At 28.5% G+C, this 119,530-nt stretch overlaps 7 protein-coding genes, 1 long non-coding RNA gene and 1 other non-coding gene across 12 annotated transcripts; 8 read left to right on the top strand and 1 right to left on the bottom strand.

Annotated features, from left to right (window-relative positions):
• Positions 1-4,951: 4,951 nt before the first annotated feature.
• Positions 4,952-12,753, top strand: LOC145745276 (long-chain fatty acid transport protein 2-like). Its single transcript, XM_082563305.1, has 13 exons — positions 4,952-5,228; positions 5,400-5,541; positions 6,009-6,185; positions 6,694-6,793; positions 8,843-8,935; positions 9,440-9,595; positions 9,786-9,910; positions 10,374-10,571; positions 10,865-10,935; positions 11,077-11,203; positions 11,488-11,677; positions 12,168-12,291; positions 12,361-12,753. Exons 1-13 carry the CDS (start codon positions 5,053-5,055, stop codon positions 12,542-12,544), a joined length of 1,863 nt encoding a protein of 620 aa, XP_082419431.1. The 5' UTR covers positions 4,952-5,052; the 3' UTR covers positions 12,545-12,753.
• Positions 12,754-15,791: 3,038 nt separating this feature from the next.
• On the top strand, positions 15,792-29,367 carry LOC145745449 (kelch-like protein 24). The gene is made up of 17 exons (XM_082563529.1): positions 15,792-15,805; positions 16,620-16,724; positions 18,486-18,605; positions 20,607-20,872; positions 21,277-21,421; positions 21,576-21,685; positions 21,873-21,990; positions 22,411-22,540; positions 23,022-23,194; positions 23,422-23,532; positions 25,564-25,672; positions 26,075-26,216; positions 26,562-26,740; positions 27,471-27,596; positions 27,667-27,787; positions 27,998-28,167; positions 28,879-29,367. Exons 2-17 carry the CDS (start codon positions 16,653-16,655, stop codon positions 29,046-29,048), a joined length of 2,262 nt encoding a protein of 753 aa, XP_082419655.1. The 5' UTR covers positions 15,792-15,805; positions 16,620-16,652; the 3' UTR covers positions 29,049-29,367.
• Positions 29,368-31,621: 2,254 nt separating this feature from the next.
• On the top strand, positions 31,622-46,188 carry LOC145745672 (uncharacterized). Its single transcript, XM_082563811.1, has 13 exons — positions 31,622-31,958; positions 32,137-32,224; positions 33,742-33,804; positions 40,537-40,669; positions 40,980-41,100; positions 41,787-42,181; positions 42,303-42,481; positions 42,668-42,818; positions 43,864-43,970; positions 44,215-44,340; positions 44,508-44,859; positions 45,003-45,223; positions 45,331-46,188. The coding sequence occupies exons 1-13, from the start codon at positions 31,768-31,770 to the stop codon at positions 45,412-45,414; spliced, it is 2,211 nt and encodes a 736-aa protein (XP_082419937.1). The 5' UTR covers positions 31,622-31,767; the 3' UTR covers positions 45,415-46,188.
• A 1,088-nt stretch (positions 46,189-47,276) lies between these two features.
• On the top strand, positions 47,277-53,545 carry LOC145744827 (uncharacterized). Of its 3 annotated transcripts, none has more exons than XR_014281240.1 (9): positions 47,277-49,748; positions 49,842-50,075; positions 50,242-50,335; positions 50,518-50,684; positions 51,252-51,418; positions 51,663-51,839; positions 52,213-52,359; positions 52,519-52,633; positions 52,811-53,545. It is a non-coding gene; the product is annotated as an uncharacterized LOC145744827 (long non-coding RNA). The 3 variants fall into 3 exon arrangements; XR_014281239.1 differs by having other exon boundaries at positions 47,278-49,748; positions 50,450-50,684; XR_014281241.1 differs by having other exon boundaries at positions 47,278-49,748; positions 50,450-50,684; positions 52,522-52,633.
• A 3,186-nt stretch (positions 53,546-56,731) lies between these two features.
• Positions 56,732-67,008, top strand: LOC145744909 (DNA repair endonuclease XPF-like). 2 transcript variants are annotated; one of them, XM_082562876.1, is made up of 18 exons: positions 56,732-56,912; positions 57,045-57,163; positions 57,614-57,788; positions 57,909-58,127; positions 60,130-60,243; positions 61,066-61,258; positions 61,478-61,589; positions 61,970-62,091; positions 62,293-62,433; positions 62,874-63,150; positions 63,877-64,063; positions 64,409-64,518; positions 64,809-64,917; positions 65,030-65,203; positions 65,408-65,556; positions 65,868-65,955; positions 66,144-66,284; positions 66,458-67,008. In XM_082562876.1, exons 1-18 carry the CDS (start codon positions 56,793-56,795, stop codon positions 66,599-66,601), a joined length of 2,694 nt encoding a protein of 897 aa, XP_082419002.1. In that variant the 5' UTR covers positions 56,732-56,792; the 3' UTR covers positions 66,602-67,008. The 2 variants fall into 2 exon arrangements, with proteins under 2 accessions (XP_082419002.1, XP_082419003.1); XM_082562877.1 differs by lacking the exons at positions 56,732-56,912; positions 57,045-57,163 and having other exon boundaries at positions 57,649-57,788; positions 57,896-58,127.
• On the bottom strand, positions 66,482-70,035 carry LOC145744910 (uncharacterized). The gene is made up of 5 exons (XM_082562878.1): positions 69,697-70,035; positions 69,205-69,384; positions 68,483-68,658; positions 68,046-68,226; positions 66,482-67,431 (listed from the first exon to the last, which is right to left on the bottom strand). The coding sequence occupies exons 2-5, from the start codon at positions 69,380-69,382 to the stop codon at positions 67,325-67,327; spliced, it is 642 nt and encodes a 213-aa protein (XP_082419004.1). The 5' UTR covers positions 69,383-69,384; positions 69,697-70,035; the 3' UTR covers positions 66,482-67,324.
• Positions 70,036-70,259: 224 nt separating this feature from the next.
• Trnag-gcc (transfer RNA glycine (anticodon GCC)) lies at positions 70,260-70,330 on the top strand. Its single transcript has one exon. It is a non-coding gene; the product is annotated as a tRNA-Gly (tRNA).
• A 186-nt stretch (positions 70,331-70,516) lies between these two features.
• Positions 70,517-76,134, top strand: LOC145745565 (uncharacterized). Its single transcript, XM_082563679.1, has 2 exons — positions 70,517-71,341; positions 74,892-76,134. The coding sequence occupies exons 1-2, from the start codon at positions 70,681-70,683 to the stop codon at positions 75,179-75,181; spliced, it is 951 nt and encodes a 316-aa protein (XP_082419805.1). The 5' UTR covers positions 70,517-70,680; the 3' UTR covers positions 75,182-76,134.
• Positions 76,135-77,548: 1,414 nt separating this feature from the next.
• LOC145746258 (DNA (cytosine-5)-methyltransferase 1.S-like) lies at positions 77,549-88,331 on the top strand. Its single transcript, XM_082564497.1, has 8 exons — positions 77,549-77,709; positions 81,013-81,240; positions 82,081-82,252; positions 83,084-83,260; positions 83,722-83,999; positions 84,362-84,514; positions 84,844-84,950; positions 85,035-88,331. The coding sequence occupies exons 1-8, from the start codon at positions 77,632-77,634 to the stop codon at positions 87,946-87,948; spliced, it is 4,107 nt and encodes a 1,368-aa protein (XP_082420623.1). The 5' UTR covers positions 77,549-77,631; the 3' UTR covers positions 87,949-88,331.
• The last annotated feature ends 31,199 nt before the right edge of the window (positions 88,332-119,530 follow it).

The following is a 119,530-nucleotide window of genomic DNA, read 5'->3' on the forward strand; positions in this document are numbered from 1 at the left end:
ATCCTTTTCTATTTAACTTGAAATTACATTTTACAAAAAAAAAATTGCGCTTGGCTATATAGTCTTTCAAAAAAACATCATCTTGTATTTTTATAAGTTTAGGCTATTATAAATCTATTTTTCGTAACACGGTTTACCTAACCTAAATTTTTAAATCCTTTTTATTTAGTTATAAATTTCTGTTGCTTCTCTTTTAATTAAGTTTAACCAAATCTGGGAGTCAATGACAACGCGATGATGGACGGCATAAAAACGTGTTATAGGCTTAGCTAGTACATGACATAAGCAAATATTTTTTCCTCTCTGTCAATACTCGAATTTATTTTTCTTTTATCAAATACACTCATCCACGCTTACAAGTTACGACAAATATTAGCTTTTTCGCGTTTTCGGACGCAAATACATGCCAAAATATCTTCAGATTGTAATAAAGTTAGACATTTTTGGTTTTAATGGGTTTCAAAATGTAAGCCATGCGGAATGTCCATTTTCCTGATTTACTTTACTTTTAACATAAGCGAGGGGGCATGCTGAGTCATGACGTCATACGGTAAGAAAAAACAATTCAAAGGCAAATTGGACAACAAAAACCCTTTTATGTTTGTTTGTTAGATGTCAATATTCATTTTTTTGTTGAACATTTGTAATCCCAAAATTATTCATTTGCGTAAAATATCGGGTGACATACATTTGTGCTGACATACAAGCTAAAAACATATTTTAAAAAAGGTTTAAACATTTATAAATAAAAATATTAATATGCACTTTATAAGCGACTTATATGACATCCGCAGATATTATCAAGAACCATTTTCCAAATTTATATTTCTTCACACAACAAAATTCAAAACTGTCATTTTTACCGATATTCCACGTGTGAATAGGGTAAGCACGGGTTACGAAAAATATCTCGGTAAAGTGGCGTTTTCGGTTTAAATGTCTATTTGTTTTTTTTAATAAAGATTTTTGACCTAATGTAAATTACAGAAAGCATGTTTAAATGGATCGTACATATGTTTATATAAAAGCGTCGAAGTAAACATGTAGCCCATTCTGCAACACAAATTTAACATTTCATCAGTTTTTTAATTTTTCTCTAAGTTAATGAAATTAAAAAAAAGCTTTTGTTTGAAATAAATAGCGGGGTTCTGGGTAGTGTAACGGTTTGTAACATTTATTTATAACGTTCTAGTGCAAGTTCCTTGACTCGCACTAAGTCTGCATCGCAAAGATGCTTAATTAAAGGCCTTATCCTTTTGAATTTTTTTCGGGCAGTGTAAATAGGCCGGTTATACGTGATGATTCACTAAATTATTGGTTTTATTTGGAGAGTTCTAACGTAAGTGCTTGAGATATAGACGTAAATCTTATATTATACCCTAGTTTTAAATATGCAATATTTAGTTTTAAAACTATAGTTTTGTTTTAAATATTCAAAAATAAAAATTAACAAAAAAATCTTTTTTTAAAGCGATGTTTTATATTCTTTACTAATTACCCAGACATGCTACAGTGATTACAATTTGTTTTATCTTACAAAACTAACCTTACCGGTAGAAGGTTAATTCTTTAAAATGTATTTTGAATGGCGTGGGTCTAATTGGCATTACGACAACAATGATGGTTACTGTTATGCGATGGGCAACTTAACAAATACTATCTTGACGTTTACAATCACTTAATTTACCCTAAAAATTTAATTTTTTAACCTACGTTCAACGTGTTTAAAAAAACCTACGTTCAACGTGTTTAACAAAAATAGTAAGCAAAGATAAATGATTTAGGATACTTAAAACTGCTTAAAATAAGCTTGATTGAAGCATTGTACTTGTTTTTTTTAAGTTCGGGGAAAAATAAAAGGAGTTTTAGAAAACAGAAATTATATTTTAACAGTTAAACAAAAAGTGAAAGTTGTAATCTTTTGTCATATTTAATTAAATAATATTAACTAAATTATTCTTTGCGGCAGCGATCACGCTGTAGACACTCACACTTTCTTCGAGTTGTTGTAATTTGCCTTTAGTCGATTTTTTTTTTAATTTTTGTAACTCGCCTTTGGTCAAGTTTTTCTTCAAGTTATCGTAATTCTATTAGTCAAGTTTTTCCTCAAGATTTCGTAACTTGTTTGTAGTCGAGTTTTTCATCAAGTTAATGTAACTCCCTATTGGTCGATTTTTTCTTTAAGTTTTTGTAACTCGCCTTTAGTCCATTTTTTTGTTTAAGTTTTTTTAACCCGCCTTTACTCGAGTCTTTTTTTTAAGTTGTTGTGACTTGCTTTTTGTTGAGTTTTTTTCAAGTTATTGTGGCCAAAGTTTCGTAAACTTAAATTACGGGTTTGTCAACTGTCTAGCTTTATGATAATTATTAAAAAAATTCTAATGTTTTTTAAATATATAATTTATAATATTTGTTTACCCCCAAATTAAAAGTGTTAAATATGCTGTTGTTCGTCTATAAAGTTCAAGTTTGTTTTTAATTTGCAGATTCATTAATTAAGTTAATTAAAAAATTAGAAAAATGAATTTATTTAGCATGACAATGAAGACAAATTAGAGAGAATAATAACGAACAACTACTACAACGAGTTAGTCATATTTATATTTGTATTGTTTTTTGTAGGTTATTATAAAAATTATTATTAAATTCTATATAAAGTCTTATTAATTGTTAATTTATTTAATTTAAAATAACATACAATTTAAGTAAAATCATGTACCCTATTCAAAGAACTTTTTCCGCTTAAAACAAAAACAAATCCAGGGTGGTGTCTAAATGGAAAATGGGGCAATCTTGGACTGATTTTTAAAATCTTTGGATTTTTTTTTGACATGCTATTCTATTCTGGGCTATTCATTTTAAGATATATATTTTATGTCTTGCAAAAAGGAAGTTATTTGATGCTTTGCTAAAAAGTAGTTGTAATTTTCGAGATTTGGATTTTAACGTTTTGTTTTATCGTTAATGAATTTGAAAATTTTAATATAATTATACAATAAACTTCCTGCCTGGTTATTTTAAGAAATACTAACCAACAGTCGCATAATCAGCCAGTTATAAAAATATTTAACTGAAAATACGAACAATTAAAGGGGAACTCAACAGAAAAATAAGGCCATCTAATATGTTTTTTTTTAAATGAACTAAGTTTAAAACTGCAATTAAAAATATTTTCAGGCCTATAATAAGCCTCATTCGATGTTTTGAACTTCGACGGTAATGCCTTTATGACGTCACCGGGTTGTACGCAAATTTGTTAGCTATACGTTATAATGCACTCATAGGGTGTTTTAAAGTCGTACTAGTTTTCTATAACAGTTAAGTTATTATAACAACGTTAATAAGCTTCCCTAAGGATAGTTCTACATTGCACAAGTGTTTATATTTGTTTAGATAAGCAATAAATAAAAATTTTAGGCATGTTGCAAGAGTTAACATTCGACTGTTTTAGTTTAAACAAATACACTCATCGCCCTGCCAAACTGACTCGACTTATCATGTAGCAATACAAAAAATTATGTTAGTTAAACGACGCTAAAATATGTGGTAATTTCTATTCTGTTACTACACGCTTCAAAAATTTGTATTATTGTATGAAAGGCAAAAAAATGAAGTCGCAAAAATGCAAACTAATAACAGTGATGAGAGTAGTGTTGTTTTACAAGAAACTGAGCATATCTGTTCGTGTTTAATTTAAAAACACTGTCAACTGAATAAGAGAGTCTAAGTTGCAAAAAAATTTTAAATTTTGAACACGCATTTATACAAGAACGTTGTTTTTTTAAATACCCTTTATTCAATGTGGTTTGTCTTAATAGAAATATACTAAAAGTTGCATTACTTATAATAAGCAAATTTTGTAAAAATCAACAAATAATTTGGCCTGTTTCATAATATTTCATACATACAAACACACAGTAGCAAAACTTTTTTGTCGCATCTAAACAAATAAAAACCTTTGTGCAATGTAGAACTATCCTTGTGGGAGCTTATGAACGTTTCTATAATAGTTTTAACTAATATAGAAAACTAGTACGACTTTAAAACAGCGTATAAACGCATCATAACGTATAGCTCAAAAATTCGCGTACAACCCGGTGACGTCATAAAGGTTTGCCGCCAAGGTTTGAAACATTGAATCAGGCTTATTACAAACACAAAAATATTTTTAATTACAGTTTTAAACTCATTACAGTTCAAAAAAACAGATAAGCTGACCTTATTTTTCTGTTCAGTTTTCCTTTAACTGTCAGTAACTTTAATTAAAATCTTCCGATTGGGTCGACGGAGAGGGCTACAGTTACAGGCTAAAGAGTCTCGACGCCCAGTTTCAAACACCTTTCTTCGTTGTTGACCAAATCCGCTTATTTTGTATGGCGACAAAGAGGGGCACCTGGCCAAGAGACTAAGACAGCGGCAGGGTTTCACCAACTAGGCGTACCTTTCACTTTAAGCCCAAAATCCTTACGAAGACTGTATTCTAAAACCTTTTTCAGTATTATTTTCTTTAGTATAACTTTCATTCCGGCACCTTCAACTTTATTTGCCTCAAAACAGTTTTCGTATACCACAATTTCCCTACCACCTTTTTCAAATTTACTCCAAGCAGACCTTGTTATAGTTGTTGATGTTCGTGTTGTTTTACATACATTGACTAGTAAAAAACATAAGTTAATTAGTACAAAACAAGTTAGATAGTACAATGCTAATCTAGCTCATTTTAAGTATCCAAAAACATATATATTTGCTTTTTGCAATATTTTGAACACGTTGAACGTGGGTTGAAATATTAAATTCTCAGGGTAACTTACGTAATTATAAACGTCATGATAGTATTTGTTAAGTTACCGATCGCATAACAGTAACCATCATTGTTGACCTAATACCAATAAGACCCACGACATTCAAAATATACTCTAAGAAATTTACCGGAATTTTTAATAGTTTGCTCATGCGTGCAAAAAGTGCACGCAGCACTGTTTAGAGGTTTTAGTGTTGCCATTCTTAACAATTGAATAATTTTTGTAGTCACTTTTTGCCGATTTAGATAGAACAATGGAGTGGTTGTTGTCTTACATTGTGTTAATTGTACTTGGTCTACTTTGTTTGTGTAAAATTATAATGATCAAGATTCCATGGGTTTTTGATGATTTTGCTTACATTTATTTTTTGGGAAAATTCTCTAAAGAGCTTAGTAAATTTGATAAAAACTTTATTACTCCAAGTGATCTGTAAGTTGTTATGCTTGTAATTTTTTTAATGTATATACCATCTTATTAATGAAATGTAAGAACCTATATTTTATTTTAAATAACATTTTTGCAACACTTTAAATGACATTTCTGCAACACAGCGAAGTTTGTAAGATATTCTTATGTAACAAGACATTTTTTGTTTGTTAGATTAGAAATACAGGCAAAGAATATTCCTAACAAAAACTTTATTCTATTTGAAAATAAGAAATACACCTACAATAGCATGAATATTTGGGTAAACAAATTCGCCCATGCTCTGCAAAAACTGGGAATTAAAAGTAGAGATAAGGTAAAAGTTTAAAGACAAATAACATAATAATTATTTGTTATTTTTATAATATTTTATACTTTTTTAAAAACCCTTCAAAATTTTTTCATGCAAAAATGAATCTAATTTTTGGGAAACACTAGGTGTAATTTGTCCAAAATTTCACCTATTAACTTATTAAAGTCTAATTTTGTAAATAACATCTGTGCTAGTACCAAATATAAAACCCTTAACCTATTAAACAATTATTTATGATATGATATTTTGCTCTTTTTGTTGTTTTAGCATTATGTATTGCTATTTTAATATTTTTTGCCGAACTTGTTTTTTGTTGAATGACAATTTTTGTAAAAAAAAATTTTACAAGAAACCTTGAAAAACTTTTAAAATGATGTTTGTTGTAAGATAATAAAATAAAATGTTATCTAATTATAAATCATATATTTTTTTTTATCATATATTTTTTTATTATATATTTTTTGCTTTAGATTGGGATATTAATAAGAAATGAGCCAGTATTTATTACCATCTGGTTTGCTGCAAACAGGGTTGGTGCTGTAGCTGTTTTTCTAAATTACAACCTTAAGATGAAACAACTTCTTCATTGTATTGACATTGCTGAGGTTAAGATGCTGGTTGTTGGAAATGAACCTATGTTACACGAGGTATTTTGTGCTTAAATTTACTTATAAGGTATTTTGTGCTGAAAAAATAATTTTGGTTTGTATTTTTGTAAACAAGCCTTGCATTAATTTTGTAGAAATATGTTTAAAACAGCTTAATTTTGAGTTGGTTGTTAAAAATGATTTTTGTTGCTTATTAAAAACTACAAATCAAGATGGTCTTTGCACCACTTCAGATAACACATCTGCTAAATTTTTTACAAAATGACAAATTTTAATGTAAAAAGTTAAAAACAGGTATATTGCTTTTTTTTAAAATTGCTTTATAAGCAAAAACAAATGTTTCCTAGTTTCATAAAATATGCTTTGGTATATGCAAAAAAAAATTACAATTTATAGTTAGACAACTTTTTTGGTAATCTTATCTCAACATATGAACATAATTTATCTTAGCAATTTTTATTACTACACAAAAAAAGAAAATAAGAATAAATAATAAACATATATCTTTATTTATATTCAATTTTAAACAAATAAGGTAATTTTAAAGGGTTTAAAGGAAATAGAAGATGCATTAATTGAACGCGGTATTATGTTGTACAACTATGGCCCAAAAACATCAATGCTTAAATCTCTATTAAGTTGTGTTGGTGAGTTTTTAATAACAATTTCCCAATTTAGTTATTTAACTTTTTTCTAATTAAGATTGTCAAAACATAAAAACTATTTCGAAACCTGTTTTGCAATTTTTCGATATTTAAATTTTACCAATAAATATTGACTTTAAAGAAATGCAAAATTAAAATTAGAGCTATTTCTTTTTAAAATAAATATTTAGTCGATACTGAGTTTGGTAATGTAATTTAAAATATCACATATTTTATCAATCATACACTTATAATTTTAATTAACTACTTGTATAAGTTTAATAAAAAATTTAAACAATAACCACAAACAAACGACATTATCAATATTTTTGAGACAAATTTAAAAATATGAGAAAAATTATTTTCTAATGTGGGCTACACAACATTTTATGACTTAATATATTTTCAAAGGTAAATCTGGTTATGAATTGTATGATCTATAATTTAAGTTTGTGCATTACAAAAAAATAAACATTACTATTTAATATCATAAACAGTATTACAAATTACAATACAATTTTACATAGCGTATACATTGCCACCTTAGTGGCAATCTGCTTTTTACATTGCCACGTCAAATTATTACTTGATTATTATTATAGCTAAGCTACAACAATCAGCTACTAGCTGTCACAATTACCAAGGCAAATTCATTACATAATAATATTTCACAATCAATATGAATAAACATGAGATTATAAGAATGTAACAATAACAATTGATAATTGGCCGGTAATAATAATAATATTTTATCAACAAATTAAATTTAAGTTGGGCATAAACAAATTATAAAGTTGCAGAACAAATAAAAAACAATAAAGTACATCTAAGCATCCCTGATGATTAGTGATGTAATGGTATGGTGTTTAAAAATAAAGATTTTAAACTAAATTGGTATATGGCAAACAGTTTAAACTTGCACTACCATGTTAATTTTTTCTTCTAAAAAAAGATTTTTTTTGCAATTATTTTGTAATTATTCTTTTTTATGGCCTGGAGCTTCTGGCTCAGTCTTAGAAGGCAAACATATATTTATAATGATTTGGTACAAGTTTAAACATGTGAAATATAACATATTAACAATTTTTTAAGTTTTCTTTTGTTAATACAATATTTTAAGTCACATTATTTAATTTCTAGTTTCTATTAAAAAAGTATCTAATACTGATTTGGTATTAGTTGGTTAGTAATTTAAAATAAGTACTAAATTTAACCATTTTTAGTTTTATTTAAATATATAGAATTGTTGGAAGTCTTGGATCAATTTGTCTATTTTAAGGTTTAAATAATTTTAGCTGTATTAAGTGTTATTTTTGTACTTAATATCAGTTTTTACATTCCATTAATAAAGTAATTTTTCTTAAACGGCGGGTAAAAATGTTATTAGTTAAATTAAATCACATTTGTTTTTTACTGAATGTTTGTTTAATTTAAATTTAAATCTTGTTCTATCAATACCAAAAACTCTTTTTAAAGCTTAGTTTATCAGCCATGCTATTTTTCAACAGTCAACAAGTTAAAAGTAAAACTTTGTTCTTGATTTAAAACATGCACTAATTTAAGCTAAAAAAACTTTAACTTTGTTGTAAATTATTTATTTTAATTTATTTTGTTGTTTAATATTTTCAGTAATTTTAAATTTGAATAGTGGCAAAGAGCAAATTTCTTTTTATAAATTATGACCTAAAAGATTTAAAAATGGCAAGTTTGTTACAATAAACAATAACGTATTGTTTATTGTAGTAAGGTACCATTTATTATTTGTATCATAGCAATACATGATTTAAAGCATGTTCAATCATTTTTAATTGTTATATATTTTGATTATATGTTTTTAAAATAAGATAACTATGATATTGGTATATTTTTATAATAGCCTAACTGTTGTAATATGAAATATATATACATATATAAATATATATACATATATAAATATATATATATATATATTTATATAAATATATTAATTTATTATAAATTTTAAGCCTAAACTCTAAACTAAACTAGTATATACACTAAATGTTTTACCTAATAAATAAAAAAATGTGATAGAACAAGAGTCCTCTGACAAGGTTGTGAGTGATTGGAAGGTGGGCAGGGATCCCTCTGAAGCACTCTGTTATATATTCACATCTGGCACGACAGGTAACAATGGTAATTCCACTTAATTCCAAACACAATTGATTGGGTCATTTTTTTTTAGAAAATCAAAGTTTTAATAACAACATTTTACAAAAATTAAAGTCGACATTTTTATAAATTAAAGAGCATTTCCTTAAGGAGGTTTAGGGTATTGCTGGGGCTTATAAAAATGTCCTAATGTCAGTATTGGTTATTAGGCATAATGTTTTCAATCAAATTAGGCATAAGGTTTTCAATCAAACAAATCAAATCAATCAAAAAAATTTTCATTTGTTGAACTGATATTCAGTCATATGACATAATCTAAAAAATGGTGTTACTAACTTATTTAACTTTTTTTACATTTTTTTTTATTTTAAAAAGTTAAGTTATACTCTGAAATTAAAAAAAAATATATATGTAAAATATATTTAAAAAAAAATTAGGCTGTGAAACGCCCTTGACTTATTTTACTCATTATTTGCATTAATTAAAAAATCACTTTTAAGTTATTTAAAATTTTTTTAGGTCTTCCTAAAGCTGTAAACATAAAAAATCGAAGATTATGGATTTTAGGTCTACTTCCTTTGACTATTTATAAACCCAGTGACATTTTATACTGTTCCTTACCCCTGTATCACGGTTCTCCTGCTGGTATAGGGGTGCTTGGGGTTCTGAATATGGGTTTGTTTTTTGTTTTTTTTGTTAGACTCACAAGAGTAAGTACTGATTGCAACATTTTACTTAAGTTTACTCAAGTAAGTTTGTACACATAAAAGCTTTAAGACAAATTATAGCAAAGTCATTTGTTTTCAACATGTCCCCTATTTAACGGTAAAATTAAATCTTTTTAAGAATTAAAATTTATTTTTAGGCTCCACAATTGTTTTAAGAAAGAAATTTTCAGCAAGTCAAATGTGGGATGATTGCCGAAAATATAACATTACAATTGTTTTATATATTGGGGAAACTATGAGATATGTTTGCAAACAACCACCGGTATTTTTTTAAGTTATATACTTCATTATGTATTTCTTTATCTTTGATGTGAAAAGGCCAATTTCTTGGCTCACATAAGGTTACATTTATTACCCCAATACAATCTTAAGTTGTTTCAGGAAGTTTCAAATATTATTAATATTGTTGACCAATATTTAATCTAAAAGGTTTTAGATTCAGCAGGATTTTGTATTGTTTATAGTGCCATAATCAAGGGCATTAAATATTAAGTAATATTGTAACCAAATAAAAGCAATAACCAAGTAGGCCAACAGTGTTCCATGACTGGCCTAATTATACGGCCCCAAGAAGATACAAAGTACTAAATTAAAGCATTAATTCAAGTCTGCACCGCGAAGGCGCATCAGGCAACCCGAACTAAAACGTTATTAATGAAAGTTACAAAACATTACAATATTGAATTAATGATGGGAAATAACATTTTTAAATTTAATCATTTTAGACCATTAAGGATCAAAACCACAAGGTTCGAGCACTTATAGGAAATGGGTTAAGATCAGACACCTGGAGGACCCTTCTTCATCGCTATGGTAATCACATTAAAGTGCACGAGTTGTATGGGGCAACTGAGGGTAATGCTGGGTTAATGAATCTGAGTGGGCAATTTGGGTGTATTGGCATATTAGGACCATTATTAAAGGTTATATTTTAAAATTTTATAAAATACCATTTTTTTACATTTTTACTATGTATTATTTTTACATAGTATGTATTGTTTTGAAATGGTATCATTTTTTATGTCTAGTGCATTATTTTTATAATTAATAGTTAATTGCTTAACCTATAGGTACTTGACCACTTTATTTATGTGCTATTTAGTTTTTTGTACATTATAAATTATTGTTTGATTAAATATACACATTTTTTGTGCACAACTTCTGTGTTTTTGTGTAAATTTTAAAAGATTAAAATACATTGTACTTGCATTTTTAGCTTGTCTTACCGCTTACACTCGTAAAATTTGATGTTAGAACTGAAACTATTATAAAGGATAAAAATGGAAGGTAATGGTGGTTCAATAATTAAAATTTCGTTATGTTGTTTTATTTACTTATTAATATAAATAACAAAATTTGTATTAGTTAGTAAAAGTTTGGGTCTGTATGTTTTTGTTGTTTCTATTTTAGCTTAAACTAATATTTTAGACCGCTTTCTCCAAAAACCAATGAACCCGGGCTAGCAGTTGGAAAAATAACAAATTTTTCAACAATTTCAAGTTATAAAGGAAAAAAAAGTCTCACTGATAAAAAAATTATTAGAAATTTATTTAAGGTAGCAATTTAAACATTACATGGTTTTATTGTATTTACTTGTTCTTAAAGTAAGAATATTCGCCTTACTGCAAAACCGTTCAAATTTTCTTAGCTAATATTAGATATTTATGACTTGCTAATTTTGCTGTTTAAATTAATTTGTGATAATTGCAAAAACTATCACTGCAAAATGCAATCTGAATAATTTTAAATAAATGATTTTAAAGGTTAGTTGTATTTTTAACACAATAAAAAAATAGGGTTAAGATTTAGAGAGTAATTTTAGTTTTCTTGTTTTAATAGAAAGGTGATGAATATTTCAACACGGGTGACCTAATGATGCTGGATGAAAATTATCGACTTTATTTTTGTGATCGAGTTGGAGATACTTTTCGATGGAAAGGTGAAAATATTTCAACAAACGAAATTTCTGATATTCTTGTTCAAGCTGATGGTGTCCAAGAAGCCAATGTTTATGGAGTCCATCTTCCAGGTCCTTTTAGTTTGTATTGATATTAATAAATTATATATTTTTTTGGGGGAATCTTTTTCTTTGATGTGAAAAGAACAACATAATCATAGGGTTACCTTTGACCCAGTCAACAGTTGCTTTAGGCATTTTAAAACACACACTATTAAAAATTAGCTGATAAACTGCTTATTGTTATTAGCAAAAGTCCAAATTGTTTATAGTGTCTTATTAAAAGGCGCTACAACATAAAACAGTGGGGATCAAACCTATGACACTTGCCGCAGGCGTGCTGTGTAAAAGTCAAAAACATAAAAAATCTCAGTCTTGAAGTATTTCCATTATGTTGTATACACAAAGGGTTTACAATAAAATCTTCTTTCAGCCTACATGTTAAACATCATATCAAGTACGAAAATTTTAAAATTGTTAAACTAATTAATTATTTGAACTAAAAAAGAACCCAGTAAACTTTTTGTGTAAACATTTTTTAAAGATATTTAATTAAATCAAGGTTGTGAGGGCAGAGCAGGAATGGTGTCCCTTGTTTTACAGGAGTTAACAAATTTTAATGGCAAGTATATGTACACTTACATCTGTAAAAACATCTCCTCTTATGCAAGACCAATTTTTATCAGGTAAGTGTTACTTGGATAAATATATTGAATTGTTAAAATTTATTAATTTTGGTCATTTTTTTTCCAAAGAATTCAAGAAAAACTGGAATTGACTGGAAGCTTTAAACAAATAAAATTTAATCTTCACACTGAAGGAATTGATTTAAAAAAGATAAACAGTTCAATTTATTTTCTTGATCATGAACAAAGATCCTATGTGACATATACTAAAGAAATCCAGGAGAAAATTGAAAATTTGAAAATCAATTTGTGAGAAGGTTTAATTAAATAAAGTTTAGATTTATTATTTAATAAATCGTTTTTTTATAAATATATTAATCATATTTCCTAGTGTTATTCCAAAAGAAAATTTATATAATTGATACTTAGTTTAAAACTGTTATAACACATTATAACACAAACGTTTTTATAGTTTTTAGGTAAATCATTATTCTTTACAAAAACCTGTTATGCAATCTTCTTCATTTCACAATTAAAAAAAAAATTAAAATTAATCAATAAAATGTTATTTTTGGGTTTATTATTGTATAAACACTTTTGTATTTTTATTGTATACATAATATGCATATTATTAATAGGTTTTTATTTGCCTATTTATTTTTTTCTATATAAACTTAACCTGTTTTATGATATTTAATTTTATAGTTAATATGAGCCATATTTTTTACACGTGTAAATAAAAAGCAGCAAAAAACAAATACTTTTTAATAAACTTAAAAGAATAGTCTAATAAAATGTTCTCAGTAAAATAATTGATCTTTGTCAGTAGCTCGATATCGAATTTGTTATTAAATTACTTTATTCAAAAAGCAAAGAATTTAACACTACTGTTTTAAATTGACGACTGGAATATTTATACTTTCAGTTTAAAAAATACCATTAAGAATTGAAATAGTTTTAATACAATCATGACGTAAAGCAATCATTATTTGTGTGATCATTGCGTATATACTTTTTGTGTGATCATTGCGTATATACTTTTTTTGGTGGCTTCGCCAGTTATTATGTTAAAAACTGGAAAAACACAAACATGTTTTGGTATGAGGTAAATAATACCTTTTAGTTGTTTTAAATTGAAGTATAGTATTTTGTGGTCAAAACATTTTTTATTTTTTTTTTCTTTAAATATAGGATTTTGACACATTTCAGTCACAACTAGACTAAAACTTTCTATCAATTCAACAGTCCAATGTCGTAGGCACTATGTAAAAGACGGAGTGCTTGTGCGGAGTGTTTTGATTTCTTTTATTTATTATTTTTTAAATTTTTTATTGGCATCACTTTTGGTAGCGTCATCAGAATGTTATGTTCGTACGATGATAGCATAAGGTTAACATACAACCATATGTGGTACATAAAATGTAGAAAACTTTACGAAGCAGATACTGATACTGACAAATGATAATAACTTTCAGGCGGAAATAACGTCATAATTATTGTGTGCTACATTTTTATTGCCCATTTTCTAAAGTAAATTTAATTTGCAATCGAATGATGCTAACTAGAAGTTGGCACCAAGGGGATAAAGTGGTTAACGGAAGCATTATTTGACGAAATTACGTAGTTTGCTTATCAGTTTTTAGGCAGAAATGACGTAACAACCCCTGTGTGCCACTTTCCCAAAGTAAATTTAATTTTCATTCGAATAATGCTAACTAGAAGTTGGCACCAAGGGGATAAAGGGGTCAACGGGAGCATTATTTGACGAAATTACGTATTTTAATTATCAGTTTTTGGGCGAAAATGACGTCATGACTCCTGTTTGCCACATTTTTATAGCTACGTTTCCAAAGTAAATTTAATTTGCAATCAAATGATGCTAACTAGAAGTTTCCGTATTACGAAACTAATGTCAAAATTTTGCCTTAACTTGTTTGACCAAATATGAGCATTGTATGACCAATGATATATAATAAATATTATGGTTCCATGACATTTGAACCCCTTACATTTGAACACCTTACAACTGAATCCTTTTATTTAAACCCATTTTATTCAACCCCTTCATTTGAACTCCTTTTAACTGAACCCCATACATCTAAACCCTTTCATCTGAACCCCTTACATTTGAACCTGTACATTTAAAATTCTTTATCTGAACCCCTTACATTTGAAACTTTTACATTTAAAACCCTTACTTTTAAACCCCTTACATTTAAACCCTTTTGTCTGAACCTTTATATCCGTTTCATGTTAACCCCGTTATAATAAATTGTATTTTTAATTACGTAATAACGCATGTTTTATTCTTTAAACCATGCATACTACCAAAATGCTGTTTTCCATCAATCCCAGGAGTATTACAAGCCTTGTGGCAAAATAGAATAATAAACCTAATAACACAATTAATTTGAACCCTTTTTCTAAAAGGTTTGTTATAATTTAGAAGTAATTCGCAAAAACTTTGGATCTTTAAACAGTATGGCTCTGGGTCATACAATCTAAATTCAAATTAAAGTATGTTGTTGTTATATTTTAAATTTTAATAATTTTAGTCGTGTAGTCAGTGGCGGCTCGTGGGGCAAATAAAAGAGGGGGCTAATTTAATAAAATCACAGCACCACTAAGGAGGTCCGGGGTGATGTTCCCCCGGAAGATTTTTTCGATATTGATGGCCGTGAATCGGCTCTTTTAGATACAAAACGGTCTTTTTTATATTACCTAAGATTGAAAAAGGAATGCTAGAACTAATCCAAAATTTCTGCGCGACTTAAGCGTACCCTTACTGACAATTACGCGCCGATCTTTTTAACTAGAATTTTCTAGAAGATTCAACTGATTATAATTTTTATTCGTTATATTTTTAATATTTTTAAGCCTTTTTACCTTTCTAAAATATTATAAAAATCACTAATTTGAGTTTTATTCATTTAATCAATATTTAAGTTACAGTTTAAATTTAAATATACACTAAGATTCAAATTGCCAAAATATTTGAAAACTGTGTGGTAGTTTTTGCCCCACTTTTCGCCTAAAGTTCTCAACCTTTTTTCAAAATTTCAAATTCTGACGGCAACAATGCCTTTAGTTTTTTTTTAATTTGGCAACCCGTGGCGCTAATCTCAGATTCTACTATAGCCTTCATTGCTAAAGTCTTTGATGAATCTGACTATTTGAATTTAGTTATTTAATACTTTAAGTTTGTTGTTAAATCTGGCATTATATTAGATAGTAAGCTTTAGCGTTTGTCTAAATTATAAGAACACGACACAACTAATATAATTGTATCTCATATTATATTTAACGTACTACGAAAGATATAACACGGGCATATACTTAATAGCTACATAACAAACTGAGTTAAAGGCTAATTTATACATTTTTACTAAAGTTAAATTTACAATATTACAACTAACATAATTCCGACAACTGTGGTTGTTCGTTTACCATAAGGGTAGACGAATGCGTCTGACTTAAGGTCTGTTTGCAAGAGTGTGTTTTTAACAGTAAAAACAATGGGCTTTTATACCCAAAATAAAGATAGTTGTGTTTACGAAGAAGGGCAATAAAATAGGTACGAGTTTATAAGTATAATCAATTTTAGGTTTGTTCCTTTTGTTGGTCGTTGACATTGTGTTGCATCATGTAAACTGGTTAGAGGCGTTTTACTGCGGCAAATAACACCGTGGTCGTAGATTAATAAAATCGTGCAGTTTATTGTTTTGTTGTTGGGCCGTCTGTAATTGCTTTAAGGTTGCTTGACCGGTCCGAACGCATAAACCTTACATGAATAAAGCGGCTGCTGTATTGCAATGTCTTGACCTTGATAAACAGGAATAAACTTGTACCAAGGATTGATCATGAAATGATTAATCCACAATACGGATCTCTATTAATTTTGCACGCCCTACATAAACAGGGTGTGTAACCAAAATGCGGCACATGTAATTAAACAAAGAGGTTGCATTAATTAAACCCTTACCCTAACCCTCACATATTCAGTTTACCTATTAACACATCTGACTCGTAAAGCGGACTAAGTTATACTCAATAAAACATATTTTAACTAATTTTTAATATCTGGTTGAACAATTGCCATACTTAGGTTATAACGCCTTGTTAAATTCGGGCGTGCGAAAGTAATAGAGATCCCACAATACTTCTTTTATGCAATAAAACACGCTATTTTTGTCTAGGCAAATTGCTTAGTAAAATTTAATCAAATTTTATTTTCAAAATAATAAGGTTAAAATATTTATTTCAGAAGGAAACTTACGTGTTTATAAACGTCATAATAGTAGTTGTAAAGTTGCCTATCGGTTAACAGTAACCAGTAACCACTATTGTTGACGTAATTCCAGTTAAACATACATAGTTATGATTTTCAGGCAATAATTAACACATGTTAAAAAAATTTGACAATGAATGATGATGCTCCAGGACCATCTAGGCAGGGCTTTAACGCTGATTTATTGTATCATTTGGACAATGTGGTAAGATTTTAATTACATATAATACGATATAATTTTTTTTTATATTTTTTTCTTGTTTTAACTATGGTAAAATTTATATATAACTTAATTTTTTTTTAATAATTTGATGTTTATTACTTTTTTGAGTCAAAAAAATGAAGCGTAAAGATATGTATAGTCATTGGAGGTATTTATTGGACAGTTAAAGTTAGGAGGTAATTAGTGGGCACCATTCCAAATTTTTTTAGGATTGCCACTTTTTACCTATAATTTGCCTTAGCATTGTTTATATCATAAGGTTTAAATAAATGTCACTTTTTTAATCTAAATTGCCTGAAAAAAATACGCACTTTTGAAATTTCAAAAAAAATTCTTGATTTTTTCGAAAATATAGTCAAAAAGTAAGTTGTTAAAACATAAGTACTAAATTTTCAGATTAGCAACACTAACCAAAAATGCACTGATCTTTTTATAGGCACTAATTCAAACTTCTATCTTTATCACAGTCTATACAAAATGCATCCAATTTTTACCTCCACCCTATTGTAAATGGGGGTAATTATTGGACACTTGTGAATACATTTTATTTGCTTTCAAAAGTCAAAAAAAAGGCCTTGTAGTCAATTTTAGTCACAGTCACAGTTATTATAAAAACATAAACAGATTTTAATTTCTTAGGTTTTTGCAATAAAGTGTATTAATAATTTAGAGTAGAAATAAAATTAAAATAAAAATGCCAAGAAAATATATATACCCTCCCTCAAAAATGTTAGAAAAGGGTGCAATGCCGGAAGTAATAAAAGAACACAAAGCTGTAGGCACAAGTGTTAAAAATTTATCCAAAGAATATAACATACCAAAATCAACAGCTCAATATTATCTTAGTAATAAAGGTACAGATCCCCCAGAACATGGTGTCTAGGCTATACAGCCTGTATTTAACACCATTTCATGCAAACAATTAAAAGAGTGTATAAAAGATTGTGCGGCCGCTAAATTTGCTTTAACTTTAAAGAATATTAGAAATTTAGTTTGCAGGTATATAGCCTACAATAAAATGGAAGACGCTAAAAAAAGAACAAGCTCTATGTAGACAATTCTTTGAAAAAGGAGAATCTTTACTAGGGTAACGTAACTAAGCAGTTTCTTTAAGATTCTGATAGTGCTACAAAAAGTTTGCGTCTAGACTGCCTGAAGCCTAAAATTATCCAAAACATCCCCTTTATCGCAAAATTTTTTTAGAATGTGGCAATTGTTAACACTGGCTAATAATTACCTTCGCAGTGTCCAGAACTCACCTCATTTGTGTAGGTAATTTTTGGACATTTTTAATCTAGAATTTTAGGCAAAAATGTTTAGATAGAGATTTAAATAGTATTTTTTTTTAATAATGAATGATAACACTATCTTAGGAACAAAAAATATTTGATTTAAAGTTTAAAACAAAATATTTATTTAAGTTTGTCAAAATCCTTCAATATTTACCTCCATTGACTTATATAAATGGTTAATAAATATGGCATATTTTTAAATCCCCTTTAAATACTATAAATATTGTGGCTAATATATTACATTTTTAATTCATTTGCACTTATAGCGTACTTGATTGCCAGTCAATTTGCACTCAGGTAAATGTGCCCTTGTCAATTTGTTTGTCTTCACATTGTAAACTGAAATCAATTTATTTTTGTCAGTATTGATGATTTATTTTAATTACACCAACAGCCTTGAACATAATTTAAAAGCATAGGCTATTAACTTCCATATTCAACAACATTTTAGGATCGAGATTTTCTTCCGGTACAGGATCCACGAAGATTACCAAATCGTCACGGCAACAGGGGTCTTGTTAGAAATCGTCCATTTAGGATATTACATCGTTTAATGAACAGGGATATGCTGGTATTAAAATTTGTAATCTTTTTTGTAGGAATTTGTGTTACTGTTAAGTTAAGTATTTAATCGCACCAAATCGTATTTATAAAAAGTTTTATTATAATATATGTTTAATAATTCTACTTATTTAAGGGGTTGATTTTATAGTTTGAAAATTTAGTAAATTTTAAATTTGTTACAATAAAATAATCACTTAGATACAGGCTGGTCAAATCAAGCTTAAGTACATGGCTCGGGTATTAAAAGTAACTTAATATTTATAATCACTAACATTTTTTTGTTATGTGGCAGTTAGGTACCTATTTATTTTTATAGAAAGTGATAAGAATAAAAAAAAATGTTTTTTCTAGAAATTGGCCAATCAAATTCAAGTCCAATTACTAGGCCCGAGTATTTAGAATATCTTAATACTCGTTCTTAGAGCATACTTTGGTACTTGGATGTCAAGTAATAATTTGCCATTCGAGTTTACAAATATCTTAACATAAAAAAACACGAGGTTTACCTTTTTTTTTAATAAATTATAAATAACTCTTAGTTATATTACGTCAGCAACAATTACGCAACATAGTACACTTTTTACCTTTGTCAATTTGATTGTTGCGCAATTCAATAGCATAAGTATCTTGTGTTCCTGTGAAAAAAATGTCATTTTTAGCCTATTAGTACCAATATTTTATACCTTATAAATTTGGGACTTTTACATCGTTTGTACTTAAAATCATATAGCCATCAGCAGTTAGTTATTTTGCCATTTTTAAACACTTTATAATCCATAAGTACCAGTTTTTTGGTAAATTTTTGCAGTTTTGGTTACTATGCAAAAAAAATTTTCGTGAGTAGTCATAAGTTTAAATGATGTTATAACCGAGTACTCGGACGGCCGAGTATAGTGACGAAATACTCGGGCTTGTTGAATTTGAATAATTTGGCTTACAACCCATCCCTAGTTTTACCTTTTTCTAAAAATTTACTTTTGCCTTACATATAATTAGTTTTTTTAGCAATAAGTTTTATGATAATTTTATTTTAGCAACAAGTTTAGCACCTTAAATATAAACCTAAAATTTGTCTTAAATTAAAAATAAAAAAATAAGTTTGTTAAATTATCTATGGTATTGATGTATTTCATTAAAAGTGACAATGGCAACACTAAGCAAAATATAAAAAAAAATAGTTTGACTAATTCAACCAGATTGCTACATTAGTTTTCTGATTTTCAAGATCAAAATGACTCTTAAAAATGCATCACAGGTATAGGAAAAAAGTATAAATATTTTGATTTACGAAAATTTGTTACTTAGAAATCTAAAAAATTTACTTGGAATTTCATTTTACTATTATTTTAACATTTTTACTTGTAAAAATTATTATTAAAAATAGAAATTATATTTTCTCTAAGAAATTGTTGCATGGCTGTGTGTTATTTGAGTTTGTCCCGAATTTCCATTCAAGCAATAATGTGTTTTATGACGTAACAATGTTTAGTCAAAAACATATTTCAGCATTTTTTTTATTTATTTTAATTTTATTTTTTTTTTAAAACAACACTACAAATGAGAGTTTTCACATAAAACTGTTAAAATATTAGTAAAATGAAATTCCGGTTAAATTTTTAATTGTAAGGAATTTTTGTAAATCAAAATATTCAGTTTTTTCCTATACTTGTAATGCATTTTTAAGACCCATTTTAATCTTTTAATTTTTTTTTGGTCATGTGTTAAAAAACTTGTGTTTTTATACATACTTTTGTACCTCGGCATTATTTAGTTTATGTAATTGCTTAATTATTTGCACTTATTGTCGGCAAGCTTTACTACAATTTCGATAATTAGAAACTTTTTTTAAGATACATAATTAACAAAAAAATGTAATCCATGCTAGCATCATCAAGTTAGTTTTAATGCAAGCAGTGCTGGCTACTGCTAAATAAAATTTTTATTAAAACTTACATATATTCATTATTAATTGTGTAATTGAACCAGTGTGTAATTAAATTATATTTAGCCACCTCATATTCCTGATGATTTCTTGGAGCAACCACCACAAATTGAGCCTCCAATTGACCTTAACTTTCCAGAAAGCCCAGATGTTTTTTCAAGTGATTTAGATGACATTCTTTCAGACAATAGTCGAAGTAGCATCTCTGACATCGATGAAGATTTTGTTTCCGCTAGGCGGCAGCAAGGAGAAGGTGATGGGTCACAGAGAAATGCAAACAACTCTGTTTTGTTTGGTTCCGGTGGTGCAAATTATCGAAAACGAGGCAAGAGGTAGTTGAGTAAAACTTCTGAACATTTGTATTACTTTTATCAAATTAAAATTGATGGCTTATTTTACAAATCAAGTTTTTTAGTAACATCAAATATCTGAATTGCTGTCTTACTACCAAAAACCATTTCAAATAAACATTTGATCAAAAACCCTTTTTCACTATAAATAAGGCATTCACTGTCAACCACCTTTTACCCCAACTTCTTGTGGGAAATGCCAAAATGACAATCTTTTAAAAAATGTTTAACTAAATTTTAGTAGGTTGTTGTTTTTAAAATTTTGTTGTTTGGGAAATGTCCATTCGGTCAAATGATTTTCTGTATCATGTGTGGATACCAGAATATATATTTATAAAATATAGATTTATTTAAATAAAAAACACTATTTATTTTTCTTTTTTCAGGAGAAGAACAAGTGATAGTTCAGATTTAGACTCTTTCTCTGAAAGACCAAAATCAAGAAGGTCGCAAAGAAATAAGTCGGCAAACATTATCCGAAGCAACACTCAAAAAGCAAATCTAATTGAGACTCTGCAAAAATTTAGAGATGTAGGGTTCACCTCTAGCAAATTAAATTTTTTTTTAAAATAAAACTTTTGATTATGCACATATATGGTACCAGATAAATATTCCATAAATCTTGGGTTAGGATACAAGTAGTTGCTTCAATTTGACCTCAACAAAATATATTATTACATTGAAGGCAAATGAATTTACTGATGTAACTTTATTGGTTGAAGAAAGGGAAATACCCTGTCACAGAGTTGTTCTTGCGGCTTGTAGTCGTTATTTTCATGCTGTGCTTAGCTCAAGGTAAGTTGTAATATCTGTTAAGAATTTATACATTTGCTTAAAAAAGCAAGAAAAATGCTTCTTTTTGTAAAGCAGATTTAATTGCCTATTTTTGTGTTATAATATTTAAACCAATTATTGCTAGAAATTCTTATATTTGGTTGTAATAGGTCATTCATTTTTTTTTTGCTTTGTTGTTTGATTATAGTATGAAGGAAGGTATAGAGGGAAAAGTTAATATCCAAGGTCGAAAATATGATATTCTTAACATGATAGTCAGACATGCTTATGCACAAAACATTAAAATTACAACTGATAATGCACAGGTATTATAGTATTTTCGTTTATAAGTCAGTATCTTTATATAAATAGTTGTTGTTATTAAACTATTTTCCATTTAGTACAAAAAGAAAAATTTAAATGAAAAAATAGTGATATATTGCACTTGATATTTTTTTTTAATTGTTAAATTGCCATTTGTAATTTTTGTTGAATATGCTGACTCCAACTTTGTTTTGATATTTTAATTTATTTTAATTTTTTTGTGTTAATCTTAAATATTATTTATAAACTGGTCATAGTATTAGATTATGCTGTAATTAATTAAAGGTAGACAGAAATTACTATTATTAACTATTTTAAAAATAAAAATCTGATTTATTTATAATATAATTCATAATAAATAAGAAATTGTCAATAACAAAAAATTGTTTATTTTTATTATTTGTCTTTTTTTGTGTGCATAGGATGTGTTGGAAGCAGCCGATTATTTTCAGATGGACACATTAAAAGATAACTGTGAAGACTTTCTTATAAATCAAGTTGGCGAAGCTAACTGTCTTGGCTTTCTTCAATTTGCATCACTTCATTCACTAGGTGGTTTTGGGCCCTGATAAGTAATAAGTGGCGGGGCGGTGTAGTGGTCAGAAAACTTAACTTTACTTAATGAGGTCCTAGGTTCAATCTTAACTGCTCTCATGCATCTTTGAGTAAGGTGCTATAAACGGTATAAACTCTTTTGCTAAGCCAACACTCAATCAGCAGCCTAATTATTAAGCAAGTATATTATATATAATATTTTAAACTGCCATAGGCAACTCGAGACTGAGTTTGGGTAACTAATGTTACTCTATGTTTAGGTCAGGAACTCAACCTCTCACATTGATGATAAATAAACAAATCAAAATAAGTGTAATTTAGTTGCATAATTTTAAAAACTGGGTAATTTTAAAACCTGAAATAACTTATTAACTTGGCATTTTTTTAAAAATAATTTTTCTGTGAGTTAGGAAATTCAATTATCTATATTAAATTCATTTACTGTTTTATTAAAATAGAAAAAAAAATTGATTACTAGATCTTCTTCACAACAAGGCAAAAAAATTTGCTGTGCGCAATTTTGGCAAAGTATCCAAGCAAGATGAATTTTTGCGTTTACCTGTATCAGTTCTTGTAAAATATTTGTCTGATGATGCTCTGGTGGTTCAGTTTGAAGAACATGTTTATCAAGCTGCTGTCAAATGGCTTGAGGCAAGTTATTGTAACCACAATGTTAATTAAAACTGCTTTGCATTGCATATTTTTTGTCTTTTACTCAGCTGTTTTTTTGGCTAATCTGGTATTTTTTTATGTAAATTCCCCTTTCTTTTTGTGAGTTTTAAAAATATTATATGAATATTTAAATGTTTTTTTTATTTTAATTTATATTTTTTTTATAGAAAATTATGTTTTAAAAAAAGTATTCAATTTTTTTTTAGTTTGAGGAAAGTAGAAAAGCTGATGCTGCTGTTGTGTTAAGTTCAGTTCGTCTTTTTTTTGTGGGCACAAGATATTTGTTTGATGTTGTAACCAAACATCCTTTGTTTCAAGTACTTATTTTGAATGCCAGACACTTCGGCCCCCGGACACTTCGGCCAAAATTTTTTTTTCAAAACAGCGGGGATTTTGCATTTTAATTACCGCGATAAATTTTATTTTCGCGTAGTTATATACAGTTTTTTAGACAGTATTTAAAACAAAATAAGCAGTAAATTAATATTTTTTTTTAATAATAATGTGCAAGAATATGTTATCTTTCTTTTGCCGTGTCAATTTTTTAATTTTACAAACTAAAACCTATAAAAAACTAATTTTGAAAGCGCGCGCTTTTAGGTGACGGAGGACAATGCATAATGATATCTCGTATTTTGCCAAATAGTGCCCCCTTTCCAAACAATATTTGAAGAAAATAGAGCGTTAATTTTTTATTTTTTACACTGAGGATTATGCATAAATATGTTATCTTTCTTTTCCCGTGTCAATTTTTTAATTTTACAAACTAAAACCTATAAAAAACTTATTTTGAAAGCGCGCGCTTTTAGGTGACACAAGACGATGATGCATTATGATATCACGTGTTTTGCGAAATAGGGCCGTCTTTCTAAACGATATTTGAAGAAAATAGATCATTAATTAATCATTTTTTACACTGAGGAATGTGCATAAATATGTTATTAGTTATTGCCCGTGTTAATGTATATAAATTTATATACTAAAACACAAAGAATAAAACGTTTAAAGAGTTGCCAAAAGATTTGTTCTGCAAAAAAAGGGCGGGGAGTCGGCGATGAAATTCCCGTGTATAAAGTCAGCGTAAGACCATATTTTACCGATATTCAAAATAAAATTTTGCATAAAGTACAGTATATATAAAAGTTTTTATTGGTTGTTACGTTAATGACATATGTTGGTTTTTGGAATATTTATTTTTTTAAAGATTTTTGTTTCAAAAACCTTTTTTTAAAACGAAAGAAAGATGGGTGCTTTTGGCATGCAAAATTTTATGACTAACATATGTCATTAACGTAACAACCAATAAAAACTTTTATATATACTGTACTTTATGCAAAATTTTATTTTGAATATCGGTAAAATATGGTCTTACGCTGACTTCATACACGGGAATTTCATCGCCGACTCCCCGCCGTTTTATCACAATGCATCATCGTCTTGTGTCACCTAAAAGCGTGCGCTTTCAAAATAAGTCTTTTATAGGTTTTAGTTTGTAAAATTAAAAAATTAACACGGGAAAAGAAAGATAACATATTTATGCATAATCCTCAGTGTAAAAAAAAAAAAAATTAACGCTCTATTTTCTTCAAATATTGTTTGGAAAGGCGGCACTATTTGCCAAAATACGAGATATCATTATGCATTGTCCTCCGTCACCTAAAAGCGCGCGCTTTCAAAATTAGTTTTTTATAGGTTTTAGTTTGTAAAATTAAAAAATTGACACGGCAAAAGAAAGATAACATGTTCTTGCACATTATTATTAAAAAAAAATATTAATTTACTGCTTATTTTGTTTCAAATACTGTCTAAAAAACTGTATATAACTACGCGAAAATAAAATTTATCGCGATAATTAAAATGCAAAATCCCCGCTGTTTTGAAAAAAAAATTGGCCGAAGTGTCCGGGGGCGAAGTGTCTGGTTACCTATTATATTTATACTTTTTTTTGTGTATTTTATGCTAGATGTGATAAGACCAAAATTACAGCCTTAACATAGGACACAATTTGATACCTCGACCTGGACTTGTGATTTCTTTGGCAGTTTTCCATATTATTAAACATTTTGTCAGTTATTTATTTTACCAGTAGAAGTTTGCACTGTTTATAACAACTTTTTCAAGGGCGCTGTGACATAAAAAGCAGTGGAAATCAAATTAATGATTTCATGTTGTGAAGCCAAGTGTTCTAACCACTACTGTTTGTAAAAGGACTGTCATTTTATTGCTATTATTTAACTTAAATTGCATTTTTTGAAAAACGGTTTATTTTAAATTTATAAAAACAGAATATTTACACACAATCAACCAAAATTTAGATACACTTATTTAACATGTTTTTTTTTACTCAGGGAGGTAAAGTAAGTGAGATAATAAGTGAAGCATGTAAATATCATGCACTTGGAAGAAATGAATGGAAACAATCAAGTTTACCCCACACTCGACCTCGAGTTTCATCTGGTTAGTTTAAAGTTAAAACCCATTTATTTAGTTTCAGTTTTAAAAGTAAATTTTGTTTGTAAGTTTTAAATTTTATTCACCAATCGTAAGTTTTAAACTGAAAGAGGTTTAAACTTAATAGGTTTAAGTTTGTAACTTACTTCTTGGATGTGAGTTCTTGCTTAAACTTATAGTGTTGGTCCAACATTTTCTTGTAAGGATAAGTTTAAAACTAAATCTTGTTATTAATTTTAAAAATAAATTTCGAGTTTACCAACCTTAAGTTTTAAGAGTAAAATTAAAATTGGAAACATTTTATTATTTGTTGTAAGAAATGCATTTTTAAAAAAAGTTTTTTTGGAAAAAATTTGTCACACTTTTCTGTTGTTTTTTTTTTAATTAAATAAACCCATTTATATTAAGGAATCAGTGAAGTATTAGTAGTGGTTGGTGGTATATGCAACAACAGAAGACTTCTCTATACTGAGTGTTATCATCCTATAAAGAAAGAGTGGTTAACTTTAAGTGATATTTCTACTTCTCATTCTTCTATGCATAGCTACAGGTAAGTGATATTTACAGTGTTTGGCTGTTTGTTTATGCTAATTTTTATGTTTAATGAGGTATGTTTTTTTCGGTGTGAAAGGCCAACTTCTTGGTCAAAATGTTTGGTGACATTTGGTACCCTGATGCAATCTAGGGTTGTCATTGGCAGTTTTGGATGTTATTGATCATTTGGTCAGATAGATAATCTAACAAATATTTTTTGGCTTTGCAGAAGTTTGTTCCGCTCTTAGCACCTTATTTAGTAAAAATTTATTTAATATTCCCATGTTGTAAAACCAAGTGTGTGAAATTTTTAAAGTGGGCCATGAATGTTAATTTTTTTTTTGTATTACCTTATTTTTAGTGTATGTTCCCACAAAAATGACATTTACATAACTGGTGGACACAGTAACTCCGGTATGACAGAAGATCGAGTATCTGTCTACCTTTCCAATATAAATCAGTGGAGTCATCTTGCTGCTATGCAACATCCAAGAGAGCGCCATGGATCTGCATCAGTAGATGGGGCTATATATGTTGCTGGTTAGATTAGAAAATCTTTTCAAATTTTTTTTAGGATTGAATTTAGAAGCTTAATCTTATCAATTGTTTTATTAAGAAATAAGCCAATCGAATCTGAGTCCGAGTACTCGGCCGGAGTATTAAGAATATCTTAATTATTAAGAATATCTTAATACTCATGTCTGTCAAGCATATTTTGGTACCCGGACGCCGAGGAATAATTTGCCATTTGAGAACGTTTACGATTATCTAAACATAAAAAACACGATGTTTGCCTTTTTCCAAAAAAATATAAATTACTCTCAGTTATATAACGTTAGTTAAACAACGATTGCTCAAAAAATACACTTTTTACTTTTGTTAATTTGATTGTAGCGCAATTTAAATACCATAGGTATCTTGCGTTTCAGTAAAAAATCTGTCATTTTCAGCATATTAGTACCCATATTTTACGCCTAATAAATTTAAGACTTTTACATTATCGTTTGAATTTAAAATCATATTTTGGACTTAAAATTATATTTTAAACACTTGAAAATCCATGAATACGATTTTTTCGGCAAATCTTTGCAATTTTGATTACTATGAGAAAAACATTCTTGTAAGTAGTATATGTTTAAATGACGTTACAACCGAGTATTGCGATGAAATACTCGGGCCCTTTGAATTCGATTAATTTAAATAACAGCCCATCCCTGGTTTTATTAAATTCTTCACTTTATGCTTGTTTACTAACTTTTATGTTTTGTAGGCGGTCTAATGGCTTCTCCGAAAAATCGAAAAAAACCGGGGGTGTTAGATAATGTGGAAAGATATCGACCTGCTTTTAATAAATGGGAAAAGGTGAAATCACTGCCTAAACGATGTTATTCACCAGGTAAAATCACATTTTGTAATGTAAAACAAATGACTTTATTTAATTTAATAAAAGTTGGTTTATGATTTAGGTGTATTATCACATAAGGAGAAGTTATATGTGATAGGGGGTGTTAGTATGACAGAAGAACCAAACAGTTCAAGCAAGATTATACTTGATTGTATTCAGTGCTATGACCCTCTTACTGATTCGTGAGTAATTTCTTTGCAAGGGTTAAAAGCTTATTTTTTTTAATATGTTAAAAAAAGTTTAGTGGGTTTTCTACTGTTTAATGATATTACCAATCTATTTTTTTGTATATTTGTTATTGTCAGGCCTTCATTGTTTTATCTAAAAGCTTAAAATACTGCTAAAAATGACTTTCTAATCTATAGAAAAAGGACTTTTATTTTAACATTTAGGTGGACAATACTGCCTCTAGGTCGACCTTTAGCAAGACTTTCTTGTGTTTTATACCAGGATTATTTTTATATGATTTCCAATAATGACAGCTTCATATTTCGTTACAATCCTGCTGTTAACATACTTGAAGAATGGAAGGAACTACATGAAGCAAACCTGGAATTTGCAGGTAAAAAAACGATCAAATTTACCCACGCTCCTTATTTTGGCATTGCACAAAATCATTTGAATTACATTGTAATGTATTATATGTAATTAAATAAAATAACACTTTCTGTAAAATAGTAATGCATGTAACTGGTATGTGTAAAAAAATACCTCCCATCGTTTTACACAATAATAAGTGGCGGAAAAGCCCTTTAAGCTTTACAAGCTAGTCAGGGGTATGTTTTAATTACTCATATTTACCACAATGCTTTAGTTACTTGATAGCTTCCTTACCAAAGGACCCATGTATGACATTATTATAATGGGATGTCCACTTTAGTAATTTAAGACTGTAACTAATCATTTCCTTGCAGTAGAAAGCTGTTTTTAAAGTAAATTACAGAAGGGTGTGATTAACACATTGCAACACAAAAACAATTAAATTATTATTTTAACAGCATTCAATGTTAATAATATTTTCTATTTGTCATACATAAAGTTAATTTCATTAACGCTTTTTTTTAAGACTTGACATTATTTGCGTCGTTATTAAACAAACAACAATTTACTATTAAGTTTTTTAAAGAATTAACTTTATGTTTTTCTTAACTTCCATTTTTTTTAATTTTGTTAAAAATATTACCTTTTTTGTATTCTTATCAGTTAATCATGGTATTTTGTATTAAATTAAATTGTTTCTTGTCTTTAATTAAAAATTTTGATTAAACTCTAGGACTTGCTGCTTTTAATGGCAAACTGGTTATCAGCGGTGGACAAAAGGAGAGCACAACTTTAAATCATATGCTTGTAGTTGACTTTGAAACTAAACAAGTTGAAGAAGAAATTAAAATGAAAAGGTCAAGATGTATGCATGGCTGTGTGCCCATCGACAAATTCGGTTGAATTCTAATTTAAGTTAGTTTGTCATTGCCAATATTTTATTTCAATTTTGAATTAACTTTGTTTTTCTTTTAAAGGATTTAGTTTAGTTTTTAAATTACTTTAATTTAGTTCTTTAAGATATGAATTTTTTACAATATTTGATATTGACTATTAAGTTGAAGCAGTCGTAGCACTTTTTTTTCCACATTGGTTATCACCTTTAAAAAAATGTCTGGTTTTTTTTTTTTTATTCAATTTTGTTAAAAAGTTTTGCCTAATTTATTAATATTTTTAAAATTTTTTTCTAGTAACTTGGGTTTTGTTTTAATAAAATCAAACTTGGAAATTTTTTCTGTATCAAAAAAAACAAAACTTAAAATATTTAAGTATCTTATTTCAAAATGCTTTTAATATTAAATTGGGAACAAAAACATTTTTGCTTAGTTGAAGTTTTTAACAAACTGTACGTTTTATTTTCAAGTTTACCTAGTATTTTAGTTCAAAATATTTTTTAATAAAAAAATTAGGAATTTGGTATGTAAAAATCATATGAAATTTGATTTCTAAATATATGGATGGTTCGTTTGCGCGTAAAGGGTTAATAACTCATATTGAAGGCATTGGTTATCTGCACATATAAATATGTCGGTTAAAGAAAGGCAATATAGCTTAAATTTACATAGATTGTGTTTTCCAACGTTCTTTATATATTTTTTAAATTTTGGTTTTTCGCGCATTGATAAAAGTAAATAATAAATACGATATACAATTAATATAACATCAATGCGACGGGAAAAAATGACAAAATCAATTTAATGATTTAAAACATGCCAAAAGTAATAATGTTTATACAAAGATTTTATAGTACATTTTACAGAATATACACCAAAAAAATTAAAATATAACAGAGAAGTAACGAAATAACAAAATAAAATTGTGCAAAAAAAAGTTACAACACATTTAATTTATAATAGTAAAGCAATCCTATCACTGTCGATGGTAGTTACAGTGTAAAAGAATAATTAAAAAAAAAAATAATTACATTTAATATAACCCAGTATGGCTCTAGTAAGGAAAGAACGAACTGGTCACGATAAACTGCATGTGATAAAGGGACTAACCGAAATAAACCTACCTAAAGAAAGAACGTCCCAGAGTGGCCTTTTAAAACGCATATCACATACAACGCACAAATATATTAAACAACCCACCAACTAGTGGGGGTTCACATATAAAGAGTAAGTGAATATAAATGTTTAAAACTAGTTAACAATAGAAAAGAAAGAGGAAACTTGATAAATTAAAATATATTACATTGCTAGTTTAAAGAGAGATTGCATAATTAAGTTAAGTTTGTGACGCAAAGTATTAGAGTAGCTGAATAGATGAGTAGCTTTGTATAGTTCAAATTATTTGTTTAGGATGGTTGGAGGAACGTGGCAAGGTTGGTGTTGCTTGTTAAAGTATATGTAAATCTATATAATCTACCATAGTTATTAGACCAGATATATTCGTACACAAAACACAACTTATTAAATACACAAGTGCGGGTGACTTTGTTGAATATTGTTTAAAATCAAAAAGCATAAATCGTTTAACCCTGAGTCAGCACTGAATCGGTAAACATAATTAAACGCATTTTAAACCACACAGGGTGACGCCAAAGTGCTCTAAACAAACCCTTAGCCTTTTTCTTGTAAGCCCTTTTTCTTTGTGTTGACTTTTCGAATCGCTGCTCCGTCGTTTCTTTTATTAGCGAATCACGGCGTGTGATAATAATTGGAATTGTCCCGTGCAGGCCTGTGACACTCAGACACAGATGAGCTATTATTATTTAGAACGGCAATGTATTTGCCTATGGGCGGTACGTCCCGTTTCACGTCCGCTTTCTCTACGTATTAACCTACTTTTTCGTACCCGCTTTCTCATTTACAAGCAGCAGTCGCGTCAGTACATTCTCGAGCAGTTCTTTAGGAAGCAATTTGCTAGCAGCAGTCTGTTGGTCTCAGAAAGCTATTTTTCGCAGTTTCGTGACACATTTTTTACACATTTATTTGTCAGATATATCCAAAAAGTTGTATGTAAATGGTGATTATTTTGCCATCCAGTTATGTATTATCAGATTTTACACCGTCAAAAAAATATCTAGAATTAAGTATAAACAGTTTAATAAAAAGTTGTTTATGTCTTACCATGACCTAATTGCTAATGGTTATGTGTAACGGTCTGACGGTATGGTTTAATGCTAACGATAAAAATGGCCAAATAGTGCGTTTAAATGGTAATATTTTAAAAACTGCTATGTACTAATAAACTCATAATTAATAAAAAATTAACAGTAGCTTTTTCGGTCTGTCATTGGTTGTTAAACTACAAACTAACAGTAAATCCAATCATTTTTGTTGTACTTTAGTACTTATGTCTGTCAGACTGTATGTGGATGTAAAATTCAATTTTTACTTTTAGACAGTTGTTTGTTTAAATTAATTGCAAAATACTTACTTATTGACTTATGAGGCAGTCGGCCTAATATTGTGTCATTTTTATGAAATCTACTTTGTAACTAGTTGCTGTTTAATTTTTTTTCTAGAATCGTTTAGGCAATTGATTGTAGATTTACTTTCATGTTGACACTGTCTGTAAATTTGGACATAATTAACTCGGAATAAAGGAATTTAAGCAACCATTTATTGTGCATGTACGATTTGGATTTTAAGGGATTTACTGTAAAGCAATTGAGATGAGCGAAATATGCTTAAATTCTTCTGAAAATGGGTCAAGTTCATCAATAAATGTTAATATTTGTCCAGCAACTGGGGGACAATTTAGTGTGGAAACCAGTCTTGATGAAAATATACAAGACTTGCGGCGAAAAATAGCAAGGCACCTTCAAACGCCGAAAGACAGACTTAAACTGCTTTTTAGAGAAAAGTATGGGAAAAATTTATTTGTTTATTATAAGAGTGGGAACAAAATTAAAATGTGGTTTATTCGATAAACAACTATATTTGCTTGGTTTAATGTTACTGTAAATGTTTTCGAATTATTGCTTTATAAAGGCAAATGTTTATATATTTTTTATCGGAAAACTAATGTTTTAAATTTAAAGGGAGTTATCATATGGAACTGTAGCTGATAACACTCTACAAGATGGAAGCAAAATATTTCTATTGCCTTCTGTTGAATCCGGATTTTCTGTAAGTGTATTGTTCAAAAATTTGTAAAAATAATAATAAATTGAATTTATGTAAACTGTTTATACTGTTCTAGAATTCATTTTATGTATTGTTGTCAAACTTTGCTGCAGGGTTTGTAAATCTTTCTCTAAATAGATATATCATATAATACAAAATAAACTGCACAACTTATCTTTACAAATTTAACAACTGATGTTCGATAATATAAATACAACTTACTTACACTATGTTTTTAGGCTTCTTACATTAAAACAATTTAATTTTGTTAAATTTTGTAAAAGTTTCATTATTTGATTAAAGTAGTTCTACCTAGGATAAAACTATTAAAATAATTTTCGTAGACATATATTACTTCGCTTTAGTAATGTTTTAAATGGTTATTAATGTTTGTTAAAGGTATGATCACAAATTAGGTAACCTTATAGGCGTACATTATTGTCATTGTGTCATACAAAACACCTACCTAAGGTCATAATAGAATGATTTTTTCGATGAATGGCCTAGGTGAATACAGACATATTCCCTAAAAGAGCATAACTTTATGAGTTCATGAGATGTGTTCTGTATGTTTGATGCATTTATGCTGTGTTAGTTTATCTATGACACCCACTAACTGATCTACAACATTAGATTTGTTCAAACTGTAATCACTGGGCTAGGGCAACCCCCATCAATCAATGTAATATTCGTATCATTAGCTCATGCTGTAAACTGCACTAGCTTTACATAATTGATGTGTTGGCCACGGTCTTATGGCTTCTGTGTGTTTTTTGTTGAGTGTGGTTGTGTATAAAGGACCCGTTAATCAATGCTTAACAGATTTAAAAGCTCTGCTTAACTTCGTTTTAAGAAAGGGGCAGTTGCAACGTTACAATAATAGCCACCTCTTTTGAATGACGTCACAATCAACAAGGAAACACGGTCAGCAGAACACTTAATTAAAATTATTTATTACGCGCCGACACAACCCGACAATTATGACGTGTCTTCGTTCATTACGTCATGTGTTGGAAGCGCATTAGACGAAGCAATACCCCAAATTAAATTCATTAATTCGTCTTCAAATGGTTTTAAAACGACTGATTGTTCATTGAGCGCGTAATCAAAAAACAAACATGGTGGTTCATGGTTCAATATTTTATTAGAACACATGTCATGTCACAATAATAAAATGTATAAGTAACTAGGTTTGCTTCATTAACTAACATGCGTTAACATCCAATTTCTTTCACGCGACAGAGTAAAATTAAAGTGCACGACATTTCTTGACGCTCTTGGTTACCCAACGCACGAAAAACGTGTACTTATTATTTTTTGCCCAAATCCATTTTATTAAAATTGTATGGTCTTATTTTACGTTAATTATCCTGAGTAATGTGGGCTTACCAGCAATTTTTTTAGTGATGTGTATAACCGATGGCCTAAATTTATGTCCTTCGGAAATCAATTAACAACATATAACGGAAGGTCATTCGACCAGTATGTTTAAAACAATTTATAAAGATATTTTTTTTTAGTCGATGGTTCAAGGTACGCAACAAAGCATAATACAAGCTATAGAGAACCTTTCAGACGTCCAGGTAATATAAAATACTTAAAAGTTATTAAATCCTTGATTTTAATTTGCTTTTTTGTTGGTTCGAGTTGTCGTCGGTATAGTTTCTTGTTTTCATGGTTGGTAAATGACAGTTTTACGCCGTCAACCTATTATCAAGTCAAATTCGGCCGTAAAATTTTCGCATTAAGATGGCAAAATAACACCCAAGGGCGATATCACTTGGCTAGCGTGAGTGCTAAACCGCAGATCTAAGATGGCACATTTATAAAAAAAAGGATGCTTGTCGTGCAAAAACCATGAAATCTAAAACTTGGCGGCGATTTGTGTTGCCTGTTCGTTAGAGCATTATATTTTTATATTAAGTATATATATATATAGGTTTTAAGAAGGCTATTGTGGTCTCTTAATATTATTATAAGTACGCACCCATGCGTTATAACGTTGATTTATTGCGAAATTGTGCGAAGGGCCGAATTGGAGCGTGTGAATACTGGGAAATATCGATGTGTGCCTGATAACGGCCTTATGGAGCGGACGGGTTTACTTGATTTCGCTCCTATATTACAATATCATATTATGTGTGTTTGCAAGAAGCTTTCTGTGTTGTAACAATCTGTGCATGTGACAAAAAGTGGGTTTTGTGTTTCGCAGTGTGGGTCAAGCCATGTCATTAATTATTACTGTAAATTTGCGTTTTTTCGTTTAATTTAAGTGCCTCGCTTAATCTTGCGATGGCGAGGTTGTACGAATTCTTACCGATATTTTGCTCCCCCAATAAAATTTAAATTGCTTCCCCTACTACCTTAGTACCACGCCACCTCGTCATTCAATCCACTGCTGCCACATGCATTTTCGTTGGCCATTCAGCAATTTTAGTCACTCATCAACGCGGTACGTGACGTAGAGAGCAGTGTGCGTCATCGATTGCCGTTTTGGTATTTACAACGTTTAATCATACGCCTCATCCTACCAACCTGGCTGTTTTTAGATCTCTCTTTTTTTCTACTTCGGTCGTGCCTTTTGTTGTATTTATATTCTCGCGTTTTCTCTGCTTAAGTTAGCAGAAACCGAGTCAATACCTGGAAACATCTGACTGCAGGGCATGTTGACTGTTCTTATCTCAAGCAAAGGCTCTCTTTAAGAAGAATGGCAATTCGTGACAAGGCCTGTATAACGCCGTAGAAAAAAAAACTTTTTCTTTAAGATGTTGTTGGTGTTGTTATTGGATAATAAACACCGAAATAGTGTGTTACACACTTTTTTAAGGCAACGCGCGTGGGACTGGTAGCGCTGGCTCGTATGGCTTATATGATAAATCATTGGCTCCAATACGGGGTATGATTTGTTGTGATAACAATTCACGACTTTTATCCTCGTACTAGTTAACAGATGCGCTCGATTTTGTTTACTTTTCCTAATACAGAAAGGTGATTTCAGCTTTTTAAAATCAACTTATAGTTTTCTTAAAAAGATTGGCAAATATGCTTAATAATCTTTATTGTCATATGAAATTTAAAACCGTGGTTAGTTTTTCGAATCATTTCTTCCAATTTATGTGAATTCGGGTGACTCAAAAATAGTATTGTTATGCTTTACCCGCAGTTTATGCCTTAATAAACCATGCTTTTATAGTAAAAAAATAAATTTTATGTTCGAAACTTCATCTTATTAAGTTTCCCTAAACTTACTTTTAATTCGCAATTTAAAATGTTGCTTTGTTTAATTTTATTTGACAAATTCTTGTTTGGCATTATTAAATTAGATTAAAAGAGGACTACGAGTTCTTTTTGGTTTTGCTAATAAAAATTGGGCCCTCCATATAATATAATCTTAGTACCGATGAGGCTTTCTACAAATTGAGTAACAGACTGTGTCGTGTCTGTCTACGCCGGCGGAAACCGGTTCCAGCCAACCTGTCAAACATTGAGCCTTTTTTTTCCGTAACTTAACGCGAGGCCTACACACTTGAAATCCAGCACACACCGAATGGTCACGTGATCATCCATAATTTGCCGCCCAAATGACCGCCCGTCCAACAAAAATAATAATTATGAAAAATTAAACCTAATAGTTGTGCCAAAAATTCCACCAAGATCGAGTTGTTTTTAAGCACCGATTGCTTTCACGTTTTAAACTTAGCCAGTCTTTATATGACTCATTCTAAAGCTGTGTGTGTTATTATAAGGTCGCCATCCCGCTTCACTTTAATATCTCGGTAAAAGGAACTAGTTTATGGACATCCTATTTACATCAAATGGCGTATATCCTATATCCCCTTGGTATCATATGTAATGAAATTACATAGGAACTTCAACTATAATTAACAGCAAACTGAAATTTCCACATCACAAATCACCGAAATCAAGCAAATCTTTTGCTTGTTATGTCACGATTAATAATCAGCATTTATTTTGTCTAATTTTTTGATTAAAAAACGGGTGATAAATAACTGTATTTAAACTTGGTACTAGTTATAGTAGTGTTACAAGTATGCCAATTTTACCAATTTTGTTTGTTTGGATGTGCTTTGTAACGTGAACTGTAATGGTTAAAAAACAAGGTTTATTAAGAACTGAACACCATCAGAATTTAAACCTAACCATAATCGCAAATTCAACAAAGCTTTATTAAAAGAAAACATTAACGGAAATTGTTTTTTTTTTCTGGAAAAGAAACGATAAAAATTTCCAGCGATTAGAAGGCAACCATTTCAACTATTTTGCTATCTATTTTAACACAACCCAAACAGTTTTGCGCGATTTAAAGCCCAGAGCTCAATAATGTCATCAAAGAGTCGTTTACTCATTGTAGAGTATGAGTTTTAATGTTTTTGAATTGCCTTCGGGCTTATACGTGAAATATCGCTTTAACTAGTTGATTTTCGCAAAAATATTCTTGGGTTGTTTTGTTTAAAAATTACTGGATAGCGTGATTTAATTTTGCCATGTCTCCCACTTACAAAGGTGTTTTGTTTGGCCTTGAAAAGAATGCCTTTGTTTAAGTTAGGGATCGGTCCTGCATGACTTTCCTTATATCCAAGCCCCTGACTTGAAAATAATACGTTTAATTTAGGTTATACTGGACTAGGAATTGATTTTTACTGCCTTTGTAATGCATTTACGACGTTTGATTTTAAAATAACAGCTGCTTTTTTCGAGAAAAATGCTCCAAAGAGAGCACATGTTGTAGTTTTTGATTGATTGTTTTTTACCACTTGGCCTGCTCTCATTTTTTATTTCGGCTTAGTGCACGTCACATGACTACGACACAAGTCCGCGATTGGCTGAATAATTTTATAGCACTATGCACTCGACTTAAAATCGATGTGGTTCTGCATAAAATAGATGTGAGAATGTTTACCTCTTTTATCGAAATTTACATAATCTGGTGCGCTTTCTGTATTAAAACCTTGACGGGTTTGCCCGAAGTCGTGTGAGTTAAAACCTCTGTTTCAATCGATTTTTAAATGTGCGCTGCTTTGTTGGTCTTTGTCTAAATTTAGTCTCGCATTGTTTTGAGACCGGTTCCCGTGCTGGCATTTGAGCGGTTGGGTGGGTTTTATTGGCTGTTGTTTTAGACAACGCTTGTGTTTATGGGCCAATATAAACGACTTGTCGCTCTGATAATGACAATCTTTTAAATATAAGAAACATTTGTTTATTTGCGTGGATTTTGGCAGGCTTATTTACTAGCAATTCACAACATGCTAATAGCATTCCATGCAACAATTTCTTTTATGGCTCGGTTCAAATTAAAGATCTAGGACCTGTTTAAAAATAACCTTACGTTGTCATGTATCATTGTACTTATTGGATAATTTAACGTTATTTACACAGTTTGTGATTAAACGCATGCAAATGACCATTCGGAGATTATTTTCTTTAGCCCCTTTTATGTAAAAGGAGCCCGGATATGCCCGTTTACTGTGTCACAACATTAACGCCTGAACTCGACGGCTGATAAAAAAGGTCACGTGATCGAACCTCGCTTGTCGCTTTGTTATATTATTTGGTTCGCAGAGGTCAAAAGAAACCATTACAAGGCGATGGGCAATATTGTGACGATAGTTGACTCACACAACAGTACGCCCGCCACTTCAAATACCAGGCACCTATGGAGCGCAAGTATGTCGCGGTCGTTACAAAGCTCGCGCCAAATCATCTCAGGTTGGTCTCTTTGCTCTTGTGACGTCACAAAGCCGTTCGCGAAAGCACGCCGCTAGGTCACTCAGCTTGGCGTAATGATGCCAAGCGAGCGTTCTTGCCAACGATGAGCGTTTGTCGACGACTTCACATGATTCTGCATGCCCGACGCGCCCAGCTGTTAGAACTTACACAATGTATGTGTAATCGGGCCCTATTGTAGCCGCTCTAAAAACGATTAAAAAAAAAATCCTAAAAATTATCGTTTGCCCCTTAACCTAATTTTAACTCGTGTAAAGAGCAATCGCGGGCTATGTAAAAGTAATCCAGATAAAATGATCTATATATAAAAACATATATGATCTATATATTGTGATGATAGTTCGGTTTATGTTTAGACTGTTTTAAAAACACCTAGTGTCGGACCGAGTTTCTAGTGTTTAATTATATTCATTGACGTGGCGTGGTTAAGTAATACGTGTGTGAGCATTTTATTTAAAAAGTTGGGTTTAAAATATTTTTGCGTGACGTCAGTAACGCTCTGGCCACCGCACTACCCTTTTCTTACGACCAGTTTTTTTCATGGGTTCCTTTGGTTCGAACGCCTTTCTTATTGTCAAATTTAATTTCTTTCTCCCTTTTAAAATATAATGATATTTTTCTCTTGTTGAAGAGAATGTCGGCAATCCAAATTTTTGTTATGAAATGTTTCAATTTGTTAAAGTTTCTAAATAACGTGATTGGCAATTACATAGAAAATGCAGTGTAGTTACTGAAATTTTTGTATTTGTTCTTACATAAAATGTTTTTAAAAAAAATATTTTTTCTCTACCTTAACGGCATTATATTTTTAATTGAACTGTGTTTTCTAATATCTAATTCTTGTTTATGCCAATGTCCAATTTAACCCCATTGTTAAAAAGAAACGCTTTTAAAACGACTTGTTTGCTGGATATGCGCCCCAAAAATAGTATTAAAGCCATAAAAGTTAGTTTTGCGACGCTCGTTATAGAGTTGTTTGTTTTATGAAAAATGAAAAAGTTGTTTGTTTTATGAAATTTAAAGTCACTGCATTTCATTAAAATCGCCATCTATTCCCCCCGGAAGTTTTGTATACGAGCACGTTGACGGGATAGTAGATTGATTGTGTTCGGTCCCATGCTTGTTTCAATATCAATTTCGAGCGACAATTTTGAAAGGTTTTATTTTAATGTTGGATTTAAATTTATTAACCAGCGTTTACTAAGTAAGAGCCGAAAGCAATTTACACATATAACCTTAATGTCGATAACCTGATCACTTTAGTTTCTCGCCGCTGCATTGCGAAATAGGAAAGTTTCCTTTTTTTTTTTTTATGCACCCGCTCCTCTAATCGATTAAATGCTTCGTTCTTGTCAATTTTTAGCGTTGTGCGATCCGAAAACCAACGCTTATAAAAACGAAACAAGCGATCTTAAACGAGAGAGTTTAACACACAACTTTTTAGAACAGAAAAAGGGAAATTTTTTTGGATTTGTTATAAAAAGCTCTACTTGTTTACGACGCATTTCTCTTCTATATGATAAATTATTTCGCAGGTATGCTCATTAAAGAAAATATAAAGCGAAATGTTTATAAGCGTACGGTTTAAAATCTACCTTATAAGCAATTTTTTGAAATTGTTTAGGTTTTTTGTTTAAACAGTATTTGCATAATACTTAATTTTTTCCTTTACTTAAAAACTTGAAGTTTCTGATGTGGTACGAAATTGTAGACGCATACTGTGCGAAAAGAACCCCTTCTTCTTTTCAATTGCTATGTCATATCACTTCCTTTAAACTGCCATTTAAACTCTGTGAACGGCGCCTACATACTTCACATTTAAACTCACTGTAATCTAGGCCTTAACCCTTTAACAATTTGAACAGTTAGAATCAGATATATATACGAAATTTTCAGTTGGTAAAGTATTCAGTGATGCTAGTACGTTATTAAACGATTACATAGCTTGTAATCGACCCCGTATTTTATTATGACGTAACAACGTCGATATGAGTAAATAATTGCCGGGCTGTTCGAGACTAAAGTACTGTCAGAGGAGAGGTTTTCATAGAAACTTATAAACGATGACGCATGTCGAGCGCGAACTAATAATAGCACTTTAGTTACTGGGCAATCGTTATCGTTACTTAATAAGGCTATTACGATCCCATAAGCTTGGCATGTCAACCCAAAATCGGATTTCGGACAGCAGAAATGCAATTCTGCTTTGTGACGACATGAAAAGGATGCCAGTCTTTAAACTTGTCGGTTTTTGCCTATTAAAACTGTCGAATAAGCTGTAGGAAATATTTTCGGCTTTAAATAATTAGCATTATTTTAAAATACTAATCGGTTTACTCTGTTGGTTTTTGAGAGATTCAATACACTGTAATCGATTTCCTTGTTTTCGCCAACTTTAATTAATTTAATATTCAAAATTTAAACTGCCAAATTGGAAAGTCTGTATCAAAAAAAATAATTAGTATTAAAATAATTTTTGTTAAGGTTTTTAAACCCAATCATTTGTTTCAAATATTTGTTATAATAGGTTAATTTTGGTGACGTCACACTACCTTACTATTTCATCACAGATTGACGATTTTCTTTCGGGTCGGTCACCTCTTACTCTTGCGTTACGGGTCGGTGATCACATGATGTTTGTTCAATTGCAACTCGAGCAAGCGCTGGCCAATCAAAACTCTTTACTTGCGGGCAGCGAATCGGGTTCGTTATTGTTGCCCTTAATCGAAATTTTTGTACTAAAATTCGTGCCATAAAATTACTCTTTAAAATACAGATGTTTTTTTTTTAGTATTTAAATAAGCTTCTAATTTATAAATTTGTAGCAAAAATATTTGCCCAACATTCACTTGATAGGTTTATTAACATAATATTAAAAATAAAAAAAACACTACTATATGCTATTATTTAAGCATTTAAAGACAACCAATAGATTGCCCATACAAATTGATTAATTTTTTTTAAGTTTAAACTTATAAATAGGGTATTTTAATGTTTTTGTTAATTATTTTAGGTCGTCACCGAATTTCTCGTAGCAATCAAAGAAGACATCATCTTAACTACTCCCAGAACCCTGGAGCAAATTCCCGTCGATACCCAGCCGGACCCAGGTGTAACGGAGACAGACCAACGAGGTAGTGTTATGACGTCACAAATAGGATTTTTTTAGACAAAAATATTTAAAAAAAAAAATAAATAAAATAAACAACACTTTTTTAAAAAATGAACAACATCTTTTTTTTTTTATATATATAAGCTTCGTTGTTTATGTCAGCAGCGTGTTATACTTAGGTTTAATATGCTTAGAAATTCGTGACCTATAACGGCCCGCTTTGTTTTACTTTACAATATAACGTTACATAACGGCGCGCGGTTCGCATTGCGCCAAAGCATTATTTTAATTCATAAAAAACACTCGTGATTGGTGTGGTTGGCACAAAAAGCACGTTTAGGCGCGCAATTGTGTGTTCGCATGCTTCCATGCATCGAGCATTATTGCGTTGATAATTACGTTTTACGTATGTTTAAATACTGTTCAGCCACAAAATTGTCTGTTACACAGAAATGATAGTTTTTGTTGCACCCAAAGAAATTTTTAAATTTTAATATTTTTGTATTTAAATACCTGGTGTCATACTACAAACCGAGCTGACGTTACAAAAAAAAACGCTTTGATTTTGAGTAATTAAACTGTTAATTAAGATACAAAAACGTTGATACTAATGTGTAAGGTTGTTCTAGAAAACATATAACGTAATAAGACAAAAAAAAAATTTTTGTTAAAAAAAAAACTTTATTAAAAGAAATCTTATATTTACAGGCCGTATTCTGTTTATAGCTCATTGGCAGAACCATTGCAACAACAAAACAATAATGTAAATCCAGAACTAAGCCAAAACACCATTGATCCCAAGTTATTCAATCATGGTTCCACAAAACGTAGCCAAGAAGCCCCACTGCCCCATCCGTCCGAAAAAGTCAATCATCTCGACAAGCTGGCTGCATTTTCTTCCCTTGGAGCCCCTAGCGCTCCCAAGCGAAAAAAAATGGCTCCTTCAACCAAACTAAGTGAAGTGACTTCGGCGAAGAAAATGACGCCGGCTACGTCACCCAACGAGGGTGGACCGGATGTAAGTTACCGCCCAGCCCCGACCACAAGTGGAAAAATCACTTCAGGTGTTGGCCCACTCACTCACCACGGTTCATCCAGCTCAGGTACTTGTTTTCATTATTTTATTTTAGTTTTTGTCTCAGTTTAGATTTGTTGTTCATCTTTTTCGACCACATTTTGTTTTATTAAAGTCTTCTACGAATTTTCGTTATTTATTATTTTCAGGAGCCAAAGTAGTCCGCCAAATTCAAAGGTTACGTCGCTTATGTGGTGTGCACCAACAGTGTGTTGCTTACAGTAGTAGAGAGTTAGCGTCGGAGGTCAGCTCAATAGTAAATGCGGCTAAACATTATTCTCAGTCGGAATCGAGCAGTTCTTTTCATCATCACAGGCGCAATGGAAGGGTAATTATATAAATGTAGAAATTAAAAAAAAATATTTTTAAAAATGTTAGCAAAAAAAAATGATACGTATTTAAGAAAAAACTAGTCTATAAAACTAAGTATATTAAAAAATTAAAACTAATTAACTATGAGATTCAAAACGTGACAACATACATATTTAATTTTTAATTGCCTATAAATGTTAAGGCCTCGCAACGATCCAAGTTGTCGACGTCGGCCCCGGTGATTCCCCCTCGTCTAAGTTCCACTCCTTCGACCTCCCGGCCTACTGTTGCGGGAGCTTCGATCGACAGTTTTACGACCCACGGACCCGGCATATTTTCAGGAACCTTTTCTGGTAAAAAGTGTTTTTTGTTTTGGGTATATCTTGTTTGTATATTTTTTTTTACGTATTTTCAGAAACGTAATTTTAAATAAGGTAATTATGAAAAAAATCTCTTAAAATAAACTTATATTTATAAAATTTATTATTATATCAGCTCGTAATACCCTTAATTATTTTTACTATGCCACAAAAGTTAGTTTTTTTCTCGCCACGTTAAGAAAAGTAAATGTTGTTTTATGAGATCTTAAAATACTCCCGCTATTTTGCGAACATTCGGCATACCTGAAATAGCCAACAATGACGTCACGTCGTCCGTAAAACCTGGTATTTTTCTCGCGTGCTAAGCCCCGAAGCGTATCGGATTTGCACGTTGCATAACGAATGGAGAAATTCGCTGCGATATTTAAAGGCGAGACAGCTTTGGCGTTTGTTTTAAAGCCGTGTTAGAGATAAGAGAGGACAAGCTGTTTTGCCATATCGTGACGTCAAACCCTAACTGGATTAGGTTGTTGAAACCTTTTAATATCGTGATATGATTTTTGCAAAGTCGCGGTTTAAAATTAAGTAAATTTAAAGCGAAGATTGGTGCGTACAATATTTTAAGAATCGGGATTCAAGTTCGGCGTTCTTGTTAGAGCGTTTTTAATGTTTTTGTTGTTGTAACAAAAACACGAAATACTGACAGGTTTGTTGAATATCGGTTCGTTCATAAATTTTGTTTTGCAAACAATGACGAATACGCACTGCGTCATGAAATTACCTCCGCCTTTACAAACAAACGTGTTCGTCTTCTTTTGTTGTCTTATGACATGCCCAACATGAATTTTGTGACATAAACAATGGACCATTGTCGTTAGTTAACTTTTTCTAGCGACAAGAAATACCAAATGAAGACGTGGTTAATAGGTTTACGGGTATTTTTTTGGTAAATTTACGTCAAAAAGTTGCATTTAACATTTACCTGAAATTGTCAAAAATAACTATTGAGCTCTTAAAATGTAGGTTATAATTATTATTTTACGCAATTTTTTAAATATTTTAATTTTTTTTTTTTTAGGTTCTCTTCATCCAAACATACAAGACCAGGAGGGTAGACCAAAAAGGGATCCGCAGACAATTTTGCAAATTTTAACAGACCTTCTAAGTGCTACAAACCAATACCAGGTATTTTACGTAACATTTTATATGGTAATAAGTGAGTGGCTTTTTTAAACCAATCCAACATAACACTGCGTTATTTTAAGATTTGTGATATTTTAAAAGTATTTGTAATGATAAAAGTATAAAAACCTAACATTTTTTGGTAATATGAAAAGCTATTTTTATTTTGGCTTTTGATGGTTTACATTTTTAAATGTCAACATTTTCTTGTCCGACATGTTTGGTATAATACTTTTTTTTAATGTAGGGCCAAACTGGTAACATTGGTGGTATATTGCCTCAACTTTTAAAAGACCATTTTACTAAAATTCAGGCCGCCAGTGGCGAAACTGCTACGACAACTAAGAAAACCTCCCCCACGTCCTCACCTCAGGTGACTTTTTAATAAAAATGATTTTTTTACAATACAAAAAAATACAAAAAAAATAATTGTTTGTATAGATTAAAATATTAACTTACGATTATGTAACAAATTTAAATATTTTCGAAAAGAGAAAAAAAAAAATTTTTTTAAAATTAAATGTTCTATTTTTAATAAAGGAGTCACGATCCAATAGTAGCTGTCGTCATCAGCGGAGCAGCAGCCACAACGCTCACCACCATCACAACATGCCTCCCATTGACCCCTCCCACTACTTGACGTCACGTGCGTTTAACTACCCCTACTTGCCCCAGCAGGGAAGCATCCCCCCGCCCCCATCGTATGCCGCGTGCCAGCAAAGTATGGCGGGGTACAGCTGGGGGTCAGCTGGGTCGTCAAACGGGATCGTTCTACCCCCATACATTCCTAATCGTCACTACCCGACATCAACGCGCTTTTCAGCAGCGTCTTCTACTATGACGTCATCGTCGTCTAGGAGATGTTGCAAGCAACGCGCACCGTATATTAATGGTAAGTTGATAAGTTAACGTTTCGGTTTAGTTTTAATTTAATCGAGTTTTTAAAATTTCGCAAAAATAGAATAAAAAAATTATATTATGGAATTAAAAATTAAAGTTTTCTAATTTTTATTGAAATATTTTTTTGTTATTTAGTACCTCGACTTAAGCAACTACAGCAGGAAAACTACACCACACGAAAGAAGGTATTCCGACTTAAGGAGAAGATGCTTCTCCGAAAGATGGAGAAGCAATATCGTCGCAATCAGCTCCGACCCGAACTTGCTCACGAAGTCGTCTCTGACGTCAAGCCCAGTGAATCCACAAATTCAGATCACTCAAGCGCAACTGATGACGTCAAATCCAACAATCTCGAGGTAATTATTAAACAAACAATCTTACTTATTTAAACTTTGGATAAGTTTAACTTATGAAGTAAATTCTAAGTTTCTTGCTAAAAGCTAATGCCATTTTCGTATTTTAGCTGCAGATTGATGATCTGAGCACTTTTGCAGAGGACAGAAAAGCCGAGGTAACGCACGAGTCTCCAGAAACTGTGACCGTGTAAAATTGTATTTTTATAAACCGTATATTGTTTTTTACAAATTCTGCAAAGAAAGAAGCTAAGCCATCGCGTGAAATATTGATCTTTTTTTGTTTAGCCACTAGCAAAGATTCTAGGGAAATTCTTATTTTTTGTTGTCACGTGGTACGCGTAACCAATGGGTCACTTGCTTAGTAACATTATCATTATTCTTTCATAACGACCATAAACCGCTAATGTTACTTCTTTCTTTTTACTTATACCTACTAATTAGCGCTACCTCGCATCCTATTGTACCATCGCCATTGTCGCGTAAATGTTTTTTTAATCACTTCGTGGCGCCACCGCGTTAAAAAATACGTCATCGCGTCAAGTCATAATCTGTATTGTTATAACTCGCCTACGCCGTTTCACATATTTAATTGTTAATGTTTATATTGTTGATATATTTTGTTTGTTGTTACTAAATAATAAAGAATTGTATTTTTTGTATACGTCACTAATTTGACGTCACTCTTACGTACGTCACCAATTTTACGTCGCTTTTGCATTCGTCACCAATTTTACGTCACACTCGTATCCGTCACCAAGTTGTGATGACGCTTTAGTTCATTTGCCCTTTGTCATGACTATATGAAGGTTTTGTGTTGTTAGTTTTTTAAGCAGAGAAAGCGTTTTCTATTGTAACGACGCAGCATTTTTTGGTTTGTTCTTATTATTGTGTTGGCGGATGAGTACATCCGGCTTTGTAAGATATCAAATTGTTTGTCAATTTCATGTTAATAAATTGTTACATAAATCAAATTTAGTGTTAATGGAACTTAAAAATGTAAGGATTCAAAAAAAGGTATATATGTTAGACCTACGTAAGTTTAACGTAAGTGTTAATTTCGTATATATGGAAAGTATGTCCAAAGGAAAATTCAATCGAAAAAAATTTGAAGGATAATCTAATTTAAGTTGTGGCTCTTTTCTTATTTAAAAAAACGGATAATAATATATTACCTATAAATTTATTGGATAAATATATAAGTTCGAAATCGTTTAATTATTTTTTATTAGAATTTAAATAAATACATACATATGTATTTAACATAACCGAAATAAGAAAAATTTCGACGCATAACAAACCGCATGCTTGCGGTAGTAAGCAAGTATAAAAGCAGAGTGTTTGCGCCGATGTAAAGGAGACGCCGAATTTGAGGGAATGGAAAATGAAGGAACGGAAATTGAAGGAACGGAAAATGAAGGAACCGGAAAATGAAGGAACAGAAAATGAAGGAACCGGAAAATAAAGGAACGGAAAATAAAGGAACCGGAAAATGAAGGAACAGAAAATGAAGGAATCGAAAAATAAAGGAACGGAAATTGAAGGAAAGTAAAAAAAGGAGAAGCGGAATTATAAAAAATAAAACGCGGAAATTCCGTTGACAGTTTATTTGTATTTAAGTCATTATTATTTAAGAAATAAACAGGAAGAATTTTACAGAAGAGGGTTTGGGTATGCTGGGGTCATAAAAATTAACTCATTATTACTTATCAGTTCTCAAATAAATGACAGTAATCCTAAATAAACAGTCAACGGTATTTCCGCGTTTTAGTATTTAAGATTCCGCCCTTTCCTTTTTTGCTTTCCTTCATTTTCCGGTTCCTTCATTTTCCGTTTCTTTATTTTTCGATTCCTTCACTTTTCGTTCCTTCAATTTCCTTTGCCTTATTTTCAGGCGTTCTGCTTATGAGACGGGCTCGTGTTTTTTTTTGACACATTGTGTCAAAATTTTGTGTCACGCAAAATGACACATTTTATGTGTCACTTTCTGTGACACAATTTTTGAGTCATTTTCTGTGACACAAAAATAGTGTCACTTTGCGTGAAATTGACACAAAAATGTGTCATTTTTTTGTTCCACGATAATTGTTACATAGAAAAGCTTTAGATTATGTGTGATTTAGTGGGTTAGTTTAAAAAACTGATTTAGTGGGTTAGTTCAAAATGCCAAGACTCGGTAAATAAGGTCTACCTATTGCTTACTCTAGCAGACTAGGTTAGCTTTTGAGGTTTTACTTGTCACTTGTTTATAGGTTTAAATTCTAGATTTTTTTGTTTAAATATGAATTTCAATGTTAAATTTTTAAGTTTTGCTTTTGTATTATGGTATTTATTACTTAAAATAATTTAACATTTAATTTTTTTGGTTATACGTTAGTGCTTATTTTTTTATTAAAATTTTAATAGTATGTCTTAGAATTTGAATGGTAAATTAATGTGTATAAAATTTCAGAGATTAGTAATATCCTTTTTTTATTTTGAATTTATTGAAAAACGAAAAACAAAGCTCTATATTTAAAAATCAAAAAAGTTGTAAGAATGGCTCCACCTTTTATGCTCTTGCAGAACCTAAAAATAATTTTCAGATATTTAATACTTTGTATTGCTTAGTTATGAAGTTGTACAACAACTGGTTAAGTAGTACTATTAAAATTGCTTATTTAATAAACGTGACAGTGTTTTGCAATACTTAGTTTTATAATGTGAACTGCATCAGTAATGCAAAAAAATCTGGGTTTATGTTTTTTAAAAACACTTGTTTGTTACGTAATGATACTTATGCAATAATTTAGATGTTGTTTATAAATGGTTGTTTTACTGCACATCTAAGTTAGTTTAAAAGTATAACTGCGATGTTTAAAAAACAACTTGAACCAAACTAATTTAACTTACTAGTTCAGCATCATTTACTAAAATATCTCTTACAATTGCTAAACCGTTCACAAAGGCATCCCCTAACAACACTTCAAACAGCAAGTTTGTGCTGTGATGGTCTTTGTTATTTCTATCAAATGTTATAACTTTTAATATTGGCAAGAAAAGTATAAGAAAAATTTAGTAAAAATATAAAAACTTAAGTTACCCAACAAATTCATCTGTAATGATTTTTAGATATTTCACAACTTCTTCCAAATTTTCTTGTTCGCCATAATCTATTACTTCAGTTCTAGATTTTTTATAGACACCCTTTTTTAAATTGACAGAATATATTAGCATTCTAAAAATGTTAAAGGTACTGTTTATATGTTTTGATTAACATTCTTATCTTTACTGTTTTTTGTTCAGTTTATTACCTTTTTGAAATTAATTTTTCTTGCATAACATCCCAAAGGTATGTATCACATTTTCCCTTAAGAATTGCTTTTGTTATGGCTACCTGTTGCCGCTTTGGAATAATAAATTTTTTTGTTTCCTTTTGTTCGAGGTTCTTTGCTAAACATTTGGGGCAGAGGAATTTTTGGGTAAAGTTTGATTTTTCATGTTAAGGCACATCAGGTGATACCAATCCCTGCAAGTTCCTTCACAAAATACCATTTTAGCATCTTTGATTTGAAGGCAATCTGTTGCCCGACATGATATAAAGTTACTTTTAAAATAGGTTGAAACTAAGTTAACTAAGAAATGATCAGTGAATAAATAATCATGTGGACAATGAAAACCTATTTTTAATGGAGAGAATTTTCTTGAAAATAATTTTGATGAGTCTAATTTTTGTTGGGAGATTTGCATTGCATCATGGATTTGTTATCTTGAAAAGGGAAGCTATATATTTGATTTGCAATCCAGTTTCTTACTGTTGTTGAGATTTTGTCGTTGTAATGTAAATGCTTTCCTGTACAAATGCAGTAAGCATTTAGACAAACAAAAACTCCACAGTCGAAGTTATTTTCTTGAAGCAGTGTGTCGTTTGGAGCTAATATGATCCATTTCGATAAGTCATCTGACTTATCGTTTTTCCATATTTCATAATTGATGTATTCGAAAATGGGTTTTAATGTTTTTTTTGGGAACATATGTAAGGAGTCTAAATAAAGTATTGTTCTTTTTGAAATGAGAACAACTAGCAACCCCCAGTGAAAGTTTTCAATGTTAATTGGAATAAGCCAAATATCATGTTGTATAGGATTATTTTTTGTTGTCCATTTGCTGTAACCAGTTTCTTTATGTTTCAAATGTAGCCACACTAAAAAGTTGCAATGGAATGGAAGGACTTTGACGTCATTACTTTTCAAAAATGGTTGCTGAGAACAAAGTTGTAAAAATGCATCAATTACACCATCATTTAATTCTTGTTTTGGCCGTAGACATTCAAAGTCATCTTTTAATAAAACCACATTACCAGTATTTAATAAAATATTTATGGTGGTTTGAGGAAAACTACATTGTTTTGGCCATATATCAGGTTGAACATTTGTAGCTAAACCTTGTTCAGGAATGTCGAAGGCAGCAGCTACAAATGGGGATGTTACTTTTACAACGAAAGGGTCATTTTTTGAATTATCTGTTGAAGCAGAAGAATTAATTTTTGGTAAGTCAAAATCATCAATGTTTAAATTTTTTGTAGAGGTAGAAAGGGAAGTTGAAGGCAGGGGTAAAATGTCAATTCTTAAATTATTTGTAGTGGGGGCAATTTCTGGAGTCTTTTGGTGTGTGGAAGTAGTAGCTAGTTTTAATGTTATTGAAGAGGAGGGAGGAGAATCTATAGTTGTTGAAATATCAGAAAAGTCAATCCTCGACAAGTCAACATTGGTAGAGGTACCAGCTTTTAAAAAAGATGGATCGACAGCAGACCCAGTTACAAACACTGATGGATGACTAATTTTTGAAATTGAGGCTGTGAATATCAAAAAAACAGGTTTTGCTAATTTATTTTTTTTTTTTTTAGTAAGATTGTTAATATAAAGTAAACACATGTTTAACTTATGTCTAAATTTAAAAGCATCGTTTTTTCTAAGCAACTTACTATCAAAGTAATTGGTAATTCGTTTTTGACTTTTTTTGTTAATACTATTTGTTTGTAGTTGTAAGCCCAATCTTGTCATGAACAAAAAGTTAACTATTGACATTGAATTAAAGGATTGTCTGAAACCAAAAAGAATTAAGTTTACGAAACAGGTATAACTAATATATAAAATACTAAAAAGTTTATTTAATTGGGCCCACCTGTCTTTTTTCATTTGGGCATTACATTGTTCTGCAATACTTGTATTGATTGGCAAATTTTTGCAGAGTTTTATGTTGCGAAATGATTTCTCTGGATTTCTTTTTTTTGATCTTTGGTGAAATTTGTCGTTTAGACTATAGTAAGCTACTGCTGAGTCTGATAGATCTATATTCACTTTTTCGAGTAAGTTTTCTTCTGCGAATTTTAAATTTTCTTCGGTCCTCTGAAACAATCGACCTAGATATGGAGAAAAAAGGTCCTTTTTTCGGTTGTTTCCATGATGTGCTATCTAATTGAAAGGTAATTTAGAGATTTTTAGTTAAAAAAATATTAAAAAATGCTGTTAAATTTTAGATAAATCAGTTTAAAGGGTTACCTGAGTTGCAATATCTGAAACCACAACTATAGGTTGTTTTGCAAAACTCAAAATGGCATCAACATAATCTCTTGCACTTTCCTGTCGCAAAATAAATTTAAAATACACTGCTACCCCAAGTGGACATGGAAAATGCACTCCACCTAAATATTTATTAACATTTTAATAACTATAAATTAAATTGTAAACACAAATTTTAAATTACCTCCACATTTCTTTATTTGTCGATAGGCTTTGGGGTAAATATCTTTAAAAAGATCCATTTCGTTTAATCTGTTTATTAAATCCCCAGAGCTCCCAGTGTTATCGATTCCGATATCCTCACAAAGTTGTTTTAACTCACTTGAAGATGTCTATGCAATATTGATATTTTAATAACTTTTTTTTAAAACATTTTTTGGGTAAACACAAATCACATACCCTATCTGAACATAATGCAGCCAATATTTTATCATGCGAAATATCAATAGATATTTTTCTTTTGTTTACAGGATTGTTTTTAAGAATTGTTATTTTTTTGTGTTCTGTATTTAACATCAAATTTGATTGCCTGGTTGACTTTCCCATCCAGGGAGCAACCGTTTCATAGCCAATGGAAATCTTCCATGGATTTTGCAATCCTTTAAAAAAAAGTGTTTACAAATGCTTATTTAAAAAGGTGAGTTTATGCAGCTTAAAAAAATTACCATAGAAGCCTCTTCCAATTATTTCTTTAACATAATCAGACCACATATTTTCAATATTAATATGCTCATCATATTTTTTGTCTTGCTTCTTCAGGTAATCAACTGTATATTATTAGGTATTTGATTAGTACATGTAATATGACTTTATTAAACTTAATTTGTAACATTTTAACAAAATAGTTATTTAAACCTGGCAATTGACATGTGTTTTTCCAGTTTCCATCAGCAATCACGATTTTTGGCCTTGGTCCACATTTAAAGCAGGTAAATTGGTATTCAATGTTCAGTAAAGCACAAAAATGATAAACCCATTCCGAATGTTTGTGATGTCCAAATTCTCTTCTCGAAAAAGCATTTTTAATCCAGTTTCTACACTAACGTGGTTCTAATAAGGTAAAATATTTTTATTTTATATAAATATTACTGAATACCTGTTCGTTTTTGTTTAGATTGTAATTTACCTTAATTCCTCTAATCAGGTATTGAATCAATTTGCAAGTCAATATAGTTGTATTATTGTAATTATGAAATCCTGTTTTGTATTCTTGAAATCGAATAACAAAGTTACATCCGGAACATTTTTTTGTACATATTGTAATTCCTGTTTTTAACTATAGTTTAGTAACTTGTTCATCACAATGAATATAACTATTTTTAGCAAAAATTTTAATATTGGCTTAAAAATTTCGCTATTTTACAAATTAAGTAGGCCTATTAGTAAAATATTAAATGAACTAAACCTTTTGTAATTTTGTTGAATCCATAGATAGAAGCTGTTTTTGTTTCATGTTCCACTAGCTCCTTACCATTGCACTGAGGACAATTCTTTTCAATTGGCATAAAACAGTTTGGAGGAGGTAGCTCTAAAATTTGCTCCGTCAATATAGCTTCTGGAATTTGTTTTTGGCAAAAAGTATTTCATCAAAAACTCGTCTTCTTTTGTTGGCAGCAATTTTGTGCTAAAATGTTTAAATTAGTTTTTCACTTGAAAATTGATTTACTTTCTTTAATGTTTATATTTAAACATGTATTTTTGTAAAATTTTTCCTTACCTTTGAATATTTTTTTTAAGCAGATCTAGATTGATTTGGCACCGTAACCATTTGCTAACCAATTCATGGTCACAAGATTTGTTATCGCCAGAAAATGGACATTTACACGACCAAATTCCATTTTTTGAGTCAAAGGTGAACCTTACTCTTAAAAATTCACAAAAATAATCTTTTTCGTGCTGCGTAACCTAAATCTGCAAAATTTGCATAAATAACCAGAGGGACATTTTTGGCAATGCTATTGTCTAACTTTTGATTTAATTGTTCTTTTTTGGTTACCGAAATTAACTGTAACTCTACCAATTTATTTAGGGAATTTTCTTGTAATGTTTGAAATTGAGTATGCATTGCTGTGCCAGCAGACCTAAGGTGGATGCATTCGATGGCAGGGTTGAGTATTTGTTCGTCCATCATAACAGATTTGCAATCTTCATTGCTGCACAATTCTATTAGTAGTCGTTTATTACTTTGGACATGGATTGGTGCCAGCAGCCCGCTTTTATTCAAAGCTACCATGAATACCCCCCTTTTTTGTTCTATGCAAATAGCAGGAAGCAGTGTTTGTTTATTGTGAAGATGCTGATGACGTTTTAACGAGGGTTCACTTTTAAAAACTTTTTTGCACACTTAACAGGTTGTATTTTGTTTTGTTTTTACTAAAAACATAAAAATTAAACAGTTATTATGCAATTAAACAAATTTTGTTACAAGTAATTTAATAAAACTGTTTTTAGTTTATTTAATTTTTTTAAATAAAATTATTATGTTTTAAATAAATATTAACCTTTTGTATTGTTAGTTTCTGTGTTTTTTTTATTGGTTGGCTTATTTTTTTTTTCTTGAGCATTTCAAAGAAATTCTTCAATACCTACAAAATGTAGATTTTTTTTATAATTTTTGCGTGAAATATTTTTTAAGTATTTAATTCCAGAATTTTAAAGGTTTAAAATTATAATTAGCCTAATTTTTTGCACTTAAGTAGTATTTTTTATGTTTTTTAGAGTTGCAAAATTTTTGTTTGTAAATGTAATAATGCAGGTTCCTTTAAAACGTATGTTTACATTTAATTGGCTTATTAACTTATATTTTGTTAATTTAAAGGTATAAATGTTTTATAAAGTACTTTAATATAATATCTATGTATTAGTTTATAATCATATATATATATATATATAATAATAACAAATTACCGTGGGAGTTGTTATAAAAAAAACTAGCTTAAATTACATAATCAGCAATATGTGCTTTACGTTTAAAAAAAAACTGTAACCGTTAAATTAAATAAAGTTCAAAAAATTGTTTTTTTGTAAAAATAAGTAATATAAAACGAAGGTAAATAAAATTTTTAGAAATGTTATATAATAATATTAAATGCGGTTAATAAATGTATTGCAATTAACAGGCATGTAAATAAAATATATTTAATTTTTGTTAAAACGAAGATAAAATATTGCATTTCTTCTTTTTAGAGATTACTGTTTCATTTTGGTAAAATATTAAGCAGGTTTTTTTTATTTAGGTTACTTACTAAAATATAGGCGTCAAACTGTTAAAATCTCAGTTTGAATAAATTACAAATTTTAAAATAATAAATATTAGCCAAAACACTTACTTTTTTGCGAGACCTTTTTTGTACAAGATATCGATAAATTATTCGAACATTTTTTTCCTAAAATAAATATGTAAAATCGTTAAGTATGCGTTTAATTAAGTTTAAACATTTTAGTTTACAGAAGTTTACCTTGAAGATGACGTTGAAAAGTTGCTTTACGGGTGTATATATTCTTGCAGCTAGGGCAATGATAATGACCTGATCCTCGTTCCGAGGCCATATTACTACCTCTACATGGCAAACAGCAATTTACACTGTATCCTGTTAATAAAATTAACATGTAAAAAAGACGGATTATATATATATTTCATTTGTAACAACATTTACCTGTTTGGTGATTGAAAATGTAGAAAACAGCTCTTCCAAAATAATATATTTCGCCATGTTTTTTAAGTAATGTATTATCTTTAAAGGAAAACGAACACACGGTGCATTTTTTATCATTAAGTGTAGCTAAAAACGCGTCCGATGTTTCACCAGAGAAAACACTAGCCATCGAATTACTAATTGTTAATAACTTTAAAACAATATCTTTCTTTACCTTTTAATATCTATCTTAACTCTGTAAATAATAATTTTTATAAAATGTTTTTTGTTTTTCATGACCACTAATAAACATAGGGTCACACATAATAAAAATAATATGGTCCATTATGGTGTGTTAATTTTAACTCGCGAAATAACGAGAACTTGCCAAAAAAAACAACCATGTAACTTTACTCTTTTCTGAATTGCATACAAACTAACGTTTTATTAAATAAAAAAGGCGTTACAAAAAATACAAAACAAATAGTAAAACTACATAATTCATCCATCACAAATAGTGGTCAGGAGTGCAAAATCTTCTCCAGCTGCGTTAAGTCCGGATAATTTAGCGATAAAACTCAACAATCTGACTAAAAATGACCCCCTATTAATAAATTAAAAAAGGTTTTGGAGTAAATTTTTTTATATGGCGATAACAACCTAAATAGCAGTTTTACAATCAATCCTATAAAAGACCAACAAATAATCTTTCTGCTGACTTAAATCGTTTAGATTAACAAGTTAAACCAACTAAAATAGTTTTGTTTCTGATTTATTAACATTTTTATATAAGTTATCTTAATTTAACATTTTTTTGTATGTTAATAGTCCTTTAACAGGAAACATAAATTTCTAGATTACAACAATCTTACATAAAAGACAAATAAATTTTAATTACATTTAGGATGGCGTAAAGTATCCAGCAGCGAAGTGGCGCAACAATTTTTTATAGTTATGTGTGTCGGCGCTTACTTTACTGTTTTTTAAGTTTGTGTAATTAAGACTACAAACATACTTTATAAGTTTTTTGATAAGCCTGAATGCTGCAAGTTTAAAAACTAATACTAACAATAATTATTTTTTTTAAATTTATGGCTACATTCCTATAAAATAAAACTACCAAAACGACTCCAATATTTTACATAGCTTAAATGTTTAACATGAGTTTAAGCACTAAACAAGAATTCTTTAATTTTTTTCTCTATTTAATTTTTAAATAAATCTTAAACCTATTTTACTATTCAATTTTTTAACTTATTTATTAAATTTTTTCTAATAACTTTGTTAGTCTTAAACTGTAAACCTTTCTAAAAATTAAAACTTTTAAAACTTTATAAAAGACGTCTCTTTTTGCAACGTTAAAATTTAATTGTTAGAAATTTCATTTATCTTTACAAAGATAAAAATGGCTTCCTTTTTTAAAAACTTTTTTTTAATTACCTCTTACTGGCCCCCTGTGTAGCGACGTAATTGTGACGCTGTTTATATTTTAAAGAAATTTAATTTTGCAAAATCTGAGTATATATATATATCTTTAAGGTGTTAAAACCTTATGTTAGTAACAAACAAAACACTATTCTAACACTACACAGCCAGCACACGTACAACAAAGTTCTTTTTAGATTTTTGTATAATATTATTAAAACAAGTTATAATTTAGCTTTAAATTAAAAAAAATTATTTTAAATTAAATATCATGATTTAAAAAAAGTAGTTTTTATTAAATTTTATACAACCGATAAAGCAAAAGGATTAAAGTTAATAAAAACATAAATAATTTCAATTGTTATTAATGTTACTTTTTGCTTTAACATAAGTTAATAAATAGTTTTAATTTTGTGACTTTTAGTTTTCTGAACAATTACAAATCGTCGTTGTCAATCACAAAGCAACATCATTTTGTAAAGTTGTGGACCTAAAATAAAATTTTGTTTTTTAGTTAGTTAATATTGTAAACCAATATATTTTTTAAATAAAATTTAAAGATTGTGTCATTTTTGTGGAACACATTATTTTTGTGATTTTTTTTTGTAACAATTGTGTCATTTAAAATTGACACAAAATTGTGTTACTCAAAATTGACACAAAAATTGTGTCATTTAAAATTGACACAAAATATGTGTCATTTAAAATTGACACAAAATATGTGTTACTTAAAATTGACACAAAATATGTGTCATTTAAAATTGACACAAATTATGTGTCATTTTATATTTTTGACACAAAAGATGTGTCATTTTCAGTGACACAATATTGTGACACATTGTGTCAATAAAACCTGCGACCCCTGTTGCCGCTTATAGACTGATAAAATCTACGGTACTTAAAACCGAAATTCTCTTTGGGATTTTGGGCTATTTGGTGAATTTGTTTAAAATGGCTGCTGGAACCAGTTGCAATTTAGTGAAAATGACTGCAAACATGACACTTTTAGAATATGAAAATGAAATATTTCTTGATATGTACAATGATAATGCGTTGCTTGTATTATGTGAAGTAAGACTTGTTTTGTTAAGTTGTTTACGAAATTTTTACCAAATTAAAGTTAACAAATCTAGGCTAAATAAACATATTAAAAAAGCAATTGATAAATCCTACACCAAATATAACTTGAATTACAATGCTTAGGGTCTTGGTTTGGAAAGAATATTCGTAAATTTTCTGCGACTGTACTGTGACCTTTCAGAATTGGTATTTGTGTTAAACACCGATCAAATGCAGCAGCTTTATTACATAGAACAATTAAAGTAATTAGCTATTTTTTGTTTGACAAATATTTACTGTTTAATAACAACTGTTGTTATGTTAAAAGCCAGCTTGTGGTCTTAACAAGTGTAACCTTTGTTATGTTGACTTAGTCTTAAGATTTTGACGGTTTAGGATATTTTTGATTCGAATTGCCCGGTTGTTTTGTTATATATAAGCAATAAATAAAAGTTGGGATGTTATGGTAAATATTGATCGTGAAAATGCAATATTATACTGCAAAACAAAATTATGTATATATAAATGTTTATTAATTTTGGCACATTTTAAATCGTAAATTTTTTAATTTTTTATTATTTGTATATATTTTTTAATATATTTTTACTTTTATTAAAATTTTTAAAAATATATATATTAAGAGCAGTAAAAATGCCAACACAAGTAAATTTAAATAAAGATTTAAACCCCTATTATAATTCATGTTTCTATAGATTGCTCGGAATCAAAAAACTTCCCCTTGTTTTAACAGCAGAGTTTAGCATCACTGAGAGAAAAAAGATGTACAATCGTGGAGGAGTATTTTTTGCTTCATCTCGCATCCTTGTTATGGATCTTCTTGTGGACCGAATTCCAGTTCATCTTATAACTGGACTTTTAGTTAACAAGGTAGCGAAAATAATATTTATTTTCGATAAAGTAATATATATCAGTCATAAAATCAATTTTATTAAATTATTGCTGTTTTTTTTTATGTATTTTAATAAATTAGATAGAATTTTTGTACAGGCCCACAAAATGGCAGATGCTTGCCAGGAACCATTTATAATGCGTCTCTATCGTCAAAAAAACAAAAAGGGTTTTATTAAAGCATTCACAGACAATCCAAGCGCCTTAGTGGGTGGGTATGGGAGACTGGAAAGAGTAATGAAGAGTTTGTTTGTAGGCAAAGTATTTTTGTGGCCACGATTTCACTCAAATGTTTCAGCATGCCTTGATAAACACAAGGTGATTTATATTTTACTTTTATTGGTTTTTAATAAATTTTATAAAAATTTGCTTTTATATAAATTTAGATATGGGCAATTCTTATTGGGAAAGTGAATTTTAAAAAATAAAAACTTTAAATATTTGTTAAATTAACTTACTTGTTCCTTTAGTTTGGGAATTTAAAGTTTAAATTTAAAAAAATTTAGGCAAATAATTTTTTAAGAGTGATTTTTTTTTAAACTTAAAATGTACAATTTTTTTGCACTTTTATGCTTATTTTAGGCATTAATTTTAAGTTAATATAAAAGTTACAAAACAGATTACAATAGATTTGTAAAGTGTTAGTTTAAGAGGTTTAAACATATGCTTAACATAATTTAAACAACAAATTCTATATTACAATTTAAAAATCAGGAATTTTTAGGTTTTTAACTTGTAAAAATATGAGTAATTCTGTTACCGAAATTAAAGAAAAAGTTTTATAACTTGATATTTAAACCAATGCCACTTTCAATATTTTTAATTCTCTAATTTTAGTTATTAAGTTCTTTAAATAAAAACTAAACTTTAATGTTCCTTACCAATTTTATCTACAATAATGGTAACGGAATTATGGGTAACGGAATTACAACATCAGGGAGTTTAAATGATTTAAAACATTTAAATTATTTTTATTAGTAAAAAAATGGAATGGCATTGTCATATAATATTCATTTTTTTTTTTGTGAGAAGGTAGTTATGAAATTTATTAATTGGTTTTGTGGGTAGATATATTACTAAATAAAATTAAATAAACATATTCACAGCTAACAAATTGATTTTTTACTGATATTAGGCATTTTTACACAAATATTTTAACTAATTTACCCACTAGACATGTTGTTTATGCATAATTACCTATTTTATTTAGGTCTAACGAATTGTTTCTGTGACATCAATTTTATTACTAATTTAAAATTTAGCCATTTAGAGTTTTAAACATGTTAACTTTGCTTGGAAACTTTGTTTTTGCAGTTATGTTTATAGTTTTTGTTAAAATGGTAGTTAGGGTTTTTGAAATGAGGTTGTTTTGTTCTGTTTAAGAGTTTATTTAAAAAAAGACCTAATAGTTTTTAGTTGTAATTCCGTTACCGAGATTTTGTTTAAAAGTTTTTAGTTAGGTTTGATTCTTATTTTAACAATACCTAAAACTATTTTTATTTAATTTTACCTAAAATTGAGTAAATTTAAGACTGAAGTTACATGCCAAAATTAGACAGTGTCATCCTGTTACTTATAATGTAATTCCGTTACCACGTTTTTTTAAGTCATCTCGTCAATATATAAATATTTTTTAAACTTTAACTAAATAAATTTGGTATTTTTTGTTGCTTTTAATAAGAACGATTATTTACACATGTTTAATTTAAGTTACTTTTTATAAAATTCAAACAAATTAGGATTAAGTTATTACCCAACTTTTTTTATCTAATTTGTTGGCATAATTCCGTTACCAAACATTTTTTAATTTTTATGAAGCATACAAGTCCGAACTTGATTTCTATGGTTTTAAAAATTTGGAATGGTAATATATGAGTAGTTTTAACTCAAAAAATAATTTAAATTATATTAAAAAAAATAATTATAAGTTTGTAAACCACAGTAATTGTAATTTCGTTACTGAAGAATTGCCCTTATACTCTTTTGCTTCTTTTTAAGGAAATTTGTTTGCATGGAGTATGGGTATCCTGTTGTTTTTATGTTTTTATATAATTTCATTTTTAACATGAAAAGGAAAACTTAAGAGCTTAAACATGGAGAAGCATAGCACTTTTCTTAAAAATGCTTAAACATAAAAGCGGTGGAAATCAAACCAATTACTTCTTGTTGTGAAGCCAAGTGTTCTTACTATTACCGACAAAAGTGTTTAACAAATCTTTGGTGCAAAAATTAATTGATACATTTACCTATCAAATTGTTTTTTTTGTCTATATTGATTCTTAAAATTAAAAAAAACTTCGTTATTTATTTTAATTTTCAGCCTGAAGTGATTGAGATAGGAGTTGAGTTAACTCAGTCAATGAAAACTATTCAATTCTCTTTGCTTGAAATTGTTTCTGCTTGCTTAAAAGAATTAAAAGCCAATAACCCTGGGGTAATTTTAAAAAATATTTTATTTGTTAGGCTATATAATTTTTTTTCGAATAAATAATTTAAGAATATCTGACATTAGTTACCCTGACCCAGTTCCGAGTTGCCTATTGCATTTTAAGATATTCTTAGTTATAATTGTCTAATTATTAAGCTGTGATTAAGTGTTGTCTCAACAAGAGCCTTCATCTCGGTTGCAGTGCCTTTTTAAGGGTGTTACAGCAAAAAGCAGTGTTAATCAAACCCAGACCTCATGTGGGAAGCCAAGTTTTCTTACCACTGCACCACACTGCTGGTTAATTAAAGCTGTTGATTTTACCATATTTTAATTCTCCATTACCCGCATATAATAATTCAGTCCATTAACTGCATATAAAAATTCAACGGCATTTAAAAAAATTGCCAGGTAACTAATTTATTTAAAGAATTTCTTTTTCCTGAACTTAATTGTCTGGTAAAAAGAAACATTATAAATTTCACACTAGCGATTTGATTAACTAAATACTTTGGTCTAACAATGGTTTGAAGATGTAAAAAAAGGTATATATATTTGTTACAAAAATAAAGAAAAAAAGAAGCCAATAAACAAAAAAACCAAACATAAATATCATAAGTAAACTTTTTCTTTTTTTTTTAATAATCATTAACTTTAATATCAGATAACTAATCAACAGTCTTAAAATACAAAAATCTGAAAAAATCGACATAAGTTATTTCCTTTTAATCAGTATATATAAAAACCATTAAAGAAATCAACATTTTAATTTTTTCCCAAATTTGGTTTCAAAATTGTTCTGTTTAAAAAAAAAAAAATTAATATTTTTAGCTTGAAACCGATAATTTTAATGTCGAAAACAGCCTTGGAATATCTTTCGATCGGAGTATTCGGAAACAACTAGACCCAGTCTGGAACCAACTGGGTTCAAAAACTAAACACTTGGTGTCAGACTTAAGGACTTTACGGTTATTGCTGCGAGCATTGTCACAATATGACTGCTGCACTTTTCTACAAATGTTAGGTAAGTTTAGTTTGGATATAATTTTCACCAATTGTAGCCGGAAAATGATAATATGTTATGTCAATTTTAGTAAAGATGTCTTCCTGATACTAAAATGTTTAGAAAAAATTTCTTTATGTACATTTTCATGTAATTTAAAAATTGTAGTTTTTTGCTGTAGGTGAAGTTTTTATTTTGTTAAGGGTATGATTATAATAAACTATTAAAATTGTTACACAGAGTTATCAAGTGGCTCCGAGAAAGCTTTTGGTAAGAATCCAGGTTGGATATTTATTGATGCTGCTGATAATTTGTTTCTTAATGCCAGATATCGAGTTTTTGGAAACAAAATGTAGGTTTCTAATTATGAAACAAAAAATGAAAACTAATTTGCTAAAACCTACTTTCTTTCTGAGGAAATAATCCACGTAATAAAGCTTAGTGAACAAAATATATATTTATGTTTTAGGGCTTTAATCAACAAAAATGCCATGGTGCTTGAGTAAATTATCACATGCATATATAAGTTGTGAGTTACAACCATTTTACAGCAATTAAATTGCTGCTTGTATTGTGGGCAATCTCTTAGTCTTATTGAAAATTACTTCTTTAAACTAAAATAAGACTAATATTTGCACAGTCCTCTTTCCTTTTTTTTATTCTCAGTAATCTTCTTTATATAAAGTACCTTTTTTATTATTAATTAAATATTTTTATTATAAACTTTTTAAGTAAAAAAGAAAAGGTTTCGACATCACAAGAACCGTTACTGGAAATGAGTCCGAAATGGGAAATCTTATCTGAAGTTATTGCAGAAATTATTGAAGCCAACAAGGCTACTGCTAAAACAAAGCGTGTGGAAAAATTGTTCTTACATACATTAAATTAAATAAATATTTTTTGTTTATTTATAATAATTTTGTTTTTAAATAATTAAATTGTTTTTCTAGTTAAGTGTTAAATTTTTTTTTAATAATTTAAAAAAAACCTAAAATGGTCTATTGATTTAACCTGTAAAATTTAAATACTTTCTTATAATCGTCTTATCATTTTAGTTGGTAAAGGAAAAGTTCTAGTGTGTACAAGTGACATGAGGTCATCACGATTAATTCAAGATTTTTTACAAGATGGTGGACGTACAACAATGATAAGATCTTACAATCGAATTTTTGGCAAACAACATCCACTTCCCAAAGGTGAAAAACTAATCATACTAATGTTTGCAATGATACTTACAATGTAATTAAAATGTCTTATATTCTGGTCTATTTAAACATGCAGCATTTATTGTGTAGTTGTTAGAAGTTGGCAAACTTGGGTTCCTTACATATGGTCCCTGGTTTGATTCCAGCTGCCTCTTTGCTGTAGCATCCTCGCTGTGAACAGTACAAACTTCTGCTAAGTTTAAAACTAGTTGGCAGATTATTTTTCATGCAATTAAAATTAGCGATAAATCAACCTGCCAAAGTAAACTTAAGACTGGGTCAGCTAACCTAATGTTACTTTGTGTTTAAGCAGTCCACTTGGTTTTCCCACATCGAGAATAAAAAAATACAAAATAATTTTGCATAAAGGTTAATTTAAGATGGTTGTTAAAATCTTGGCTTAATTTTAATTATTTTTTAAAAATGTTTAGATAAAAACAACCAAACCTTAAAACAAAAGTTACAAACCACAAAATCTATGACCTCACCCCCCGTAGACAATAACTTAAATGTCTCTCCAAAATATAAGGAAATTTCTCTAAAAACTAAATCACAAGTCTTTAAAGATCAAAATGAAACTAACTCAGAGAACGAAAATAAATATTCCCAGATAAAGGTTTTGGAAGAGCCTGAAACACTTGTGCATGCATTACACGGAAACCCTGATCTTTACAGTTTAACTCGAGTGTTAAATGAGGTGGAACCAAGGTAAATTAATTTTATTTTTAAATGATAAATAAATTTGAGTTAATTTAATTGCAGATTCAGCATAAAGAGATAAACTCAAGTTAAAATCTTTGCAATTTTTGATAAAAAAACTGTTTTAAACTAGTTTTAAATTTCTTAAACGCATCAAAAGCGATATTACAACAAACAATTGTTTTTTGTTACAAATTTTGTGATAACACTTTAATTACTTTTTTTTTGCAAAATGCTTTGAGGTAATTTACAAAATGTGCAATGTTCACGTGGTTGCAAATTTCTTAGGTTTTTTTAAAAAATCAAACAGGATTTTTTTATTTAAATGTTAGGACCATCTATCATGTACATATTTATAAATATTATGGTGTGATAGGCAATGATTCTAAAGATTTTCGCAAATTTAAGCATCCATGGCAAATTTAAAAATGGATTTCTTAGTAATTTGTTTGTTGTGATTATCCATGCAAAAACATCTAATAAATCCAGAATCTTCACTGCGACAAAGTTTTAACAAAATAAATTTAGTTAAGCTATAGGCACAGGTTTGGTAAAGGTATAATTAAACATATAGTGAATAATTAGGGGATACTGTTTAACATTTATTATTTAGCTATAAATCAACATATTTTAGCTTATGGTGTAGTAACTCCTAAAGTCTGTTTTTTTACATTGTTGTAGTTTAAAATAATTATAATAGTATTTTAATTTTAAAATCCTATTCTTGTTTCTAAGGTATGTTGTTTTGTATGACAACAGTGTTCATTTTGTGCGCCAATTAGAGTTGTACAAAGCATGCCGGCCTGGTGTTCCGTTTAGAGTTTATTTCTTAACTTTTCAGTCATCTGCTGAGGAACAGGTTTATTTAACTTCGTTAAGAAAAGAAAAGGAGGCATTTCACTCCTTAATTCAAGAGAAGTCGGTAGGATTAGCATTTAATAATTATTTAAATTAGATTTTTTTAAATTATTTAAATTAGATTTTTTAATTGCTATGCAAAAAAAGTATGTTTTAATACTGATTTTTTCCTCGGCCATTTTGTTGATCAAGAAATTTCATGATTTTTTCCTCGGCCATTTTGTTGATCATGAAATTTCATGACTAATGCATGTAGTTGTACAAAAGAAAGTTACAAAAGGGGACAATTTTATAATAATTTTAGTGAAACCATGATTCAAATTCATAAATATAAAATGTTTCTTTAAGTAGTGTCACCTATTACATTATTTTTTAATTAAACAGAAAATAATATAATTTTTGTTGTAAGACAATGGTTATACCCAAAGAAAGAGAAGGCAAGGGTGAAAATGATCCTCAATTGAGTCGCAGTGTTGCCCCTGCTTATGAAATTAATACAAGGAAGGCTGGAGGGCAACAGTATGTTTTTTTTGTATATTTTTATCCTTAATGTTAAAAGGCAGTCCTATCCATAGGGTTACATTTTCCACCCTAACCTTGTCTTTAGTTGCTTTATGCAGTTTTGGGTATTTTTAAAAAAAGGCTTACTTAAGAGTGCTACGACATAAAAGTGGGAATTAATACAATAGTTTTAATTTGTAAAGGCTAGTGTTCTAACCACAACACCACCCACCGATTTTAAGTTATTTGAAATCACTATATTATTTTTGAGTTTTATATAAAGATTAATGTTATCATATTTTTTAAAGACTTTCAGAAAATAGCCAGCATATTATTGTTGATATGCGAGAATTTCGTAGTGAGTTGCCTTCCCTTCTACATAAAAGAGGAATAGAAATAGAGCCTATTACTTTGGAGGTAAAAACTTTTTTTTTAAATAATAAAATCACATACATTTTGTTTTTGTTATATCATCTGGATAGAAGTAAAAATAACAAAAAATGTTTTTTATTTTTTTGGACTTTTTTAGGTTGGTGATTATATTTTGACACCAGACATTTGTGTTGAACGTAAAAGTTTAAGCGATCTGATAGGTTCATTAAGTAATGGCCGACTATATAGCCAATGTGTTGCAATGACAAGATATTATAAGCAGGCAATGTTGCTTATTGAGTTTGATGCCAATAAAGCCTTTTCATTTCAGGTTTAGTGTTAAATTCCAACCATTGAGACTTTTTTTTATGAAACATTAAAATAATCTAGTTTTAACAAAAATGTTTTTAAATGCACTTTTTAAGTAGACTACTTTAAATAAGTTAAAACAAAAACATATTTAATATAAGTTAATTTACCTTTTTGTTTATGAAAATGTTGTGCTTAACATAATTATGAAATTTCATTTAATTAGGCAAGGGGCATAGCTGGAGCCAAATTGACTCTCAAAGAATTAAACCAGAAGTTAAGCTTATTGTTATTACATTTTCCTAAATTAAGATTGTCATGGTGCACCTCACCTTCCAATGCTGCTCTACTTTTCCATGAACTTAAACTTTCAAGGTAAATATTTTCTACAAATGGACTTAATATCTTTAGAAAAATATTGTTAAATGACACTATTTGTTTACCTGAGAGCGCCAAATTTAAAAATTAGTCATTTTAATAAAGATGAAAGTTGTCTAAAAACTTAAAAATGCTAAACGTATAGGATAAAAAATTGGTTTCTCAAAATAAGAATCGTATGGAGCATCTAAATAACCCAGCAAAAGTGGTAATTTAATTGCTTTGTCAAAACAGCAGTAGAAAATTAGACCTAGAATATTTAGTGTAATATTTACAATGTCAACCCTTTACATTTAAAAAAAACACAGAAACCAACCTGATCCTGTCAAAGCTGCTGCCGTAGGGATTGATGAAAATTCCACAGAATTACTTGGAAAATACAACTCTAAACCTCATGTAAGTTATGTAATGCTATTTTGTTGCTTGTAAAAGGCTGACTTCACCGCCTTAACATATGGTATGACATTTTTGTCCAGTCTCAAGTTACCATTCACAGTTTTAAATAATATTAAGTATATTTCAAGTTAATTTTTCTACATTAATACTGTGTTTTAATTCCATATTTCTGTTTATATATTGCTTAGGACTTTTTACTACAACTGCCGGGAATAAATGCGAAAAACTGTAGAAGTATATTACACCATGTTAAATGCCTAAGCGAACTATGTGAAATGAATGAAACTCAAATCTTAAAATTATTGGATAGCAAGATTAACGCTAGACTGGTAGCCAAATAAATTCAAAAAATATATTTAAAATTTGTAGTACAATTTTAAAAATGGTGTTTAGGAAATAAACTAAAAATAAATGTAAAAAGAACTCATAAATATAATTTATTTTGATATTAAAAAAGTGTTCAGCTAAGTTTTTAAAATTATTTTCTATAACATATTTCTAGTTATATGAATTTTTTCATAAAAGCTATGACTCCACTACAAAGTCAAGTTCGAAAAAACGACCCTTGGACACCCATAGGGGTGAAACTAGTGGCACAAAAGGCAGCTTATCTGGTTTTGCAAGATTCAGAAAAGTAAAAAAGTAGAACTTTGTTTTGTTCTTCTTTGGTTATGTGTATTTTAAAAATCATAATTATACAAAAAAATTGTTTAAAGTTTAAAATGTTTTAAATAAGTTAAAATTTATTTGACATTAAAAAGTGACTTAGGAGTGTTACATAAAATACTAATACATACAAACGTGTCCATTCTTTTTTTGTTATTTTAAAATACAAAACAACCTACATATATAATAGTATTATTAAAGCATTAAGTACTGTATAGGTAATAAATTAACTATTTATTAACCAGGTAAATATAAATTGTTAAATATGTTGCAAATAATATTCTTCTTCCAAATGTATTTTAAATTTGTGGTTGTATGCTTTGCAAATTAATTTGATCTAAGCAAGTAATATTTTGTTTTTTTTACATGGGCTGTTACCAAATCGGTTTGCAGGGCAATTTATTATTATATTAAATATAATTATATTTATATATTTTTTAAAAAGGCACAACAGTAATTTTTGTTAAACGCTTAGGTAAATCAGCGAGAATTTAACCTAAATCTATGTACACTGTAAGTTACATGATTTGCCCTGTACATTATTACCAGTGACTCCTCTTAAATTTTTTTTTAACAATCAGTCCGTTGGTTGACACATAAAGCGACCACGTATGAGAAATACAATGGCGTAAATATTACGTCACAATGACTAGGATTTGATTTGGGTTTTTACTGTTATTTGTTTTATTACATACAGACAACATTAAAACAATGAAACAGCCCCGCCCCAAGTTAAACTTGTCGTCATGCCGATTTCTCTGGCGTTATATGTGAGCATGCCAAACGTTGATCCGTATCTAAACTTTAAACCTGTAATAATCATAAAGGGTAAACAGTTTTATCTTTATTGCTTTAATGTCATTTAGTACTAAGGTCATTACTTCACGAAGTCTATTGTTTGATTCCCACCCCCCCATATCGTAACGCCATTGCTGTGTGTTAAAAATAACACTAATATTTGACGATACAAAAGTCCACCGGCAGATTAACTTTTGCCAAAATGGTCTGTGTTAGGATTATTCGACGGGCTGACACTTGAGAAATAAGATCACAAGCACTAATATGTTGCATGTATTTTTTTATAAACAATTTCAAAGTTGTAGACTTGATTGTGTAAACTTAATCTGGATTTGGTGACCATGCCATAACATACTTAAAATCTTTATGTTAATATTCATATTTGTGGCAAGTTTTTAAATCATTAAATTGATTTTGTCATTTTTTCCTCTCGCTTTGATGTAATATTTATTATATATCTTATTATTCACTGTCATTAATGCGCTTATTATTCACTGTCATTAAAACCAAAATAAATAAAAAATAAAAATATTATAAAGATTAATTACGTTTCCTTTTAATCAGAGTTTAAATTAAGCAAATTCAAGCCAAAATATTTTTTTACTTTACAAACAAGTAGTTTCTACCTGGTACGTATCCCATATATTTTGGTAACAATCCAGATTTTATATGATAAACAGGGTGATTTTTTTTACTAAGCGCTGCTTTTCTGTACAAGTCGTACTTTTCTATGGTTCGTATTCCAGGTACTGGAGTGCTAACCCATGCAACCATTTCTGGCCGGGAGGTATTTAGGGATGCGCGACTCTGCAACAAATAGAGACGTCATTTCGATTTAGAAAACCAGTAATAGTTTGATGTAAATTTGGAAATTATTTGTGTTATTAAATAAATGTTAATAATTTCGTAAGATTGCGTTACAGTTAAAACCGCAAACGTTTTACTTTTATAGGCAAGTAGATATAAATACTATGCATAATTTTAATTACATATTCAATATATGAAGCCCAGGTAATTAAACTTAAACTGTTATGTTAAAACTTCACCTTTAATTTAGGATTACCGTTTTCGGTCTTTTTAAATTTGAAGTTGGTGATTGAAGTATGACTTTGCCCTCTTTAACGTCATTGGCTTTGCTTAACGGAGCTGAAAACGCCCTTCTAGGATCTCTGTCCGACGTTTTTGCGACAAATTTTTTCGTGTCTTCTTCATAAGACGCCTGCGTTTTATTCTGAGATTCTAAAAAATGTGATAGCTAATATGCTATTTTTTCTAAACAAATTATTTGTTGACTTTTAAATGTTTTAACATGGCGTTTAAAGGTAAGGGTTGTCATTTATGCGCAAACAACATATTTGACAATTTGTTTTGCGCGAATTATTGTTAAATAATACGTTTTTACAACAGACTTGTTATAAATATTGTTAAAAGATAATAAAATATGCGTCAGAATAGCGCGAATATTGACCTATAAATTAAAACTTAAAGTTTTAGTATTTATTCTTCTTTTTCCGGCGAAAATGGTAAGCAGTTTAGCGGTAAAAAGTGTACTTTGCTTTTCTGTAATTCCAGAAAAATGCAATTTTTTTTTAATATTTTCAGATGCGAAATTTACAATCGAAGTCTTGGACATGTCCGGAACGATAAATATGTACTTAAAATCAGAAGCCTAATTTAAAAGTAAACCAAATCGTATACATAAAAATAATTTAAATAAATTGTAAGGAAAAAGTATATTGATTAAAGTTAATTTATAAATGGCTAAATTTAACTTGTATAACTTACCAAAAAGTTCGCTGCTTGTGTAATAAAAATTATGTTTCGGGATATAATGCCTGACCGGCGGTCTTTTAACCAAAGTGCCTCCTCTTGACCATACCGGACGTTCCCTTTCTCTTAAATAAGATATCGGCGTATCTCCGGGTGGTACATTTACTAAAGGGCTAGATACTAAAACTGCCATTTCTATTTTAAAACCGTTGTTTTTAAGTTGCTAATAGAAGGAACGTTTTAAATTTTTAAGCAACTATTAATATTAAAGTTGTTTATGTAACAATTTGTTAATAAAAACAGTTTATTACATCACAGGATAATGGTTTTATTAGCCAACTTGTTTGTAAACTACAAAAATATCCAAGTTATGTTTTTAAACTTTGATTTTATTCTAGAATAAATCGACTCTTTATGTAGCAACTATTCTTTTTACCCTCATCTTAAATGTATATTAAGTCATAGTTCTTTTATTTTTTTAGAATAAAAATCCGCTAAAGTACTTACTGGAAAAAATTCTTGCACTTTTTTCACTTTAGGAACCCGCAAAAGTACACAACTAGAGCTACTCAACCGGTCTACCAACGGCTATTCTTGTTATGATTATCCACCCATAGCCTGTCTCTATAGAAACGTAAAATTAGCCCGTGCTTTCTCTTGTACATAGCTATAGGCCTATCAACGATGATGAAAGAAATCTTTTTTTTGTTATATACCAACACCTTAAGTTTTATTACTATAACTTTCTATTGTTTTGTTAACACTAAAATCATGACCTTTTGTTAAATATATTTGCTTTAACACTTTAATTTAAAGAGAGAGTTTCAATCAGATCAATATCCTGCCTATTCTGTAACTAAGTCTAAAAGTAACTTAGCGATACTACAAGTTTCCACTGTTTACAACGTCAATAGTGGTAGATTTAATTACTTGTTTACTTGAAACAGTAATCCAAACCAAGTTAGTTACATTCCGTGTTATGTTCTATCAAGGTTTTCTTATAATACCGAATAAAAGTTTATTTACTTGGTTGCGCATTGGATACCATTTTAGTTGACGCTTTTGCGTACGCATTGGTGGTTCAGTGGTAGAATCCTCGCCTGCCACGCGGGGGGCCCGGGTTCGATTCCCGGCCAATGCAATTTTTTAATTTACAAGCATTTAATTTATTTTTTCCGTTTACATAAACCATTAAGTATCTCATTAAACGATAAAGTATTTTCCTCTAGTAAATTCCTTAAAATAATACTTATATAGATTAATACAACGAACATATAGATTAATACAACGAACAATACAACGAAACATTCTATTTGAATAAGGTTAATGCAAGCTGAATAGGAAATTTATTTAATCTAGTAGTAATATTAATACTGATAAATAATAAAAGCTGCAATATTGACTACCTAAATCAAATCCAACTACCTAAATCAAATCCAAAAATCAACTTTTATTATTAACTTTTTTGTTAATACTCAAAAAATTTACAATATGTCGGTCACTGATGCTTCCTTGAAGAAGTTTATGACTGTCATTGAGGGAAAGTTGGACAAGGTGACCAAGCGTCAGAATGCCTTGGAAAGGGGTTCGAGTTCCTCGCCTACACGTGAGATGGGCCGTGAGAAGGAGCTCAAAGACCTGGGAAACTCCATCCAAGAAATTCGTGACATGGTCACCAGCTTTAAAGACGATCTAGAAGCGTCCAACAAGCGTCAGATGGAGTTAGATCAAAAGGTGGACGATCTAGAACAATACGGCCGAAGCAATTGCCTTATCATCCACGGATGTAAAGGTATTCCAACAACAGATGCTTCACCATTCCCTTTCCGGGATTATGTATTACACCTTTTGAACACTCACATTCATCCTGGGTATTCCATCACCCATTGGGATATTGACACTGCCCATGTTTTACCATCTAAACGAAGGGACAGTAAACCGATTATTGTGAAGTTTGTTCGGCGAGATGTCCGTGATGATGTGTTCTGGCACAAGAAGAGGATGCAGGGCACCGGTATGGCGATCACCGAGTCACTGACGAAGCGCCGGCTGCACCTTGTTCACCAGGCAAAGATCAAGCTTGGAGCCAAATCTGTTTGGACGGTCAAGGGCAGAGTGATGGCATTCTTCAACGGAAAGCGCCACACAGTAGGTAAGGTAGAGGATATTATTACGATTTTTAACTCAGCTAAGTAAATGTTACCTACTGGGTTAGATGTTACTTATCTACTCACGCTTATATATCCCTAAAGTGTTTTTTTTTTGTTTTTTTTATTTATTTTTTTTTATTTATTTATTTGTTCGTTAGCATATAGTTCATTATTTTAAGTTGTGTAGCTCTATAGGATAATAATGGCCCATGAAATTATCAAGTGCAATATTTGTCTTAAAACTGTTAAAAATAGACAACCAGCAATTTTTTGTGATGCTAATAATCACTGGATCCATTTTAAATGTCTAAAACTAAACAAATTGGAAATAGAATTACTTCAAAATGAACCTCAAAGTAAGGCCTGGTGTTGCCCACACTGTTATAATTCTGCCCTACCCTTTTCAAATTGTAACCCTTATGAATTAACTCAGCAATCTAACCCAAACCCCCCTACCCCAACTCTTTGTCCATCCACCCTTAATCAAACATTTCAAACTTTAAACTATAATAACTTAGACCTTTTAGATCAAAACGATAACATGGAAACCAATCTTATTAATGACCAATATATGTTTGCCCATAATATACATGAGATAAATACCACCACAAACAACAGTTTTGTCACTATGTGTGTTAATATTAGATCAATTTCAAACCCAACCCACTTCACCAAACTCCAAGGTCTAATTAACTCCATGGAATTAAAACCTGACATAATAGCAATTAATGAAACTTGGCTTTACCCAAACCAAATTGGACAACATATAAATTTACCTGGCTATACATTCAGTGCCAACAGCAGATCTTCTTCTAGAGGAGGTGGTGTTGCAATGTATATTAAAGACAACCTAAATTTTTCAATAAGACATGAACTAACAATAATGAAAGAAAAGGAGTTTGAGTCCCTGTTTGTTGATATTTTTATTAATAACACCCAAATTATAACAACTGGAACAATTTACAGATTACCCAGTTTAAATAAAAACCACCATAAATCATTTCTTGATCAATTAAAATTTGTTTTGGACACACTTGCAAAACAAAAACACACATGCTATATTATGGGCGATATGAACTATAACTTATTAGAGACCTTAAATTTGGACATTAATAACTTTGTTGACACTATGTTTTTTAACTCCTTTTTCCCTCTTATAAACAAACCAACCAGAATAACTGATTCAACCCAAACTGTCTTAGATCATATTTGGACCAACAACCATAAATCCCTAATTAGAAGTGCTATTATTGTCGATGGCATTTCAGATCACTTTCCAGTAGTTCAATGTACAAACATAACTAGAAACCAAAACCCAACTATTAATACTGAAACCTACAGATGCTATAATCCAACAAATCTGGCAAAATTTAATACTAACCTTGAAAATCTAAAAACAGACCAAATATACTCATTTGAAGACCCAAATGAAGCCTATAAAGAATTTATAACATCCTATAAAAAAACTTTTGACCAAAACTCTAAAAATAAACTGGATTATAACCTCAAAAGAAATAAATATGAAAAATCAATGAAATCTGCCAAATTTGAGTATTACAAAGGTCTGTTTAATAAATTTAGGTTTAATATGAAAAAAACTTGGACTACTATTAACTCTCTTATGGGTAAATCTAAAAGAAAAAAACATCAAGTCAAATTTAATATCAACAACAGTCCAACCTCAGACAACAAGATAATATCCAATCATTTTAATACACACTTCACATCAATAGCAGAAAAACTGGTTAAATCTATACCCTCTACCAACCTGACCTTTAATTCCTTCCTCAAAAAACCTATATTGAAATCAATTTTTATTAAACCCACCTGTCCAAGAGAGATTGAACTTATTTTGGCATCAATGAAACCCAAAACTAGTTATGGATTGGATGAAATACCATCAAAAATTGTTAAATCAACCCCTCAAAAAATTATAGAAATACTAAGTCATATTTTCAACCTTTCGATTGCAACTGGCATATCAATATATGAATTTAAAACTGCCAAAGTAATTCCTATTTACAAAAAGGGTGACCTCAAAGAAACTAAAAACTATAGACCCATTAGCCTTCTACCCTGTTTTTCAAAAATACTAGAAAGAATTATGCATAAAAGGGTATCATGCTTTCTTGAACAAAATAATTTTTTTTTAAACAACAATTTGGATTTCGAAAACTTCGTTCAACTAACTTAGCTGCAGCCCTATTAATAAGTAAAATTACTGATGCTTTTGAACAAAAAAAAGCAGCACTTGGAATATTTTTGGACTTTTCGAAGGCTTTTGACACTATAGATCATACAATACTACTGCACAAACTACAATACTATGGAATAAGAGGAATTGCCCAAAACTGGTTTAAACATTATCTGACAAATAGATCTCATGTCGTCGAATTTAATGGCCAGTTATCAACCAATAAGAATAGAATTACTTATGGTGTACCTCAAGGCTCAATACTGGGACCTTTACTTTTTTTAATTTACATAAATGACCTTCCCAACTCCCTGCTAAAATCTTCCCCTGTAATGTTTGCAGATGACACCACCCTTCTTTTAACCGATAAAAACCCTGAGAACTTAATTTTAAATGGTAATAATGAACTAGCTAATTTACAGCACTGGCTCTCTGCAAACAAACTATCCCTCAATATTGGAAAAACCAAATATATAATTTTTAAACCAAGTAATAACCAATCCATCAAACAACTTAAAAATCTGACAATAAGTAAAACAGTCATTGAAAAAGTTCATGAAATTAAATTTCTTGGACTTACCATCAGCCAAAATCTCTCTTGGAAATCACATATGACAAACATACTTAAAAAAATTCGACAAAACCTTGGAGTTATTCGAAGAATTCGGCCAAATCTAAACCAAAATGCAATAATCTCCTTATACCATACTCTAATTTTAAGTCATATCCGTTATTGTATCCCCATTTGGAAACATGGTAGTTTGAAAATTCAATCCCAAATTCAACATGTTTGCAAAAAATACCTTACTATGATTTCTTATTCTTATAATACCAACCAAGATAAAACTTCTTTGCCCACACATTTACTATCTCTTGAAGATCTTTTTACCCTTGAAACTAGCTCTATAGTTTTTCAATACCTAAAAAACTCCCTCCCATCTTGTTTTGATAATTTCTTCTCTAACCCAAGCAACATTCACTCCCAAAATACCCGATACAAATCTAAACTGTCAACCCCATATTTTAGCAAAACCTTGACACAACAATCAATTAAGTACATTGGTGTTAAAATCTGGAATAAATTACCTGATAAAATTATTAAGCTAAACTGTTCAAACAAAACCTTCAATAAAAAACTCAAAAACCATCTATTGTCCGAAATTATTCACCCCAACCTTAAATAATAATTCACACACAGATAAGCACCTATAATTATTTATGCATGCTAACCACCATTTCTCTTACTACATATTCACTGTTAGATTTGCTTGTGATGTTTTTATATTTTATTCTTTATTGTATTTATTTTGTACTTAAAATATTTACTTTTAAACAAGGCAGTCCATGTATTTAAACAGGTCATGCCTATGCCACCGTAATTTTCACTGTAAGTGTGCTGTGCAATTGGTTGTTGTTCCGAAAGGCAGTCCATGCTGATAACAGGTCATGCCAAACTTGTGAAACAGTTTTATTTCCTAATTTATTTTTTACTAACCTTTTCACTAAATTTGTAATTGCATTATTCCTTGACTGCACCTCAGTACTCACAATAAATATATATATTTTTTTTTTGTTTTTTTTTATGTATTTTTTATATATTTTTTTTCTGTTACACTGTGTGCTACAATTCCAGAACTCCTCTGCTTAATTACCCTTTAAAATTTTGCCAAACCCAGTGTCAAAACACCAAAGTAGCATCGTTTTCAATAAATTACCAGTAAATTATCCTTATAAATACATTAACTAAGAACTTATTACTGCCGAGAATTTTTTTGTTTTTTCAGACTGGGCTCTCAGACCATATACTTCAAAAAGCAACACCAACCTTACCATATTCCTCCAACCACCCTGAACAAATAATTTGGACCATACAAAGCTACTTATTCATTCAGCTACTCCAACACTTTGCGTCACAAACTTAACTTAATTATGCAATCTCTCTTTAAACTATCAATGTAATATATTTTAATTTATCAAGTTTCCTCTTTCTTTTCTATTATTAACTAGTTTTAAACATTTATATTTACTTACTCTATATACGTGAACCCCCACTAGTTGGTGGGTTGTTTAATATTTTTGTGCGTTGTATGTGATATACGTTGTGAAAGGCCATTCTGGGACGTTCTTTCTTTAGGTAGGTTTATTTCGGTTAGTCCCTTTATCACATGCAATTTATCGTGACCAGTTCGTGCTTTCCTACTAGAGCCATACTGGGTTATATTAAATGTAATTATTATTTTCTTTAAGTTATTTTTTACACTGTAACTACCATCGACAGTGATTGCTTTACTATTATAAATCAAATGTGTCGTAACTTTCTTTTTTTTTCGTACAATTTTATTTTGTTATTTCGTCACTCCTTTTTTATAGTTTTATTTTTTTGGTGTATATTTTGTAAAATGTATTTTATATATCGCATTTATTAATAATATAATCTATACTGGGTTTGGTGACCATGCCATAAAATAATTAAAATCTTCATGTAAACATTAATACTTTTGACATGTTTTAAATCATTAAATTGATTTTGTCATTTTTTCCCGTCGCATTGTTGTAATATTAATTGTATATCGTATTTATTATTTACTTTTATCAATGCGCGAAAAACCAAAATAAAAAAAAAAAAAAAAAAAAAAAAGAACATTGGCGTTTTTTATTGATTTTTTTTAAATAACAAATTTAACCGGCGTCTGGGGTAGTGGTAAGAACACTTGCTTTTGCTACACCCTATGAGGTTTTTGGTTTAATCCCCACTGCTCTCACGCTGTAGTGCCGTGAATGGGGTTGATCCACCACAAAAGTAGTTTAACACGTGACCGGAAGTAAAATTAGATGATCAAAATGGGTCTTAGAAATGCATTACATGTATAGGAAAAAACACAAATATTTCGTTTTACAAAAATTCCTTACGTAGAAATCTAAAAATTTCACCGGAATTTCATTTTACTTATATTTTAACAATTTTACGCGCAGTTTTTTTCGAGTAGTGTTGTTACTAAATAGAGATATGATAAAAAAATTAATAATAAAAAAATGCCAAAAATGTTGTGTACTAAACACAAAAAATTATTAAACAACATATGCCGAAAACCTTTAGTAATAGTTTTCCTACAACCCGAGTTATTTTAGATACTACAGAAATATCAATTGATAATCCATCTCATGTTCTTGCTCAAAGAGCAACATTTTCGAGATACAAAAACAAAAATACGCTCAAAACAATGATTGGAATTTCTCCCAATGGCCTAGTAAGTTATGTTAGCCCATCTTGGTGACTTTGCTAGTGATCGCCAAATCATTGAAGATTTCTCATTATATGAAGAAGCTTATCAATATTTCAATACCAAATACAGCTTAATGGCCGATAGAGGAATTTTAGTTCAAGACTTAAAAGTTGTTGTTACGGTCATAGTCTTGAAGTCTAATAAATTAAATATTTTGTATAGATATTAGCGTTTGGTGGTTAAATGTAACATTAAAAAATTAATTAGAATCTTAAAAATATATTAAATTTAGAAACCACGAAGTTGATGACAAGGCTTATTAAGATCGGCCTTTTAGTAGCCAAGCTCGCTGGGCTAGATTATTTGTTTTATAACTAACCTTTTAATTAAATCGATTTTTCTTCCTGTGAATTTAGCTTCCCGCTTGGCTAATTGTATTTTTAACTCAGCAACGGTCTTTTCCTCATAATTCATTTTAAAAAGTTATAATATTAAATAACTTTATGTTTTACTCTTGGCATCGCTCGTAACTATAAACCGGTAGGACCGAGGTCTAGCGGTAAAAGCGTACATGAATCAAACTAATGTTACTCTATGTTTATGTAGCGCATCGACCTTCCCACATCGAGAATAAAAATATATACAAAAAATGTATCGATAAACATGACGCTTATTTATTTTTTTAAAGAATAGTTTTTTAAAAGGTTTTTACTTACAATATGCTAAAAAGTGTTTACCATCATACAGCGGAAAATTGGGTTTTCGCGGGCTTTGTGTAAAACAGATTCGGCGTGGCATCTCGTATGGTTGATAGGTTGTTGGTAGTGAATTGTTTTTATTTTGCTTATTATTCTGTCCTCTTTTTATTATAAAAATGTCTCCAGTGCCAGACAAACTTGAATCTTCAAAGTTGGCAAAAAGTTCAAGTAAAGATGTCTCAACAACAAGACAGGTAACCAAATTACGATAAGCAGATAAGATTTAGTTTGATAAGACAGTCGCATGTTTAGCTGTTTAGTTCTACAAATAAAAAAATGGCTTTTTACGGCCGAAGTTTCTAGTTCCTGTCTCACAAATGTATTTTTAAAACGAATGAAAGACCGGCGCTTATGGCCTGCAAAATGGACTATACTAAAGTACGGGATGCGGGATAGTGCGGGACCGTATGTAAACGTTAATAAAAATTCGCGGAATGCGGGACGGAGTGGCATTTTTGTACTTTACTGCGGGATAAATGCAGTCAAGGTCTGAGGAACGATGCGGGATTGCTTTTAAAGGCATAGGAATGAATAGAATGATGCTAAAACGACTATAAAGTGCAAGGGAAGATTAGGGAAGGGTATAAAAATCCCGTCATTTTCCGCAATCAGCGTCTTTTTGTTAACGTTTATATACGGCTTCAGTATTTCCCGCACCCCGCAATCTTTCGTATCCCGTATTTTAGTATGAATGCCAGACACTTCAGCCCCCGGACACTTCGGCCAAGACATTTCGGCCAAAATTTTTTTTTCAAAACAGCGGGGGTTTGGCATTTTAATTACCGCGATAAATTTTATTTTCGCGTAGTTATATACAGTTTTTTAAACAGTATTTGAAACAAAATAAGCAGTAAATTAATATTATTTTTTAATAATAATGTGCAAGAACATGTTATCTTTCTTTTGTCGTGTCAATTTTTTAATTTTACAAACTAAAACCTATAAAAAACTAATTTTGAAAGCGCGCGCTTTTAGGTGACGGAGGACAATGCATAATGATATCTCGTATTTTGCCAAATAGTGCCGCCTTTCCAAACAATATTTGAAGAAAATAGAGCGTTAATTTTTTATTTTTTACACTGAGGATTATGCATAAATATGTTATCTTTCTTTTCCCGTGTTAATTTTTTAATTTTACAAACTAAAACTTATAAAAAAACTTATTTTGAAAGCGCGCGCTTTTAGGTGACACAAGACGATGCATTATGATATCACGTATTTTGCGAAATAGGGCCGTCTTTCTAAACGATATTTGAAGAAAATAGATCATTAATTAATCATTTTTTACACTGAGGAATGTGCATAAATATGTTATTAGTTATTGCCCGTGTTAATGTATATAAATTTATATACTAAAACACAAAGAATAAAACGTTTAAAGAGTTGCCAAAAGATTTGTCTTGCAAAAAAACGGCGGAGAGTCGGCGATGAAATTCCCGTGTATAAAGTCAGCGTAAGACCATATTTTACCGATATTCAAAATAAAATTTTGCATAAAGTACAGTATATATGAAAGTTTTTATTGGTTGTTACGTTAATGACATATGTTGGTTTTTGGAATATTTATTTTTTTAAAGATTTTTGTTTCAAAAATCTTTTTTTAAAACGAAAGAAAGATGGGTGCTTTTGGCCTGCAAAATTTTATGACTAACATATGTCATTAACGTAACAACCAATAAAAACTTTTATATATACTGTACTTTATGCAAAATTTTATTTTTTTGGCTGAAATGTGCAAAATTTTAAATTTTTGGCTGAAATGTCTTGGCCGAAGTGTCCGGGGGCCGAAGTGTCTGGTTACCTTTAGTACTACCCTGCAAAATTTACTTTCGGCCTGCATAATTTTTTTATTTAACTTCGGGAAGTCCACGGCATAAAGCCCGCATTTGATGTCAACGTAAGACCATATTTCATCAAAATTCAAAATAAAATTTGACAAAAAGTATAATACATAAAATAATTGTAATTGGTTGTTACGTTTTGTTACGCTTTTTAAATTGGTTGTTATGTTAGTTTTTAGAATGTTTATTTTTTTAAGACTTATGTTTCAAAAACTAATTTTAAAACGGACTAAAGACAAGTGCTTTAGACGTTTAAAATTTTACGACTAATTGCTCTTGGCCTGCGAAATTTTTCATTATACTGCAGGAAGTTTGCAGCGTAAAGCCCGCACATACCTTTAATGCAAGACCATATATTTTACCAACGCAAGACAATATTTTTTTTTTCGGTAACCAGAGACTTTGGCTCATGGACACCTCGGCCAAGACACTTCGGCCAAAAATTTTTTTTTAAAACAGCGGGGATTTCGTATTTTAATTACCGCAAAAAATGTTATTTTCCCGTATTTATATACAGTTTTTCAGACAGTATTTGAATTAAAATAAGCTGTAAATTAATAATTTTTTTAAAGAATAATGTGCACGAACATGTTATCTTCCTTTTCCAGTGTCAATTTTTTAATTTAACAAACTAAAACCTATAAAAAACTAATTTTAAAAGCGTGCGCTTTTAGGTGACACAAGACAATGCGTTATGATATCACGTTTTTACAACTAATCGCTTTCGGCCTGCGAAATTTTTCACTAAACTGCGGGGTGCCTGCAGCGATAAGCCCGCGTATACCTTAACGCAAGACCCTATTTTACTGATATTCAAAATAAAATTTGGCAAAAGTACAATAGTTAAAAAAGTTTTAACTGGTTAAGATAAATATATATGTTAATTTTTACAATATTTTTTTTTTTAAAGATTTTTATCTCGAAACTGTGATTTTAAAACGCATTTTACTTTTTGTCAAATTTTATTTTGAATTTCGATAAAATTTTCTTACGTTGACATCAAACGCGGGCTTTAAAATTATGGAGGTCGAAAGTAAATTTTGCAATCCATAAGCGCCCGTCTTTAATTCGTTTTAAAAAAAGGTTTTTGAAACAAAAATCTTAAAAAAAATTAATAGTCTAAGAACTAACATATGTCATTAACGTAACAACCAATAAAAACTTTTATATATTTTGTACTTTATGCAAAATAAACTAACATATATACTTATCGTAACAACCAACTAAAATGTTTTTATATATTATACTTTTTGTCCAATTTTATTTTGAATTTTGATAAGATACGGTCTTACGTTGACATCAAACATGGGCTTTACGACGTGGTCTTCCCGCAGTTAGATGAAAAATTATGCAGGCTAAAAGTAAATATTGAAGGCCATAAGCGCCCGTATTTAATCCGTTTTAAAAATACATTTGTAAGACTTTATCAAATTTTATTTTGAATATCAATAAAATATGGTCTTAAGCTGACATTTTACGCGGCAATTTCGTCACCGACTCTCCGCGTTTTTTGCAGGCCGAAGCTTCTCATGGTCAAAGCTTCTGGTCCCCCTTTCAACATTATGTATTTTAGAGTGTTTACATAGAAAATAAGCCCGCAATTGTCTTTTAGTGTTTAGACCTTCCATTAGCTAATATACTATATTTTTTCTACAGTTCATGATAACAGAAATGTTTGCAAGAAAACCAAAAAGAAAGGCCAAAAACAATGATGTTCTGGAATATGTTATAGATGGTGTGGATCTGGCAAAGCCTAAAGAGAAGCGGTCACGAATAAATATTGATGACAATTTTGTCCTGAGTGATAAAGAAAATTTGGAACCAGAAATCTCTAAAAAAATCACTGTTGACCAAGAAACTAAAAACGATATTTCTGTTTCAAAGGTTGTTCACTTTTTGTATGTGTTTATGCTTGTTATAAAAAGGTTAACTTGATGGCCTAAATATCAGTCATGGGCGCCAATCCAAAAAAATTTTTAATTAAATTTGGGGGGGGGTACCAAAAAATAGTCAAATTTCGCTGAAAAAGGTGTTTTAAAGTGCTCTTATTAGGTTTAACTTGACTCTAAATAGTCTTAAATTTAATATTTCCGAAGTAAGCAGATCACTTAAGTCTTTAACGAACAGAAGTACAATTATTACGTAGATAAGGCACCAAACAACCGTTATTTGGTTTGCAATAATGCCAGTTTTATTTTATAATGTTAATAATACAATGAAATTTGGCACCATTTCAAACATTTTTTATTCTGAAATTTTTAGATCGCGTACATAACTATCAATTTTCAGCAGCATTTTGCAAACTAGAGGTGCCACATATATTCACTTAAAACAGTTACGCCATTACAGTCTTGAATTGGCAGTGGCAGTTTAAGATGTTATTGATTATAAATACTTGATATTTTATCTGCTGTTAGTTATTGATTTAAACGCCTATTTAAGATGCTATAGCATGCAGGTAGCAATGATCAAACCAGGGACGTGGTGATCGCTAGTGCTCTAGTTGCTACACCATGCTGTCAGAGTCGGTTTATTTGTTTTCAATAAAAACCGTTTTTCTAAAAATGGAAATGCAAAAATTGCACCAATCTTACTAGTCAAACTAATTGCACTACTTATTTTATTCTTTTGTTATGTAACTGCATCTCTTGATTGCTTTTTTTGGGGTCACCTATGTATTAAAAAAATGTGTGAAATTAAAAATGTAAAATTTAAACATTTTAGGAACCTATTCAAAAAATCAAGTGCAAAGAATGTCGCCAGTTTTTACATGAGGTATCGGTTTATCCTGGGGACCCAGCTGTAGCTGAAGAAGAATTTGTGGTGCTTACACACGAGTCTTTATCTTTGTTTGTTGGAAATGAAGAGACAGGAAGACCACAACATAAAGTTACTGGTAAAATTGTGGTTTCATTGGCCATATATATATTTGCCCTTTTTAATGAAAACTAAATTTTTTTCTTTTTTAAAACTCTGTATTTTTATCTAGAAATTATAACATTAAATAAGTGCCAATAATGTAAGGTTAAATATTTAGATAAATTAACCGCAAAATGTTAATAAACAAGGACAACCCAGAAAAGATGGGAATGGTGTCCACTAATTATCTCCAAATTTAAACTGTCTAATAAATACTTTCATGGACCTATAAAACATTTTTTCTGGCTTTAAACTTTGTTAGTGTAAGCTGGCATTTTCCGGTTATACGTACAGATATTTTTCAAAGGATGTCTCCAGCACACTTTTTTGTTTGCAATGAAATAGAAAAAAAGCAGTAGTATTTAGTTTACAAGCAGTAGCAGTTTATGATTTGAAAAATAAAAAATAAAGTTGTGTTATGACACTGCATATAAATGCAGGTTTGACGCTTGTAAGTATATTAGACAACAGTTTTATACATAAAAAGTGTATATACTAGTGTTGAACACTAATTTTTTGAACTATATATACATATATATATTTTTTTTATAAAAACTCATATAAACAAATATCTGTGCAACGAGAATATATATCTATTTTTTGTCCAAATAAAAGGTTACAATCTTTTTACTACTTAAAATCCCGCACAAATGGTGGCTTATTTAATAGCATATGTATATGGTAAGATTATTGAAATATTTTACTTTAGTACTGTTATTTATATAGTTTAAGTTTATTTACAATTAAGATAAACACAAGCTTTACTTTTTTGTCTAAAACATGACTATAATGCTTATGTTTTTTGTAGGGTTTACTGTGTATGATAAAGGAATGCATATTTGTTCGTTTGATACTGGACTAATTGAAAAAAATATTGAACTCTACTTTAGTGGTATGATTAAACCTGTGTTTGATGAAGATCCAAATCTAGAAGGAGGAGTACCTGGAAAAAGATTAGGTCCTATCAATGAATGGTTTACAGCTGGTATAGTATTATATGTTTTTTATTGTTTGTGTAAATATATTTATTTAAATTTGGTATTTTTTTAATTTAATATATTTTAAATAAAATTAAAAAAATCTTTACAGATTATAGATTTTATTTTGTTAAATTTTGAATGCTTTTTTGATCAAATTTCTGTCATATTCATTTTTGTAGTATTTTGCCATACAGCTAAGTAACAATATCTATCAATAGCTGATGCATATTGCGACTTAGTTTTTAGCATAACACACTATCAGCAATGTCACAGGAGTGACAGATTATTTTTAGTGTTTCCTTAAAATATATAAAAAACGATTATTGGATTTTTTTGTATGTACATTTAAAAAAGTTTAAAACTGTAGGTATGGTTTAAGGTTTGTTTTTAATATATATAGTGGAAAATAAAACTTTTAGTTGAAATATTAAAATTGGAATTGAAAATATGGTTATTGTAAATAAAGGGTTTGATGGAGGAGAAAGGGCACTGGTTGGCTTTTCTACTGGTTTTGCTGATTACTTCTTAATGGAACCATCCTGTGCCTACCAAGAGTATTGGGCAGCGCTGCAAGAGAAAATATACATGAGCAAAAACGTGATTGAGTTTTTATCTGACAATCCTTTAGCTGTTTATGAGGATTTAGTCAATCATATTCAAACTACTGTTCCTTCGGCTTCCCTTGGAGTCCAAAAGTTTACTGAGGATTCACTTTTGCGACATGCACAGTTTGTTGTGGAACAGGTAAAATATTTGATACCCATATTTTTTTGGATAATAAAAGTTTTTATAGGGCTGTTTTAGCCCTTTATTTAAATTGTCTTTTTGAATAAAAGCAGATCTAGTACGGAATATGTTTTATTGAATTAAAATTTTAACACAAGTTTTTTTTTTTAACTTTTGTTGATGTATGCCACAAGAAATACTTTTCAAACAGGTAATATATGTTTAGGTTACTAAATGAAACTTTGAATACAAATTTTTTATTGGCATATAAAAGAAATGCAATGTATTCGATTCTAAAAATTATGTGATTTAAATTGTGTGTATCTTTTGTTGCTAAATATCTTTACAAAAATTTAAAAAAAATATGTTTTAACTTTAAGGTTGAATCTTTTGACTCGGCTCGATCGGAAGAAGAAGACTCTCTTCTTGGAACCCCATGTGTTCGAGATCTCATCCACTTGGCAGGCGTCACGTTGGGAAAAAGAAGATTGGCTCGCAAGGGCACAATTTTTAGGGAAAAGAAACATGTTAAGGTAAATAAATTTAATTATTTATGTGAGCAAGTGATTTTATATTTTAAACTGGGTATGGGTCTAAACTTGTTTATTTATTGTTGATTGATATTTGAAAAATTCTTCTTGGGTAGGTTAAACTCATTTACCCTTTTACGCTTTACACTTGTAGTTAATAAAGCAGGTATAAAAAAAAAACTATTTTAATTTATCAAGGCTTGCAAATTACATATGTCAATGTCATTTTTATGATTTTTTTTACTTTTATGTAATTAAATAACTGTGTTAGTATTAAGTTTGATACATATTTTTAATTAAATAATGATGTTAATATTTTGTGCTTGCTTTAGGCTTCCTCAACTCGTGCAACAACAACAAGACTTGTGGCAGAAATTATGGAACAGTTCTTTAAAGGAACAGTGGATGCTACAACTGGCAACAAAATTAGAAGAAGGCGGTAAAAAGATCCTTTTATTCTAGATTTTTTTGAAAGTGAAAATAATGAATTGAAATTTTGACTAATATTGTTCCTTTTGTTAAGATGTGGGGTATGTGAAGCTTGCTTAAAACCAGAATGTGGCAAGTGTGTAGCATGTCGAGACATGGTCAAATTCGGCGGCAGTGGTCGGGCCAAGCAATCATGTATTGATCGAAAATGCCCAAACATGGGACTGGAAGATGTGGATGAAGATCTTGAAAATGAGGAAGAAAAGGAAGAACCTCAAATAAAATCGTCCCAAGTTAAATCTTCTAAAGTAAAGCAACAAATAAAGCAAAGCATAAATTGGGTTGGAGATCCGATATTTGAAGTACAAGAGAAAAGTGATTGTCAGTATTATGCATCTGTTAAAATCGGCGACAAGATTTACAGAATTGGTGACTGTGTGTCTGTGTTGTCAGACAAAGAAGAGGAAAGTTCATATGTTGGACGTATAATGTACTTATGGCAAGACAACTGTAAAATGGCACACATCGATTGGTATGTGCGATCATCTGAGACCATATTGCAAGAAACAGGTGACCCTGCTGAATTGTTTTTAATCGATGAGTGCGAAAACATGAAAGTTTCTTGTATTGACAGCAAAATTGAAGTACATTTCAAACCAGCACACGAAGATTGGTTTGTTATGGGCGGAGTTGATGATGATCGGCAACTGCCAACCTGCGATGGAAAAAACATTTTTTTTTATCAAAAATGGTATGACCCAGACTTAGCTAGATTTGTTGACCCTCCATCAGTTGAAATCACAGATGAACCTGACTTCTGTCCATCTTGTGTGAGGCTTGATATCATTAAAAAAAAAAATACTTTAACGGCCACCACCGAGTTAAAGCAATCAGACAATAAGGTATTTTACAAAGTGGCAAGCAAACATGGAATAGATTACACTATTGGAGACTCGGTCTACCTCTCTGTCGATGCCTTTGACTTTGATTTTAAGCCATTGAAGCAAAAAAAGCAACAATTTGCAAAATCTTTGGATGACATTGACGAAGATGAATATCCCGAATACTACCGCAAAGGAGGTTACATCAAGGGAAGTAATGAGCTTGTTTCAGAGCCATTTCGTATTGCACGCATTATTGAAATTTACTGCAATAAAACAAACAAGAAAAACCAAAATATTAAACTTAAGGTTACAAAGTTTTATCGTCCGGAAAACACGCCAATAAAAAATCCACATCATTTTGACCTAAATCTTTTGTATTATTCTGATGAAGATGTTGTAGTTGACTTTACTTTAGTTGAGGGTTTATGCAAAGTCGAGTGCAAATATGATTTGAATGTTTCAACAGATGAGTACTCCAAAAAAGGAGAAAATCGGTTTTATTTCATTGAATGGTTTAATTCAAAGTTGCAAGATTTTAGTGAGCCTCCATTCAAGTCCCGAAGAAGTGGAATTAGACAAATGATCCTGGGTGCTAGTGAGGAAAAAGGCAAACAAATTTCTAAGGTCACAAAATTAACAAAAGTCACAAAGGTTAAAGACAATGATAAAATAAATATATCTGAAAATAAAATTGAGGTAAATTTTTCCAAACTCCATACCCTTGATGTGTTTTCTGGCTGCGGGGGGCTTTCTGAGGGATTTCACCAAGCAGGTTTGGCTGAACCTGCTTTTGCTGTTGAATTGTGGGAGCCAGCTGCTCAAGCTTATCGATTAAACAATCCTGGAACAACAGTTTTCACTGAAGACTGCAATGTGCTCCTGGAAATGGTAATGTCTGGAAAAAAAAGAAGTAATTGTGGACAACGTCTTCCACAAAAGGGTGACGTTGAGTTACTTTGTGGCGGTCCACCGTGTCAGGGGTTTAGCGGAATGAATCGATTTAACTCAAGGGAATATTCCAGATTTAAAAACTCACTCGTTGTTTCTTACCTCTCATATTGCGATTATTATCGACCGAGATTTTTTCTTCTCGAAAATGTTCGCAACTTTGTCTCTTATAAAAACTGTATGGTTCTAAAGTTAGCCCTTGCTTCACTTATAAAAATGGGGTATCAATGTACATTTGGTGTCTTACAAGCTGGTCATTATGGTGTAGCCCAAACTCGCCGCCGAGCCATAATTTTGGCTGCCGCACCTGGTGAGAGGTTGCCTCTTTACCCCGAGCCTCTGCACACTTTTTCGACACGCGGTGGTAGCTTAAGTGCCCAGGTTGGGAATAAACGTTACACAAACAATATCAAAAGACTGGATGCAGCTCCCTATAGAACGATTACGGTTCGAGATGCTATGTCAGATTTACCCCTGATTGAAAATGGTCATTCAAAGCTCGAAATCTCTTACAAGGGAGATGCTCAAAGTCATTTTCAAAGAAATATTCGTGGATATCAGGACATTCTTCATGATCACATTTGCAAGGATATGAGTTCTCTTGTTGAAGCAAGAATGAAGATGATTCCTCTTCTTCCTGGATCTGATTGGAGAGATCTTCCGAACAAGATTGTAAAATTATCTGATGGAACTATGTCCAAGCTTCTTAACTATGATCACAATGATAAAAAGCAAGGTAAGGCGTCAACTGGAGCTTTGCGAGGGGTTTGCTCTTGTGCCGCAGGAAAGGCATGTGACCCTCTTGATCGCCAATTCAACACACTTATTCCATGGTGCTTGCCTCACACCGGAAATCGCCACAATAATTGGGCGGGGCTATATGGAAGGTTAGAGTGGGAGGGGTTTTTCAGCACAACAGTCACAAATCCCGAGCCCATGGGCAAACAAGGAAGGGTGTTGCACCCAGTTCAAAATCGAGTTGTTAGTGTGCGTGAGTGCGCAAGGTCGCAAGGGTTTCCAGATACTTATCGTTTTTTTGGAAGCTTATTGGATAAGCACAGAGAAGTTGGCAACGCTGTTCCACCTCCCATGGCTAAAGCAATCGGCTTGGAGATAAAGAAATGCCTAATATGGAAAGCTGAAAGAAATCTTAAAAGCGATAAAACAAATTTGTAAATTTATTCTATATTATTTTTTTTTACGTTGTGGTTTTTCAATTTTTTTAACAAAAAAATTTATAAAAGTCATAATTGTATTTATTTTTTTTTTTAATTTCAGTTTTTTATAATTAAGTTCATAAAAAATATATTCTTGTTTAATATGATTTTTTAAACAGTTTTAACCCTTTAAATATCTTTAAAAAACGCTTCTTTTAATTTTCGCTTTGAAGTGTTTATATTTATACTATTGTTAAATTTTTTTTTGGCTATCCATTTTTTTTACATTACGTGTAATGAAAAAGTTGTAATGGTTTATACAGAACAACGTATAAAGAAGTCTTCTAATTGTTTCAAGTATTAAAAGATACAAAATTTCAGGTGCGTAGGGCATCTACATAAGATAATATTTCTTTACTAAACCGATTTTTAAAATGTAACTTTTAAACTTTTCAAATAAATGGTATGTAATTAGGAAAACTAGTCGATGGTCCTGGACGGGACGGCGTTTTTATTGTCAAACGGAGGCATAGCAGCCAATGTTAAGTTTCAAAAAACCTGTCCTTTTAATTAAAACTTATCCAACCTGGTATTCTTGATTTTTCTTTAAATGGTAGGGCTCATATACCTCTTTTCTGGTAGTTACGTGTTTCAGTTTTTTTTTTCACGTGACTCTTTTTACCCATAAAAAAAGCTCTTCCATCAACCTGTTAAAATTTTTTTGTGCCAATGGCAGATAAATTATTTTGTTGGTTTCAGGTTTAATATAGAAACCCTCCAATAGTTATTAGTACCCAAATTGTTTAATTGGCCTTGGTCATCTGTTTTTAATCAAAGCATCGTTCGAAAGCAGTTTCCTTAAAAATCACGGTTCGTACTGCATACCGAAACCATGAGAGCACAGAACATTATATCAAAACGAGATTTTACTAAAAAACTATTTACGACTATCTTTTAGGAACCAGCGACAGTTTTGGTGAAGTTTCATTTTCAGTAAAAATGTCATTTTTATTAAAATGGTGGTTTTGATAAAATGAAATAATTTTTTTTTGCACAGATCAAACCGTATTTTTTTACGTTGTTATGACGTAAAATTTTTTATAACGTACTGGAAACCGAGCATACCTTTGTTTACGCAATTTAAAATATTGCATAATTCAAAAGTGACTTAAAACTACGCATTGCCATTTTTTAAATTATATAAAATAACAAAATCTGTAAATTTCCCTCTGTTATACGTGTTTGTACTTTTTTTTATGGTGGTCAAACATTTAAAACCCTTTTTACATGTAAGAAATTGTTTAAAAATAGGACAAGGTTACTGTTAAGTAATCAATCCAAAAGGCTAATTAACAATATAATACTGCCGTTAAGTTAATTAAAAGTCATGACAAAAATGAATTAAAGCGTCTGTTGATTAATAAAATAGACACAAAAAAGGTAATAATACAAGGCAACATTGAACACTAGCATCCTGTGACTATATTTTATAAACACACCCCATAACTAAAACAAAGTCTAGAACGATATTACGAAAACTGTATCGTATAACTGACAGAAAGTCAGTTTGTGTTGTTCACTTCGAATTAAAAGTTTGTATTTTATGACCAAAAGAGCGTGTGACCCATTTTTCCTGGTACAACCGCTGTTTTGTACTGGTTGTAGCGAACTTTGTGCGCGCTTTGGGCCCTAACATTTTCTTGGTGGCGTTACTTAGTTCTCTTACTTTTCTGGAACTTTTCTTGTCATTTTGTAAAGCGTTGCTACTGTTTTATTAAGCCATAGTTAACTTTATTGAGTGAATTAGTATTGTTTGATTTTATAAAAGTTAATTGAAATTTAATGCAATATGTTATGATCACGCTGCGTTGGTCTTGGAAGAAGGAATAATCGGATTAGACTTTTTATGCAAATATCGCTTTATTATAAATTTAACGTCAATTTTTAAAAAATGAGGTAGAAAAGTTCTTTAAAATGAGGTAGAAAAAGTTAACCTTCAACTAGTTTTAAGAAACAAGCCATACCAAAATGTTATGGAAATTGAAAACGAAGGCGTCTTTTCTGACGACGAAGACACACGAGATATGACCATAAGAGCAGTGAAATTTGTTGATGCTATTCAATGTATCAAAGTAAAAAGTTGATTGCAGACTTTATTAGCTATGCACCAGGGAAACTTCCAACTAATTTGACGTTTTATCGTATTAACACGGGATACAACGCCAGCAATAAAACCACGTCGTTTACCACAATCGAAGGCCACGACGTTTACCACAATCGAAGCGACCCGAGGCTGACAAACTTGTCCAACATATGTTAAAATTAAAGGATAAATTATTTCACCTTCCTCTAGTCACTGGTGCTCGCCAATGGTAATGGTCAAGAAAAAAGATGGTTCGACCAGGTTTTGTGTGGACTATCGACAACTAAACAATGTTACAAAAAAGGATTCATACCCCTTGTCCAGAATTGGCAGAACTGTAAATGTTAGAAGTGACCATGTTTCCTTCAGATGGCTATTAATTTTTCAAAATCCAGACGGTTGAATGGCTCGCTGGCTGGAAAGGCTGGAACAATATCAAATTAAAATTTTTCATAGACCCGGCGCCCAACACAAAAATGCCGATGCCTTGTCTCGTCGGCCGTGCTTGAGTGAAGACTGCAGTTACTGTGGTAAAGCAGAAAAATAAATTTTTCCCTATTCGTCTTTGTATTTTTCTTATGTATTACAAATACCATTTTTAATGTGGACGTTCGGGTGGCTCAGCTAAATTATCCTGACATCAAATGTATTCTTTTGTGAAAAGAATTTTACCAGCCAAAGACGCTTACAAACTTTTGCAAGAAAAAGACAGGTCAACTAAGTCTTATTAAAGCAAAGTTTACGGTTAACACAGTCTTAGTTTTGTTTAAAATAAAATCACTTCATTGTTTATTAACTAATATCGTCAAATTGTTTAAATTAGCGTATATAGCCTATATAGACAATATATACTTTTATTTTGGTTATACTATAACAATTATTTTAGTTATATTTTTACAAGTGTAAAGCACAAACTAAAGTTAAAAAGGGCAGCAAACACTAATATTTGTTGCCAGGGTTACAAGTACTTACGTATATTGTACGTTATATTAAAAATTGTTTGGAATTATTAATTAAAAAATCCATAAAAGATGTTAACCAGAATATTTAGTTTATAGTTTATTGATGTATTATATACTTTATGTGTCTTAACCCATGTGACGTTTAGTGATTAGAACTATTTTTATATGATACCCAACAAAATTGTCGGATATATTAAGTTTTAAGCAAAACTTATTGTTCTAACAGGTAAACTTAGCTTTAGTAACACTCAGTTGACCTATCTGTTTCTTGTAAGTGTTTGTCAGCCAATATTAGCCGTTTCTGGCTTGTAAATTTCCAAAATTAACAACATATGTTGTTAATTTGTTAGAATTTTTCAAATACAGCCTACCTAATAAAAAATACTTTAAAGGTAAAAAATGTCTTATATAATATGGCTAAATATTGCTTTTTATGTTAAGTTTGTTTTCTGCAAAAGAATTTTAAAAAAAGTACAACAAACGGGTCAGAGAGGACAAAATAAGGTCATTTTCCTATGTCTGCCAGCATATGATCTTACGACGATGACGTCGTGCGTCACGTGACTCGCGAGCGTTGGGACTTTCCCTATTTACAATATTTATCTTCAAATCCCGATATCTCAAAAACTACTTGACCAATTTTTAAAATAATGGTATCCTCGTGCAAGTTGGAAAAATTCCAACATAATTAAAAAGAAATCTCTACAACCGAACCATCTCTTTAAAAAAAAGTAAAAAAAATAACTAAAAAAAATTTTTGTGACGTATTTTATCAAAAATTTTACACTAAATGTAGCACCGCACACAATCTAATAAGGGGCGTTGTGACGTGTTTGCAGGTCCCTGACAACTATTTAAATGGCTTATTTTCTGCCAAAAAGTTACTGATTTTTGCTATTTTCAATAAAAAAAGTGTTACGACGGTGCTTATTTTTAAGTAATTTATCGTCAATTTTAATTTGTGCATAAATTTAAGCAAAGTCTATAATAGCAACGTACAGACATAAATCGGGGACGCGGAATTCGAGGGAATGGAAAATAAAGGAACGGAAAATGAAAGAACCGGAAAATGAAGGAACGGAAAATGAAGGAACCGGAAAATGGAGGAACGGAAATTGAAGGAAAGTGAAAAAAGGAGAGGCGGAATCTTAAAAAAATAAAAGGCGGAAATTCCGTTGACTGAAAGGCGGAAAGCGCCTGGGACATCATAAAGTAACTTGACTTTGATAAAGTCGTTGGGTCTTCGAAAAAAAAAAATTAAAAAAAACATTTTGTTATGACGTGTTTTTATAAAGTTAGGGGCGGTTGAAATCGTACTACACTAAAATCCTAACAAACCCATTGTGACGTAAGAGTTGGCCCTTAGGCCTAAAGATAGCAAATATTTTGCTGTTTGCACTGTGTTTATTTTAACTTTAAACGTATTTTTAATCAAATTTTTTATTTGTTTTTTAACAAAATGTTCAATTTGTAACTCGGGTAGCCTTGCCTACAAAATAATATCGTATATGGTATAAAAAGCATTACAAAGCTTATTAGTAGTGCGTGCGCACATTTTTATTCAAAACGGAGCGTAATTGTACAATTGCGCAGTTTACAAATAACAAAAGTTGGCAAATGATTTATTTTAAAGTTTGTTATCTTGTATTTACTACATTTATGCAAAATTGTAAGTTTTAGTTTCGTATAGAAATAGTTTGTTCAACGTGAGGTAAAAAACAAAAAAAATATAAGCTACTCGAAAATATTAAAATTGTCACAACAAATCCTTTGTGACGTTAACAATAATTACAAAGAAATACGCAGAGGACAAAATATTAAGAGTCATGGCAAAAAAGTACCTTATTTAGTCTAAATTTAAAAAGTTTCGTTTAAATATTTTGTATTTAATAAAAACTAAAAAAATACAGTGAAAACATATCTGGTCGGGGGGTGTAAGAATGCTGATGCATTAGGCAAAATGTTTAGTTTCCACGAATTTCCGGGAATCAAAAATTGTGCGTCAAATGATTCAGTTTGTGCAAACGATACGATTTTAAAAGAGTGGCAAACATCATCACGTTGTAAAATTCCCTTTTTTCTAAATATTTATGTTAATATTTCAAACATCCTCATGTTTTATTATTTCTTTTAATTACTCTAAGATTTTTTTTAAATAGCCCTAACCCCATCGCATAAGTTGTCAGTAGACCACATGCCTATACTTCTAATAATTAGTAAAAAAAGGATAAAGCCATCTTTTAAATAAATTTAAATTAAAAACTAACTTGTGATAAGATTCCTTAATTGCATGACACCATAATTTTTTGTTCTAAACGAAATAGGCTGTTTCTAAAACCCATGGATTAAGGAAAACACCTTTAAAGCCTAGGCGTGAGCAGTTTTGCAAGCAAGCACTTTTGTTTTACTGTTCAGTTTTCTAATTTTCCTACAGCATACTGATTAGAAAACTGAACTTATACAAAAACACAGTTGTCACATGGCACTTTATTTACATAAAAACTTATTGTTAAATAAATAAAAAAACAAAAAAGACGGCTTAGCTTCGCTGTTTAGCAGTAAGGCTAAGTGATACTAAATATTTTTTAAATTGTTTCTTAAAAAGCAGGAGCTACTTACAATATGTATTTATTTTAACTGATTTAAGTATTTTAAATAAGTTCACAGATATTATAAACATCTTATTAGTTCATATTTTACAGCCTGCCTTTACGCAAACTTGATTTAAAATCCTCAAACACGTGCGTACTAACAATATCAGATTTGTTTACCCTTTCCAACTTGGCCTCAAAATAATTGGAATATAACATATATTCGATAAAAGTTCCATTTTCCAAAAGAGATTCATTAAAAGAAACTGAATCATATTTGCTTTCTTCTTGGCAAAACATATTAACGCCGATAAAATAAAATTTTTTCTATACACGCGCTTAAATCAAAAATTTATTTTCTTCCCAAAATGGCCACGTTAGGCCACTTCTGACGTCACAAGTAAATTCACAACGGTTCGTGGGATTTTAACAGTATTTATTTTTAAATTACTGTAACTTTCCAAAACTGAAATAAAATTAAGATATTTTTTGTAAATAAATTACAAAAAAATATAAACTTTTGTCGTAAATGCAAAAATATACTTTTACTAACGTTTGCAAAATGCATGTCCCAGGGGCTTTAAGCCCGTATATTAATTCATTAAATTTTTAATTTTAATTAAAATAAAACATGGTCAAAGCTAAACAAAACATAATAAATACATTTTCAAGACTGTATTATGATAAATCACATCTATATACAATTTTATACTACAAGCATACGGGAAAGAAATGAATTAAATTTATTTAGACCAAATATTAAGTAAAACCACTTCTAATACAACATAAAATGTCGTAAAAAATAGCGGGAAAACTAAATTATTTTGAAAATAAAACTAAGAACAGTTAAAAAACACCCACAACTTATAATTAAAATTAAAACATGGTGAAGTATCTTTGTAAAAAATGCACCTTTAAAACAAGCAAGAAATCAACTTTTTACAATCACCTGAATAACGCTCACAGCAAGGTAAATTTAAAAAAGTCCATCTACAAATTAAAACCTAAAAAAGAAAGTAAATGTAACATGTACTAAAGAATCATAATATAAACCAATACACAAGCTTTCTGAATATTTACATATCTAGGTGAAACAATTCAATGTGTTCTGCAAAAAAAATGATTGTACCAAGGGTTTTATGTTTATCGACGATTTACGTAATCACCTTAAAATTAAACACAAAATTGAAGGGGAAGAAATAAATCAAACATTTAATACACAAGAAGGGTATAAATTTAAATTAATAATATTGAAAAAACAACTATTTCCTTTAAAAATTATTACAATCTTATAATTGTAAAAAAATTTACAGATTTTTTAAATTGGAAAGATTTTTTAAATTGGAAAAAATTTTTTAAATTGGAAAACCAATGATCATACTAGATTTATTTGATAAATAAAATATGGTTCGAAATCGTTTGATTCTTTTTTATAAATATAATTTATTTAGTAGGTTTATTAATTAAATTATAAATTTAAATATGAACTTTTTTATATTTAAACCTAATTTTAACAAACGAACACGCATTCATTGATATTGTAATAGAAAAGTAAACTAAATTTAAAAGCAAAATATCGATCTTAATTTTTTAGTAATGAAACATGTATTAAAATATAATAATAACAAAACTATTAAAAAAAAAAAATTTTACACATTTTTGACTTATATTTTAAAATTTTACTTAAATTTTCAACCAATTTTTTTTTACTTTAATAGACAGCGAAAAGGACGATTTTTGACGGCGACCAGAACGCTATTAAATTATTCAAGCGTTAAACTCACACTGATTCGTTATTTTATAAAAAAACTAAAATAATGATTAAACGATATTTAGCTAGAGTTAAATCTTCATTTTAAATAGCAACATACAAAATAATAATACCAACAACATATTAAAATTTCAGAAAATTTAATCTTTAAATTTTAATAATAAAATATATTAATTAGTAATTAGTGACATTTAAATGTCGTTAATAGGAGGTTTGCGATTCGTTGGGATAATAACAAACATACTAAAAATTAAAATTAAAATTTTAATTCATTTTTCAGTTACCAATATCATGATATACAAATGGCCAAGATTTAAAAAATAAATAACAAACTTTAAATTTTAATAAATAAACACCTATTAATTAGTAATTAGTAATAAAAATTAAAATTTTAATTCATTTTTAAGTTACCAATATCATGATATACAAATGGCTAAGATTTAAAAAATAAATAACAAACTTTAAATTTTAATAACTAAACACCTATTAATTAGTAATTAGTGATAATTAAATGTTGTAAATAGAAGAATAAAAACACAATCTGATAATAAACAACATACTAAAATTTCAAAACTGTAAATGTTCACAAACAAAAGTTATGTTAACTCAAAATTTACAGCTTATAAGACACTGGAAAAGATTAATAATAACTAGATTTATTTGATAAATAAAATATGGTTCGAAATTATTTGATTATTTTTAACATAAAATTTTATAAATAAAAAAATATTTGCATAAACATTAACCAAGAATATAACATACCTTTGATTTTTAATAAACAAACCAGCATTTAAATATAACAAACAAACAAGAATTATTTTTTAATTACCTTCAAATTATAAATATTATAAGATATAACCGACCAAAATTTAAAAACCTAATAACAATCTTTAAATTTGAATAAACAAACACCTAATAATTAGTAATTAGTGACAAAAAATAAAATTTTAATTTATTTTTGAGTTACTAATATCATGATATACAATTGACCAAGATTTAAAAAATTAACAACAACCTTTAAATTTTAATAAACAAACACCTATTAATAAGTAATTAGTAATCAAAATTTAAATTTTAATTCATTTTTGAGTTAGTAATATCATGATATACAATTAACCAAGATTTAAAAAATTAATAACAACCTTTAAATTTTAATAAACAAACACCTATTAATTAGTAATTAGTGACGTTTAAGTGTCGTAAATAGAAGGTTTGCGATTCGAACTTTTACTTTTAAAGAACAAAAGTTATCGTCTTTCAAAATTCGTCAAATAAGAATAAAAACAATAATAACTAGATTTATTTGATAAATAAAATATGGTTCGAAATCGTTTGATTCTTTTTTATAAATATAATTTATTTAGTAGGTTTATTAATTAAATTATAAATTTAAATATGAACTTTTTTATATTTAAACCTAATTTTAACAAACGAACACGCATTCATTGATATTGTAATAGAAAGGTAAACTAAATTTAAAAGCAAAATACCGATCTTAATTTTTTAGTAATCAAACGAGTATTAATATATAATAATAACAAAACAATTAAAAAAAAAAATTTTACACATTTTTGATTTATACTTTAACATTTTACTTAAATTTTCAACCAATATTTTTTACTTTAATAGACAGCGAAAAGGACGATTTTTGACGGCGACCAGAACGCTATTAAATTATTCAAGCGTTAAATTCACACTGATTCGTTATTTTATAAAAAATCTAAAATAATGATTAAACGATATTTAGCTAGAGTTAAATCTTCATTTTAAATAGCAACATACAAAATAATAATACCAACAACATATTAAAATTTCAGAAAATTTAATCTTTAAATTTTAATAATAAAATATATTAATTAGTAATTAGTGACATTTAAATGTCGTTAATAGGAGGTTTGCGATTCGTTGGGATAATAACAAACATACTAAAAATTAAAATTAAAATTTTAATTCATTTTTCAGTTACCAATATCATGATATACAAATGGCCAAGATTTAAAAAATAAATAACAAACTTTAAATTTTAATAAATAAACACCTATTAATTAGTAATTAGTAATAAAAATTAAAATTTTAATTCATTTTTAAGTTACCAATATCATGATATACAAATGGCTAAGATTTAAAAAATAAATAACAAACTTTAAATTTTAATAACTAAACACCTATTAATTAGTAATTAGTGATAATTAAATGTTGTAAATAGAAGAATGAAAACACAATCTGATAATAAACAACATACTAAAATTTCAAAACTGTAAATGTTCACAAACAAAAGTTATGTTAACTCAAAATTTACAGCTTATAAGACACTGGAAAAGATTAATAATAACTAGATTTATTTGATAAATAAAATATGGTTCGAAATTATTTGATTATTTTTAACATAAAATTTTATAAATAAAAAAATATTTGCATAAACATTAACCAAGAATATAACATACCTTTGATTTTTAATAAACAAACCAGCATTTAAATATAACAAACAAACAAGAATTATTTTTTAATTACCTTCAAATTATAAATATTATAAGATATAACCGACCAAAATTTAAAAACCTAATAACAATCTTTAAATTTGAATAAACAAACACCTAATAATTAGTAATTAGTGACAAAAAATAAAATTTTAATTTATTTTTGAGTTACTAATATCATGATATACAATTGACCAAGATTTAAAAAATTAACAACAACCTTTAAATTTTAATAAACAAACACCTATTAATAAGTAATTAGTAATCAAAATTTAAATTTTAATTCATTTTTGAGTTAGTAATATCATGATATACAATTAACCAAGATTTAAAAAATTAATAACAACCTTTAAATTTTAATAAACAAACACCTATTAATTAGTAATTAGTGACGTTTAAGTGTCGTAAATAGAAGGTTTGCGATTCGAACTTTTACTTTTAAAGAACAAAAGTTATCGTCTTTCAAAATTCGTCAAATGAGAATAAAAACAATAATAACTAGATTTATTTGATAAATAAAATATGGTTCGAAATCGTTTGATTCTTTTTTATAAATATAATTTATTTAGTAGGTTTATTAATTAAATTATAAATTTAAATATGAACTTTTTTATATTTAAACCTAATTTTAACAAACGAACACGCATTCATTGATATTGTAATAGAAAAGTAAACTAAATTTAAAAGCAAAATACCGATCTTAATTTTTTAGTAATCAAACGAGTATTAATATATAATAATAACAAAACAATTAAAAAAAAAAATTTTACACATTTTTGATTTATACTTTAACATTTTACTTAAATTTTCAACCAATATTTTTTACTTTAATAGACAGCGAAAAGGACGATTTTTGACGGCGACCAGAACGCTATTAAATTATTCAAGCATTAAACTTACACTGATTCGTTATTTTATAAAAAAAAAAAATAAAATAATGATTAAACGATATTTAGCTAGAGTTAAATCTTCATTTTAAATAGCAACATACAAAATAATAATACCAACAACATATTAAAATTTCAGAAAATTTAATCTTTAAATTTTAATAATGAAATATATTAATTAGTAATTAGTGACATTTAAATGTCGTAAATAGGAGGTTTGCGATTCGTTGGGATAATAACAAACATACTAAAAATTTAGAACTTTTACTTTTAAAGAACAAAAGTTATCGTCTTTCAAAATTCGGTCAAATAAGAATAAAAACAATAACTAGAACAATGGAAATAAAACTAGTCCAGACCCGCGACCTTAAAATTAAGTTAGACCCTAGAACAATAGAAATAAAACTAGTCCAGTCCCGCGACCCTAAAAATAAGAAAAGATAAAACTTATTAAAACAAAGAAAAAATAGAGCATAACCAACGCGATAAAAATTCATTAAACCAACACAAAATTCCAATTTATGTATTAAACTTTATAATATAATTATCGAATAAATGTTCTTTACACAATATTATGGAGATTTTATAAAATTTATCATTTGTATCATGATTTTAAATCAATAAAAATGTAACAACCAAATATTGATTTGATTTTTAATAAAAAACAAGCAATTAATATTTATTATAAACAACCAAAAATTAATTTTTATACCGTTTTTGAGTAGAAACTTTTACACACATTTAACTTAGATTTTTATATTTTACTTATACTTTCAACCAATACTTTTTACTTCAACTCAGACAACGAAAAAGACGATATTTGACGGCGACCAGAACGCTATTAAATCATTCAAGCGTTAAACTCACTCTGATCCATTATTTTATAAATAAACCCAAAATAATTAAACGATAATTAGCTAAAGTTAAATATTTATTTTAAACAGCAACATACAAAATAATAATAATAATAGCAACAACATATTAAAATTTCAGAAAATTTAACATTTAAATTTTAATAATAAAATATATTAATTAGTAATTAGTGATAATTAAATGTCGTAAATAGGAGGTTTGCGATTCGTTGGGATAATAACAAACATACTAAAAATTTAGAACTTTTAGATTTAAAGAACAAAAGTTATCGTCTTTCAAAATTCTGACTAGAAAGAATAAAAACAATAATAATAATAACTAGATTTATTTGATAAATAAAATATGGTTCGAAATTTTTTGATTATTTTTAACATAAATTTTTATAAATAAAAAAAGATATGCATAAACATTAACTAAGAATATTACATATTTTCGAATAAACAAACAAGCATTTATATATACTATACACACAAAAACTAATATTTAACGCAGTTTTAAGTTGTTTATATCAGGATATAGATTATACCAAATTTTAAATTCCTAAAATTGATTTTTGATTTAAATTAAATAAACAAGCATTTAAATATGATAAACAATTGAAACTTATTTTTCAAATATGTTTTTCAACTACTTATATTTTAAAATACATTATACCAAATTTTTAATGCTTAATATCGGACTTTAACTTTTAATCAACAAACAAGCATTTAAATATAATAAACAAACAAGAATTAATTTTTATTTCATTTTCAAGTTATAAATATTATAACATATAACTGACCAAAAATTTAAAATCTAATAACAATCATTAAATTTAAATAAACAAACACCTATTTATTAGTAATTAGTGTCAAAAATTAAAATTTTAATTTATTTTTGAGTTACTAATATCATAATATACAATTGACAAAAATTTAAAAAATTAACAACAACCTTTAAATTTAAATAAACAAACACTTATTAATTAGTATTTAGTGATTAAAAATTAAAATTTTAATTCAGTTTTGAGTTACTAATATCATGATATACAATTGACCAAGATTTGAAAAATTAATAACAAACTTTAAATTTTAATAAAGAAACACCTTTTAATTAGTAATTAGTGATAAAAATTAAAATTTTAATTCATTTTTGAGTTACTGATATCATGATATACAATTGACAAAAATTTAAAAAATTAATAACAAACTTTAAATTTTAATAAATAAACACCTATTATTAAGTAATTAGTGATAAAAATTAAAATTTTAATTTATTTTTGAGTTAGTAATATCATAATATACAATTGACCAAGATTTAAAAAATTAATAACAACCTTTAAATTTTAATAAACAAACACCTATTATTTAGTAATTAGTGATAATTAAATGTCGTAAATAGGAGGTTTGCGATTCGTTGGGATAATAACAAACATACTAAAAATTTAGAACTTTTAGTTTTAAAGAACAAAAGTTATCGTCTTTCAAAATTCTGACTAGAAAGAATAAAAACAATAATAATAATAATAATAATAATAAATACACTGACAATAACAATATGTTTCGAAATCTAAGATTTCGAACCATAATGACAAAAACAATATGTTTCGAAATCTAAGATTTCGAACCATAATAACTAGATTTATTTGATAAATAAAATATGGTTCGAAAATGCTTGATTATTTTTAACATAAATTTTTATAAATAAAAAAAGATATGCATAAACATTAACTAAGAATATTACAAACCTTTGATTTTTAATAAACAAACAAGCATTTATATATATAATACAACAATAACTAATATTTAACCCAGTTTCAAGTTGGTGATGTGGAATTGATTGCTTGTGCAACCATTTCCTTTACGTGATACGGGGTGATATGAGAGATGGCACATTTAAAGACGTTTTATGTTATGGGTGTGGACAATGTGAAGCTAGCCACTGCAAACAAAATATCAGCGTGGCTAATAACCGAAAACAAACTATACTCTGTATTGCAATGCCTGGTGCGGAAATCACGATATCTGTTAGAACCTAATTAACCCAAAGATATACAGCTGTATCAGGGGTTAGCAAAGGAGCACCAGGAAGCATTAAGCTTCACGAGAACACGAATAATGTGTTTATGGACAAACTCCGAAATGTGCTGTCAATTAATTATCATTTTATATCGCGTGACACGTCACTTGTTTCCCTAATTTGAGTCATTGAATCGCCTATATATATTTAATTTATTTTGCTTAATATTCAGTGAGATAAAGATTATGTGTTAAACCTATAGTTATCGTTGCGATTATTCGCATTGGTAATCATGTATCGCCAAGTTTACGCCGTTTCACTAATAAAAGTGTGACTGTTAACATACAATCAAGTAGTCTAAATTAGCTAATCAATTAGTAACGTTAAACGAAGTAGCTTAAATAAATCAACAGCAAAAATAAACTCTGTCAATCAAACTAAAATAACAATTAACTATACAAATGGTGACCCTACAAGAATAGCAACCCAAAAACTACATTATATAAACTCTACAGTGATATTAGGATATAAATTATAGTAAATTTTAAATTCTTAAAATTGATTTTTATTAAATTAACAAGCATTTAAATATGATAAATAAACGAAAATTATTTTTCTAATATGTTTTTTATTTACTTATATTATAAAATACATCATACCAAATTTTTAATGCTTAATGTCGAACTTTAATTTTTAATGAACAAACCAGCATTCAAATATAAAAAACAAACAAGAATTATTTTTTAATTTATTTTCGAATTATAAATATTATAAGATAAAACCGACCAAAATTTAAAAACCTAATAACAATCTTTAAATTTAAATAAACAAACATCTATTAATTAGTAATTAGTGACAAAAATTAAATTCGTTTATGAGTTACTAATATCATGATATACAATTGACAAAAATTTAAAAAATTAATAACAACTTTTAAATTTTAATAAACAAACACCTATTATTAAGTAAATAGTGATAAAAATTAAAATTTTAATTTAGTTTTGAGTTAGTAATATCATAATATACAATTGACCAAGATTTAAAAAATTAATAACAACCTTTAAATTTTAATAAACAAACACCTATTAATTAGTAATTAGTGATAATTAAATGTCGTAAATAGGAGGTTTGCGATTCGTTGGGATAATAACAAACATACTAAAAATTTAGAACTTTTAGTTTTAAAGAACAAAAGTTATCGTCTTTCAAAATTCTGACTTGAAAGAATAAAAACAATAATAATAATAATAATAAATACACTGACAATAACAATATGTTTCGAAATCTAAGATTTCGAACCATAATAATAAATACTAGATTTATTTGATAAATAAAATATGATTCGAAATCGTTTGATTCTTTTTTATAAATATAATTTATTTAGTAGGTTTATTAATTAAATTATAAATTTAAATATGAACTTTTTTCTATTTAAACCTAATTTTAACAAACAAGACGCATTCAATGATATTGTAATAGAAAAATAACTAAATTTAAAAGCAAAATACCAATCGTAATTTTTTAGTAATCAAACGAGTATTAAAATATAATAATAACAAAATAATTAAAAAAAAAATTTTACACATTTTTGACTTATACTTTAACATTTTACTTAAATTTTCAACCAATATTTTTTACTTTAATAGACAGCGAAAAGGACGATTTTTGACGGCGACCAGAACGCTATTAAATTATTCAAGCGTTAAATTCACACTGATTCGTTATTTTATAAAAAATCTAAAATAATGATTAAACGATATTTAGCTAGAGTTAAATCTTCATTTTAAATAGCAACATACAAAATAATAATACCAACAACATATTAAAATTTCAGAAAATTTAATCTTTAAATTTTAATAATAAAATATATTAATTAGTAATTAGTGACATTTAAATGTCGTAAATAGGAGGTTTGCGATTCGTTGGGATAATAACAAACATACTAAAAATTTAGAACTTTTACTTTTAAAGAACAAAAGTTATCGTCTTTCAAAATTCGTCAAATAAGAATAAAAACAATAACTAGATTTATTTGATAAATAAAATATGGTTCGAAATTATTTGATTATTTTTAACAAAAATTTTTAAAATTATAAAAGGTTTACATAAAAATTAACTAAAAATATTACATATATTTGATTTTTAATAAACAAAAAAGCATTTAAATATTATATACATACAAAAATTAATATTTTTACCGAGTTTTAAATTGTTAATATCAGGATACACATTAGACTAAATTTTAAATTCCTAAAATTGATTTTTGATTTTTAATAAATAAACAAGCATTTACATATGATAAATAAACAAAAATTATTTTTTAAATATGTTTTTTAACTCTTTATATTATAAAATACATTATATTAAATTTTAAACACTTAATGTCGAACTTTAATTTTAAATAAATAAACAATAATTTAAATATAATAAACAAACAAAAATTAAATTTTTTATCTATATTTAAGTTACTGCTATTATGATATACAATAGACCAAGATTTAAAAAAGCAATAACAATCTTTAAATTTTAATATATAAACATCTATTAATAAGTAATTAGTGATAAAAATTAAAATTTTAATTCATTTTTGAGTTACTAATATCATGATATACAAATGGCCGACATTTAAAAAATAAATAACAATCTTTAAATTTTAATAAATAAACACCCATTAATTAGTAATTAGTGATAAAAATTAAAATTTTAATTCATTTTTGAGTTACCAATATCATGATATACAAATGGCCAAGATTTAAAAAAAAATTACCAAATTTAAATTTTAATAAATAAACACCTATTAATTAGTAATTAGTAATAATTAAATGTTGTAAATAGGAGAATGAAAACATAATCTGATAATAAACAACATACTAAAATTTCAGATTTTTAATTTCTAAGGAACTAAAGATATCTTCTTTCAAAATTGGGACTAGAAAGAATAAAAATAATAATAAAAATAATAATAATAATAATAAGTATAATGACAATAACAATATGTTTCGAAATCTAAGATTTCGAACCATAATAATAATAATAAATATAATGACAATAACAATATGTTTCGAAATCTAAGATTTCGAACCATAATAATGACAATAACAATATGTTTCGAAATCTAAGATTTCGAACCATAACAACTAGATTTATTTGATAAATAAAATATGGTTCGAAATCGTTTGATTCTTTTTTATAAATATAATTTATTTACTAGGTTTATTAATTAAATTATAAATTTAAATATGAACTTTTTTATATTTAAACCTAATTTTAACAAACGAACACGCATTTATTGATATTGTAATAGAAAGGTAAACTAAATTTAAAAGCAAAATACCGATCGTAATTTTTTAGTAATCAAACGAGTATTAAAATATAATAATAACAAAACAAGTAAAAAAAAAATTTTACGCATTTTTGACTTATACTTTAACATTTTACTTAAATTTTCAACCAATATTTTTTACTTTAATAGACAGCGAAAAGGACGATTTTTGACGGCGACCAGAACGCTATTAAATTATTCAAGCGTTAAATTCACACTGATTCGTTATTTTATAAAAAATCTAAAATAATGATTAAACGATATTTAGCTAGAGTTAAATCTTCATTTTAAATAGCAACATACAAAATAATAATACCAACAACATATTAAAATTTCAGAAAATTTAATCTTTAAATTTTAATAATAAAATATATTAATTAGTAATTAGTGACATTTAAATGTCGTAAATAGGAGGTTTGCGATTCGTTGGGATAATAAAAAACATACTAAAAATTTAGAACTTTTAGTTTTAAAGAACAAAAGTTATCGTCTTTCAAAATTCGTCAAATAAGAATAAAAACAATAATAAATATAATAATGACAATAACAATATGGTTCGAAATCTTAGAACTTTTAGTTTTAAAGAACAAAAGTTATCGTCTTTCAAAATTCTGACTAGAAAGAATAAAAACAACTAGATTTATTTGATAAATAAAATATGGTTCGAAATTATTTGATTATTTTTAACATAAATTTTTATAAATAAAAAAAGATATGCATAAACATTAACTAGGAATATTACATATCTTCAAATAAACAAACAAGCATTTATCTATACTATACACACAAAAACTAATATTTAACGCAGTTTTAAGTTGTTTATATCAGGATATAGATTATACCAAATTTTAAATTCCTAAAATTGATTTTTGATTTAAATTAAATAAACAAGTATTTAAATATGATAAACAATTGAAACTTATTTTTCAAATATGTTTTTTAACTACTTATATTTTAAAATACATCATACCAAATTTTTAATGCTTAATATCGGACTTTAACTTTTAATCAACAAACAAGCATTTAAATATAATAAACAAACAAGAATTAATTTTTATTTCATTTTCAAGTTATAAATATTATAACATATAACTGACCAAAATTTAAAAACCTAATAACAATCATTAAATTTAAATAAACAAACACCTATTTATTAGTAATTAGTGTCAAAAATTAAAATTTTAATTTATTTTTGAGTTACTAATATCATAATATACAATTAACAAAAATTAAAAAAATTAACAACAACCTTTAAATTTAAATAAACAAACACTTATTAATTAGTATTTAGTGATTAAAAATTAAAATTTTAATTCAGTTTTGAGTTACTAATATCATGATATACAATTGAACAAGATTTGAAAAATTAATAACAACCTTTAAATTTTAATAAAGAAACACCCTTTAATTAGTAATTAGTGATAAAAATTAAAATTTTAATTCATTTTTGAGTTACTGATATCATGATATACAATTGACCAAGATTTAAAAAATAAATAACAAACTTTAAATTTTAATAAATAAACACTTATTAATTAGTAATTAGTGATAATTAAATGTTGTAAATAGGAGAATGAAAACATAATCTGATAATAAACAACATACTAAAATTTCAGATTTTTAAATTCTAAGGAACTAAAGATATCTTCTTTCAAAATTGGGACTAGAAAGAATAAAAATAATAATAATAATAATAAGTATAATGACAATAACAATATGTTTCGAAATCTAAGATTTCGAACCATAACTAGATTTATTTGATAAATAAAATATGGTTCGAAATAATTTGATTATGTTTAGCATAAATTTTAATAAATAAAAAAAGATATGCATAAACATTTACTAAGACTATTACATATCTTTGATTTTTAATAAACAAACAAGTATTCAAATTTATTATACATACAAAAATTAATATTTTAACCGAGTTTTAAGTTGTTAATATCAGGATACACATTAGACTAAATTTTAAATTCCTAAAATTGATTTTTGATTTTTAATAAATAAACAAGCATTTACATATATGATAAATAAACAAAAATTATTTTTTAAATATGTTTTTTAACTACTTATATTATCAAATACATTATATCAAATTTTAAATACTTAATGTCGAACTTCAATTTTAAATAAACAAACAATAATTTAAATATAATAAACAAACAAAAATTAAATTTTTTATCTATTTTTGAGATACTGCTATCATGATATATGATAGACCAAGATTTAAAAAAGCTAAAACAATCTTTAAATTTTAATAAATAAACATCTATTAACAAGTAATTAGTAATAAAAATGAAAATTTTAATTCATTTTTGAGTTACTAATATCATGATATACAAATGGCCAAGATTTAAAAAATAAATAACAATCTTTAAATTTTAATAAATAAACACCTATTAATTAGTAATTAGTGATAAAAATCAAAATTTTAATTCATTTTTGAGTTACCAATATCATGATATACAAATGGCCAAGATTTAAAAAATAAATAACAAACTTTAAATTTTAATAAATAAACACCTATTAATTAGTAATTAGTGAAAAAAATTAAAATTTCAATTCATTTTTGAGTTACTAATATCATGATATACAATTGACAAAGATTTGAAAAATTAATAACAACCTTTAAATTTTAATAAATAAACACTTATTAATTAGTAATTAATGATAATTAAATGTTGTAAATAGGAGAATGAGAACATAATCTGATAATAAACAACATACTAAAATTTCAGATTTTTAAATTCTAAGGAACTAAAGATATCTTCTTTCAAAATTGGGACTAGAAAGAATAAAAATAATAATAAAAATAATAATAATAATAATAAGACGCTGCATGAGAATTTAAAGTGCTTAACAATATGCCATAAATAGGACATGGCTGTTTAAACAATTCTTGTGCATAAGTAGTATAACTAAACAAATAAAACAAGACAATAAAAAACTATTTATTTGGATGCGCACACGTTAAAACTGTTTAATTAACAAGCATTTAAATAAATTGTTAACTCGTTTATAAGTTATTGATATCATGATATACAATTGACAAAGATTTAAAAAATTAATAACAACCTTTAAATTTTAATTAACAAACAAATATTAATTAGTGATAAAAATTAAAATTTTAATTCATTTTTGAGTTACTAATATCACGATATACAATTGAAAAAAATTTACAAAATTAACAACAACCTTTGAATTTTAATAAACAAACACCTATTAATTGGTAATTAGTGATAAAAATTAAAATTCTATTTTATTTTTTAGTTACTAATATCATGATATACAATTGACCAAGATTAAAAAAATTAATAACAACCTTTAAATTTTAATAAACAAACACCTATTAATAAGTAATTAGTAATAAAAATAAAAATTTTAATTTATTTTTGAGTTAGTAATATCATGATATACAATTGACCAAGATTTGAAAAATTAATAACAACCTTTAAATTTTAATGAACAAACATCTATTAATTAGTAATTATCAAAATTTAAAAACCTAATAACAATTATTAAATTTAAATAAACAAACACCTATTTATTAGTAATTAGTGTCAAAAATTAAAATTTTAATTTATTTTTGAGTTACTAATATCATAATATACAATTGACAAAAATTTAAAAAATTAACAACAACCTTTAAATTTAAATAAACAAACACTTATTAATTAGTATTTAGTGATTGAAAATTAAAATTTTAATTCAGTTTTAAGTTACTAATATCATAATATACAATTGACCAAGATTTGAAAAACTTAATAACAACCTTTAAATTTTAATAAAGAAACACCCTTTAATTAGTAATTAGTGATAAAAATTAAAATTTTAATTCATTTTTGAGTTACTGATATCATGATATACAATTGACCAAGATTTAAAAAATAAATAACAAACTTTAAATTTTAATAAATAAACACTTATTAATTAGTAATTAGTGATAATTAAATGTTGTAAATAGGAGAATGAAAACATAATCTGATAATAAACAACATACTAAAATTTCAGATTTTTAAATTCTAAGGAACTAAAGATATCTTCTTTCAAAATTGGGACTAGAAAGAATAAAAATAATAATAATAATAATAAGTATAATGACAATAACAATATGTTTCGAAATCTAAGATTTCGAACCATAACTAGATTTATTTGATAAATAAAATATGGTTCGAAATAATTTGATTATGTTTAGCATAAATTTTAATAAATAAAAAAAGATATGCATAAACATTTACTAAGACTATTACATATCTTTGATTTTTAATAAACAAACAAGTATTCAAATTTATTATACATACAAAAATTAATATTTTAACCGAGTTTTAAGTTGTTAATATCAGGATACACATTAGACTAAATTTTAAATTCCTAAAATTGATTTTTGATTTTTAATAAATAAACAAGCATTTACATATATGATAAATAAACAAAAATTATTTTTTAAATATGTTTTTTAACTACTTATATTATCAAATACATTATATCAAATTTTAAATACTTAATGTCGAACTTCAATTTTAAATAAACAAACAATAATTTAAATATAATAAACAAACAAAAATTAAATTTTTTATCTATTTTTGAGATACTGCTATCATGATATATGATAGACCAAGATTTAAAAAAGCTAAAACAATCTTTAAATTTTAATAAATAAACATCTATTAACAAGTAATTAGTAATAAAAATGAAAATTTTAATTCATTTTTGAGTTACTAATATCATGATATACAAATGGCCAAGATTTAAAAAATAAATAACAATCTTTAAATTTTAATAAATAAACACCTATTAATTAGTAATTAGTGATAAAAATCAAAATTTTAATTCATTTTTGAGTTACCAATATCATGATATACAAATGGCCAAGATTTAAAAAATAAATAACAAACTTTAAATTTTAATAAATAAACACCTATTAATTAGTAATTAGTGAAAAAAATTAAAATTTCAATTCATTTTTGAGTTACTAATATCATGATATACAATTGACAAAGATTTGAAAAATTAATAACAACCTTTAAATTTTAATAAATAAACACTTATTAATTAGTAATTAGTGATAATTAAATGTTGTAAATAGGAGAATGAGAACATAATCTGATAATAAACAACATACTAAAATTTCAGATTTTTAAATTCTAAGGAACTAAAGATATCTTCTTTCAAAATTGGGACTAGAAAGAATAAAAATAATAATAAAAATAATAATAATAATAATAAGACGCTGCATGAGAATTTAAAGTGCTTAACAATATGCCATAAATAGGACATGGCTGTTTAAACAATTCTTGTGCATAAGTAGTATAACTAAACAAATAAAACAAGACAATAAAAAACTATTTATTTGGATGCGCACACGTTAAAACTGTTTAATTAACAAGCATTTAAATAAATTGTTAACTCGTTTATAAGTTATTGATATCATGATATACAATTGACAAAGATTTAAAAAATTAATAACAACCTTTAAATTTTAATTAACAAACAAATATTAATTAGTGATAAAAATTAAAATTTTAATTCATTTTTGAGTTACTAATATCACGATATACAATTGAAAAAAATTTACAAAATTAACAACAACCTTTGAATTTTAATAAACAAACACCTATTAATTGGTAATTAGTGATAAAAATTAAAATTCTATTTTATTTTTTAGTTACTAATATCATGATATACAATTGACCAAGATTAAAAAAATTAATAACAACCTTTAAATTTTAATAAACAAACACCTATTAATAAGTAATTAGTAATAAAAATAAAAATTTTAATTTATTTTTGAGTTAGTAATATCATGATATACAATTGACCAAGATTTGAAAAATTAATAACAACCTTTAAATTTTAATGAACAAACATCTATTAATTAGTAATTATCAAAATTTAAAAACCTAATAACAATTATTAAATTTAAATAAACAAACACCTATTTATTAGTAATTAGTGTCAAAAATTAAAATTTTAATTTATTTTTGAGTTACTAATATCATAATATACAATTGACAAAAATTTAAAAAATTAACAACAACCTTTAAATTTAAATAAACAAACACTTATTAATTAGTATTTAGTGATTGAAAATTAAAATTTTAATTCAGTTTTAAGTTACTAATATCATAATATACAATTGACCAAGATTTGAAAAACTTAATAACAACCTTTAAATTTTAATAAAGAAACACCCTTTAATTAGTAATTAGTGATAAAAATTAAAATTTTAATTCATTTTTGAGTTACTGATACCATGATATACAATTGACCAAGATTTAAAAAATAAATAACAAACTTTAAATTTTAATAAATAAACACTTATTAATTAGTAATTAGTGATAATTAAATGTTGTAAATAGGAGAATGAAAATATAATCTGATAATAAACAACATACTAAAATTTCAGATTTTTAAATTCTTAGGAACTAAAGATATCTTCTTTCAAAATTGGGACTAGAAAGAATAAAAATAATAATAATAAAAATAATAATACCTAGATTTATTTGATAAATAAAATATGGTTCGAAAATATTTAATTATTTTTACCATAAAATTTTATAAATAAAAAATATATGCATAAACATTAACTAAGAATATTACATACCTTTGATTTTTAATTTACAAACCAGCATTTAATATAACAAACAAACAAGAATAATTTTTTAATTATCTTTAAATTTTAAATATAATAAGATATAACCGACCAAAATTTAAAAACCTAATATCAATCTTTAAATTTGAATAAACAAACACCCATTAATTAGTAATTAGTGATGAAAATTTTAATTTTAATTCATTTTTGAGTTAGTAATATCATGATATACAATTGACCAAGATTTAAAAAGTTAATAACAACCTTTAAATTTTAATAAACAAACACCTATTAGTTAGTAATTAGTAATAAAAATTAAAATTTTAATTCGTTTTTGAGTTACTGATATCATCATATACAATTGACCAAAATTTAAAAAGTTAATAACAACCTTTAAATTATAATAAATAAACACCTATTAATTAGTAATTAGTGATAAAAATTAAAATTTTAATTCATTTTTGAGTTACCAATATCATGATATATAATTGACCAAGATTTAAAAAATTAATAACAACCTTTAAATTTTAATAAATAATTACCTTTTAATTAGTAATTAGTGATAATTAAATGTTGTAAATAAGAGAATGAAAACATAATCTGATAATAAACAACATACTAAAATTTCAGATTTTTAGATTCTAAGGAACTAAAGTTATCTTCTTTCAAAATTGGGACTAGAAAGAATAAAAATAATAATAATAAAAATAATAATAACTAGATTTATTTGATAAATAAAATATGGTTCGAAATTATTTGATTATTTTTCATAGGTTTTTATAAATAAAAAGATAGCCTATGCATAAACATTAACTAAGAATATTACATATTTTTAATTTTCAATTAACAAACAAGCAACAAAAAATAATATTTAACCTAGTTTTAAGTTGTTAATATTAGAATACACATTATACTTAATTTTAAATATCTAAAATTGATTTTTGATTTTTATTAAATAAAAAAAATTTCAGATTTTTAAATTCTAAGGAACTAAAGATATCTTCTTTCAAAATTGGGACTAGAAAGAATAAAAATAATAACTAGATTTATTTGAAAAATAAAATATGGTTCGAAATTATTTAATTATTCTTAGCAAAAATTTTTAGAAATAAAAAAAAATATGCATACACCTTAACTAAGAATATTATATATCTTTGATTTTTAATAAACAAACAAGCATTTAAATATATTGTACAAATAAAATTAATTTTTCAACCCAGTTTTATGTTGTTAATATCAGGATATACATTATACTAAATTTTAAATTCCTAAAATTGATTTTTGATTTTTAATAAATAAACAAGCATTTAAATAAAATAAACAACCAAAAATTATTTTTTAAACAAGTATTTTATTACAAATATTATAAAATACATTATATTAAATTTTAAATGCCTAATATCAAACTTTTATTTTTAATAAACAAACAAGAATTTTAATATAATAAACAAACAAAAATTAAATTTTTAATCCATTTTCGAGTTATTAATATTATGATATATAACTGACCAAAATTTGAAAGCTTAATAACGATCTCTAAATTTTAATAAACAAACACCTATTAATTACTAATTAATAATATTTAATTTATTAAAATAGGAGGATTGAAACACGATATGATAATAAACAACATACTAAAATTTTAAAAATTTATATACACAAAAACAAAAGTTATTCGATTTCAAAATTCGGATTAGTAAGAATAAAAATAATAATAAATATACGGACAATAACAATATGTTTCAAAATCTAAGATTTCGAACCATAATAAAATAATAATAATAATAAGTATAATAACAATAACAATATGTTTCGAAATCTAAGATTTCGAACCATAATAATAATAAGTATAATGACAATAATAATATGTTTCGAAATCTAAGATTTCGAACCATAATAATAATAAGTATAATGACAATAACAATATGTTTCGAAATCTAAGATTTCGAACCATAATGACAATAATATGTTTTTTCATATCTTCCTGGTCACGCTTCAGTGAAGTACAAAAACATTTGGCGCCGCTAATACAAAATCATATAAAAGTTCGTATTTTTTATAGATTTTGGTAAGTTATTAATACATTTTATAAAATATGGCCAATTTTATTGACCAGAGCAGTGATGTAGTATCTGTTTGTGTGGATGTTGAGACATTAGAGCAACTTTCATTATTTATAGAGGCTGACAGTAGGCAAATGGGACCAGCCTTACCGGCCTGTTCTGAAAATATAGCTTTGCCAGCCTGTACTAAACAAAAAGGGATTTGGACATCCGAGGATATTAAATTATGGTGGAATGAAATTGGTGCACCTAGCAATTGCCTAACATTAATTGTGACTAATTACTATGTTTCAACTTTTAATTCTTTTGTATCAGCGAACGCCTTGTTTTCTAAATTTAGTTTTAATGGAATATCAACCATCCCCGACCTCTTTAGTTCACTTACATCAAGAAAAGATGCCTTAGACCTGTCTAGAAAACTATTTGATAAATTTATTTTAATTCTTTAGTCCGAAAGTTGTAAAGAAAACAATCAAATTAATGTTGTCACTTTGGATGATCGGTATATTTTGGAGTATATAGGTGGATACATTTTGCAGAAGTTAAAAAGAAAAACCAATGTTAATTCAGAATATGTCTTTCTTAAAAATTTGTGTGACTCTAATAAGTTGTTTAGCAACAAGTCTTTAATAGGTGCATTAAACAACACCGACTTTGGTTCTTTAGTGATGCCTATTAATGAATTTACAAATATGTTGGTTGATTTTGAAAAAAAATTTAGAATATTTTACTCTCACAAAAACACCCTGACAAAAGTAATTCAGCAAGTTGATGTGCAGAAGTATTGGGATCTTCTCTGTTTAAACTGCACTGAGGCTAACATTTCAAGTGAACAAAATATTGTATCAAAGATTTGTCAATATTTTATTAAAATTCGCTGTTACCAAAAGGCAAAAAAAATAAATATGGCCTTTCAACTGAAAAAAGATCAAAATATCAGTCTACGAAAGTCCTTAAAATCATAACTTACACTTAGTGATCCAATGTCTTGATTGCGGGGAAGAGCCTCTGTCCTGCTTTAACAAATAAACCCCCGTAGTGTGATAGGCTTGGTGAAGGTAGCAGGACAGATTAAGTTTTATACTTAAGGCAAAAGGCTATTTATGATTATGGTGTGCATAAAAAATAAGACAAGCTTTGTATATAATTTCTTTACAGATATTTATTTAAAAAAAAAAATATATATACAGTTGTAAATACCAACAAATAATATGTCTCGTATGTGCTGCATTCCATTTTGCAGCAATCGGTCACCAGCATTTTCCCTTTTTCGAGTCCCATCAAAGCGTTTTTTACCTGAATGAGCGGAGGCAGTATGGGCTGAAAAAATGGAAAATGTAATTCTTGGCATGCGTCAACACAAGCATATTAAAGATCTTTTCTGGAAAGACAGTGTTAAAATTTGTGAAATTCATTTCAAATTGGAAGATATAATATTGTGTATGTATAAAATTAAAGTTGTTTTTATTGGCTTCTTGCCTTTATCTTTAATTTTTTATGCAGGTGGAACTTCTAAACGCAAACACCTAAAAGTGGGTGCAATACCTTTGTTCTATCTTCCCAAGTGTCATAAATATATTAAGGAAGAAAGACAACCACCAAAGATCCGAGGAACTGGGTCTAAAGTGCAGTCTTTTGACCAGCTGAAAAGTGCAACATTGCCTGAAGGATGGGTAAAGGTCCTGGAAAATGATAGAGTTTACTTTAACTTCAGTGATGGCTATGATCAGCTGCAATATCAAATAGTGGTGTTAAAACATTTAGATATATCTGCCAGTTATTATGGATGGGGTGCCTCCTTAGATAGTCCACTGCGTAAGCTTGCAGTTAAGGAAATGGCAGTACCAGAGTTATTTGATGAGGTTGGAAAATTTCAAATATGTAAAGGTTGTTCGAATGATCATCCATCTGGTATACCTCATTATACTACTAAGATGTCTGATCCCCATTCACCTTCCTTACCCTTCTGTCCTTTAGTTTCTACAATAGCAAAAAGGTAGTTGGTTTACATTGCTTATTTAAGGTAGATATTTCTTGTCAGGTATAACAACAAATATTAGTACTAAGTTTCAAAATTACCATTTTATCTATTTAGCTAGAGGCAAATTGTATAGAGGTAATTCAAGTATTATTACATAGGGCATCAAACTGCATGATGTTTATTGAAGGTGGAAATAGAAATTTGCAAAAATTGTAGTTTTCAAGATTTCTATAATCTTAAAAAGGAAAACCAAAAGAAAGTTTATCTAGATTTAAAAAAAGATACACCTGTTAAAAGTATAAGACCGAGTTTTAATCTTCCAACACGTATTGGAGCTTCAGTAAAGGAAAAGGATAATCAGTAAGGATTCATTGATATTTAAACACTGAAGTATATATAGCTATTTACAGTTGCTTGATTTTTAGGCTATTTATTTAGTGGAAATTTTTTTGATTACATAAAATAAAACATTAATATAAATTTGCGTTTAATATCTTGATAATAGAATAGAAACCTTAAAATCTCAAGTAAAAAAGCTTCTTCAGCAACCAAACCAGGTTGAGGTTGAAGAGGATATTGCTTCAATTCAAAAACTAATAATGGAATCTGGTAAAGATATAGTTTTTTAGTCAATTTATTCAAGTGTATGTGATAAATATATCGAATAAATAAATTATCAAAAATATTAACTACCCCAAATTTAACTTAGCTTTTAAGAAGGGTGAAGTTGGTACCTTTAACACGCTCTTTTGAAAAGAGCAGCAAAGGTTAAACAATATGTGCAAAAACAGAGAACGATACCATCCCGAAATCATTAAGTATGCTGGCAAAATGTTTTAAAACTTTACTGTAATAATAAGTATATTTCGTTTTTAGTGTATATTCCTAAAATTAAAAAAAATTTTATTGTACCAAGCCATAATAAGATGTATTACATTTGTCTACTAAACTTACTTTCTGCACTAGGTTCTGTTTAAGCCTTGCTGCCAAAAGTAGAACAGCATACGAAGAGCTCAGAGTCAGTAAAATTTTGCGCTTACCCAGTTCTCGCACTTTGTGTGATTATAGGTGCAAAAATTGTAGGATTTAGCATGCTAAAACGTTAATGTATATGCTTGATAAAACCATTTTTATAGTTGCTTAAAATTTAAATACTCAACTGTGCAGAAATGCTTTTAAATCTGCTCCTGGGATTTAGCAACATGTTCTTTCTGAGCTTCAGCATAAGGCTACAACAATGTTACCACACCAACGCTATATTGTTTTATCTATGGATGAAATGAAAAGTTTGTTACTAAATTAAATTATTACACTTTAAAACTTTAGTCCATTTAAGGACGAAACCCCTTTTATATAATTAAACCAAATCATAACACCTATTTTATGCAAATATTTAATTTAGTTAAAGAAAGCATTGTATATGACCATTCTAATGATTCTATGATTGGGTTTGTGGATCTTGGTTCTGGTCGTTATGATGCAACAGAACAACCTGCATCACATGTTTTACAATTTTATGTAAGATCAATTTGTTGTAGCTTTTCTCGTCCATTCCTTTTTTATTTTGCCTTTTTTACTTGTAATGATATTAAGGCGTCAGACTTAACAAGTTTATTTTGGGAGGTAGTTTCGGCTTTAACTGATTGCCAGTTTGATGTTCTGGCTTTAGTGGCTGATGGAGCTTTATCCAACAGAAGTATGTTCAAAAATTTAAATAACTTGAATTTGGAAGTTCCTTATAAATGTGTAAATATTTTCAGGCCGGAAATTCCAATTTTTTTAATAAGTGATCCGCCACATCTTTTGAAAACAGCATGCAATAATGTCCGGCCCAGTAAATATGGAGGTACAAGACTGCTAACCGTTGATAATCACCGCATTCTTTGGGAACATTTCTGCAAAGTTCCTCATCTTTTTAAGTCCAAAGATTTGCGATGTTGTAAATTGACAGACGCTCATTTCTCTTTGAAGAGTTATGCCAAAATGCGAGTTTGCTATGCTGCGCAACTACTTTCATGCACCGTGGCAAACCTGATGATTAGTCGAGGTGGTGATGAGATGGCAAGAAGTGCATGGTTTGCAGACCTGATGAATAAATGGTTTGATTTAATGAATACCCGAATTAACAAATCATATAAATAAGATCTTAACCCATATCGTTCACCGGACAATCCAAGGCTACACTGGCTTCTTGATCACTTTTTAGTCCAACTTGCTGAATGGAATAGTAATTTGACAGGGCAAACTGCATCAGAAAAGGCTAAACAATTTTTGAGTGCACAAACATATACCGGTTTAGTTATGGCCACAAAAGCAATGGTAGAACTTATTAAATTTGTTCTTGATTCAAGTCCACCTGACACATATGTCATAACAAAACGAATTAATCAAGACCCTTTGGAGGCTTATTTTGGTCATATGCGACAGCTGGGAAGGTGTAATGAAATGCCAGATGTCAAAGAATATTCCCAATTTGAAAATATAATAGTACAAAAAAAAATGTTAAAGCACTTAAGGGGTCAAATGTAAAACACCGCACAGATTGGGAGGGTGGCTCTACTTCTTCTGAAAATTCCTAAAAAAAAGAAAAAAACATAATTGTATATATATTTTCATGGCCTTGATGATCCATTGTCTTGATTACGGGGAAGAGCCTCTGTCCTGCTTTAACAAATAAACCCCCGTTGCATAATAGGCTTGGTGAAGGCAGCAGGACAGATCAAGTTATACTTGAGGCAAAAGGCTGTTTTTATGCTAACTAGCCCACATACCTTACGGATAATTAACTTTTATAAAATTATAAATAATCTACTTTAACTATAGTGTGTCTCTACTTTTGGTTATATTGCAATTATTGGCAAAAGCTGGCTGTATTTACAAAAAAGGTGTGTTTTTATGTTTTTTGCTGTGCGTAATCCTATACTAAAGCATCAATGTTTTTGTCCTTCATTGAAGCGTGACATGGCAGACGTGCGACTTATTTCTCCTCTTACAAGAGAATAAAAGAGAATAACAATGAAAAAAGAGAGTTGCGTATCATTGGTTATATGATCATTGTATAAACCATAGATAAACTAATACAATAGATTGCTGACTCTCTCATTCCATTGTCTCCGCTACGCCTCAATGGATCTGCATCACATGACTATCGCCTAGGCGAAAAATGGGTAAATACTTTGACCTATACTCTGAATGTCGTGGGTCTGATTGGAATTACGTCAACAATGGTGGTTACTGTTATGCGATAGGAATTTACAAATACTATTATGACGTTATAAACACGTAATTTTCCTTCAGAATTGAATATTTTAATTTTTTTTTTGAAAATAAAAATCAATTAAATTTTACTACGTAATTTACCTAGAACAAAATAAGCGTGTTTTATTGCATAAAAGTATAAGCAAAACGCTTCTAGACCCTTTCTTGGACCCATTAGACTCTTAGACCCAGTTAAAAAGTAACGGTATTTCTTTGGTTTAATACTGAGCTCAGTTAGTTGGTATTTGGTCATTAAACACGAAATATTTTCTTGGTAGAAAGTTTTAATATAGTAACAACAACAACGACAACAACTTTTAAAATAAAATTAAGGGGGTGGGAGGGGAATAGGTTGATATATGTATTTTTTTTTTGTGAATAGGGAAGGAGGTGGGGGGGGGGTAGGGAGGTTATAATTGGTGAAAGAATATTAATATTAGAGTTTCTGGGTGGTGTCCGAGTGGGCTTTGGGGTCGATGAGGAAGGCACGCCTTTTCGGTGAATGCCCACCTCTGCCGCTGCCTCTCCGGCCAAGGACTCCTCTCCGTCGATGGTAAAAGTTGTTTCAAATCCACGACGAAGAGAGACCCTTGAGACTGGCCGAAAAGGTTGGCTAGCCTGGAACCTCTCTGATCTCATTGAGAGGATGGAGCTGCTTGGTGGCTCCAGGCTAGCACTTTTTT

The sequence above is a fragment of the Corella eumyota genome, chromosome 3, assembly GCF_963082875.1.
Source record: "Corella eumyota chromosome 3, kaCorEumy4.1, whole genome shotgun sequence".
In the NCBI taxonomy this organism is placed as follows: Eukaryota; Metazoa; Chordata; class Ascidiacea; order Phlebobranchia; family Corellidae; genus Corella; species Corella eumyota.

What these genes read in the sequence shown, in the direction of transcription:
- LOC145745276 (XM_082563305.1), top strand. Translation starts at nt 5,053, where the DNA reads ATGGAGTGGTTGTTGTCTTACATTGTGTTAATTGTACTTGGTCTACTT. An exon ending in ATCTCTATTAAGTTGTGTTG is followed by an intron (nt 6,794 to 8,842) that starts GTGAGTTTTTAA and finishes AAAATGTGATAG; the next exon opens with AACAAGAGTCCTCTGACAAG. An exon ending in TATTAGGACCATTATTAAAG is followed by an intron (nt 10,572 to 10,864) that starts GTTATATTTTAA and finishes TTGCATTTTTAG; the next exon opens with CTTGTCTTACCGCTTACACT.
- LOC145745449 (XM_082563529.1), top strand. Translation starts at nt 16,653, where the DNA reads ATGAATGATGATGCTCCAGGACCATCTAGGCAGGGCTTTAACGCTGAT. An exon ending in CATGCTGTGCTTAGCTCAAG is followed by an intron (nt 21,686 to 21,872) that starts GTAAGTTGTAAT and finishes GTTTGATTATAG; the next exon opens with TATGAAGGAAGGTATAGAGG. An exon ending in TAAACGATGTTATTCACCAG is followed by an intron (nt 27,597 to 27,666) that starts GTAAAATCACAT and finishes TTTATGATTTAG; the next exon opens with GTGTATTATCACATAAGGAG.
- LOC145745672 (XM_082563811.1), top strand. Translation starts at nt 31,768, where the DNA reads ATGAGCGAAATATGCTTAAATTCTTCTGAAAATGGGTCAAGTTCATCA. An exon ending in AGAACCTTTCAGACGTCCAG is followed by an intron (nt 33,805 to 40,536) that starts GTAATATAAAAT and finishes ATTTCATCACAG; the next exon opens with ATTGACGATTTTCTTTCGGG. An exon ending in CCACGGTTCATCCAGCTCAG is followed by an intron (nt 42,182 to 42,302) that starts GTACTTGTTTTC and finishes TATTATTTTCAG; the next exon opens with GAGCCAAAGTAGTCCGCCAA.
- LOC145744909 (XM_082562876.1), top strand. Translation starts at nt 56,793, where the DNA reads ATGGCTGCTGGAACCAGTTGCAATTTAGTGAAAATGACTGCAAACATG. An exon ending in CTGGACTTTTAGTTAACAAG is followed by an intron (nt 57,789 to 57,908) that starts GTAGCGAAAATA and finishes ATTTTTGTACAG; the next exon opens with GCCCACAAAATGGCAGATGC. An exon ending in GCAAGATTAACGCTAGACTG is followed by an intron (nt 66,285 to 66,457) that starts GTAGCCAAATAA and finishes ACATATTTCTAG; the next exon opens with TTATATGAATTTTTTCATAA.
- LOC145744910 (XM_082562878.1), bottom strand. Translation starts at nt 69,382, where the DNA reads ATGGCAGTTTTAGTATCTAGCCCTTTAGTAAATGTACCACCCGGAGAT. An exon ending in CACAAGCAGCGAACTTTTTG is followed by an intron (nt 68,659 to 69,204) that starts GTAAGTTATACA and finishes CACATTTTTTAG; the next exon opens with AATCTCAGAATAAAACGCAG. An exon ending in ATTTAAAAAGACCGAAAACG is followed by an intron (nt 68,227 to 68,482) that starts GTAATCCTAAAT and finishes TATTTGTTGCAG; the next exon opens with AGTCGCGCATCCCTAAATAC.
- LOC145745565 (XM_082563679.1), top strand. Translation starts at nt 70,681, where the DNA reads ATGTCGGTCACTGATGCTTCCTTGAAGAAGTTTATGACTGTCATTGAG. An exon ending in CGGAAAGCGCCACACAGTAG is followed by an intron (nt 71,342 to 74,891) that starts GTAAGGTAGAGG and finishes GTATTTAAACAG; the next exon opens with GTCATGCCTATGCCACCGTA.
- LOC145746258 (XM_082564497.1), top strand. Translation starts at nt 77,632, where the DNA reads ATGTCTCCAGTGCCAGACAAACTTGAATCTTCAAAGTTGGCAAAAAGT. An exon ending in CAATGAATGGTTTACAGCTG is followed by an intron (nt 83,261 to 83,721) that starts GTATAGTATTAT and finishes TTGTAAATAAAG; the next exon opens with GGTTTGATGGAGGAGAAAGG. An exon ending in GGGAAAAGAAACATGTTAAG is followed by an intron (nt 84,515 to 84,843) that starts GTAAATAAATTT and finishes TGCTTGCTTTAG; the next exon opens with GCTTCCTCAACTCGTGCAAC.